Source organism: Schistocerca gregaria, chromosome X, assembly GCF_023897955.1.
Source record: "Schistocerca gregaria isolate iqSchGreg1 chromosome X, iqSchGreg1.2, whole genome shotgun sequence".
Lineage (NCBI taxonomy): Eukaryota > Metazoa > Arthropoda > Insecta > Orthoptera > Acrididae > Schistocerca > Schistocerca gregaria.
This window is the reverse complement of record NC_064931.1, coordinates 451,363,848-451,504,006: the sequence shown is the minus strand read 5'-3', so window position 1 is coordinate 451,504,006 and position 140,159 is coordinate 451,363,848. Positions and strand designations below refer to the sequence as shown.

At 40.7% G+C, this 140,159-nt stretch overlaps 1 protein-coding gene across 4 annotated transcripts; it reads right to left on the bottom strand.

Annotated features, from left to right (window-relative positions):
* Window positions 1-24,515: 24,515 nt before the first annotated feature.
* On the bottom strand, window positions 24,516-101,393 carry LOC126297671 (guanine nucleotide-binding protein G(I)/G(S)/G(T) subunit beta-1). 4 transcript variants are annotated; one of them, XM_049988773.1, is made up of 9 exons: window positions 101,212-101,393; window positions 99,422-99,506; window positions 94,671-94,816; window positions 93,851-94,030; window positions 93,248-93,370; window positions 93,004-93,133; window positions 63,659-63,730; window positions 33,669-33,885; window positions 24,516-29,267 (listed from the first exon to the last, which is right to left on the bottom strand). In XM_049988773.1, exons 2-9 carry the CDS (start codon window positions 99,476-99,478, stop codon window positions 29,161-29,163), a joined length of 1,032 nt encoding a protein of 343 aa, XP_049844730.1. In that variant the 5' UTR covers window positions 99,479-99,506; window positions 101,212-101,393; the 3' UTR covers window positions 24,516-29,160. The 4 variants fall into 4 exon arrangements, with proteins under 4 accessions (XP_049844730.1, XP_049844731.1, XP_049844733.1 ...); XM_049988774.1 differs by having other exon boundaries at window positions 101,208-101,374; XM_049988776.1 differs by having other exon boundaries at window positions 93,851-94,021; window positions 101,208-101,373.
* Between the last annotated feature and the right edge of the window lie 38,766 nt (window positions 101,394-140,159).

Below are 140,159 nucleotides of genomic sequence, written 5' to 3'. Positions count from 1 at the left end.
CGGTATACAATCTGGACCTGAAGACTTGCTCGTATCAAGCGATTTGAGATGCTTCGCAACCCCTAAGGTATCTACTTCTAAGAAACTCATGCTAGCAGATGTTCGTGTTTCAAATTCTGGAATATTCCATTCGTCTTCCCTGGTGAAAGAATTTCGGAAAACTGCGTTCAATAACTCCCCTTTAGCGGCACAGTCGTCGATAACAGTACCATCGGCACTGCGCAGCGAAAGTATTGACTGGGTCTTGCCGCTTGTGTACTTTACATACGACCAGAATTTCTTCGGATTTTCTACCAAATTTCGAGACAATGTTTCGTTGTGGAACCTATTAAAGGCATCTCGCATCGAAGTACGTGCCAAATTTCGCGCGTCTGTAAATTTTAGCCCATCTTCAGGATTTCGCGTTCTTCTGAACTTCGCATGCTTTTTCCGTTGCCTCTGCAACAGCGTTCGGACCTTTTTTGTGTACCACGGGGGATCCGTTCCATCTCTTACCAACTTATGAGGTATGAATATCTCAATTGCTGTTGCTATATCTTTGAATTTGAGCCACATCTCGTCTACATTCGCATAGTCAGTTCGGAAGGAATGGAAATTGTCTTTTAGGAAGGCTTCTAGTGGCATTTTATCCGCTTTTTTAAATAAAATTATTTTGCGTTTGTTTCTGATGGATTTGGAAGAAATGGTATTGAACCTAGCTACAATGACCTTGTGATCACTAATCCCTGTATCAGTCATGATGCTCTCTATCAGCTCTGGATTGTTTGTGGCCAAGAGGTCAAGTGTGTTTTCGCAACCATTTACAATTCGCGTGGGTTCGTGGACTAACTGCTCGAAATAATTTTCGGAGAATGCATTTAGGACAATCTCGGAAAACGTTTTCTGCCTACCACCGGTTTTGAACAAGTATTTTTGCCAACATACCGAGGGTAGGTTGAAGTCCCCACCAACTATAACCATATGAGTGGGGTATTTATTTGTTACGAGACTCAAACTTTCTCTGAACTGTTCCGCAACTGTATCATCGGAGTCTGGGGGTCGGTAGAAGGAGCCAATTATTAACTTAATTCGGCTGTTAAGTATAACCTCCACCCATACCAATTCGCACGGAGTATCTACTTCAACTTCAGAACAAGATAAACCACTACTGACAGACACAAACACTCCACCACCAATTCTGCCTAATCTATCTTTCCTGAACACCGTCTGAGACTTCGTAAAAATTTCTGCAGAACTTATTTCAGGCTTTAGCCAGCTTTCTGTACCTATAACGATATCAGCTTCTGTGCTTTCTATTAGCGCTTGAAGCTCAGGGACTTTTCCAGCGCAACTACAACAATTTACAACTATAATTCCAACTGTTCCTTGATCCAAGCACGTCCTGTAATTGCCAAGCACCCTTTGACATTTCAGCCTCTGATTCAGACCCTCCACCCGGCTCTGCACCAAAGTCGGTTCTGTCAACGATGCTGCAGATAGTGAGCTCTACCTTCATCTCGTAATCAAGACCGGCAGCCTTCACCAAATCAGATAGCCGCTGGAATCCAGAGAGAATTTCCTCAGATCCAAAGCGACACACGTCATTAGTGCCGACATGTGCCACCACCTGCAGCTGGCTGCACCCTGTGCTCTTCATGGCATCCGGAAGGACCCTTTCCACATCAGGAATGACTCCTCCCGGAATGCACACGGAGTGCACACTGGATTTCTTCACCTCCTTAGCCGCCGTATCCCTGAGGGGCCCCATTACGCGCCTAACATTGGAGCTCCCAACTACCAGTAAGCCCACCCTCTGCGATTGCCCGGACCTTGAAGGCTGAGAATGATCCTCTGAAACAGGGCAGGCAGCTGCATCTGGCTCAGCCAGAGACAGTGCCGGAAACCGGTTTGTCAGACGCACCGGGGAGGCTTTCTGATCAGCCTCCGGGGACGCCTTTCGCTGCCTGCCTCGCCTTGGAACGACCTCCCAATCAACCACAGGCGAGGGCTCAGCCCCACTGCGGGCAGCAACCGGGGCAACCACAGCGGCAGACCGATCTGGGGACAGACGGGACGAGGTTGACATCCCCGTGATACCCGAGTCCGGCTCCCCACAGTGGTGCCCATTGGCAACAGCCTCAAGCTGCGCGATCGAAGTCAACGCCGATTGCAGCTGTGAGCGAAGGGATGCCAAGTCAGCCCTCATCCGAATACAGCAATCGCAGTCCCTGTCCATTCTAATCGATGTTTAACAACAGTTACCGAAACACGAGTCCGTGCCTAGATAACGCAAGCGGAACACGCAAAGAACGTATCAACTAACCTGTACAAATGCCTAACGACTGCGCTACAATCTGCTGAATTTACGATTACAGTAACTAAAACTCAAAATTGCAATTTAAATAAGAATCTACGAAGTAAACACTAAAGCGCGATGCTACAACTGTCAAATACTATAATACGCCCGAAATATATGAATTAAACAATGCAAGTACCCAAAAACACGCAAAGAAATTAATTAAACTAACAAATAAGTAAGCTAGGGTTATACGACTTGCTGCTGCACCTGCTTATCCAACGGCGGCAGGGAGCACACTCTCGTCTATCGACCGAACAACTCGCTGGGTTGAGGCTGTCCCCCCCCCCCCTCCCCCCCTCAATATTACGTGTTGCTCGAGCTTTCGTTGAGTCATGGGTATCACATTCCGGACGCCCAGCTATCATCACGACTGACCAGGGCAGACAATTTGAGTCGGCCCTGTTCAAGGGGATTTGTAACATTTGCGGCATCCGGCGCATCCATACCACAGCATATCACCAGCAAAGTAACGGGCTAGTCAAGCACTGGCACCGCACTTTCAAGGTGGCTCTTCGATGCCACGACTCTCTTTGGACAAAGGCCCTTCCCCGTATGCTACTCGGCATTTGTGCGATCTATATAAAATTGATCGTCGGTAAAGCAGATGCCAGACTGAGATTCATTGGAAGAATCCTAAGGAAATGCAATCCGAAAACAAAGGAAGTAGGTTACAGTACGCTTGTTCGCCCATTGCTTGAATACTGCACAGCAGTGTGCGATCCATACCAGATAGGGTTGATAGAAGGGATAGAGTAGATCCAATAGAGAGCAGAGCGCTTCGTTACAGGATCATTTAGTAATCGTGAAAGCGTTACGGAGATGATAGATAACCTCCAGTGGAAGACTCTGCAGGAGAGACACTCAGTAGCTCGGTACGGGCTTTTGTTAAAGTTTCGAGAACATATCTTCACCGAAGAGTCAAGCAGTATATTGCTCGCTCCTACATATATCTCGTGAAGAGACCATGAGGATAAAATCAGAGAGATTAGAGTCCACACAGAACCATACCAACAACCTTTCTTTCCGCGAACAATACAAGACTGGAATAGAAGGGAGAACCGAAAGCAGTACTCAGGGTACCCTCCGCCACACACCGTCAGGTGGCTTGCGGAGTATGGATGTAGATGTAGATATAAGGAGGATCTCAAAGGCACAACTGCCGAGTTCATATAAGGCCAGAACATTGCTCTCCCTGCCGAACTCGTGAGCTCTTCTGCTTCTCTGCCTCAGTCTGACTTACCTTCCTTCGTGGACCGCATCAGACGCCACTTCATCAACCTCCACATCACTCTGCCTGCCAGCCATTCCCGCCCTAAAGTTCACGTCCCAAAATGTCTGGACAATTGCGAGAACGTCATGTTCCGAGATTACATTGTCCGTGCTCCCCTCCAACCTCCTTATACCGGCCTGTACCGAGTTCTCCGGCGCTCAGCCAACACCTATGACATCCAGATGAAAGATTCAGCTGTCACGGTCTCTATCAACAGACTTAAGCCTGCACATGTCGAGCCTTCTTCTACCCCCCCCCCCCCCCCTTTCAGGCCACGACCATGCCACTCACTGTCATGGCTCACAACGCTCCGACCACTCCCTCCAGGTCAGACTTACACACTCAGTCGAGTGCCTTCCAGCTCCAATCGATGAGCTCTCCTCCAACCTCGCCCCCTACCCCCGTCTCACACACTCCGTCGAGTGATCACATGCTCCCCATGTTGAGCTTACCTGCGATCACGCCCTCGCTGCCGGGGCCTTCGCTGGACCCTTCGACCTCTCCCCCGTTGCCTGTCTCGCCCTGAGGTTTCTCACGCCCCCCCCCCCCCCCCATCTTGAATGTGCCCTCGCTCAAGGTGTTTGTGCCTGTTCCCCTGGACATAATCCATGACATTTTTATAACACTCTGCGATTATACACTGTTCATCGTGTGTTTCCCTTCATCCGGTGCTGATGCCACAACCTCAGCCATTCCCTCCCATCTGGTGAAATGTGTTCCCCTCTCGCCCGACGTCGACCTGGACATGCTTTATGTGTTCGCCACGTCCACCGGAGACATCGTCGTCGTCGCTCCGTTCCTCCTGCTAACTGCCGGCCTACCTGTCGCCGCTTGACCAGCACACCCAGTACGACGCCTGGCATGCTTCAACGACTTCCAGGTTTGGTGGCCGGTACTTCCTTCATGACATCTACCCACTCAGCTCCCCAACGACGCTGTCGAGCTGACCATGGTCCAGCTCCCACAGACCACCCCTGCCGATGCCATACTCAACCCCCACTCCCCCAACCCCCCCCCCCCCCAGCCTCTCAAGAGTACTCCGTACTGCAGGGGGGGAGGGGGGGGGGTTGTGCTATGTGGCACCGATGAGGTCGACACCAGTATTGATCTGAGTATGGTCTTTAACATTACCTTTGTGCAGTCTTGTAAGCCTTGCTTGTGTAAAGAGGTGAATAAATGAACTACTGCAAAATGGGAGTGTTGTTTGGTGTAACTGACCCGAACATCCTCCTAAGCCCTCTGCAACCTGAAATATCATTGGACATAAATAGTAAGTTCTAAATGTTGTCATCACACATACACTAGTTAAACTGATTTCTCAGTCATTTCAACTTCATGAAATGACATGGTGTTACAGAATTTCTTTAGAAACAAAAGGCTTTGCCAACTCTGTGACAGTCTTGGAGAGGACATAAGGGTTCTTTAGGCAAAGCAGCGGTTTGAGGTACTTTGATGAAAACTCACCAGCTGACATGCAGGTAGTGAAATCAGACCATGTTCAGAGTAGAGACACTTCAACTGTCAATATTTTATCAGTAAATTAGCAAAGTATTTGTGACAAATTGCATTAAATTACTGCCCTCCAGGAAATATGTCATGCTCAAATTACCTCAGCGAGTCATGGAATGTGTATCAGAAAGAGAGAATAAACACCATAGGAGGGGGAGTTTTCATTGCAGTTGACAAAAATATTGCCCCTATTGGGTTCCAATTTAAATGTGACTGGACATGTAGTATAGGTGAAAACAAGCTAATATCTGGATGATTTTACCAGTCACTCGGTTCTTCCATGACAGTTCTTAAGTCATTCAAAGAAAGTCTGTTCACTAGTGCAGAAATAACCAGATCATGCATTAGTCGGAGATGACTTTAACCTATCTTTGAACATATTGTCCAAAGACTGTCTAGGGATTAGGAATCAAGATGTCATAATAGTGATGATGGTTACTAAAGTTAAATTGATCAAAAAGGCTGCAAGAGTGTTTTTTCTAGAAAGAGTAGTTATGGAGTTATTAGCATCCAACTTACACAATGAATGGACACCATTCAGTTCCAGTATGAGGACACAGAGGAAGTGTGGGCAAAGTTTAAACAGACTGTATATAGAACTCTGTAGAAGTATGTGCTGAGTAAGTCTATTAAGGATGGAAAAGACCCACCATGGCTTAATAACAAAATTTGGAAAATGATGGGGAAGCAAAAACTGATGAAATTAGGAACAAGCAGAGGAAGCAAAGACTGCTACATTCTCAACTCAAAAATATGCATCTGTTAAAAGATTGATGTGCAAACCATGCAACTACCACCAACATACCTTAGCAAAAGATCTTGTCAAGAACCTGAGAAAATTCTGGTCACATGTCAAATCATTGAATGGGTTGAGAGCTGCACTCCAGTCACTGATATGCCAGTTTAATGTTGCAACAGAAGACAGCAAAAGGAAAGCATTTAAGAAATTGTTCATGCAGAAGGATTGTGCAAACATACTGTCATTTGACAATCAGACAGCCTCCATATGTAGGACACAGAAATAGGCATCCTTGGTGTAGAGAAGCAACCGAAAGAGTTGAAAACAAATAACTCACCAGAGCCATATGGTGTCCCAGTTTACCAAAAGTACTCTGTGGCATTAGCCCATTACTTAGCTTGTATTTATCGGAAATTTTTCACCTAGTGCAAAGTCCCAAGTGACTGGAAATAAGTGCAGGTGATGCTCAAGGATTCTGCAGTAAACCAATGTCAAGGATATTGGTCTGTAATTTTGCGGGTCAGTTCTCTTATGTTTCTGGTATACAGTACCAGTTGGGATAGTATTAATTTCCGTGAGTCAGATAAGCTTTTATTCACAAATCAGCACAGATTTAGAAAACATTGCTTGTGCTAAACTCAGTTAGCATTTTTGTCACAGTACATATTATGAAACCATGGATGGAGGGCAAAAGGCAGATTACATATTCCTAGATTTCTGAAGAGCATTTGACATGGTGCACCACTGCAGTCTGTTAATGAAGGTATGAGCATTGGATTAGGTTTCCAGATATGTGAGTGACTTGAAGACTTCTTAAGTAAAAGAACCCAGTACGTTGTCCACCTAAGACAAGGGTATCATCAGGAGTGCCCCAGGAAAGTGTGATAGGACTGCTATTATTCTCTATATATAAAAATGATCTTATAGACAGGGTGAACAGCAATCCGCAACTGTTTTTCTGATAATACTGCAGTGTACAGAAGGGTGTCAGCAATGAGTGACTGTAGGAGGATGCAAGATGACTTAGACAAAATTTGTAGTTGGTGTGATGAATGGCAGCTAGGTCTAAATGTAGAAAAAATGAGTAGGAAAAACAATCCTGTAATGTCTGAACACAATTTTAGCAATGAGCTATTTGACAGTCACATCACTTAAATATCAAGCTGAAACACTGCAAGGAGATACAAAATGGAATGAGCATTTAAGGATTGTACTAGTGAAAGTGAAGAGTTAGCTAAGGTTTAGTGGGAGAATTTTAGGAGCATGTTGGTTGTTTGTAAAGGCAGTTGCATATAGAACACTAGTGCAGCCCATTCTTGAGTACTGGTCAAGTGTCTGGGATCGCCAGACATCAAAGCAATTCAGAGGCAGGCTGCTAGATTTGCTATGGCTATGTTCATTCAACACACCAGTATTACAGAGATGATATGTGAACTCAAATGGGAATCCCTGGAGGGAAGGCAATGTTCTTTTTGAGGAACACTACTGAGAAAATTTAGAGAACCAGCATTTGAAGCTGACTACAGAACAGTCCTACTGCCATTAATGTACAGTTCATATAAGGACTACAAAGATAAGATAAGACAATTAAGGCTCATATGGAGGCATATAGGCAAATGTTTTTGCCTCACTCTATTTGTGAATGGAACAGGAAAGGAAACAACTAGCTTCATTGCAAGGTACCCTCCGCTATGCACCATATGGTGGCTTCTGGAGGATGTATGTTGATTTAGAACACCATCACATGCAACACGTAAATGTTTTACTTTAGAAGCGATAATGCTATTACCAGGTAGCATGCTTTCCCAGCATCTGGTGCCCCAAGTTAGTGCATTGCACAATTAAAGATTTATTACACAATTCATTTTGGAAGAATTCTGCTAATAGTTTGTATTTGTCTGCAATAGTTTTAATTTCTATACTTGCTTTTGTATTTACCAGTGCTAGGCACTCTTTTTTTGACATACACTACTGGCAATTAAAATTGCTACACCAAGAAGAAATTAAGATGATAAACAGTTATTCATTGAACAAATATATTATACAAGAACTGATATGTGATTACATTTTCACACAATTTGGGTGCATAGATCCTGAGAAATAAGTACCCACAACCACCACCTCTGGCCGTAATAATGGCCTTGATACGCCTGGGCATTGAGTCAAACACAGCTTGGGTGGCATGTACAGGTACAGCGCCATTTAGCTTCAACACGATACCATGATTCATCAAGAGTAGTGACTGGCGTATTGTGACGAGCCAGTTGCTCGGCCACCATTGACCAGACGTTTTCAATTGGTGAGAGAACTGGAGAATGTGCTGGCCAGGGCAGCAGTTGAACACTTTCTGTATCCAGAAAGGCCCGTACAGGACCTGCAACATGCGGTCGTGCATTATCCTGCTGAAATGTAGGGTTTCGCAGGGATCGAATGAAGGGTGGAGCCACAGGTCGTAACACATCTGAAATGTAACGTCCACTGTTCAAAGTGCCGTCAATGTGAACAAGAGGTGACTGAGACGTGTAACCAATGGCACCCCATACACTCACGCCAGGTGATACGCCAGTATGGCGATGACAAATACACGCTTCCAATGTGCGTTCACCGCACTGTCGCCAAACACGGATGCAACCATCATGATCCTGTAAACAGAACCTGGATTCATCCAAAAAAATGACGTTTTGCCATTCGTGCACCCAGGTTCATCGTTGAGTACACCATCGCAGGCGCTCCTGTCTGTTATGCAGCGTCAAGGGTAACCGCAGCCACGGTCTCCGAGCTGCTAGTCTATGCTGCTCCAAACATCATTGAACTGTTCGTGCAGATTGTTGTTGTCTTGCAAACGTCCTCATATATTGACTCAGGGATCGAGATGTGGCTGCACGATCCATTACAGCCATGCAGATAAGATGCCTGTCATCTCGACTTCTAGTGATACGAGGCCATTGGGATCCAGCACGACATTCCGTCTTACCCTCCTGAACCCACTGATTGCATATTCTGCTAAGTCATTGGATCTCAACCAATGCAAGCAGCAATGTCATGATACAATAAACCGCAATCGCGATAGGCTAGAATCCGACCTTTATCAAAGTCAGAAACGTGATGGTACGCTTTACTCCTCTTTACACAAGGCATCACAACAACGTTTCAGCAGGCAACACCGGTCAACTGCTGTTTGTGTATGAGAAATTGGTTGGAAACTTTCCTCATGTCAGCACCTTGTAGGTGTGCCACCGGCGCCAAACTTGTGTGAATGCTCTGAAAAGCTAATCATTTGCATATCACAGCATCTTCTTCCTGTCGGTTAAATTTCGTGTCTGTAGCAATCTTAATGGCCAGTAGTGTAGCTGTAGCCCGATTCAGTTTGAACCAGTCGCCATTATCACATTGACTACAATCAGGCTGCCACTGGCCATAGCAGAGCCTTACACATAATGCCACATGCCTGCCAGCAGCCACAGCGAAGCCTTATTCCCCACACCCTGGCCTGGCCTGGTGGCGAAACATCCATCACTACACACACAGCTGTCAACACGTTAAATAACTTACAGTAGTGATTCAGATCCCTTGGCATCAGCACAAGGCATAGCAACTACTGCAGAACTTGGAGCCTTAAGGGGGGAAACCATATTTGGTGATTCAAAAAATTCAATTTTTTATTGCATAAATCGTTAGCTTAAGTATCCAAGAATACGCTGTCAAAATTTCGAAGCGAAATTCGCTTTTGTTTAGATTTTATGGGCATATAACCGAGTAACATCAGGCAAATCAATAATGGCGACATACTACCATATGATTTCCATGGATGAAAATTCTCGACACGAGTATTGCCCAGAGGGAGAACACAGCTGGTGTGAGTGGCAGAAATGAACAGCCTTTGGAATGGAACATAGACTGCACACTACTCCATTGCACCCCGACATACAGAAGGAAATCCTTCCAATATATGAAGATTTATCAAGGGATGAATTACTGGAGAGATGTTTAGATGGCCACACACAAAATGAGAATGAAAGTTTTAATTCCACTATTTAGCGATTAGGTCTTAAACACTTGCACTCTGGACTAAAAGTTGCTGAATTGGCATTGTATTTAGCTGTGGGCTTATTCAATGAAGGAAATTTACCCCTTCTGATGGTCATGAACGAGGCAGGAATTGTAGCAGGCACACAAAGCTTCAATTATGCCGAACAAATGGATAACCAGTGCGTGAGCCAACAGAATTGACACTCATTGAAATCAAAGGAAGGTGGGAGAGCTCGGAAAGCACTGCTGCAAGTGCACAACAAAGCCTATGAGAAAGAAGAAGGATTACTATATGGTGCTGGAATCACAGATTAATTGGTAAGCATTTTACATTATTGTTAACTTCCTTGAATTTCTAGTTTCCGAGAATTTATTTTTCAAACACTTTTATCTCGAAATGACCTTTTTCACTTTTGCATGCAGTCTAACTCAAAAAGTATAGAACTGGTCATTATGAAAATTGATAGTATGGTTCTTTATAATATTACAAATTATATGAACCAACTTGTGAGATGATATGATTTTAAGGGTATTTTTCTTTGCATAATTAGAGAAAGAAATTGTAAAAATCAAAGTAAATTGTTTCAGCACCAGCAAAATATTTAATTTTCGTTATTTTCATCTGCATTGAGGTTCATATTCTTAGAAAATAAGTTACTAATGTAAAATCAAAACCTTTTCGATTTCAGATGAAAGTCAGAACGGCTACACTGCACACAATTGGAGAACTATACTCACAACCTTCAGCATACAGCACAGCATAACTTTTTTATTTTTGGCTGAAATTATTTAAAAACATTCACAAAAACTGATCAAAATATGAATGAAGTGATGTTAAAATTTGATTAAATTCTAATTAATTCTTCCCACCCAAAAAAATCCCAAAAAATCTGTGTGAAACAGTCTCCTAATGTGGTTTCCCCCTTAAGTGTGGTCTAGTTTTTATGAATGCATGACCCAGGCTTGTACCTAATTCTTCTACTTTTTCTCTTTGAGAAGGACAAGGACATGTGAGGATATGGCTAGAGACTGCAGGCACTGTAATATTGTGATGGAGCAGGTTGCTGCTTGTGAAAAGCTGGAAGGCGTGTTGACCACTATCTACTGGATTCATACGGCCACTGCAAATCATGTTAGTGATGAGGTGACATGACTGTCTCCTTTTGCTGTGGGATCAGGAACCTTGTCACCTACTCTTGCTGCTGACATGGTCCACAGAGAGACCCAACATGGCTATTGGAACATGCTCATATCCGGAGCTTTTTCATAAGAAATATTGGATATGGTGAATGGATGAAATGCTAGCTCCATGCTAGTACTGAAGAGCTATGAATCATTGCTTCCCACCATTAATGAGACAGAGTCAGCAGGCCTTGCCTCTCCTGTTGGTGCAGCCGTCTCTCCCCTATCAGTGTCCGGGCACCTACAAAGTGAATAGAGGGATGCTGTTAATTAAGGAAATTCCAATAATAGCCACGAGATGGCTTCTCTTAGGGAAACAGCATTATGAGAGGGAAATAAACCAAATGCACACTTTGTGCATCTTGGGAGGAATTGCTGCCAAGTGGAAGAAGCTATCCTAGGAGCAAATGAGAGAAAATGCAGTGGTCAGCTGCTTAACATATCTCATAAGCAGAGATAACATCTCGTTACTGGATTCTGAGTCTAGTAAATGTGGCTATCCTCACTTATTATTCACACATATTGGTAATAAGAGTCAATCAAAGATAGCCTAAGTTTGATACAATGGAAACACTGCAAACATTCAGTAGTGGATGCTATTACACATTTATCAAATGCAGTATAACTGTGGTTACCTCTGAAAGACAATATATGAGGTCTGTTAGAAATTCCAAAAATTGTGGAACATTTGTAATTTTGCTTCAATGGTGGGTTGGTGCGAAATGTTTGTACATGCCTGTGTTTAATGTTTCATTGTTGTATATCTGTTAGTTATTGTTCAGTACTGTATTGGGTAGAATACTGCATTGCATAGTTTGCAAATTTGGAGATGGTAGAGTTAGAGGAGCAATGTGTCTGTATTAAATTTTGTATGAAACTCAAGAAAATCTTTACAGAGAGACACCAATTGATGCAGAGAGCCTATGGCGATGAGTGCTTAAGTCGTACTCTGTGTTACAAATGGTTCCTCATTTAGGACACCCTTTGACATCTACTGACAATGTTCATGTCAGAAATGTCAATGACATTATGTGTGCCAATCAAAGACTGACTGTCCAAGAGATCCAGGAGCATGTAACATTTTAGTTGGATCATGTCATGAAATCTTAACTCAGCATCTTGGAATGCATAAAGTTGCTGTCAAGTTCATCCCACAGTTAACAAGTTAAGACCAGAAAGACCTTTGCCTTGCAATCTGTGGATCACACAAATGAGTATGAGATGGCTCCTGGTGACCTTTTTTTTTTTTTATTTCTGAAGCTGAAAAACCACATTGAAAGGATGAAGACTTGCAGCAATAGATGAGATAAAAGAAAATTTGCACATACTGCTTCATGCAATCCAGCAAGAGGTGTTACCAAGACTGTTTCTGGAAGTGGAAATGGCACTGGGAGTGGTGTATCAATTGTGGAGGAGAGTGTTTCAAAGGAGATCATTCACAATCACTAAAAGGTGAGCACAGAAAAATTTTGTAAACAGAGGTTCAGAATTTTTTGAACAGTCCTCATAACCCACAGTCAAGATAGCAAGTAAATTAATAAAAGTGGACAAAGAGCCATCTTGATTTAACTTACAGTTCAAAGAATTTTTGGAAAAATAGGAAAACTACTACACTTTCAATGCAAAAGAGATTACAAGGAAATCGACAGGAAATAGATCTTCTGCATCAATAGTAACAGACCATTTGTTAAAGAGTTCATTCTAGTTAAAATCAACCAAGCTACCATGCTGGAGCTCGACATAACCATGGCCAGTGATGATGGCAGGTTGCAGCATGATCACATGGCTGATTTGAATGAGAATGAGCCCCTCAGAATGTGCTTGTGACCCTGAAAATAGCACCAAAGAAAGATGTAATACAAAAGAATTAAGTGTAGCTGTGGAACTGTTATTTTCAAATAAATCAGCTGCAGACATCAACATAATTTTTTTTCAAAATAATGAAGATCATGCCACATGGCTCTGTCTGGTGTTGAAACTGAAGACAACTAGACCTACAGGATAAATATTAATTATTTATAAATGCATGTATTTATGAGGACATTACCACATCAATGCTCAACTGCCCCACAGACTTGCAAATTAGACACACTTATATTAGCACCCTTGATATTAAAATACAATTAAAGCTATTTTGGGTGGACAAGATTCCAGGACCTGGCAGAATTTCAGTTACATTTGTATCTGTATTTTATTCAACTTATAATATACATATCACAGATAATCTGACCGTATTGTACAGGAGACAAGTCAATTTTCTTATTATGATACACTTAGTTATATAATTTTCCAACAATAATTACACAATCACAGGTTTATGTCAAACACAATAATATTATTAAATTGTTTTTGTCATGATGTGCCAGTACTTAGTGTCTATATTTTCCATACGTTATTTTGTACCTGCAATATTATACACAATTAAATCCGTCCTTTCTGAGGCCCGTTCTATTTTTGAAAGCAGAAATCATAATCCACTACTGATTGGCTGGGCCTATTGTAGCTTCACCACAGCCCCGTTAACTGTCACTTTTCCGGGTTCCTGTAGGACCTTCACAGCTACCATAGTGGTCCTGGGGCATACACAGTCCCCACTGTACCTCGCTCCTACAGGCAATCCCCAACTTCATGCCATTGCCCGTCTCCCACAACTTAAGCGAGGGGTTGGACTTGTAGGAGATAAGAGTGTCAGAAGCCTGATATGGAGAAAGTATGTACCCCAAATCAGTAAAAAGGTTACATACCAGTCATACTATGTCCCAATCCTGGCATATGCATCAGAAACATGGGTTATGAAAGGAAGAGAGAAAAGCAAAGTACAAGCTAATGAGGTGAAATTCTTGAGAAACAGTATTGGAGTGACAAAGATAGACAGGTTAAGAAATAAGAGGATCAGAGAGTTAATGAAGGTGGAACCATTACAGGAGGAGATAGAGAAATCAAGGCTGAGATGGTATGGACACATTAAGAGAATGGAGGAGAAGAGGATACCCAGGAGGATACACAAGATGAAACTTGGAAGGAAAGACACCAAAAGGAAGACCGAGAGACATATGGCTGAAAGGAGTAGAGGAATGTGTCCAGAAGAAAGGAGAAGACTGGACCAAGGTGAAGACAGAAAGGTGGTGGCAAGACAGAAGATGATGGAGAGGCCTATGTTCCATACAGACCCAGAGAGGGGCTGGAAATTGTCCAAGATGATGATGATGATGATGACGATGATGAATACTATACACAATACTTTATATTAAATAGTTACACTGTTCAAATGATCGTCTCATCATTTGTAAATTCCTCAACTGAGTAGTAGCATTTTTTTCACCACGAAACCATATAGTTTTCACATCATTCTCATGTACTTGGGTGTCTGTTGGTAGAGTATAGGCAATGTTTGTTTCTAGTATTGTACATATGTTTGAAATGGTTTTCTTCAGTTAGCTCAGGATTATCTTGTAAAAAGATGGTAATCTAAAATATGTACAGCACAGGATGAGTAACAGTTTTAGGTTCTTCAATAGCGGGCAACAGGATGTTCTTGGAGGGGCAGCACACATTCTTCTAACAATTCCTTTCTGAAGCAGCAGGATTTGTGACATGTGGCTTGAATTCCCCCCAAAAATTAAACCATATCTAATTATGGATTCAAAGTAACTATGGTACATGACTTTCCTTGTGTTTATGTCCACATCCTAAACATGTCACATCTAAGTATTTGGGAGTAATACTAAGAAGCTATACAAAATTGGACAGTCACATACAATCATTATTTGAGAAGGTGACTCAAAAGACATTTATTGGAAGGGTGTCTAAAGGAAATCACGTATAAGGTGTTAGTGGCACCCATTCTAGAGTTTTTTTTCCAGAGCTTGTAGCACTTATCAGTATATCGGAGCATAGTGTAAAAATCTGAAGAAAAATGATCAAGAATGTTTCTACATTTTCTCTCAACAACATTTCTCTTTTATATAGTACAAATATATCTATATATCCTAAATATTAAAGAAATACATAACCTATGTCTGTCTGAAAGTTTGTTACAGTATTGTTTAAAAATCTGAAGAAATATGCTCAAGAACTTGAAGTTTTTTGCCAACATTTTTCTCATGATGTAGCAATGCTTAATACCTAAATTTTTTAAACATTATTTCGTACATACAATGTAATACACAATACTATGATATAAAATAGGTACATTGTTCAATATCATGTTTATTACAGTGTTGTGTAAAAATCTTAAGTAAACTGGTCAAGGACGTTTTGAGATTTTCTGTAACAACATTAAACTACACCTTGGCCTCATATAGTAAGTATAGATAAATATGTATGTAATACACAGAGAGCAAAAAGTCACGAGAACTATCAAAAACTTCTTGACAGATACACTTTAGAGGTTTACATGTTTGTCTAATGAACATTCCCACGGACACAGAATATACATTTTTAATATATTTAATATGTAAATATATCATACATAATAGGGACACACTGTTAGGAAAAATATTGCCGAGTTACTGACTGATTTACTTCAAAATTTTACACATTACTCTAATAAACATCAGATGCACATAGGTGTTTTTTTATATATATATATACCTGACAACGCTTCTCAGTTGCTAAATACATACAGAAATTGGATGTATGTCCTAATATCTGTCTCCTCACCCCTCTCTTTGTCTGTCTGTCTCCTCCTCCTCCTCCCTCCCCCCCCCCCCCCTTAAATTCTCTGTCCATCACCTCCTCCTCCCTAACTTTGTCATTCTCCTCCTTCCACCTCTCTATTTTCATTTCCTCTCCCCACTCTCTGTAACTTGGAGGCCTGTGTATCTGTGTTGCAAAGGAAACCTTGACTGGATATTGAAATCGCTTAAAATGAATGGGTAAATCGGTTGGGATAATCTGTATACGGGGTTTGAAGAAGAATTCTCCAGCTGCTGGATTTAGAATAATAGTAGTTTCAATGAGTGCAAAATTAAAATTTAAAACAGTCTTGATCGCAATCTTGTTAAAATATTTTTTTATTCGAGTGAGTAACCTGTTTCGACAAAGAGTCGTCTGCAGACTCTGGAAGGATGGGCAGACACTGCTAGATGAGTTCCATTGACCCTTGATGCTCATGTGAGCAGTTACACGAGTGTCGACGGAACTAATCTAGCAGTGTCGATCCACCGCTCCAGAGTCTGAAGATGACTCTTTCATGGAGTTGAAACCGGTCACTCACTCCAATAAAAAAATATTGTAACAAGATTGTGATCAAGACTGTTTTAAATTTAAATTTTAACCACTTTTAAGATCACTGAATATGTTTTCAAAAATTCAATGGGAGCATTTCACATGGTTTTAACTGGCAAACAGGTAGGAGTAGAAAGTACTGGGTGAGTCAAGATTCCATAATAGCGTTTTAATCATAATCAGATAAGCTGTAAGTACATCATTCCTATTTTCTGTTAAAACTGAATGTGAGGAATGAAACAAAACACCACAATGCTGTGTATACAAATTTTGTTTACAATTTTATAATAGGGGAAAGAATATATATACAGCAGAAAACAAATTCTCTGATTGTTTAAATGTCCTGATATGGCAATTAAAATTGCCTGCAAGACAGAAAACTAAACCACACATTTTCACAGCACAGCTCTTTTTTCTCGCATTTAGTTTTAACAGACTCCCTTTACAGTGTTGTTTAAAAAATTTATAGCCTACGTCCATCTGAATATATGAGGGTTGGAACTGTAATAGTGGCAACTATTTATTTACACCTCGTACAAAATAGATACATGTTTCAAAGTTTCACTGTCCCTTCAAAGCAGTCACCTGCATTGTGTATTAGCGATTGCCAGCGATGTGGAAGTTGTAGGATACTCTTATCAGTGCCAGTTGTGTTGACAGTTCGAGCAGCGTGGTCTATTGCCTGATGAATTTTTAGCAGTTCCAAATCAAATACCGTGAAGTGTTCCCTTCGGTTTAGAAATCGAGTTGAACTTATGAGTCAGGGGAGTGCAGTAGGTGGTACAGCACTTACCAGTCCCATCATCAAACAAATCAGTAACAGCTTGCAATGTACGTGCTTGAGCATTGTCCTACAAAATGACGGTCAGGTCTTGCAGAAAGTGTCATCACTTCTGTCTCTAAGTTGGTCGTAGGTTGTGTTCCAAAAATGAACAACATAGAGACAGAAGTGATGACACTTTCTGCAGGACCTGACCATCATTTTGCAGGACAATGCTCAAGCATGTACAGTGCAAGCTGTTACTGATTTATTTGACTGATGGTGCTGCTAAGCACTATACCACCTACTGCACTCCCCTGACTGAAGCCTTCATGAGTTCATCTTGATTTCTAAACTGAAGGAAACACTTCACAGCATTTGCTTCAAAACTGCTACAAATTCGTCAGGCAATAGACCGCGCCGCTTGAACTGTCAACAAACTGTCACTGCTAAGAGTATCCTGCGACTCCCACATTTCTGGCAACAGGTTATACACAATGCTGGTGACTGCTTTGAAGGCCAGTAAAACTTTGAAACACGTATCTGTTTTGTATGAGCTGTAAATAAATAGTTGCCACTATTAAGGATCCAACCCTCGTATATTAGAACATTATGCAAATGTCTGATGTAAATCAGTAAAGCACTTTTTGTGCACATACCTCCTAATTTTCTGTCTGATGCCTTTTTGCCTGGCATAGCGTAGCTACTCGACATGGTCTCAACAAGTTGATGGATATCCCCTGCCGAAATATTGAGCCATCATGCCTCTACAGCCGTCCATAATTACCAATCTGTTGCTGGTGCAGGATTTTGTTCATAAAATGACCTCTCAATTAAGTAACATAAATGTTCGGATGTCGGGCAATCTGGATGGCCAAGTAACACTTGAAATGTCAGTAATGTTCTTCAAACAACTAACAACTGTGGACAGTGACATGGCGCATTGTCATCCATAAAAATTCATAGTATTGCTTGTCTGTTAGCACTGAGAACTCTACGTAAATGTCACTACTCTTGGTCATCAAGTGAATGCCATTGGCCACTGCATAGTCCGTTGTCAGAGGTAAAGCCTGAAATTTGTTATCCTCAACATACTTTCGGCACTCTGGATCTTGGAATACCAAATTCCCTAACAATTTCCACTATGGAATGTCCCACGTGCAAAGCTCAAACTACCATTCTGCATTCAAAATCTGTTAATTCCAGTTGTCTGGTCATAACGAAATTGGAAATCTTTTCACATGATTCATCTAAGTACAAATGACAGCAGCGCCAATGCACTGCCCTTTTACACCTTGTTTATACGATACTATCGCCATCTGTATATGTGCATACCACTATCCCATTTTATACATATAACATTAGCCTACGTCCATCCGAACGTTTGTCAGAACACTGAGTAAAAGTTTGAAGTAAATCAGTCAAGAACTTTGATATTTTCAGTAACAACATTAAACTACAACTTGCTTATGTAGTACTATAGATAATAAATACTGGGGAAATTTTAGCAAAGATCTCTACCTCAAATTTTTACATGATACTCTAATATACATTCAGATGAACAAGGACTCAATACTTTTTTAAACACCACTGTACAGGTTCCCTGTTTAGACAGAGAAAGACAATGCTGTGCTGTTAAAATGTGGAGTTTTGTTTTCTTTCTCACAGTTAACTTTAGATACAGTAGTGGGGCACTTACATCATTAAACACATTGTTTATAATATAATCTCATTATATTTGAAACTGTATACACAACAATGGCCATTTTGTTTTCTCCCTAACAATCTGTTTTCAAAGAAAACAGGAAAGTTTTATTTCTGGTTTACTGGCTTATGATTAGAATACTATTACAAAATCTGAATTTGCAATGATGACGAACAAAGCTCAAGGTCGGGAGGAGGGGCAAGACAGACAGGGATAGAGGAAATTGAAACGTAAGGGGGAGGAGACAGACAGACAGAGAAAGAGAGGGAGAGAGAGAGGGAGAGGGAGAGGGGGAGAGAGAGAGAGAGAGAGAGAGAGAGAGAGAGAGAGAGAGAGAGAGAGAGAGAGAGAGAGAGAGAGAGAGAGGATGAGGTTAGGAGGTATATCCAATTCCCATACACGTTTAGCAACTGCGAAGCATTGCCAGGTTCACGAGTTGCTTTATAAATGCTTCCCAAACACTTAGTTTAAATTTCACAAATTAATATAAACTATGGTTTGGCAAACCACCATACAGCACATCATTAGTTCTAACTACCAAACATGAAGTAGTAAAGGTGATTAAAAGCCTAAAATTTAAACCGGTGTAACTGATGTATCAGTGTCACTTCTAATCTGTAGTTTTACAAATTGCAAAGTACTTGGCTCAAGTTGTGAATTTATCATTCACTGAGGGAGTGTTCCCTTAAAGATTAGAAATACCAAAAGTGGTACCTTCATTCAAGAATGGGAATAGGCATAACATTGAAAATTATCAACCTATTTCAGTCCTCTTGGCATTCTCTGAAGTAACAGAGATTAATGGAACAATGAATTGATGAGTACTTAAGACAACCCAACCTGCTGAATAATAATCAGCATGGCTTTGGAATAGGCAGAAGTACAGAAATGGTAATAAATGATTACACTGGCAGATCATACATTGTGGAGCTCACATCAGCTCGTGTATCATAAAATCAGATTAGTATCAGCCAGGAAGGTCAAAATATGTGTACTGCACAATAGTGTGTTACGCCCCTATCTGTTCCTTATTTATGTGAATTACACATACACCTAACAAACGGCACCCAAGCTCATATTTGCAGATGACAGTGTAATAGTGAGATATTGTGAGGACACACTGACCCTTAATATCAAGAAAACAGACTATGTACAACTTTGAAAGATAAATAAAAATCAATATCTCTATCTGGCACTGGGCACAAATGAGTGATTTAGAAAGGGTACACTCCACAAAGTTGTTATGAATGTGTGTTGATCAACATTTTAACTGGAAACACCATGTAACCGAACAGAGATTCAGTTCTGCACATATTGCTCTGAGAATTATTTGTAGAGTGTTTCCTCAGATTTTGGTTCTTTCCAATCCCTTGTAGGTTATGGGATAGTTTTGTGGGGTAAAATGAAATTTTTATGAACACCCAAGGGCTATTCAAATCTCATCACAGCTCTACAACTGTCAACTGCCAGCTGCTACTTACAAAGTTGTCTTTGGTTACTGTACCCTACTTTTACATATACAAATGTGTATTTAAAATAAGAGCAAGACTGATCTGCAAATCAATTACGATTACCACAGTTGTAATACATGCAACTGTGGGTCCCTCATATAGATCAAGTTAGAACAACGTGTACTCGATAGACTAGTGAGCCACTTAGGTGTTATTCCTTGTAAGTACTGCCAACATACATAATGAGGATGGAAATGGAAACAGCTTTTAGGGCAGAGTTAAAAATCTTTTCTTGTTGAGAAGTGTTCCAACACAACTTAATACATTAGTTTACAGGGCTCCTACACTCATTTACTGTCGAGTTCTTTTGATTGTTACCTTATGTATCATTTTCACTGCATATGTGTTTGGAAGAGAATGTTTCTGCTGTTTGGTTCCCATTTCTTCAATTTCAGATGCAGTGCAACACACCACCTCTGAGAAGGGATATGGTGCTAGCGTAGCTGTGATGGATAGTATTGGCAGGTTTGTGTGTGTTGTACTTTTCAGCAGTATTATGTTGTGTTTGTTTTTTATTTTTTCACAAGGTGTTTTATATCTAAGTTTCATGATTCAGCAACACCCTTGATTTCTTATACCTGCTGCAATTTAGACTGTATTTGTGATCACTTCCAATACTGTACCAAACAAGGTTGCTGTGCCAATGTTAATGTACTGGACTCCCATCATTCGAGAAAACTGGCGTTTATTCCCTTTACGGCCAACCTGACTTGGGTTTTTCCATAGTAGTTCCTTCGATAAGGCCATGGCCAACTTACTGCCCTGTCCACAGCTACTGATATACTTTGTCAGCGTTTTCTTTTTATTAATATATTATTTCTGTGATGTATCTGACATGTCTGATACTATTGTACTAAATGGTCTCCCAATTATCAATACTATTAGATTGTGGTTGATACACACTTGCTTTCCTCTGACAACAGTGATGGAAATCTAGCCACTTATAAGGGTATGTGCAGTTTATAGGGATATCAGAACCAGTGGAACCTTGCTTCTTATGTGCGAAAAAACATACAATTTCATATACTAAACTTCTTACCATCAGCAAAAGTGGGCTTATTTTGAATTTAACACTTACCGCGCAGAAATGCTTGCCCTTAAAGTACAACAAAAAAAATATGAACTACGCATAAAGAAATTTTCAAGTCTGTTTTTAAAGACAAAAAGCTTTATTGGACAAGTGAAATATTCCTCACTTTACAAGATAAATGACAAAAATTATATAATTTTAATCTACAGCAGCATCATTTTCCTTGCTTCCTTTAAATAAATACCAATACTTACACACTAAACATGCAAAATGTAAACACGTCCTCACCAACATTACACTGCAATTCTTTAATGTGTTTTTAACAAACCCATTGGAGGAAATTACTGACTCTTGTATGAGATGCTGAGACAGATTTCTATGCATAGCTTTTAACCCCTTACAACATTCATCCATAATAATCTAGCATTCAGATTTGTGTCAAGAATTAAAAATACAAAACTTGTGCTTTAAGTCCATTTTACACATTTCTGTGAGTGTACTCATAACAGTATGAATTATATGAAGACTACTGTTTTGACAGTGTGGAACAGGTCACTGCTGTATATAATTTGCAATGCAAACATACAAAAGCTATGTTAAAAAGAGGCAAATAAACAGCACTTACAAACATTCTTGGGAATGAAGAAAAGCACCACAAATGGAAACTTAGCCTATTATTATTATTTTGAGTGTATGACCTCAGTACACTGAGGCAAATACTCTCACTTAAAAAATGACATTGACCAATGTACAAAAACTAATCCCTCCAACAACTCACTGCGAAAAAACCTCAAACATTTTGTAAATAAGTTCGATGTGGATAGAAAACACACACAAAAAATCCTCAAAAAAGAGTCAGAACCGTTAGATGCTAGAAATTTGAGAAAACATGTCTCGCATAGAACAGCCCTGAGCCCTTTAATGGAAACAGATGGAAAATTTTTCCATTTTCAGTACAGACTGTTCTAAACAAGGCAATGGGAAATATACTAGGCAGCACATCTACATTTTACCAGTCTAAGATACTTTTTTTTATGTGCAAATGCTCAGTAATTGTGAATGAGAATTGCTGACATGAAGTATACCTGTAAAATTTCAGTCTCATCATGAAACAAAAGTCCACTTTCACTGAAGTCCTACTACACGAGAGCATTTAATATGTCATGGAGGCATTTTTGTGTGGTATGACAAGTACCAGATGTCATCAATATATAGTTATGTTTATCAGCATAGTATGTACAAATTAAAGATCTGCAAAGGCATATTTGAAATGGAATACTGAAGGATAGCAACTACATATACATAAGACATTTTCAGAACAGTGTACTTCAACGAATGTCAGTATGAAATACTTTACATAAACCAGGCATGCTGTTTTAAGGAAACCAAGTTACCATCTTGTAAACAATTTTTTTCATTAACGTTATGTATTTCAGCATTGGGCCATAAAATGACACTGTTGATTTTGACTTTTAACAAGTCACTGTAAGTGAAGTGAACAAATTACTATGTAACTCTTCGAAGGACAACTGAAACGCCACTCCAGGTCCATTTAATTGTACTTTGATATTACACGACATGTTCTTATCATTTAAAGATTTGCTACAAAGCTGAAACCAATAATGGCAGTGTGTGTCACCTACAGTTAAAAGCTATAGTAAAATACTTCAACCCCTCTTCAAGTTCTCTATTTCAGTACTGACAACAGCCAATTAAACACCCAATTGTGTTTTATCAGAAAGCATAAAACTGTGTGTCTTATTGGTCAGTCCATTAAGTAATTCAAGTTACAAAATTTTGGAGCTGACCAAATAAACCACCTTGAATGTAATGAATGTTCTTTGGAACAACGTATACCACTAGTTTCCATAATACTGTAGCATTGCATACAACATGAGAACTAATCCAACAAAGTATGTTGATCTTCAAGGGGGGGGGGGGGGGGAGGGAGAGAGAGAGAGAGAGAGAGAGAGAGAGAGAGAGAGAGAGAGAGAGAGAGAGAGGTGTGTGTGTGTGTGTGTGTGTGTGTGTGTGTGTGTGTGTGTGTGTGTGTGTGTGTGTGTGTGTGTGTGTGTGTGTTGGGAGGGGCAGAGGCGGGCAGCACTGTTTAAATCTTGTGAACACAAGTAATGGAAGTTCACAAGGTAACTAACATTTGTTCAATTCAGTGTTAATGGCTGACATTTCTGCTGCACCGAATACCTAAGTATTGTTTTTCATTTTAAGACTTAATGAGAGCTGTTGAAATCTAAGAATTTTGTATCAATTGAATTACATGTGCAATGGAGAATAAGCAAGCAAAATATGTAAGTGCATGTTACGTAAAATAACTTTTACACAATTGAACACAATCTGACCTATTAGGGTACGTATTAGAGCAATTAGCACGTTTCTACAAACAATTTGTGAGAAAGATGAAAATTATAGATTTACATATTAATTTGCTTCATCTGTATGCTTCTCACATCATAACTGTTTATATTGATGTGTAGACTGCAAAACAACAAGTTGACATTCAACTCTGTCATGATTCAAGCAAATATGGAGAAACTGATAAATGATTCTGCATTGAACATGTTATCAAAGACAGATTTATGAGAATAATGTTCTAGGAATCAACCATCTTGCCAGCAATCTCAAACGAACAGTCTGTAACTGTTACATAAACGTCACCTCCCACCAACACTTAGTTGTACTAAGATGAGGAAAATGATTTGATTTAATTATTTCAATCCCATTAAGTAAAAATATTGCATTAGGGACTATCATTTATTATTAAATTGTTTCCAGTCATACTATCACAAGTATAATTATTTTTAATACATGTACTGTGTCCACCATCACTAAAAATTTGTTCCACATCCTCCCTACCTTCCTTCCGATTACAAACCTTTATGCCAACTACATACAGACACACATACTATTTCATCGACACTGGTAATAACATTTGGATTGGTACGGGTACAAAGTTTCTGTAAGTTATTGGAATCATTAAGAGTGTTATTTTTTGACTGTGTAAGGCTGAAAACAAATTTTACAAACTTTATACTGGTGATTATTTCCAACTATGATACACAATGCCCCTCTGTAAAGTGAAATAAGTACCCACAATCCATTATGCAATATACAGAAAGTAATTGTCTTCTGTTTTGACCCTATCCAGTTAATGCATTTTGTTAGAAACATAATACTGTGACTAAGTAAAAAATTAAAAACTTGTTCAAAACTTTATTTCAGTTGTCGAGTACATATTGTTCACAAGACTTAGATTATAATTCATTCATATCAGAACTTGTGCTTGGAACACAAATACATGACTGGAATCCATATGATATAGGTAAAGGAAATTTTACTATGTTCACCAACTGCAACATACTGCACCACACAAGAGTCCACACTTCAAGTCACAACTGTGCTATGATAGAGATACAGAGAGAGAGAGAGAGAGAGAGAGAGAGAGAGAGAGAGAGAGAGAGAGAGAGAGAGAGAGAGAGATATTGGGTAAGTTCAGATGGCAACCTGACCACCAGAATGTTCTCAGCAAAAGGCTGGAGAACTTTTAAATGCTTTCATGGCTCAAATTTAATGCAGGATATGGTCCACTTATTTCAATGTCATTTTTGTATTGAAGTGTCATACTACTAAACAACCTGACACCAAAGGATAATGAAACCTGAAATTAAAGTAAACACATAATCCTAAACTACGATTTTTGGGCAGTTACATTGTTGTGCAATAAATGTGCACATCCCTGAGCATGTGCTGCAGTGTTTACTTTGAATTCAAGTAGGATTAAATCTACTGTCACACCGACCCACATTGTATTGTTAAAAAGCGTAGTAAACCAAAAATTTTGTATATGGTTATGAAAATATCTATGTTCAAAGACAACAATTAAATGAGCTTTGCATTAACTATCACAGTTATGGAAGCAAAATACTTTCCACAAAACACATCACAGATGCAAAGAAATTTTTTGCAGTTCATTGAAAATTAATCACTTCAGATTATAAGCTTCTATTCCTGTAATGAGATACCATGTAATTATTGTAATACAGAAAAATTTTTAGTACAAGTTTGTGAGACAGAAGGAGGATGCAAAAAATTTAATATGCTGTAGTATCTTTGCTTCAAAAATTAGGGTTACAACAAGAAGATTTGTGTCAAACAATTTGGCAATTCACCCTGTCATTTATTTCCTGACAAGCTGGTTACCGACTAAAGATTTCACAAAATGTTTAACACTACTACTAATCAAAAGAATGAGAACTTAATTAGCAATGTACTGGATATGCTATCCAGAAATTTGAAGAGCCAGCCAACTCACTGCTCAAAATTTTAACACTAACTATATTGGGTTTTAAAGATTTATGAATTTCATAATGCAAAAGTCACATTATGCAATTAAACTACAGTGAATCCAGACACATCCTTCACAACATTACACAGTCATTAAGACGAAGTCCACTGGGACAGTTACAGTATGCTAAGCGTATGACATATGGGAACAGCAACTTTTAGAACTTTTTTGCATTTCATAACTCTTGACTGCACACAAGACAATCAGAATTCGTTTATTTCTGCAGTGTAACCTGAGTGCCTTCAACAACACTGGTGTTACAATAACCTGAATATTCATTGTGCAAATTTTAGAACAATATTCTATTAAGACAGACAATTTGAGGAACCACACTATCAAACTGACAGGCAATATCTGTTGCATGCCCACAGCTTGTTTAAATAGTGTTAAAATTTAAGGTAGAAATTGCACCTCGAAAATATAGTAAAACTTTAGAATCTATATCTTATGTAAATGAAACCCTTATTTGGTGTTTTGAATGTTTCATGTCATCACACAAAGGAAGGTATACAAGTTGCATTTAAGTTGTATATAACTTCATGGCCTCAACAGATGTTACCTTCATACAATACCAACTTCTGAAATGACAGCTGCATGCACTGTAAGGGATGCTCATACACACTCCCACCTAAATTTACTTAAATAACTTTGTGCAAACATCCAATTGAACACTGGTCATGTTTTTTGTGCTGATACAACTATAAACTGAGTTACCATTACAAGTTCTCTGATGTAATCATGGGCAAATTAATGAAAAATATCAGAAAATATAAATTAAACTGCATGAAATTTATAAAATCTTACAGACATCTGGAACTCACATGTGATCATTTCTGTCATTTTAAGTGTCACATAATGCTAATAATATTAGCAGTGCAGACAATCTATTAACTAATTCAGTAAATATCTCCTGCATACACATGCAAAACCAAGGTGAAGCAGAAGAAGAAGAAATATGAAATATGAGAGAGAGAGAGAGAGAGAGAGAGAGAGAGAGAGAGAGAGATGCTTAGCAAGGTAATGGCTGCAGTTTTATTACTTAGGTTTGTACGTGCTTTCAATAATAAAATTCCAGTGAATTACACAGTAGATGTTACAAGCAGAAAGCAAATTAAACCATAACATTCCTTCAAGCAGTACAGTTCGTACACAAGTTGCCTAACAGTAATTATTACGCTTTAACATTATTTCCAAAGCACAACTTAGTGCTTTGACCTGACTCTGGTACTACAGTGTGCAGCATGCTTTTGTCATTTTGCACTTGCTGGCACGAAAACTTCATTATAAAGCAATCAAATTAGCTGTGACATGATTAAATTTATGTTCAGAAATATATTTAGCGCTCTTCTACATGTTGCCATGTTAGTAGGCTAAGCGTATTATCTTGCTATCACCATGAGGTTAACATTTGTAAATGCAGCTCATCATAGCTTCCATGACTGATTCAAACATACATATTTCACTAATGTGACTCTGTACTGACTATGACCTACCATCCATTAAAGGTATTTCCATATTCAATATTATATTTACAAATTATCATGAAGCACCAAACTGGCAGTACTTTTGTCGTCTTGTTATAATGAAAATTTAGAATATTTAATATTGCTAAGTACAGGAAGATAAAGAGCAAAACCTCTGACATGTAACGAACATGACAAGCAGAGGACATAAACTATGAGAACCAGTGACACATTTATTCACTGACAGTGGTATTAAATAGCTATCTATACAAAGGATTTCCTCTAAATATTGGAACAGATGATTTACAGTTCAAAACCGTCCCTAGCTTGAAGATACAACATCCAATACATTTACAATCAATACTGAAATGAGGTACCACTAATTACACAGATAAATATTTTTTGAAGAAATTTTTGTGGGACATACTATGTTGAAAGAAAGTTCACATCTATCAAATGTGAAAGGAACCACATTAAATTAAATTTGCAACAGCAAGCAATATTGTAAGTGTTGCTAATTGTGCAGCTCACATAATTAATGCCCTTCTGATAAAGAGTTTAAAATTTTTAGAAATCTGGTTTGCAAAATAAACCATACTTTTAATTTATACACATCTTACTGACAGACACATTCTACAATAGAAGCCAAACATTTACACACATGCTCTCCATAACACCAAAAATGGACTGGAGCTACCTGCGGACTACATTAACCACAGTACAAACAAATGAACTAAACACGACAAGAGTTCACTACATGCACCTTTGGATATACAACAGATGTACCAAAAAATATACTACTGCAGTAATGCATACGATCATAGTGACCTTGACTTTATGATGTAGTGTCAAAAATTGTCAGACATTTATAAACTGGCAGCACATACCAAAAGCTTCATGATGTATGTTGGGGCTGAGAGGGTGGGAGGGGGGTGGGAGGGGATGGGGCAGTTGCAAAGATTTTTTTACTAACTGTTTACAAGCTTACAAGCACTTCCATATACAGGAAGAGCATGATTTTCAGAAAATACAAGTCATTTCCAGTGACACAAATTATACTTTTACATTTATGCCACCCATATAGTATCCTAATTTAGCCTAAAGAATTATTCATATCAAATCCTGATTTTAAATATCTTTACATTGCCACAAAGCTTTGAAATATTCACAAGCTGCTTCTGCCTAACAGTAAATAAAATGCAACCTATTATTCTAAGCATAAGGGATACAAAAATTATGACAACACTGATAGCATCACCTGCCTAATGTGGAAAAGCAGTCTATATAATGTTAGTACATACAACTACATGAAACACTGAATGCCACTTCGGCACACACTGTGAACACACACTGACAGGGGAGGAAAGCTTCAGTGAGAAAACTATTAACATTTACATTTGGAAATACATTCTTTCTTCAAAATTCTCTTTGGTATTCATTCAATGCAGTTGTCGATCCAAGCTCTCATACAAAGCTGCAACCAGAACGTATTAACAGATTTACCTTTATTCTATACTCTATTTCAATTAAATAATAATAATAATGATAATAATAATAATAATAATAATAATAATAATAACAGCGGTAGTAGTAAATTCAAATACAAGTGTACACAGTTGTCATGCATACATTTAACACGCCTAACCAAAGAAATCTCCCAACACTGGAGTCCCTCAGAATATTAATACACTTAAATGAGATTATTTGAAAGTAACATTCACAAAACACAGAGAAGTTATTTAAATATGTGCAACTTGCAAGATGCAGTACAATGGTCACTTTACATCGGTATAACTTAAGTTTAACATCCTATAAACAGTGTGCGCTCCTTTCTACACACACACACACACACACACACACACACACACACACACACAAACAAACAAGCTTCTAGCACTACAAATCAAAAGCTGGTTTCCTTCCTACATGATTCTGTTCTTTTTATAACTGTCCTCTTTCTCCATGCAATTAATTTAAAAATGAATTACATGCCAATAACACATTAGAATGATTTCTCAATTTCTGCAGTGCAGCTTTAATTCCAAATTCGTAGAAAACTGTCCCATGACCCTGTTGCCACTGCCATTCCATCTTCTGTTACTCCTAGACAGCTAACTCTGTTGTCATGGCCAGCAAGGATACCTATAAGATAATTTTACCATAAATTACATCAGTTAATTTTAGAAGTAGACAATAATCATTTTTACACTCTGCATAATTAATAACTTCTGACCAGTTTATTTTAATGGTCTTTATATGTACACAACATGCAGACTGTTTCAAACACTGACTAACAATTCTACACTGCATGCACATAATATCTGAATATCTTTATTTTAGTTACCACAAAGCACAAGTATTAACAGAAAATATATCCAAGTGTCACGTAATGGAACTTTGATAAATTATTATGGATTTTTAGTGCCCTACAACATAATAATTAGAGGTCTGCAATTTCATTACTTTTCACTGATGGCTACCGATAGCTGACACACTACGCATTATTCACTTGGCCAATGTAAGTAACTTCCACGATTTGCCTTTCAGTTTTTATTAGTGCAACAGTTTCCAGAATTGCATTTAGTATTTTTTTATAGAGGCAAAATTTCCATTGCAAAAGATTTAGATTAGACTTAAGTGGTTTCTCTTGACAATTGGAACATACAAAGAAGGCTGAGTATCTCCATTTCAGTTCACTGTGAGCATAGCAAATTCATTTGACATACATTAATTTTAAAAGTAGTTATGAATGAGTGTACAAAACTGGGGAAAGTCTATCAGTTATGGTACATTAATGATACTTCTAAAGGTAATGACTGTCAATCAGAAAGGAGGAAAATTTAAATCAAGAAAAGCCTTTTCAGTACATCATGTATGATGTTAGGAAAAAACTAGTGTTCAACAACTGACACGATTCATGCTGACAATTGAATTAATAATTTGAAATTACAGTTATGGTTAATTTTCTCTGTGCAGATGAAAAACACGCAACAAATGCATGCAAATGAATGTGTTATGTCAACAGTGTGAAGAAAGAACTTTGAATACCAGTATGGCCTAATAATAAGCTGGAAGTGAAAAATGAAGTGAAAAATGTTCTAATTGAGGATGTGAACTACACTAATGCCAACTGTGTTGTTGCAATCATCAATATGTAAGTGTAGCAGAATAATTAATTTCTATGAAGTGCAAATACATAAATGTTGAAATTCTGGGCATTGACAAACCTAAGTACAAATGTGTTTATAGATAACTGATACTACGCCCTGTTGTAAGAAATGTGGAATATACACAAAGCTGCCCACCAGCTGTACTTTTGACAGTTTTCAGAATTTATCTGGGGATTTAATCTTTTCATAGATACCAATATGTGAACACTTCTTATTTGGTGATCAGTAATTCATACAAACAAATTCATTACTATCATAAAACTGTTTTTACCATCCTGGAGCTATGGGAAAAAAATTGCAGCTCTTCAGAAGTCCGAAGTTCTTGGGACACAAGGCTTAACGGAAATGCTTTTACAGTACCTACTACAGCCTAATAACAGCGAGCCATTTTTGTTACCTACCGATTGTTTTCTTTCGATGTGCTTGCAAAAGCTAAGGCACAGTTCATAATTTTATAGAACAATTTAAGGGCACTGCACCTATTTATAGAAAATTCCGTTTTCTACATCAAACAATTTGTGCAATTGAACACTTTATGTAGTAGTTGTAATGTCTTCTCTTATGGCTATACAAAACTTAACGAAAGTTACTGGAATTTTTAACAAATAAATCCACAAGAACAAAGCATAAGGTAGCATTACAGTCTGATTACAGTTATTCAATAGTTGACATCTGTCACTTGGAGCTACGGAGTTGCCCCATCCACTGCCAGATACTGCTCAGTTATAAACAACCCAGAAACAAGGTAGGTCACCTGACAAATGCTGTTAATGTTTAACATGGAGCAAAGTTGAAACCGGCCATGCCAGGTATGATGGAAATGGGAGAGACATGGTTGAAAGCTGATGTTAAGTAATCAATGCCTGAACTGTGGCAGACATTGGGTTTTGTAGCCCTGAACTGAAGCCCTTGCCCTAACCTAACCCCAACCTTGTGATGTGCCATGTACCCCAGGGATCGGTGAACAATAATCTGCAGCCAAACTAAAATCACGATCGCTTCCTCGACAGCATGTAAGGCTAACCTCTACGAGCCAACTCTAAACCAAAATGTCAGTTTCACTGTTAAAAGCAAACTAATTTCTCTATGTCATTCGTTACCTGAAACTATCCTCACATTGGCTACACGAACTGCCATGTTACCGGATGATGACGAGTCATGCATGCAGATTACAGGCGACATGCAGATTCGAAACGAAATATGCATGATAGGAAGGAAAAAGCCAACAGAGAGAAAAGTCAATATGATGATGAAAACAACACTGCAAAGCATTAGAAATAAAAAATATGTTTAAACAACTTAATTGATGAGCATAATGAACTCTTGATTAGATTAAAAACTAATAAATTTCACTGCAGTTGACCGGATTTGAACGTGAGACTTTCTACCCATCAGCTTTCTATGCTAACCACTAAATTAGGCTTTTACTCTGCAGATATTTCATGTATTTCCGACTCTCATGACAAGAGTCCCCAAGAAAGAATGCTGAACAAGGAAACCAACTAATTGTTGTGGCAGCTTGACAACAGTGAATGGTTTGGACATCATGATGTGTGCTCTGACTGGAGGGAATCAGCTCTAGTGCGTGAAGGTCAACTATCATTTAACTTTAATCAGACTATAGCAAATAAACTGAAAAGAATAGTTGCTACTCACCATGCAATAAAGATGCTGACTCACAGATAGATGCAACAAAAAAACTGAGAAATTTTCTAATGCATTACTATACTCAGTGTCCATCGTCCTCTCTTCTTTCCTGTGTTTCTCCTGTTGCCTTAGAAAGTGCATTTTCTGATAGTATTTTTATTGCGCCTATCTGCAACTCAGCATCTCCGTCATATCATCATTTGAAACTAATGAGTGGAGCCGTGGAAACTGGGAATGGAGTGCTGAGTGGAGAAATCTGAATTTTTGTGACCTTTTCTGTTTGAGTTCAATAGGCATGTGACAGCAGCAGAGGCAGCCAGAAACATTTGCACCATGTAGGGGAATTTGTACCATTGCACAGAGCATTGCAAGAAAATGGTTCTCTCACTTTAAAGACAACTGTTTTCACATTAGATACTCTCTACATCCAGGAAAGAACTTTAGGGTTTGATAGTCACTTAAACGCATTAATCCATAATGATCCACATCAGTGTACTTGAGAGCTGGCAAATGGTATGAACTGATAATTCCAGCATCATGCGACACTTGCATACATGGGGAAGTTGTATGGGCACCACATGCTCTAAACTATAATCACAAAAATCAGTGAGTGGTAACGTGTGCACCTCTGCTTGCTCATCATCAATTGGCTCGTAAATGACACCATTTCCACCCTGTATACTTACTGGTGACTAGAAATGGTGTCTCTATGCTATCATAAGGAAAAGGAAGGAATGGTTGTCCCAAATAAAGCAACACATCCCAGTACAAAGACCTGCACCCATCCACAGAAGATAACACGATGCATCTGATGATTGCAAATTGCTCCACACAAGATGTAACTACCACTGCTGACATTTACTGTATAGAACAGTCATTTTGGACATGCACTCCAAGAAGGATGACCAGGATGACTGCATGAAGTGACACTACTCTACGGGAACTCCCACCTGTATTCTGCTAAACTGACAAAAACACTATACAGGAGTTTAGCTGGGAAGTCATTCTGCACCCACCTTATTTGTCTGATTTTGTGCTCTCAGATTTTCACATTTACCACTAACAATTTTCAAGCAACTTCCTTCCCAGATAAAAATGCATTCCGAACACAGCTTGACGAGTTCTTCACCTCAAACAACATGATTTCTACAGTTGCAGACTAAAAGCTATCCCAGCATTGGCTGACTGTTGTAAATAGTCAAGGAGAATATATTATTGGCGACTATAGCCTATGTTATGTGTATCTGTTGCATTTATTAAACTTACGGGGAGTCACTGTGAACCTATGCACCAACCCAATATATTTTACCAGTCAAAATTGTGCTGTTGGTTTTTTTTATGTTTTGCTGAAACACTATTATACGAAATAATTTATTAGGATCACACTTTGCACCATCTTATTTGCCTCTACAACCACACTGTTCTTTCTATACTGCTGCTAACAATTTCTCCCCCATACTGCCAATTAATTGCATCTGCAAGAACTACAAAAGCATTTTAGATATTGTAGTAACAGAATTATCCCACTGAATTTTGTTAAATTATTTTCTATTGCAGGTAGAGAGTATGTACATTTGGTGAATGCCATTATACAAGCTATGAAAACACTGGCTTGTGTTTATGGAAGTAAATTCTTTTCAAATTTTACAGCAACCAATACCACAACAGAATATACTCCACAAGGCAAAACTTGTCTCTCAATACCAAATCTTCAATGATTTCTTACCTGCACGTTCCGTTTTCATTGAGTCCCAAACATTACAATTGAAGTCATCGTAACCAGCCAACAGTAAGCGACCAGACTTGGAAAATGCAACAGATGTAATCCCACAAATAATATTATCGTGAGAATACATTGCTAATTCTTGATCTGCTCGAATGTCGAATAGACGGCATGTCGCATCATCACTGCCTGTTGCAAAGGCATAGCCATTTGGAAAGAACTGCAAAAAAATAAAATATAAAAATTAAATCAAGACTTGAGAAAAACTTAATATTACGCTTTTTGAAGAGCATGTATACCTTGAGCCCTGTTTTGCTAAATGCGAGAGGCATACAACTAAACATTAAATTGCGTTCGCTGGAGTACTGCTATGTCTGTACAATTTCTGTAATTATTCATAATGAAATATTTAAGTAGTAACAGACTTCATAAATAGGGTGGATAGCTCCAAATTTCAAGTATAAAAAAATTGATGAAAATTTTGACTGCCAAGAAAAATGTTTCTGACCTTCTCAAAGTTTTGTTCAAAATCTCTGTTTGAATGGTTATTAGTTTGGGGAACAAATTAACAATGTCTTCTAGTGTAATTTTCCAGAGTAATTATTCTAGAAGAAAGTTTTGATCACATAAAAGTGAGAAGTGAGAGTTGTATGTGATGTACACCCACAGTCTTCTTGTAGGGACTACTACACAGATAGATGTATTTTAATTGCACCCTAACAATGCACACATTCACTAATGACATTAATAATAAATAATTATTGTGATTTTGATAAAAAGTGTTCACAGCTAAAACACTGGAAGAAAACATATATTAGTTACTTATTACTAAATCTGTTAGAGGAACATAAAGTAATTCAGAATGCAACTACAAAAGCCTTTCAGCAATTTCCCAATACTATGAAATGTCTGACAAATACAATGTGCATTTTCAAATTGATTTTCAGTTAATTCTTCTGGCCACCTTCTATTCCACAGACAAGTGTTTAATGAAAAATTAGTAGCAGGTATACTATACTACAAAAACATTTTAACTTTATTATCAAATGTTTTCCACTTTTAACGTGAGCAGTGACATTGCTATTAAGTTTACACCACTGAGATACACTCCTGGAAATTGAAATAAGAACACCATGAATTCATTGTCCCAGGAAGGGGAAACTTTATTGACACATTCCTGGGGTCAGATACATCACATGATCACACTGACAGAACCACAGGCACATAGACACAGGCAACAGAGCATGCACAATGTCGGCACTAGTACAGTGTATATCCACCTTTCGCAGCAATGCAGGCTGCTATTCTCCCATGGAGACGATCGTAGACATGCTGGATGTAGTCCTGTGGAACGGCTTGCCATGCCATTTCCACCTGGCGCCTCAGTTGGACCAGCGTTCGTGCTGGACATGCAGACCGCGTGAGACGACGCTTCATCCAGTCCCAAACATGCTCAATGGGGGACAGATCCGGAGATCTTGCTGGCCAGGGTAGATGACTTACACCTTCTAGAGCACGTTGGGTGGCACGGAATACATGCGGACGTGCATTGTCCTGTTGGAACAGCAAGTTCCCTTGCCGGTCTAGGAATGGTAGAACGATGGGTTCGATGACGGTTTGGATGTACCGTGCACTATTCAGTGTCCCCTCGACGATCACCAGAGGTGTACGGCCAGTGTAGGAGATCGCTCCCCACACCATGATGCCGGGTGTTGGCCCTGTGTGCCTCGGTCGTATGCAGTCCTGATAGTGGCGCTCACCTGCACGGAGCCAAACACACATACGACCATCATTGGCACCAAGGCAGAAGCAACTCTCATCGCTGAAGACGACACGTCTCCATTCGTCCCTCCATTCACGCCTGTCGCGACACCACTGGAGGCGGGCTGCACGATGTTGGGGCGTGAGCGGAAGACAGCCTAACGGTGTGCGGGACTAAAGCCCAGCTTCATGGAGACTGTTGCGAAAGGTCGTCGCCGATACCCCAGGAGCAACAGTGTCCCTAATTTGCTGGGAAGTGGCGGTGCGGTCCCCTACGGCACTGCGTAGGATCCTACGGTCTTGACGTGCATCTGTGCGTCGCTGCGGTCCGGTCCCAGGTCGACGGGCACGTGCACCTTCCGCCAACCACTGGCGACAACATCGATGTACTGTGGAGACCTCACGCCCCACGGGTTGAGCAATTCGGCGGTACGTCCACCCAGCCTCCCGCATGCCCACTATACGCCCTCGGTCAAAGTCCGTCAACTGCACATACGGTTCACGTCCACGCCTTCGCGGCATGCTACCAGTGTTAAAGGCTGCGATGGAGCTCCGTATGCCACGGCAAACTGGCTGACACTGACGGCGGCGGTGCACAAATGCCGCGCAGCTAGCGCCATTCGACGGCCAACACCGCGGTTCCTGGTGTGTCCGTGTGCCGTGGGTGTGATCATTGCTTGTACAGTCCTCTCGCAGTGTCCGGAGCAAGTATTGTGGGTCTGACACACCGGTGTCAATGTGTTCTTTTTTCCATTTCCAGGAGTGTATTTAGAGCCAGTTGTACAAACATCGCTTCCTGGAGATCAATTTTCACCTCGGTTCAGAAAGTCTGTTCAACAAACCACTAGATTGCTTTGACACTTAACTCTGAACCACTGAATGAGGTTTAGTATTGGTCTTCATTAGGAAGAAACACATTTGGCACCACCACTAAAATCAGCTACTTACACAATTATGTTTCGACCACAGATGTTGATCATACGACACTATCTTTACCACTGAATGTATCTTGTCTAGTACAAGAAAAGTAAGCAGAAAACTGCACAGTCTTTTAACTTCTCCACAGCCAAAAAATGTTTATTGCTGGATCTCTTATTGGGTCAGTATAGAGACACAACAGAGGGCAAAAACCTGTTTAAGTTACAATAATCAATGAAGGGTAGGTGTGGAAAGAAGCTGCTGTTACGTAATTCACAGAACATAAGGACAAATCTTGACTGGACAAGTTTTAAAATATTTTGCAACAATATCAAGAAATGCACAAAGAAAGCATTCACACATGCCAACATATAATTTCAGCACACCATTATTAAATTTCATCTTCGTCTAATTACAAGTGCTAAGTAACGTATAGCAAAATTGTGTAAATTTTTTGAAGCTGAAATGCTGAAGGTGGTAATTTTGTGAGGCCTATTGTTATGGTAAGGGGGCGGAAGGTAATTTCAGCTCTGAAGCTGGAGTATTTCCATTTCCAACCCCTTACAATGATGCAGATTTTCATCTTTAAGTTACGCATGTTTGTTTGTATGTCTTAATATCATCTGATGAGTGTTGTGAAATAAATTTGCCATGTAAAAGGCAGTCTACAATATTATTCATTATGTTCCTATTCATTTCTTGTTCTGATATACATTTACCCAACACTGAAGGCTGCAGATGATTCACAGCAACAGTGAATAAGGAGAAGACTAAATTCAAATGAAAATATTGTTCTACTCTAAGACACTAACAGGAGAGGATGTTTAAATTGAGCTGATAAGAATAATAGTTTAAGTTAAACTCTGCAGCAGAACACTGCATGTTTTGAACTGAAAAATCTAATTCTACAGAACCTACAGTCAGAATAAAATCCAGAAAACAAAAATACAGTAAACTTCCTCTATGTGAAATGCCAATTTTTACACAAGAAGTAGAGTTCCTTGAAGTTAAGCATAATATGAGAGTACAGTGCTTGTTCGTGGAACGTGAAATAATGGTAATACTAAGAGTAGATAAAAGAAACCAAAATAAATGAAAAGAGAATCATGTTTTAAAAGAGTTTATTCCAATTTTGTAACCATTTTTACGTAAACACATTGACTGTAAATTCTGCCCTCATTGCACCACAACTCCAGTTACTGTCATTTATTGTTGGTAATGGAATGTCTTTGTAGACCCTTCTCCAAACAAAAGCAGTGTCATCTGTTTTAGGCTCCTTATATAATGCACTGACGGCTATACCATTCTGTGCCTTACAATTTAGTTTTACTGAGTCATGAACTTTAAGAACTAGACACTCTGGACATAAGTAAAGATTCACAGGGGTGAAAAGTGGTATGTGGAAGAAAAGAACTTCCAAGAACAAACCTGGCATCAAATCTGAGATCCTATCTACTATTCCAAGACTACCACTGAGTTGATAGTTACCAACTAACACATGTGCTTTGATGTAATCAATAAATTACATCACACATTAATAGGGAGGGAGGGGTCAACAAAAGTGCATCGTCATGTGACAAGGATGGGTGGGGGTGGGGGGAGTTGTAAGCTTTGTGATATTGCAAGTATGAAGTTTTGTTTTGCATTATACCTTAAAAATATTACCAATTTTATCGTCATCATTTATTAAGGTTTAAATCTGTCTGTGAACTTGCAAAAGGATGGGTGATATGGGAAAATTCCAGTTGGATTACATCATGATCAGACAGAGATTCCAAAATCGGATTCTGGCTTGTAAGACATACCCAGGAGCACCATAGACTCAGATCCCAATATAGTAGCAATGAAGAGTAGGCTGAAGTTTGATAACTTAGAAATAGTCAATATGCAAAGAAGTAGGATACAGAAGTGCTAAGGAATGACAACATACTGTTGAAGTTCTGTAAGGCTATAGATACAGCAATAAGGAATGGTTCAGTAGGCAATACAGTTGAAGAGGAATGGACACCTCTAAAAAGGACCATCACACAAGCTGGGAAGGAAAACATAGGTACATAGAAATTAACTATGAAGCAACCATGGGAACAGAAGAAATATTTTAATTGATAGATGAAAAGAGGAAGTACAAAAATGTTCAGGGAAACTAAGGTATAGAGAAATACAAGTTGCTGAGGAATGAAATAAATAGGAAGTGCAGGGAAGCTAAGACAAAATGGCTGCAGCAAAAATGTGAAGATATCAAAAAAGAAATGATTGCTGGAAGGACAGACTCAGCAAACAGGAAAGTCAAAACCACCTTTGGTTACATTAAAAGCAAGAGTGATAACATTACGAGTGCAACAGGAATTTCCCAGTAAATGCAGAAGAGAGAGCATATAGGTGGAAAGAATACATTGAAAGCCTCTATGAGGGTGAAGATTTGTCTGTGATAGAAGAACAGACAGGAGCCAATTTAGAAGAGATGGGGGATCCAGTATTAGAATCAGAATTTAGGAGAGCTTTGGAGGACTTAAGGTCAAATAAGGCAGAAGGGATAGATAACATTCCATTAGAATTTCTAAAATCATTGGGGGAAGTAGCAACAAAGGCTATTCACGTTGATGTGTAGGATGTACGAGTCTGGCAACATTCTATCTGACTTTACGAAAAGCGTCATCCACTCAATTCCGAAGATGGCAAGAGCTCACAAGTGCGAGAATTACTGCACAGTCAGCGTAACAGCTCATGCACTCAAGTTGCTTACAAGAATAATATCCAGAAGAATGGAAAAGAAAATTGAGGATGCACTAGATGACTATCAGTTTGGCTTTAGGCAAGGTAAAGGCACCAGAGAGGCAATTCTGACATTGCGGTTAATAAAGGAATCAGACTAAAGAAAAATCAAGAGACATTCATGGGATTTGTTAACCTGGAGAAACTGTTCGACAATGTAAAATGGTGCAAGAGGTTTGAAATTCTGCAAAAAGTAAGTGTAAGATATATTGAGAGACAGGTCATATACAATGTGTATGACAGCCAAGAGGGAATAATCAGAGTGGACGACCAAGAATGAAGTGCTCATATTAAAAAGGGTGTAAGAAAAGGATGTAGCCTTTTGCCCCTACTGTTCAATCTGTACACCAAGGAAGCAATGATGGAAATAAAAGAAAGGTTCAGGAGTGGAATTAAAATTCAAGGTGAAACGTCAATGAGACAATTCACCGATGACATTGCTATCCCGAGTGAAAGTGAAGAAGAATTACATGATCTGCTGAACAGAATGAACGGTCTAATGAGTACAGAGAATGGATTAAGGGTAAATCGAAGAAAGACCAAGGTAATGAGAAGTATTAGAGATGAGGACAGTGAGAAACTTATCAGGATTGATGACCATGAAGTAGATGAAGTTAAGGCATTCTGCTACCTAGGCAGTAAAATAATCAATGGTGGATGGAGTAGGAAGACATCAAAGTAAGACTAGCAATGGCAAAAAGGGTATTCCTGACCAAATGAAGTCCACTAATATCAAATAATGGCCTTAATCCGAGGAAGAAATTTCTGAGAATGTATGTCTGGAGTACAGCATTGTATGATAGTGAAACAGGGACTGTGAGAAAAGCCAGAATAAATGAACTAAGCATTTGGAATGTGGTGCTAAAGACATATTGAAAATTAGGTGGACTGATAAAGTAAGGAATGAGGAGACACGGCGCAGAATCTATAGGGAACGGAATGTGTGAAAACACTGATAAGGAGAAGGGACAGGATGGTAGGAAATCTGTTACGACATGGAGCAAAAACTTCCACAGTACTAGAGGGAGCTGTAGAGGGTAAAAACCGTACAGGAAGACAGTGACTGGAATACATCCAGCAAATAATGGAAGACTTAGGTTGCAAGTATTACTCTGAGATGAAGAGGTTAGCACAGGACAGGAATTCGTGGCGGGCCGCATCAAACCAGTCTGAAGACTGACAACATAAAAAAAATCACTTTTTGACAAGGCACCCATGAAATGAGATTCTTGTTCATGCTGACTGCACCTATGAGGTCACATGTCAGACTCATATGAACTGCCACTGCTCTGATTTCATGTCTGTTGAACTGTTTATAGCACTTCATCAAAATTCTACTTTCGCTGAGTAATGGACATACTTCCTTGGTTCTACTATTTAGTGTGACTGATTTATCTAATAAATTTAAAATGAGCAGAAAATGATTTCAGTTTTCTTTAGTGTAAACTATATTAAGTGTACAGTGAAGTTTATGCTGATAAAAAATCAGCAAGACAAAGTCAATACCTTATAGAGATGTTTGAAAAAGTGGCAATGTTGAATGTGAAGTGGTTCCCAAAATCAAAGAATTGCAAATAAAACTGAAGAAAACATGACACTTTTTTTTTTAAATTTCTGAGTCGTCAAAACTGCCAAACAACTATTGCCCGTGGGTGTAAAAGCAAGTGAGTTTTATATTTAACATTTCGTTCTGCACCATAAAAAATATGTTTTGTGTTCTGTGGCAAATTGAAAAACAGGATAAGCCCATCAATTATGTTCAGTAATTGTTCACTACTTATAAAGCAAAATCAGCCACCGCATCTTTCTGCATGTTGGATGCAATCTCTGAAGGTACAAGGTCGAGTACAAGATGCCCATACATGCTTACGTTTGACTGCTGGAAGAAACCTGCCAGGACATACCAGGAGAGACTGAAGATATAGGTATGCAACAACAGGAAGCCTCTTACCTTGAAAAGTACCAAAATCCAACTCCCTTGTCAGAATGGAATGAAATTGTAGGACTATAATCTGAGCTCAATAGCTTGCTTTTAGAACGCAATTCTGGCATGGCGGCAACAGATGAAGCAACAAAAAGAGTAACAGCATTCAATGAAGCCTTTCAACAGGAAAGAAACATACCTAAGAGAAAGATCAGCACAGCGAAATGACAGACGAAACTTTTAGTTCTAAAAACAAATCCTACAAATTTTTACAAGTAATTCCAACTTAACAGCAACTCTTAAAATTTGAAATACTGTTTGTCAGCCTAGAGTAGAAGAGACTAAATCTGGTTTACTTTAAGTCCCAAAAGATATTGCAGTTTTTGGTGGTGCAGTTGATGACCGATTCTGAACTGAGGTTAAAAGGTGCTGGAAAACACTACGATTTACAAGCCAAAGCATTTAAAGAAGGCTTCACAATAAGTCAGACTACTACTCTGATGAATCTGTTCCAGTTAAACTGTACAAATGACACTTTGCTTCATTTAATGCATAAAGATGACAAATTCTTTACAGGTACTACAAGACATCTTGAATCTTTAGCTTCAGTTTTGGGCCAAGGTCAAGTATTATTTTTATCTTTGGATGACAAAGCAAATGTGCCATTAGTTATTACAACAGTAAAAGCTCAAGAGTCAATATTAAGGCACCTTGACTACCGTATCAAATTACCCGACTATAACTTTGTGGTCATCGAAAAATAAACTTTCCCCCCAAGTTATGCAGTTATCTTAATAAAGGAAAGATGGACACACATTGGGCTTACATTTGTACAGATTTGTAGTGGAAAACTTTCTTCCTCTAATACAGAGACTCTTGCCACAGACTGACTTTCTGAATTAATAGCTTTTGAAAAGTTAATGAGACCTCAATGTTTACTTCCACATGTGGTAATGGTCCCAACAAAAATATATGAGTTACAGTTTCAGCTGTGCAACATAAAATATTTTAACTTTGACGCAATATACATTGCTACAAATGCTCTGGGAAGAAGCGCATTGAACACAGCAGAGCGACAAATGGGGCCTCTTAGTTGAGAACTTATCGGTGTTCTGTGCCAACAGATACCAGACTGTACATTGTACAGGCTAGGACATCGACAAATGATTGTACGTAGTATGCAAATCACATATGTGAATCACAATATTTTTCACAATTTATAAAATGTGAGGTTATGTGTTGCAGTCTGACAAACTAGCTTGTGGCATTTATTGAGATATGGGGTTTTTTCTGCCACCTGTTTGGATTAAACATACTTCAGACATGCATGTGTCCTGTAGGAAATGATGACTCCAATGGTAAAATTACTCGATTTTTACTATGTTTCACATCTGAGGCAAGTTCTGTACCAACACATACAAGAGCCAACAAGAGGTATTGCTCAGATTCATCCTCAAAAAATTGCAGGTAGACATAGCAGGGGAGTTCTTTATTTGATGAACGATCACAATGCTGTATTGTTGGATGAAAATGATGTGAATACATATAATATTCCCAACATTAAACAAATCAAGACCACAGTTAACTGCTATGCTAACAGTAAGTAATATAAAGAAATGGGATCAAAGTTCTTGGACAGAAAATGATTAAATTTTGTATGTTTTACGAATTTTCTAAAACTTTTGATATATTCTTGATTTTATACAGAAATGCACAATTCCGGAAGTGTTTAAATTTAATAATTTCTAAATTTAAAACTGTAAAATGTTTCTTCATACAAGGGGGTGGGTGAGGCAGTCACGTGGCCACCTGAAACAAGGATACGGCCCCTCCAAAAAAAATCATGAAATTTGTGCGAGGTAATTTATGGATGGCACCATACTACTAGTTTTGTACCTAACAGCTTAATAGAAATTGAATATTTACTGATAGTCTAGCCATAAAAACATTTTTGTAAGATGCGTTCGATCATTACTGGCTGTGGTAGAACGCGTTGTACTTCATCTTTTATTGCAAATTTTTCTAGTTTCCCATTCTCACCCACTGAGTGTCTAGATCTTAAATTAATGATAATTGTGAGCAACCTCCGAGAATTGTTATGAATTCAGTTGTTATCCGCACTCATTAGTTACACAGCTGATAAAGTCCAAGCTTCAGTAATGTGAATGTGGTGTATTCATGCATTTACTTAATGTATTTTGTGTTAGTAACTTTCTAATATGTCCTTTTTACCTCTTACTTGTACAAAAAATAGTGTTTTGTAATATCACTAGGTTGAGAACTGACTACTGCAGCTGAACTTTGCTTGACCCACGAAATTTCGCATCAAAAGAACTGGTACTCTTGTTTAAAATGGTCTACAGCACACACAAGTGCCGCAACAAGACGTGGGATGGACTACACTTACGTCTGAAGTAGTGCTGGAGGGAACTGACACCATGACTCCTATAGGGCTGTCCATAAATCCGTAAGAATGTTCAAATGTATGTGAAACCTTATGGGACTTAACTGCTAAGGTAACACATAAGAGCACGGTGGGGTGGATCTCTTCTGAGCAGCATGTTGCAAGGCATCCCAGATATGCTGAATGATGTTCATTTCTAAGGAGTTTGGTGAGCAGCAGAAATGTTTAAGGTAAGATGAGTGTTTCTGGAGCCACTCTGTAGCAACATGTGGGGTGTCCCATGGACATGAAATGAGGCAGGTGATCAGACAGAATGCTTATGTATTGTCCCCAGTCAAAGCCATATCTAGATATATCAAGGGTCCCAGATAACTAACTGCACACACCCCACACCATTACAGAGCCTCCACCAATTTGCACAGTCCCCTACTGACATGCAGGGTCGATGGATTCATGAGGTTGTCTCCATACCTGTACACATCCAGCTGATCGATATAATTTGAAACAAGACTCTTCTCACCAGGCAACATGTCCCCAGTCATCAATAGACCAATGTTCGTGTTGACACACCCAGGCGAGGTGTAAAGCTTTATGTCTTGCAATCAAGGGTATAAGAGTGGGCCTTCGGCTCCAAAAGCCCATATCAATGATTTTTCGTTGAATGGTTCGCACACTGACACTTGCTGATGACCCAGCACTGAAATCGGCAGCAATTTGCAGAAGTGTTGCACTTTGTCACATTGAACGATTCTCGTTAGGTATCGTTGGTCCCATTCTTGCAGGATCTTTTTCCAGCCTCAGCGATGTCAGAGATTTGATGTTTTAGATGTTTTACCACATTCCTGACATTCTGTTTCATTTTCTACCAGCCTGTTCACTTACAACAGCTTATGCAATGATCCTTTTCATATTAATTCAAATTGTTGCACCCCTGTTATTTATGTGAGCTGACTGATTCCAACTGCAATAGGTAGTATGTTCGCCATTCTGTTATATACAATTTAACATTCTTGAGCTTTTAACATAAGCTGCCAATCAACACCACTTTTAAAGCTTATGAAATCAAACTAAATATATGTGCAGCATTTTTGTTCTTTTTCAAGCACTTCATTACAGATAAGTGCATCATCTAATGCACCCCAATCTACTGATTTCAATACAGATTCTCACTACCAGCCCAGTAGACACAGTTCTGAAAAAGTGGTTGGGTTGATAACAGTGGAGTAATTTTAGTTTTCAGGTACATTTATGTATTATCCTTAGCGTGAAAACCAAAATTCTAGACCCTTCCCCTTGTGAATTATTTGCCGCCTCGAAAAAAGTGCTAAGAAATGCAACTTTTTTCCAATTTTTGATCAGTACAGAGCATTTTTGGTAAAAATATGTACTTATCAATTTTGAAGTGCATTAAGTTTCCTGCGAGTTTCATATATAGCGTGTTGGAAAACTCTGAACCGCTACTGAGACTTTTTTTTAGTTCAATGTTGTGCAAAATGCATAACAGCTAATCTTGTAAAGGATTTAATTTCCATCAAGATGCATACAAAATGTTTGTAATTACACCCTATACACACTAATGTTGCATAACAATTTTAGTGAAGTGGACTTTAAAATGAATATACCATCCTCAGTAAAAATAGTATTCCTGAATGTAAAATCTTTAAGTAATTATTCATGCAATATATAGACTTAGTTCATGAGATTCGTGTAATTTCTATGGAATACATTCTCAAAGGAACAAAATCCACATTTTACTCTACCTTCATGCCATTACCAAGTGAAACAAAAATGGGAAAGAGCAAAGCTGATGATGTAGATGGTGGCTACGTCCTACACAGAGTTGAATGGTATCCGAGCGAACATTTTTCTGCTATTTTTGAAAGTATTTTGACTATGGACAGTGACATGATCAAAATACTGTGGTAGTCTTTGATGGGTATGACACAGAACAAAATAAAAGAGACACTGAAACAGCTCATTGTTCAAGGCTACAATCTTCTGCAAAATTTCTCTTTAACAGTACCATGTTTCCACAGATGTCAAACGATAAATTGTTTAAAAAAATTCCCCACTTCATCTCATCTCATCTCATCTCACTGCTTTAGAAGGAATTTCTGCAAGCACAAATGGTCACCAAGCAGGCAGAAGATACAGATCTATGGTTAGGAGCCTGTGTACAGTGCTGCTTATTTGTGGACGATGTTGCCGTTTTCTGTTCCTCCAGCAGCATTGCAAACCACTGCCTTGAGGTACCCCATTCTCCTGCTAAAAATGATACAACAGCATATTACCACTTTGGGACCTGAAATGGGATGTCGACAGCAAGGACTGTATGAAGATAGAAATAAGCAGTGGAAGTAATTTGATAGAGGAGCAGGAACGTAAGATCTGTGCCCTTCAGGTGAAGTTACAATGTGCAAAGAAAGGAACTAGATAGGTTGAGGAGGGTGAAGGGTGGTGGGGAATGGGAACTGGCAGTTGGCAAGAAGGCAGCAAGGAAGAGGAGGTATCCAGACAGTTACGCTTTTCGTATATTCAATAGATTTGACCAATGTCAGAGTTGAGTGGAGAGGATCCTCGTGTAGCTGTAGATGTAAGGACATGCAGTAGTCCTCAGCAGTTAGGAGGCATGTGTCAGCTGTAAGGTCTAACAGAAAGAAGAGAGCTCTGATGCTAGGTTGTCCACATGGTAGGCGTGTGGGCCAGCAGTTGCTGAAAGTGTTGGGAGTGAGTACCAAGTCACCAGCACTGTGAAGCCTAGTGCAGGGTTGGCTCAAGTGACTGACAGCATAGGGGAGTTATGTAGGAATTTTACAGAGGACCATCAGGTAGTGATAGTGGGTGGAGCAGGGAACAGTCTTGATTGGGACAGGAAATATGATGTAAGTGGTGACCTAGTAAACTGGTGGCACTAATGTGCATTTCGTGCAACTGTTTCAGCATCATGATCGGCCTCATCTCAATGTGGATGTTAGGCACGTTAAGATAGGGCTCGAGAGGGCGCTGATGGCAGAGGGCACATCTCAGTGGTGCCAGTTGAGTCTATCAGTAGATTGGAATTCACTAGGCATGTCCTGCACCTAAATAAGTATTGGAAGGGGAGGCTGGCAAGGCTTATAGGTGACCGTGTAGTGGGTAGTGGTATCACTCATGGAAAAATTCCTGTAGTAGGCGTTAGAGCTGCACCTGTTTTAGATTGTAGTCAGCTGATAGGTATACCAGCTTAAAGGAAGTCCCTCAACTAAAGGCTCCCCCTTCAGAGGATGTTCTGTTTCCAAGTAGGGAAGGAATTAGTATATTTCACCAAAATATCAAAATATACGAGGTATTAGAGGTTAAGTTAGTGAATTGCTTATAGATGTTGACTCCAAAATTACTGATATATCAGAGCACCACTTAATTATTTAACAATTCAGCGGTTTCCTTTACCAGGTTACAGATTAGCTGGTTGTTCTTCAAGTTGGGGTGGGGGAGTGGCTATGTACGTAAGAAACAGTATTCCATTTGAGTCCATAGACTTATCACAGCACTGCACTGAACTGAACAGATATTTGAATGTTGTGCAGGGGCAGTTGAATTTAGTGTAACTAAACTTCTAATTGTTGTTGTTTATAGGTCCCCTAACTCTGCCTACAGAGCATCTCTGGTCAAGCTAGAGAGGGTTCTTGATTGACTTTGTAGGAAATACCAGAAATTAGTTGTATGTGGTGACTACAATATTAATTTTGTATATGATGGTGCAAGATGAAAGACTTGGTATATCTCAAATTCAAATGATCTGAGGCAGACTGTTTTTCCAACTAGGGTGGAGGGGAACAGTAGCACAGCCATAGACAATATTTTTATTCATTCTTCATTACTAGATGGGCATTCTATTAGTAAAAGTGTTAATGACCTTCCAGGCCATGATGCACAAATTTTAACACTGAAAAGGCTTTAGTACTCAAACAAATGTCATATTTAATTACTAACTATGTAGGAAACTTAATCCAACAGCAATAGAGTGTTTTAAACATTGTCAAGGAACAAGAGTGTCAGGATGTTTATAGTGCCGATGACAATTTGACAAATATAATGCTTTCCGTAACACATTTCTAATGCTGTTTGAGAGTTGATTTCCATTAGAGCATTTTAAGCAGGGTACTAGTAGTAATAGGCAGCCTGGGTAGCTGACTAGTGGGGTATGGATATCACTTAGAATGAAGTGAGAGTTATATCAAAACGTTAGAAGTAGTCACAATCAAGCTACAGTAGCCCATTACGAACAATATTGTAAGATGCTTAAAAATGTTGGTGGTGGTGGTGGTGGTTGTTGTTCGTGTTTAACGTCCCGTCGACAACGAGGTCATTAGAGACGGAGCGCAAGCTCTGGTTAGGGCAGGAAATCGGCCATGCCCTTTCAAAGGAACCATCCCGGCATTTGCCTGAAACCATGTAGGGAAATCACAGAAACCTAAATCAGGATGGCTGGAGACGGGATTGAACCGTCGTCCTCCGGAATGCGAGTCCAGTGTGCTAACCACTGTGCCACCTCACTCGGTTTAAAAATGTTATTAGGAAGGCAAAGAGTATGTGGTATGCAAATAGAATCGCTAATTCACAGCAGAAAATTAAAACCATACTGTCAGTTGTGAAGGAAGTGTCTAGTCAGCAGCACAAGATTGACGATATAACGTCAGTTCGTAGTAAAAATGTTTCTGTTACTGATAAATCAGATGAATGTACAGTATTTAAAAGTCATTTTCTGAGCATTGCTGGCAAATTAAACAAAAATTTACTTTCTACCAGGAATCCTATTACTTACTCGGCAAATGCCTTTCTGAGGTGGATGCCTGAAATACTACTCTGTGATACAGATAAGGGGGGTATTGTGTCAATAATTAAATCACCAAAGATTAAGGACTCTCATGGTTATGATGGAGTGTCCAGCAGAATATTGAAGTACTGTGATGCACATGTTAGCCCTGTATTTAGCCATATTTGTAATTTGGCCTTTAGAAATGGTCAGTTTCCTGAACAATTTAAGTACCCAGTAGTAAAGCCGCTTTTTAAAAAGGGAGAAAGGGATAATGTGGATAATTTCAGACGTATTTCTATGCCATCAGTGTTTGCTTAAGTTATTGAAAAAGGCTGTGTATGCAAGGATAATTGATCATTCTATATCCACAGTTTGCTATCAAATATACAGTTCGGCTTTAGAAGTCGTTTCACAACTGATAATGCAATATTCTCTTTTCTCTGTGAGGTACTGGATGAGGTAAAAAAAATATTTTGGAAGATAGGTATATTTTTTGATTTAACTAAGGCATCTGATTGTGTTTATCACAAAATATTGCTATAGAAGTCTGACCATTACAGAATATAGGGAGTAGCTCACAACTGGTTCACCTCTTACTTTTCCAACAGACAGCCAAAGGTCATTATTCACAATGTTGAGAAGGGCTGTCATGTGGGGTATGAGTGGGGTACAGACAAATGGATGGTGTCCTAGGGATCAGTGTTGGGGCCACTCCTGTTCCTTATTTATATAAATATGCCCTGTAGTATTACAGGTAACTCTAAGATATTTCTGTTTGCCGATGACACTAGCTTGGTAGTAAAGGATGTTATGTGCAACACTGGCTCAGTTTCAAATGGTGTAGTTCATGACCCAAGTTCGTGGCTTGTAAAAAATAAACTAATGCTAAATCACAGTTAAGTCTCAGTTTTTACAGTTCCTAACACACAATTCAACAAAATCTGACTTTTTAATTTCACAGAATGGGCATATGATTACTGAAACTGAACAATTCGAATTTCTAGGTGTTCAGATAGATAGTAAGCTGTCGTGGAAAGCCCACGTTCAGGATCTCGTTCAAAGACTTAATCCTGCCATTTTTACTATTTGAACAGTACCTGGAGTGAGTGATAGTTTGACACGAAAATTAGTCTACTTTGCTTATTTTCATTCATTTATGTCATATGGTATTTTACTTTGGGGTAACTCTTCCCATTCTAAAAGGATATTTTTGGCTCAATTTTCAAGCAATACGTGGTGCAAGTTCACGAACCTCTTGTCGACCCCTGTTCACGAGTTTGGGTATTTTGACATAGACCTCTCAATACATCTATATCTACATCCATACTCCGCAAACCACCTGACTGTGTGTGGCAGAGGGTACCTGGAGTACCTCTATCGGTTCTCCCTTCTATTCCAGTCTCATATTGTTCGTGGAAAGGAGGATTGTTGGTATGCCTCTGTGTGGGCTCTAATATCTCTGATTTTATCCTCATTGTCTCTTCGCGAGATATATGTAGGAGGGAGCAATATACTGCTTGACTCCTCGGTGAAGGCATGTTCTCGAAACTTCAACAAAAGCCCGTACCGAGCATCTCTCCTGGAAAGTCTTCCACTGGAGTTTATCTATCATCTCTGTAACTCTTTCGCGATTACTAAATGATCCTGTAACAAAGCGCACTGCTCTCCGTTGGATCTTCTCTATCTCTTCTATCAACCCTATCTGGTACAGATCCCACACTGGTGAGCAATATTCAGGCAGTGGGCAAACAAGTGTACTGTAACCTACTTCCTTTGTTTTCAGATTGCATTTCCTTAGGATTCTTCCAATTAATCTCAGTCTGGCATCTCCTTTACTGACGATCAACTTTATATGATCATTCGATTTTAAATCACTCCTAATGCCTACTCCCAGATAATTTATGGAATTAACTGCTTCCAGTTGCTGACCTGCTATACTGCAGCTAAATGATAAAGGATCTTTCCTTCTATGTATATATTCCTTAATGTCATTTCTTCGTAACAATATTAGCTTATTCCCAAGAATAAGCAGCTTCCACTCAGTTAATACTTGGCAGAAATCAAACCTGCATTTGGATTGGACTTCCTTAACTCTTGTGCAAAAAGGTGTGCCGTATACTGCTTTACCCATTTTCGATAAGCTACCACCTGAATTCAAAAATCTTAGCGGTAATCCTCACACTTTCAAACCGAAACTGAAGAGTTTCCTCATGGGTCTGAGGAGTTTCTTGAAAAATTAACCTGATTCTTCTTGTATTGTTAATTGTGTTTAAGTAGACTTATGGAATGACTTTTTCGGGTTCATAAACATTTACTTTTACCTGTTATTACTTTAATGTTGTAATTTCATATAGTGACACATTCCATGATCTAAAGTTAGCTCCTCAATTTGGTCCTACACAACTTGAAGTGTATGTAAAAAAAATAAAAGATGAGGAGCTCCAAGTTGTATTGTACACCTTGCTGATATCAAAGAATATAGTAGAACAGTGTGTTTACATACAATAGCCTGCTTAACAGCCACCTGTAGTAGGATCAAGCTGGTGACAGTGGATTAAAATCTCTGGAATCCACACTGTGAGTGGCTAAGAAGTTGCCTGGTCTCTAACAACCCGACACACAATGGTTAATCATTCACTCCAGCACCTGGCCTACACAGCTAGTCAAGGCGACACTCCAGTAACTACTGGGACATAGTAAGTCCTTGGCTGGTTTGGGCAGAGGTATCAGAATTGCCACCCTCCACAAGTTGGGCAAGTTACCTGTTTGCCATGTAGGAGTGAAACTTTCAAGCACTATTTCCTTTGACACTGTTGGCTAATGTCAAAGCATGCAGTACAAGATTTGGTTGAGACTGGATGCTGTTAATGAGTCTCAGACAGTGCCAACTGCAGCTCCCACTTGGAGAAAGGGCAGCTGTAAGACTCTGAATTGTGGGATCTGAAGTTCAATTTGTTCCACCTTTGCAGCTGCACGGAAGTGGTGAGACACCAGATCCTGGCTGGCATTGGCAGTAGTTTTTGAAAAACGCTCTGGCAGTGTGTGTGATGTCTCTCTTAATTGTTTGGAGACACCTCTGTTTCAACACTGCTACTACTGGTAAGTGACTGTTGACCAGAAATCCTCCTGATAGTTTCCCATTCTTATTGTGGACCAAGTGGAAAGGTTGATAGAGTCTGGGAACACTTGCCATGACCTTTTTCTTGTACTTCTTAATTACACATCAAGCGTTGGATGCTTTTAACCCAAGATGCTGTCAGGTTCACCACTGTTGGGCAGAACTTTAACCACTGAAGAGCCACATGCCTGACCCTTATGCGGAGTGGCAGTCACTGGTTGTAAAAACAGCAGGTTGCCTCTTAAGACGACTTGAGGACTTTCGGACTGGTAAGTCAGCGGCAAGATGGATTACTCGCTTGATGTGGTCCACCCATTTCTGAACACTTGTGTTCAAACACAGCCAACGAGCTGAACAGCATCCAGTTAACCCTGCTTACCATCCACTGTGGTGGTTTCTCTTAAGGTATGTTAGGAGGTTAAGTTACAAGTTCACCTCATTACAGAATCAAGCTGATACATAGATGGAAGGAGATGATATAAAGTTACTTCTATAGCAAAACATGCCGTAGGGATGAAGGTATCTGAAGTAAGTAAACTCTCAATTTAAACTATTGGGATGTGGTTTGAGAATGCAGGCATGACAATTACAGAACTTTGTTCTTAAATCACTGCAAGGGGAACTCAGAAACACTAACAACTTACTTGAAAATGTGTGCTTAACACCACCTATAGTCACCAAAGGTCATGGTGATGAAAATTCATTCACAATAGAAACAAAGCACCTATTGAAGAGAAGACATTTAAGCAGTGCACGCTGGCACTCAAGAATAGCGCATTGGAAACATGAAGAGGTGATATATCCCACTTGCCAACATCACACAAACCGTTCAGCCAAGTAGCTGATTCACTTGGAAGTGTCAGTGATGTTTAAATAACATACAAGGGATATTCCAATACGTTTGCTATCTAGTATAAAGTCACCAATACAAGAAACTATCAATTATGCTCACTGTTCACTTACATTACATCACAGTGTCACAAATATGCCCAGTCAGACAATATATACTACCCCATTGCTACCTACCAGTCAGAATGATTTGAAGGAAGTAAGTAAGCAAGCAAGCAAGCAAGCAAGCAAGCAAGCAGAGTTTAATGTCCTGTCAACTGCAAAGTCATTAGAGATGGAGCACAAGTTCAGATTATGAAAGGATGGGGAAGAAAATAGGACGTGTCCTTTTCAAATGGACCATTCCTCCATTTGCCTGGAGCGATTTAGAGAATACGTGGAAAGCCTAAATCTTCATGGCCAGATTGGAGTTTGAACTGCAGTCCTCCCAAATGCAAGACCAGTGTGCTAACCATTGCGGCAAGTCCCTCGGTGGAGAATGGTTTGAGGGATATTACACAGATGAGAGATCTTGTGCGACTCTCCATATCATCTGACTGTGCCCATCAGCGACGACAATCCAAGCAATATGTGCTTGTCATTTAGCTGTTGTGGCGGCTGACTGTTCACAGATCAGAGAAAATCCCAACCCTTATGGACAGGTTTCAGGGTTTAAGAGTATGATGGCGTATCAAACATGAAGCAGAATTTAAATCTTACAGTTGTGGTTGTGAACAGAAATGTGTGCAACCTTGACGGGATGTTGCTGCGGATGTCTAGAATCCCACTGTGATGCCACAGTTAGCAGGGTATGATCACTCAAGTGAGGCCACCAAGTGCAAAATTACGAAGTTTCTTGTGAAAGAAGGCCCCAAAACATCTGGAAATTTTGATGAGGCTCTGCGCAGTTTGGGGAAGAACCGCTTTGAAAACCGAAGTGTATGAATGGTATTAAACATCTGTGGCAGGATGGGTAGCTGTGGGTGACATAACCACTGATAATGACCCTGTGCAAGCATCACAGTTGATGACGTTCATGCCACACAGGACTTTATTGCAGAAGGGGCCAGACAAATCTTTCTGAAATTCCTTCAGTGGTAGGAATAAGCAATGGAAGTACTCAAGCCATTGTCACTGGTGATTGTTTTGCATGACACTGCTAGGCTGTGGTGTACTACTACAATGAAGGGAAAAAATTGAGCTAAGTCACTGGCAACTAACGTCCCCCTTACAGTTGGTCTGCTGAAAGAAGATTTTCTTGACACCAGTTTCCATGACAATGCAGCTGTAGAGGAATCCACACAGAAGTGGCTGTGCACACACACACACACACACACACACACACACACACACACACACACACGTGGGGATAATCAAGAGTTGTGTGTCAAGTTAGATTTGGTGGCCAGAGAGCTTTCAAACCTTGACTTGGACATGGCCTCCCTGGCAGATCAAGATTGGAACTGGGTACAAAATGCCTCTTGGTCCCCAGCAGAGTGCACCAGGAAAAATGCCTCAGTGTGCCAGTCTGCGGTGCTTCAATTTACGTTTAAGGAAGCACAGCATATGGCGGGAGGATGCTCACTTATTAATGCATGTGGCAAGCAGTATGATGACACTACCCTACAGGTAAGAATGTGCCTATTTTAAGTTTCATCAGTGCAATGGTACAAGTAGCCAAAACTTCCACTGGATGTGACAGAAGACATCTATAGGCAGACCTGCAAGGCACTCAAGACAAAAGCTCCAAAATCCAACATTTCCAGTGCTGAGATGCTGACACTTAAAAGCTCTAGAAGGCTGCAGCATTGTGGTTTTGCCAGCAGACAAAGGAAACTATGTTCATTTTGCAGCAGAGCGATTATGATGAGAAAGTTTATTAGCTTCTGGAGGATGCAGCATACATATTTTCAGAATATGACCCTACGGAAAGGCTGGAAAAGAAAACCACAGCTGTGAGGCAACAGCCATGCCTGCACGATTATTTTCTAACAACTATGGTCTACAGCACCAGTTCAACATTAAATGTATGGACTGCCAAAAGTACACGAACAAGGTATGCCAACACACCCAATTGTCACCAGTTTCTTCAAATACTTACCTGGTTACATTGATGTGCCAATGTCACTGAGCCCATATGTGGGCAAGTGGATTCACCACATCCACAATTGAGGACTTCTTTAGTGTTTTGAGCAACTAAATATCACAGAATCTCATAATTGTCAGTTTTGATGTGGTCTTCCTGTTTACCATGGTACCACAGAAAAAACTCACTGGAATAGATAAATTTGATAGTGCTCTAGTGGACCTGCTCAGACATACAGGGTGTTTCAGAAGTGATGGTCAATAATTCACACGTTGAATGTACATGCTAAAAGTAGCTAGAAAGCTCCAATAAACATGGGTGCACAAATCAACCATTGTTGTGATACAACACTTTCTGTTTCAGTTCATTAGCTTCTAGGAACACATGGCATCTCTAAACGTTAAAGTAGGTGTTTGAAATGTTGTCCATGCATCTGAATGCAACACTGAATTCTTGTGTGAAGTGAGTTGCAAATCCTCTCAGGCAGTTCTGGAGAGTTCTCTAAACGCTGGAAGGCTGCTTTGATCCACAAGTATAATTTCTTAAGAGTTGATTGGTTGGTTGGGTGTGGGATTGAAGGGACCAGACTGCTAAGGTCATCGGTCCCTTGTTCCACGATAAAATCACACGAAATAAAAACTGTCAGTCGGTAAAAACGGAGAACTGAGAGAAAGGACGACACAATACAAGAAAGGCAGACAAAGACCAGACAAACGGAACTAAAATCTCACCGAGTGTGAAGGTGGTTGGCCGACCATGAAAATAAGGAAAAGCCAACCACCAAATGACATTAAAACCCACAGTTTAAAACCACAGGCCAAAGGCCCAAGTCAATACAGGAAATAAAAGGACAAACACTCAAATCAGACGATAAAAACCCCCTGCCCGAATAAAACTCAACACTAGGTCCGCCATAGCAACGTCATCACATAAAAGGGCAGGGAGGGTATCAGGCAGCGCAAACGTCTGCCTGAGTCCTGTTAAAAGCGGGCAGTCCACCAAAATGTGGACCACCGTCAGAGCTGCCCCGCAGCGACATAGCGGTGGGTCCTCCCGGCGCAACAAATGGCCGTGCGTCAGCCACGTGTGGCCAACCCGCAGCCGGCAGAGGACGACAGAGTCCTTTCGAGAGGCCCGCATGGAGGAGCGCCACACACGGGTCGTCTCCTTCACCGCCCGAAGTTTGTTGGGCGTGGGCAGGGTGCGCTACTCGTCACCCCAGGCACCAAGCACTTTCTGGCGCAAAAGCGACTGGAGATCACACTCCATAAGGCCGAGTTCCAGAGCCGGTGAACTCACTGCCTGTTTAGCCAGCGTGTCAACCCGCTCATTGCCCGGGATGCCGACATGACCTGGGGTCCAAACAAAGACCACGGAGCGGCCGCAACGGGCAAGAGCATGGAGCGACTCGTGGATGGCCATCACCAGACGGGAACGAGGAAAGCACTGGTCAAGAGCTCGTAAACCCCTCAGGGAGTCACTACAGATGACAAAGGACTCACCTGAGCGGGAGCGGATATACTCTAGGGCGCGATAGATGGCAACCAACTCGGCAGTGTATACACTGTTCCCGGGTGCCAGCGACCGTTGTTCACAATGATCCTCTAGAGTAAGAGCGTAACCAGTGCGACCAGAGACCATCGAACCGTCGGTATAGGTCACGGCAGATCCGGGAAACTCGGCAAGGAGAGCAACAAAGCGGCGGCGGAGGGCCGGAGGAGGGACCGAGTCTTTCGGACCCTGTGCCAAATCCAGCCGAATGCATGGTCGGCGCACACACCAAGGGGGCAGACGGAGATTGGCCCGGAAAACAGGCGGGAGAGGAAAAAACTCAATCCCACACAGTAGAGCCCGGATGCGAACCGCGATCGTACACCCTGACCGGGGCTGCCTGTCTGGAAGATGGACGATCGAGTGCGGGAACAGGAGACGGTAGTTGGGATGCCCTGGCAAGCTACAAACGTGGGCAGCATAAGCGGCCAGAAGTCGGTCGCGCCGGATCCGCAATGGAGGAACACCAGCCTCCACAAGTAAGCTGTCAACAGGGCTTGTCCGAAATGCTCCTGTGGCGAGTCGGATCCCGCAGTGATGGATGGGATCCAGCAATTGCAACGCTGATGGCGACGCCGAACCATAAGCCACACACCCATAATCAAGGCGGGACTGGATCAGCGCTTGATACAGCCGGAGAAGGGTGGACCGATCGGCACCCCATCCGGTGTGGCTAAGGCAACGGAGAGCGATTAAATGCCGCCAGCATGTTTGTTTAAGCTGCCTAATATGAGGCAGCCAAGTCAACCGGGCATCAAATACCAGTCCCAAGAACCGATGCGTCTCTACCACAGCAAGAAGTTCACCGTCAAGGTAAAGGCGTGGCTCAGGGTGAACCGTACGACGCCGGCAGAAATGCATAACGCAGGTCTTAGCGGCCGAAAACTGGAAGCCGTGCGCTACAGCCCACGACTGCGCCTTGCGGATAGCGCCCTGCAGCTGGCGCTCAGCAACTGCAATGCTAGCGGAGCTGTAGTAGAGGCAGAAATCGTCTACATACAACGAAGCTGCGACGGACGATCCCACCGCCTCAGCGAGCCCATTGATCGCAATTAAAAACAGGGAGACACTGAGGACAGACCCCTGTGGGACCCCGTTCTCCTGGACCCGGGAGGAACTATGGGACGCAGCAACTTGCACGCGGAAGGAACGAGACGACAGAAAATTCTGAATAAAAATCTGGAGCGGGCCCCTAAGACCCCACCCATGAAGTGTGGCCAGGTTGTGATATCGCCAAGTCGTATCGTACGCCTTCCGCATGTCGAAGAAGACGGCAACCAGATGTTGGCGGCGTGCAAAGGCTGTACGGACGGCAGACTCTAGGGAGACCAGATTATCGACGGCAGAGCGGCCTTTGCGGAATCCACCCTGAGACGGAGCCAGAAGGCCTCGAGACTCGAGGAGCCAACTCAACCTCCGGCTCACCATACGTTCTAGCAACTTGCAAAGAACGTTGGTGAGGCTTATGGGGCGGTAGCTGTCCACCTCCAGCGGGTTCTTGCCAGGTTTCAACACGGGGAGGACGATGCTTTCTCGCCATTGAGACGGGAACACACCCTCAACCCAGATGCGGTTGAAAACATCTAGGAGGCGTCGCTTGCAATTCACAGAGAGGTGTTTCAGCATCTGGCTGTGGATGCGGTCTGGCCCAGGAGCCGTATCAGGGCAAGCAGATAGGGCACTCTGGAATTCCCAGTCGCTGAAAGGAGCATTGTACGACTCCGCGTGGCGCGTGTGAAAGGAAAGCCTCCAACTTTCCAACCGCTCTTTCCAGGAGCGGAAGGCCAGTGGGTAATTCGTAGATGCGGAACACTGAGCAAAATGCGCTGCTAACCGGTCCGCCATCGTGTCGGAGTCAGTACACACCACTCCATTCAGCGAAAGCCCAGGGACAGAGACAGGCGGCCGATAGCCATGGAGTCGCCTAATCTTAGCCCAAACCTGCGATGCAGAGGTACGGACGCCAATGGTGGAAACATACCGTTCCCAGCACTCCTGCTTCCGTTGGCGAATAAGGCGTCGGGCACGGGCACGGAGCTGTTTAAAAACAATGAGACTCTCTAAGGACGGGTGCCGCTTATGGCGTTGAAGAGCCCGCCGGCGATCTCTAATCGCCTATGCGATCTCGGGCGCCCATCAAGGCACAGTCCTCCTCCGAGGGGACCCGGATGAACAGGGAATCGCAGATGCCGCCGCAGAAACGATGCCGGTGGTGACCGACTGAACCACCGCATCAATGGTGTCAGGGGAAGGAGGTGCGATAGTGGCGAGAGAGGAGAAAAAGCCCCAATCAGCCTTATTCAGAGCCCATCTGGAGGGGCGTTCAGAAGAGTGACGCTGTGGTAGTGACAGAAAGATGGGGAAATGGTCACTACCACATAAGTCGTCATGGACACTCCAGTGGATGGATGGTGAAAGTCCGGGGCTGCAGATAGAAAGGTCGATGGCCGAAAATGTGCCATGGACTACGCTGAAATGTGTCGGCTCTCCCGTGTTTAAGAGGCAGAGGTCAAGCTGCGAGAGAAGAGTCTCGACATCTCTACCCCGGCCAGTAATCGCGGCGCTACCCCACAGGGGGTTATGGGCGTTAAAGTCGCCCAGTAACACAAAAGGAGGAGGCAGTTGTGCTATCAATGCAGCCAACACATGACGCGAGACATCACCATCTGGCGGAAGATACAAACTGCAGACAGTAATAGGCTGAGGCGTCCACATCCTTACAGCGACAGCCTCTAAAGGTGTGTGAAGAGGTACACATTCGCTGTAGACAGAGTTAAGGATGTAGACGCAGACTCCACCAGATACCCTCTCATAAGCTGCCCGGTTCTTGTAATAACCCAGATACCCACGTAGGGCAGGGGTCCGCATTGCCGGAAACCAAGTTTCCTGTAGGGCAATGCAGAGGAAAGGGTGACTGCTGATGAGTTGGCGAAGCTCAGCAAGGTGGTGGAAAAAAGCGCTGCAGTTCCACTGGAGTATTGCTTTGTCCATGTCCGAAAAAGGCGTGAAGGGGCCGAGGAGGCAGATCACGCCACTGGGTGACCTGCTGCCACCGATGGAGGACCAATACAATCTGCTTCCATGGCGTTTGAGGGTCCGGCGAGATCCAGGTCCTCAGCGGACACCCGGATCTCCACCTTATCCCCGGACGCAGAGCCTGTAGGGAGCAGTGGGGTGGATGCCACCGCGTGGTCCTTGGCCTTAGAGGTCTTCTTCTTCGTCTTGTCTCTCTGGTCCTTGGGTTTCATTGGCTGGGAGGGCTCCAGCGAGTCAGTCTCCGGGACGGAGGAGGAGCGGGAAGCCCTGCGATCAGCCGCTGGTCTGCTTTTCTTCCATTGGCTGACGTCACCCTTCCCAGAGGCGGAAACCTGGGAAGGAAGGGACCCAAGGGACCCTTTCCGTGCTATTCGAGCAGGGGAAGTTTGAGGCTTCCCCAGCTTAGAAGTGGGGACTGATGTCCCCGATGGTTGGGGGGGTTACTGCTCCTGAGGCAGGTAGTGCAGGAGCAGCAGGGAGTGAAATGCCCCCCACCATCAAGGGGGCAGGCGTAGCATTCCGGCTCTGAGAAGTGGCAGTCTGAGGGAGAGCTAGTGGGGCCATAACAGTAGTAGCCGCGGCGTAAGAGGCAGGCATTCGAACAGGATGGAGGCGTTCGAACTTCTGCCTGGCCTCAGTGTGTGTCAGGCGGTCCAGGGTCTTATACTCCATGATTTTGCGCTCTTTCTGGTAGATCCTGCAGTCCGGCGAGCAAGGTGAATGGTGCTCTCCGCAGTTGACACAGATGGGAGGCGGAGCACATGGAGTATCGGGATGTGATGGGCGTCCACAATCTCGACATGTGAGGCCGGAAGTACAGCGGGAAGACATATGCCCGAACTTCCAGCACTTAAAGCACCGCATCGGGGGAGGGATATATGGCTTGACGTCACAACGATAGACCATCACCTTGACCTTCTCAGGTAAAGTATCACCCTCGAAGGCCAAGATGAAGGCACCGGTGGCAACCTGCTTATCCCTTGGACCACGATGTACACGACGGACGAAGTGAACACCTCGCCGCTCTAAATTGGCGCGAAGCTCGTCATCGGACTGCAATAGAAGGTCCCGATGGAATATTATGCCCTGGACCATATTAAGACTCTTATGGGGCGTGATTGTAACCGGAACATCCCCCAGCTTGTTACAATCGAGTAACCGGCGGGACTGGGCGGAGGACGCCGATTTGATCAAAACCGAGCCCGAGCGCATTTTGGACAAGCCCTCCACCTCCCCGAACTTGTCCTCTAAGTGCTCGACGAAGAACTGAGGCTTCATGGATGTAAAGGATTCACCATCAGCTCTCTTACACACCAGGTAGCGGGGCGAGTATGTTTCGCTGGCATCCTTAGTCTTTCGTTCCTCCCATGGTGTAGCCAGGGAGGGGAACGATTTGGGGTCATATGTAGTTGCGTTGTATTGAGCCCTGGAACGCTTAGAGACTGCTGGCGGCTGGCCACCAGCAAGAGATGATGTACCACGCTTCATTGCGGGTCATCCGCCCTGATGCCACCTACTCCGACCAAGGGCCCTCCCCACGGGCGCCACCCAGCCTCAGCAACGACCACCTGGCAGGATGGCCATTGCTGCGAGTCCCAATGCCCCAAGGAGATAGGCATCTACTCCTTGGCATACGTGGGGAGTTAACGGCTCTGGCATCAGCAGAGCGATCCCTGTGTAGTCAGGGGGCTACAACCAACAGGGTACATGGCGGCCCCACCACAACGGACTGGCTACCGTGCTGGATTTCAGGTGATTTAGTCCAATATCGTCATTGGCGCATAAAGCGGCACAGCATAGCAGACTGCAAGAAACCGCACCCAAGAACAAATCCACGCCCAAGAGATGGTAGGTGAGCGGGACTGCTAAGCGATGACGACAAACCTGGCTAGAGATGGTAATGCTTGATGGACACATCGCTCCTTGTAAGGCGCCCTTCCCCAATCGGCTCGCTCTTCGGAAAATTTAGAAGGATGGAGGTCAAACCCGTTAGGGGACCATCTCACAAGGCCAAAACGTTTGAGACTCCTTTTAGTCGCCTCTTACGACAGGCGAGAATACCGTGGGCCTATTCTTACCCCCGAACCCACAGGGGGGCTTAAGAGTTGACCTCAGTAGCATAGATCAGTCTTTTGACATGCTCCCCACAACAAAGTCCATGGAATTTTAATCCAGCCCTTTGAGGCCATTGCATAAGCCCTGCTCTACCTAACCAATGTTGACCGTAAGTCCAAGTTAGAAGCCAGCACACTCATAAATAAAAATGTGAGGGAGCACAGTCATGCATGAACCACATGTTCAGTGAGACATCACGTGCATCTGGAAGTACAGTCCACAGGAACTACATGTTCTTCTGTCCCGTTACTTTCTGTGGTAGAAAGTGTGATCCGATTATGCAGTCTTTGAGCAGTCCTGCCCTGACATTCAACAAATAACGCTGCTGTTGTCATGAAATGTGCTGCATTAGGATTGACACTGGATGAAATGTGAGTTATGTTAGTTTGAAATACAGTCACAAGTAAATCCAGCCTCATTCGTGAACAGAAGACTTCTTACAAACAGATGATTCAGGGTACAGTTTCTGCACCCATTGGGAGAAATCCTCTCTAGGAGGGAGGTCTGCATCATTGAAGGCTTGCACTCGCTGGAGATATGGACAGAGTATTTGCCAATGTTAATTCCACCACACGCTGTTATGACTCAGTAGGACACACACTTGGGTAGCCATCCTCCTTGTTAAAGCACTCCGACGTTCATGTAGGCCTACACCATTTCCTCAACATCTGGTTTTATGGATCTGGGTCAAATGGTTCTGAGCACTATGGGACTTAACATCTGAGGTCATCAGTCCCCTAGACTTAGAACTACTTAAACCTAACTAACCTAAGGACATCACACACATCCATGCCCGATGCAGGATTTGAACCTGCGACTGTAGAGGTCTCGCGGTTGCAGACTGTAGCACCTAGAACCGCTCGGTCACCCCGGCCGGCTTATATGGGTCACCATTCTCATACATGGTGTGCAGAACTCCCAGTTTATCTACGGCACTAGTGCCTGTCATTGCCTGCAGAGAGGAAAAGCTTCTTCATACTAAATCGTGGAGCCTCAAGAGCACTGCCACTTGCTTTGTCATACATAAAGGGCAACCTCTGTCCATGGTGCGTTCCCATTCAGAACAGTGAGGCTGGTACCACACAGTGCATGGAGGGGAAAGGGAACTAGTTGTGCATGCATAAACAAAAGTCTATCTCAAACCTTGTGATATCAATGCGAATACCATGGTATCCAGGAGCATTTACAGTTAGTTCCTAACTTGAATTAATGCAATACATCAGCAACGGCTGATTTGTGGAACCGTGTTTACTGGAGCTTTTTAGCTACTTTTGGCCTGTACTTTCCATGTACGAGTTATTGACCATCACTTCTGAAACACACTGTATATGGACTAACATTTATCTGTGTGGGGCCAATATTACAAGCAGACAGTATTGGCCATGGGCAGCCCTCTGTCTCTAGTGGTTGCCAATCTGTTCTTGGAGACATTTGAGGAGGAAGCACAGAGACAGCTAGAAACAATCTCACAGGCTTATTCAGGTAAAGCGAATGACCTCATGATAGCAAAAGGCTCAATTAGATTTTACAACATCTTAACTCATGCTACCTGAACATAAAGTTCACCACAGAACTGGAAAGTTACGGTCGTCTGTCATTTTTGCATGTACTGGTCAAAAGGAGAGCAGATGGGTCATTTGGCCTAGTGTGTTATCAGAAACCAAAGCACACTGATTTATACCTCCAAGCTACGAACTGTCTTCACATAGCACATACTAATGGAGTCCTAAGACACTGGTACAGAGGGCAAACACTGTCACACCAGACATCAGAAACAGATTTCTAGGCTCAGTCTTCTGCAAAAATGGATGCTCAATCAAACAGATTCAGAGGCCTTTCAATTAGCCACTTCACACAGAGAAGATCAAGACGAAGCAATGGCCATAATTTACCTGCCCCATGGGCCTCAATTTCTGACAATATTTGAAAGATTCTCAGAAGCATTAATATCATTATAATAAGACTTCTGGGTATGTGAAAGCTGACCTTGGTTTATGAAGATCAGAAATTTGTGATACATCTTGCCAATGTGACATGTTGTACGTCAGCAAAATCACTAGGGCAGTGGACATCAGATGCCAATAACATCAGAAGCACACACGGCTGTGCCAAGTAACCAAATCAGCCATTGTTCAGCAATGTCTGGAATTTAATTGTATCACAATGTACAAAAACATGAGGGCTTTGGCACAGATTTCCATATACTGGGACAGTGTTCTAAGAGTAACCTCATTAATCATGACACAGTATCAACCCCACAAAGCTTGGTATCCTGGACTGGAGCTGCTAAAAATGCAATTTTTACAGCAGCAGAACTCAATAAAAGGAACTGTGAATGCAGACATAGGGAACAAACCCCTACACAGACCATAACTTGCAAGAGGAATGTAACCTCGTGACATATTTGACAATCATCAGTATTTCCACACATGCATAAAAAAAAGAGACGTGCATATCCAGGGGACGAATAGAAACCTCAACCTGCAGAAACTAATTGGAACTAATACGAGCTTCACACTCTCTGAGAACATGAATTTTGGCAACTACTCTTTCTCTTTGCCTAATCTGAAGATCACTGAATTAACTTCCCATCGCTTTTGTCCAGTAATACTGATACAATATAACCATATGAAGTTTTTGCACTGAAAGATTTCAATGGAGTCTATGGTACCATATACTCACCGTTACAGCATTGATGTCAGACTCGTGGCCAGGAAAGGTTTGCTTGCATGAACCCTCTCTGATGTCCCACAACTGCAACAGAAATAAAAGTTTACTGATAAATATTAATAAAAGGTACAATTAGTTTAGATACTCTGTCACATTTACACAGAGTCATTCAAACAATATTTCTAACAAATACATCAACCATCCATAAATTTCAGACGTATTATTCAAGGAGAATAAGCAGCACCACTGCAGTGACTATGGTGGCAGTTTGAACTGTGAAGTGTATACAACATGTGGGCAGTCAACCAGTCAGTTGTGAGCAAAGATAAACCTAACTACTGGGTGTGTGGCCCCAGTGTGTCAATGTTTTAATGCCACAAATTATAATGGAGCAATGTCTCAAACAAGAGTTCAAGACATTATCCAGACTGTTTTGAGAAAGAGAAAAGCGTGCGAAGTTCATTCCGTAGACCTCAACTCATTAATAGAAACACATGGACACCAGCTGCAACTTGATTGTAATGAAAAATGCAGTTAATTCTTTTCTGTAAATAATTATCACAAGTGACAAGACTTTGCAAATAATCTTTAATGACAAGACTTACATCGATCTATCACAAAATGACAAACTGCATAATGGGGTCTTATATTCTGCTGAGACATAGAAGGCACAAATGACATGTGAGAGTTAAGCAATATCCCAAAGGAGGATTTTTTCTGACAGTTTAACAAGGTCACATGAACATTGTGTACACTGTATTGAATTGGGTGGAGGGGGATGTGGAACACCAAGCTTTAAAACCACTGACATCTCTAGTTTTATTAATCCAGCACACAAACTTTAGACTGACATAGTCTATTTAGGCACCTGTAGTTTGTGATATAGGGTGCCCAGCGAAGAAGCACCGTTTTAATAATTAAGTATCTCTAAAACAAAGATCAACAAACCAGTGCAACAGACCATATGTTCATTGTGAAAACTATAAAGATTTTTTACAGAACTTTTGCAGTAGTTCAAAAAACTTCTCACAGTTGGCACTGTACACTGTGGAGCTCTTAAAGTATTAGTGAGCATAATTAAACTTGCTCTCCACAAGAAGTCTTTGCAATCACATCACAATCTTTTCAAAATATTCATTATCTGCAGTACAGAGGTGGTGCAAACGAACAATGAAATTTGCTATGAATGAACAGAAATGGCTTCAGATACCACACAGATCGTCAATTCAAGCTTGTATAGCATGGTGGAATGGTTCATGTGGATGATGTCCCTCACTGTGCTCCCACGAAGTACTCTAAGGAAGTCAGATTGGGTGAATATCCCTGTGCCAGCAAATGTGCAATAATCCAATGAAATGGCTATTCCAAAAGTAGTCACCAAGAAAGTGAAACACCTGTTCAGTGTGATTTAGTCTGGCTCCATTTTCCATGAACCACTTGGTGCCTGGACAATCCTCCAATACTAGCTGTGTAGCAACTAACACCACCAAAATTGTAATTTAACGTTCACTAGTTATCTTTTCTTGCATGAAATAGGGTCTATGATGCTTCTGCAGCAAACTGCAATCCTAAGAGTAACTTTGTGAGAATACAGTGGTTTTGCTTTACACAAACAGATTTTTTGGACTCCAAAATTGCCTGTTTTGTTTATTCATGACATAATTCAGGTGGAACATACTTCATCTGTGAATGAGATGCAGTCAACATCAAATTCTAAATTATAAATAATTGTGAGAATCTGGTTTGCAAAGCCATCCCCAAGTCTAATACAGCTCATACATGCAAGGCATGGTAGCTTTGCATTTTGAATAGAAACATATGGGCTGTGTCTCAGTATTTTCTGTGTGCTAGAATGTTTCAAACCAGCATCTGCTACAATTCTTCGGACAGATTTTCTTAGACTTTGCTGAATAATTCCATAAACAGTGACGACAGTTTCAGGAGTGTCTACAATTTGCCTGGGGGCCCCATGTTCCCCAATGTATCATCTATACAGCTTTTCTATTGAAATTTGGCAAAGAGCTTGGGCATGGCTTTCATATTGGGTCATTTTGGAACATTAAACCAAATACAAACAGTGAACCTTTTTGCCATATAACTGTGCATTTTTCTGTGTATTTCTGTACCATAAAAACTTTTGGATCATTGAAATACATGATTTCAAGCCTTTCCTTTGGCACTAACCTTGCACATCTCAATAGTGGAACTGATAGCTCTAAAATGTGTGTCACTATTTTTGGCAGTATGTATTGTGACTAGAGTACCGTCTGTTAGCAGCTTTTCTAACTATACTGAAACTTCTGTGAAAGTCTTACAGCTTTTACAGTAAACATACCCTTTGTCAAACTCCTCTATCAATCTTAGTTTTCAAGATATTTAATTTCGATATCAGTATCTCCACTGGGCACCCTGTATCACGAACTGTAGGTGCCTAAGCAAATCTATCCTGCAGTTGTTTTCATGACCACACATGTTACCATGTGCTGCTTATCAAATTGGGTCTGCAATATGTTAACATACTAATGCAATAGCAGTCTAGTCCATAGAATTTTGAGTCTACTTTATTTCACTACAAAATGTTTACAAATTTTCATCCCTGGGGACTCTTTTCAGCACAAGTAACACTTTTTACTTCAGATTATATTAATGCTTTAAGCATGATGATGATGCCCTCATGATCACACACAATCAAGTGCCATATTATCATACCACATTAATGAAGACACTAGCAGTCCCATTAACCAACAATATGATGATATTACTTTCAGACTTACAAATATTTGCTATAGCTGGTAACAAGAGACTGCAAGAAAGGAGGTACTACAGAATTAGTTATTACCCTTTTTATATGTACAGTGCACACTTTACATGATGATGAAACAGGTTTTTCTTCAGTTAATTTGTAAGTGTTACTATTAAAGTCAATTTTTTCAACTTTTGTAATCAGGTAACAAATCAAATGAAACTTCGTCTTCGTAAAGTGCTGTCAGCATTCTTTTGCTTATAAAAAGAGGTCTTTTTAATGCACTCACATAACAGTCATTTAGAGTTTGAATATCCAGATACTTAACCCTTTTACCTGTAGTGCACAAGGTGGCTGAACAGTTAAATGGATGGATTTATGTTAATTAGCACAGAGCCCTATCATCAAGTAATTATTGAGAAATGTTTGTGTGCTAAAAAAAAGGTAGAATGATGACAGATTCCTCCTAATGTGACAGTTTATTAAGTAACCACCATTCACCACACTAGGTAACTGCCATTCAAACAATCTCCTTCACCATATTCTTTTTCTGAATAAAATGTGTCAGAATTGTGACATTCAGCATTACCTTGCCACAGACTGGTGCACAGTTGCCACCAGCAATCTCTCAAACTCCCTAACATAAATAAGTTTTTTTTCTTTCTGTTCAAAACTGTCTTCTCTCCAAACGAAGGTCAAATAACGTTATGTTTTATTCAACAGAGTTAATGTTTCCATCACAAAGGGAAATTTTATTTCTCTATTGCAATGTGTGGCAACCTTTGTGGTGAAATAGCACCTGTGTTAACAGTAACAGTGCTTTATATCTCCAACCATGTTCTTTGCTCAGTTACGATTCATTGATTTGTTCAACTTTCTTACAGTTTCAGAAAGCAAAGTAATGGTAAATTGGGGGTATGTGGATGAAGACATGTTTGGATACTTTGACTTCTCATTTTGTAAATAAAATGAGGTGTTAGTGAAATTAAACCAGTTGACTGAGGACCTGAACCATTAAGCCAATGAAAATTAACTGCTTACCTACTACACAAATGATGCATCCAAGCCTTCTGAGGATTTTTTTTGCAATCATCTCTTATTAAATTTCCACCTGAGACTACTCATTTTACAAACTGCTCACAACAAACTTAAGAAGATAAGAACTTCATTACGAATCATAGAACTCTTTGTAATATTTAATTTCATTTGAAGGTTAATCTAGTTTTAACTCTATAGCCATCAAAGCAACAATAAGAAAATAAAGGGATTTCCAATATCTTGATTTTGTTTTTCCTCTTGTATATTTAATATTGTCTATAGCTGAAACTAGTAATCATTTCACGTGAAGTGATGAAGACTGCAGAATGAGATTTTAACTCTGCAGCGAAGTGTGCACTGATATGGAACTTCCTGGCAGATTAAAACTGTGTGCCCGACCGAGACTCGAACTCGGGACCTTTGCCTTTTGCAGGCAAGAAGTAGAGGACTTGCCCGTGAAAGGCAAAAGTCCCGAGTTCGAGTCTCTGTCAGGCACACACTTTTAATCTGCCAGGAAGTTTGATGAAGACTCAATTATTTTCTCAGATATCAAGGTCTCACCTCTTCTAAAAAACCAAGACACATTTCAAGAATTCCACGACTTTTAAACATGAAATAACTAAATTCCTGAATGCAGGGACAAGAATTAAATGGAACTGAACATATAACAAAATTTATTTATAAGCATCCATTACTTTCACACAACTTCCCACATGTACCTTTGCAACAGCAAGGTGGAAATAAAGTAAATGTATACAATAAATATTGCAATGAAACCACAAAAATTTTGCAAGCTTTATGAACAACAGGTTATTGAGAAACTACATTCACATGAATGCCATGGTAGGAAGGATGGATGGATGATTGGGTTTAATGTCCCATCGGTATGAGGTCATTAAAGACAAAACAACCTCTGTTAGTGCCAGAGATAGTGAAGGAAGATGGCCACGCCCTTTTGAAGCAACCATCCCGGCATGTGACTGAAGCCATTTACGGACGTGGGTTTGAACCATCATCCTTCTGAATCAGTCCAGTGTGCTAACCATTGCGTGAATGTTGTGGGAAATATCAATTTTGTGACAACTAGGAATACTGCATTCATTTTACAAGGTCATTCTTTATAAAGTTTTGATTTATTATCAATTTTCCTGATCTGTCAGCACTGCATCAGATCAGACTAGAGTTTATATGAAGTAATCAAGTCAATAACAGTTCAAACAAAGTAGAGCTAAGTGCTGTATTCAGACAATTTTCCCCCCAGATATTCCTACAAATGTTTTCAAAAATTTTATACCCAGAAAATGTTACAAAAACACACTGTTGTAGAATATTGAAGAACACTTGTTGTACTGAGTGCTGAATAAACAATACAAGTTTCAACTTTGGTATACCACCTAATTACCGTTCAACTACTTTTCAATTTTTTTCTAAATTTTGTTCGCAAGTACATCATATAGTAACAACAAAAACCCAGAGCCACAGAACACATGAGTGACTTGGTTTAACCCCAAGTCCCAATAACATGAGAAAGTTAAACTTCCAAAATTTTTTCATAAAATTACACATTTATAATCATAGTAAACAATGAAGACAAGAAGAAATAGTCAAAGTACACAATTTTTTTTAAAAGTTGTGTTGTCTGTTTGTAACTACTGGGACACAGTTTTTAACCACCCAACATTTCACGAGATAGTGTCGAAAGTATACTCACATTTTACCTTAACACAATACATCTCTAAACTTACATGAACTAAGCACTTAAAACAATTTACTTTTAAGCAACAGGCAAAAATGGGCCTAAAATTCAATAAATTCTGTATCAAAGCTGCATACTGCCCCAGTGGCATCATTTTGACACCACCCATAAAAGCAATCGTATGCACTAAAATTACATTACAGTAACTTTCGATATGCATACATTCAGTGTCAATGGCAACCTCAATATGATGAAGTGTCACCGTCTCCCAGAATCAGATAGCACAACCTCTGCATCAAATGGCTTTGAACGCTGCTACAATGCATTACTTTCATAAAATTCATGGTACCACCATATGTCTGTCTGCCAACAGCACTGGTGGTTTTGTGCTGAAGACACTGGTACTTCAAAACAAAATTTGTTAATCTGTGGTTTCAGGCACTAACACTGACCCTGATTAGTTACTTTTAATGTTTTTCACTATACTTCCAAATTTGCTTCATTACATCAAGATGGGTTAATTATTTTCAGTGTTTTTAAGGTATGATACCAACTAAAGGCATGAACTTACCAGGATTTTCAAAGATCCCAGTTATGTCACAATCTTTGTTTGACTTCTCTGTATAAATAGAAACCCCATTTGTTAACACTGCTGATGTGCAGTGAGTTTCTCGAAAATGTGAGATTTTGCTTAATATCTTTCTTTATAGCCTGTAGCATTTTTCATGATGTATGCCACTTTCTCACACACAATCTTACCTATTTCAAAATAGGTTAACAAAGTACTTTTAGAAATGAGTTCATAAATCAACCACCACCTCATGTTTTTTCAGCACATTCCACCTTTAAGCTCAATTTCTGTTTAGTAGCACAGTAGGTGAGCATCAAACAACAACTTTAAATGTCCTAGAAGCCAAATTACAACTGGTTTTAAGGAATTTTCTACCAGTAAAGTTTCAACATAATTCAGATTCTACATTAATCTGGACATCTATTTTTAACAAACAAATGTTTGGAAGGTAAGAACTGATCGTGTTCACAATAAAGCACTTAGAACTCAACCTTTGCACAAACTGTTCTAAATATTCTTAATGATAGCTTAAAAGTATTGTTTTGCATACTTCCATTTCTATTTTACTTGTTTCCAACCAACATTGTGCACAAAAAACTTTAATTTAACAAGGGCAATGAACTATAACAAAGTTTGATTCCTGGGAAAGGAAACAAACCCTGGATTCAGCACTTGACAAACCACATTTAATGTTTGGAAAGTTCAATTACACTGGCACAACTTTACAAATATGCTGCATTGAGTTGTTAGGAATACCTGCACATGCAGGAGAAAATAGCAGTAACATCGTCTAATTAACAAAAACATTCCTTGTGTGTAGAGACCTAAGTGAATGTACATTTGTTGTGCTCCATGTTTCATGTCTTTTTGTGAGATATACTGCAGCTAGTGTTCATCTTTGGCATATTAGTGTAAAAGGGGATGCAACATCAACTGAGTTGTGAAATCCAGGTAACTGATGTTTATTTACTTAGTATATAAGCCGACTTCCAATATTTCCTTTGTCTTAAAGTAAAACCATGTCTACCACAAATTCATTTTGTAAACTTATGGCACAATTGATACCAAATTTAAACCGTTTTTCATGTTAATTTTACCCAAACTTGTGCACATGTCGTGATAAAATATGTAGCATTAAATTGTCAAATGTAAACATAAGCTGTGCTGCTGAGAAATTTTGGACACACTATCCTTGTTCACAACAATTCCCATGCATCATTATCTAATTACTTGAAAAAAGGACAAATATTTTCGTAAATTAGAAGTGTTTTGCATAACTTATTGCTTAATAAATTGGTGTTTGTGATTTACAGTTACTGTAAGTGGAATAGTGTATCACATTACCCCCCCCAGTTAAAAGGGATGTGCATGATCTACATTTATTGTAAATTTGCACAAATGTCAAATATTTTTAATGATCATAAGGTGAAATACTTTTCAGAGAAACGACAGAACTGTTATCAAGTTTTAGGCTAGTTGTAATATTTGTAGTCTTCTTACATTTAGAGAGAATCAGCAAAGCTTAGTATCAAGACATTTGCTTACTATTCCGTGAAACACTACATCAGGCACAAGATATTTGCTCACTGTTCTGTAAAATACTGCAACAAGCATAATGAAACCCCACTGTCTTTCCTGTTCTCTGACAGGGACAAACTGGTTGCTACTCGTAAGCAGGTGGAAATCATCCTGACTACTGTCAAGTCATTAGAAGCTGCTGTGGATGAGTGTTTAGGGAGGACTACCAGGAGTTGTGTACCAGACAAACCAAATGTTCAACTATTATTCCCTCTTGCCGGACAGACATGAATCATCATTACTCTTCCATTAGATAGTGAGTGGCATGTCAATAGTGCATCTACGTGTCCTAGACAGGGGAGACAGACCACGGAGAATGTTGGATATTGACCCCACCCAGCTAACCAATCAGTTCAAGATGTTGTCTCCCACTGAAACCAAAACTTAGCCTGAGCCACTGACACACACACACACACACACACACACACACACACACACACACACACACACACACGTCACTTTTTGGGAAAGGTGCTGTGTCCTGTAACAAGGTGCAGCAAACAAAAGGGTAGACGTCTATTCAAGAAGGATAATGGTCTATTAATCATTGGCAGTTTAAATATACAGTACCCTTTAAGAAAACAGCAACATAGTATGGGAAGAAACATCAGGTGCACTCAATGTTTACTCCTGTGGGCCTCATCCAGCACACTGAAGGGGCTATTCCAGCAGCCATTGAGAAAACAGGGCACAGCCAACTGAAGACTGTGGCACACAATGAAACAAATGATGCCTGTCATTTTGATCATTTCAGTGACGAGCAGAGAAGATTGAGAATGCCAGCCTTGCTCATGATGTTTCAACAACGCTCATGATCTGTAGCACTGTACCCAGGACAGATAGTGGCCCCATGATCCTAAGTCAAGTGGAAGGCTTGAAGCAGATACTATGAAGGTCATGTGCCTCCCTAAGCTTGCGTCACACGGTTGAAAGTTGTAGGGTCCCTTACATAGGTCAGGTGTGCACTACATATCAGAGGCAGCTACCAAAGTAGTTGACTGTATTTGGGGCCACACATAAGGGTTCTTTAGATTAGGCAATTCAGTCCAGGTAACAGTAGCTGTAGGAAACCCAAAATTATCAGTGTAAGATGCAAAGTTAATATGACTGTCAAGAGAGTGTCACACAGGTGTTGAAAGAAATGAACTGCCAACTCCAAGACAAGACAAACTATCCTGAGGAAGTCTAACAATGTTCCAAGACCCAGCTTTATAAGACAACTATGAATATATTAGAAGCCTTACGTATCACTCACATATGGATCACAAGAACAAAATTACACCACACACAGAGGAATTTATACTATCACTCCTCCCATGCACTAGACGTTAATGGAATGGGAGAAACCATAATAAATGGTATAATGGGTAAATTTTTTGCCAAGCACTTCACCATGGTTCGTGGAGTACATATATGAATGTATTCAAGTTAAACGCCTAATTACGGGCTCTATTGGTCCGACAAATTTCAACACCCACAATTTTACTTACATAATTTCACAGTAAAAAGTAATTGTAACTGCAGGGTTTACAATGCCCTCCCCACCTTCTCAATTACTTTGTCATTTTTAATGCATTTTATTTAATAAATTAAATTCACCACTAGCAACATCCTATTTTGTCATATTAGTTTGGAAATATTTTCATCAAAATCATTAAGATATTGTGTAATTATGGAAGCAGATCTTAAAATGCTTTGTTTTTAAATAATTATAATTTTATTCCATTAATACCACCAGCCTTATTTGCCTCTATAGCAACTATGAGAAGAAATTCATTTTAAGAAGAATGAGATGAATTATGCTAACTGCTTTCAGTTTCATTTTAATAAATGAATGCGTAATTCACTCCTTCCAGAACACTACATTTCTCCATTTTCATCTATAATAATGTTAGAGTTTTGAACTATACACATTTCTTCCCCAGAATTGGAAATTCTATCAGTTCAAAATAAGCAGAAAGCTCATTGATCATTTTTTCTCCCTCAACACAGTATCTTCATGCTAAACCTATGTGTCTTCCATTGATCACATCAGCCCTCTAACTGCTAATTGTTCCTTTTATCTGTAACTGAATAGTGTTTCTGAAAAGGAAAAAAACTGGATTCTCCAAACCTTCTTGCCTGCCAAATGCATGTTCTTAAATTTTAGATAAAAACTGGACTGTGTTAGCAGACTTAACATAAATTGTAAGCAGAGCTAGTATTACTTTACTGGTATATTATTTCAACGAGTTACACCACCACTAAGTTTTTAATTTTAACTATCTTCATTCATACCTTTTATCTCTTCATGAGATTAGTAACAGAAAGCAACTCATGTGTGGAAGCTAATTAGAAGTTCAGTTTTAATATATATGCCCCTGTGAAAGTGTAAGCAGATGTGCATTTGCAGTAATGTTAAATAGGGAACATTATGTTAATAATTATTTGTTTCACTTTTAGATAAAGTGAGATACAAAATCCTGAAAGGGCAAACTTGTACCATACACAAAGGTCTATTTCACCTAAAAATACCTATTCCACAATATTTTATGTGATTAAGTGCTTTAAATAGTTTTATTAAAAACACATTGCACATTATTCTTTGTTACAGTTTTTAAATCTGTCAAAAATGTGGGGAATCAGTAAATTTAGACCAGTGATCTGATGTCTTGAAGCATTTAGCAGGCAATAAACACAGACTCCTAAACCATTTATTCTAGGTAGAAGATCTTCCTCTTCACACATCACAGTTTCGAAACGTTCCAAGTATTGTGCAGATTTATGACACTCTTAAGTGATATTCCTTCACATAAACTGGAAGTCCAGGGTACAGAAATTTTTTTTACAAAATACAGGAACTTTGAAATCCGAGAAGAATCAACATTAAGAAAATTTTCTGTGCCCGACTTATGAAGAAATGCTAAGAAAGATCAGAGCAGAACTTGAAAATAAGGATTGTGTAAGCACTCGCAGAGCATCAGACTCTGGCCATAGGAAAGTGGTCATGTGATAGGTGTGCTAGAAAATGATAAAATAATTTCCAAGTATTGTTTTCTATTAGCCTGTAAAGAAATGTCATGCATCAAATCATTTAATAATGGCTCCCTTATTCAAGGGATCTCTGCAATTATGGCTCAATGAGGTGACATTTGGTAGTGCTTTACTCTTTCTTAAGGATGCTGCTCCATATACAAAGAAGGCAGCTGAACGCCTTCCTGTAAGCTAACCACCACTTGTTTAGGTATGGTTTGCATGGACTACGTGAGCAGTTATGTACATTGTACCCTAAAGTGGACACATTAACCTCAAACATTAAAAATGTGTTAGTGAAAGTGCTGATTTGATTTGATCAGAGCCAAAAATCTTTATCTTGCAATTCCACCTAGACACACTTGTTGGGGACGATGGCTGGATGCAGCTGTGTACTACGCAAACGATTTTGAAGTTTTTAAATCTGTGATTGAGGAACTACATAAAGAAGACACTTCAATTTAAATTTTTCAGAATTTAACAGGACACTAAAAAATGAGTTACCTCACGTATATAAAAAAAAACATCAACCAGTGTCGTAGTGGCCCCTTATCAGTTAGAGAGCCTGCACAACAGAAACTAGGTGGACTGCTGACCTCCCTTCAAGAGCTCATATCAAAACATTGCCAGTGGATGTGAACACCAACAAACTTTCTTCATAAACATGGCACTACTTTGTGAAAAGCCATTTGACAGAGATCTAAGAGTAGCACTCCACAGAATCGGTGTTATAAGCACGCCAGTAGAGTCAGACCGGCAGTGTGTACCTACAGCTAGGACAGCTCCGGCCAATACCTACGTCAGCTCTAGCCCATAAGACAGTCGCCATAGTCTTCAGTAGAAAGTTTTATCTTGTTGGGCGTAATGCCACTTTGTAATTGTGTAGCATAGTGTTTGGTTATTTGTTTCCATTGCCTTGTACTCTTATCTGGCTTTAGCCACCACAAAAATTATTGCATTTCTTGTTCTTGTGTTTGGAAACTAGTGCATGCCAAGAAGGCATTTTAGTTAAAGTGTGTTCAAACTTTATCATTAACTCTTTCCTGCCGACCGGAGAACACTACAACCAGCTTGTAAACTAAGACAGTTAATTAAATGCATGACACTGAGGAAAAAATAATTCACTGTAAGGTCCAGGAGTGGAAGCTATTGAACAGAAATTTAAAACTGTGTTCGGCAAAATCGTGGATTTCATACTGTGTGTAAAATTGCCAAGGTTTTTGTAGGGGAAGAAGATGGCAGTGAAATTTCAAGACTATCATGTAATGTTCAAAGATCCTTCTCCCAGTATTTTGAGTTGTTTTGAGACAACAGACATCACTTTGTGACAAAACTTTGATAAGTTTTCAGGGTGAGAAAGTTGTTTTGATTCATCACTGCTTCAGCATGATTGGCGAGCAATTTTTTAACATAAGCATTTACAGTTTTTTAATATTTGAACTAAATATTTTTTGTATTTTTCCTACATATAAAATATGTAAGTTTAACACAAAAAATGTTGCATAGTGATGACAGATGATTAACAACATGACCAAGTATTGTACTATTGTAGTCAACAATATTAAACATTTTACATGAACCACTTACAAATTTTCAGTTTTGGGGTACAGAACTAATTGCCGTAGTATATTTCACTGCAAAGATTCAATTTTTTATACTTTTGTAGCAAACAGCTGTACCTTATCTCTGCTATAGTGCCAGTTGTACTAGTTTCGTAACCTCAGTAATTTTCATCAGACTGATACTAACTCTTCCATAAAGTAAATATCTTGTGTATCATTTTAGCTTAACTAAAACAATGAAGAGTAGTATAACACTAATCATCATTTAAGAACCAACACTAAATAATCTGCTTATACTAAAATAGTGTCACAATTGGCATGCTTGGAAACATTTGCAGACTAGTGATAAATGATTGTCAGTGTGAAACCTGCCTACAGTCTTCTTCTTCTTGTTGTAGGATGTTGCGAGACAACCTGCTTGAAATGAGATGTGGTTGGGTTTTGGCACTGTAGTAATAGGGCTTATTCCTCCACAGTAATGAGAAGGATCAGCTGACATGAAAAATCCTAAGACCATGTGGTGGTTAACACTAGTCAATCATGACAGCTAAGAGCTGCAGATGACAGCGGTTGGGTGTGTGGGATTGAAGGGACCAGACTGCTAAGGTCATCGGTCCCTTGTTCCACGATAAAATCACACGAAATAAAAACTGTCAGTCGTTAAAAACGAAGAACTGAGACAAGGGACGACACAATACAAGAAAGACAGACAAAGAACAGACAAACGGAACTAAAATCACACCGAGTGTGAAGGTGGTTGGCCGACCATGAAAATAAGGAAAAGCCAACCACCAAATGACATTAAAACCCACAGTTTAAAACCACAGGCCAAAGGCCCAAGTCAATACAGGAAATAAAAGGACAAACACTCAAATCAGACGATAAAAACCCCCTGCCCGAATAAAACTCAACACTAGGTCCGCCATAGCAACGTCATCACATAAAAGGGCAGGGAGGGTATCAGGCAGCGCAAACGTCTGCCTGAGTCCTGTTAAAAGCGGGCAGTCCACCAAAATGTGGACCACCGTCAGAGCTGCCCCGCAGCGACATAGTGGTGGGTCCTCCCGGCGCAACAAATGGCCGTGCGTCAGCCACGTGTGGCCAACCCGCAGCCGGCAGAGGACGACAGAGTCCTTTCGAGAGGCCCGCATGGAGGAGCGCCACACACCGGTCGTCTCCTTCACCGCCCGAAGTTTGTTGGGCGTGGGCAGGGTGCGCCACTCGTCACCCCAGGCACCAAGCACTTTCTGGCGCAAAAGCGACCGGAGATCACACTCCATAAGGCCGAATTCCAGAGCCGGTGAACTCACTGCCTGTTTAGCCAGCGTGTCAACCTGCTCATTGCCCGGGATGCCGACATGACCTGGGGTCCAAACAAAGACCACGGAGCGGCCGCAATGGGCAAGAGCATGGAGCAACTCGTGGATGGCCATCACCAGACGGGAACAAGGAAAGCACTGGTCAAGAGCTCGTAAACCACTCAGGGAGTCACGACAGATGACAAAGGACTCACCTGAGCGGGAGCGGATATACTCTCCAGCGACCGTTGCTCACAATGATCCTCTAGAGTAAGAGCGTAACCAGTGCGACCAGAGACCATCGAACCGTCGGTATAGGCCACGGCAGATCCGGGAAACTCGGCAAGGAGAGAAACAAAGCGGCGGCGGAGGGCCGGAGGAGGGACCGAGTCTTTCGGACCCTGTGCCAAATCCAGCCGAATGCATGGTCGGCGCACACACCAAGGGGGCGGACGGAGATTGGCCCGGAAAACATGCGGGAGAGCCCGGATGCGAACCACGATCGTACACCCTGACCGGGGCCGCCTGTCTGGAAGATGGATGATCGAGTGCGGGAACAGGAGACGGTAGTTGGGATGCCCTGGCAAACTACAAACGTGGGCAGCATAAGCGGCCAGGAGTCGGTCGCGCCGGATCCGCAATGGAGGAACACCAGCCTCCACAAGTAAGCTGTCAACAGGGCTTGTCCGAAATGCTCCTGTGGAGAGTCGGATCCCGCAGTGATGGATGGGATCCAGCAATTGCAACGCTGATGGCGATGCCGAACCATAAGCCACACACCCATAATCAAGGCGGGACTGCATCAGCGCTTGATACAGCCGGAGAAGGGTGGACCGATCGGCACCCCATCCGGTGTGGCTAAGGCAACGGAGAGCGATTAAATGCCGCCAGCATGTTTAAGCTGCCTAATATGAGGCAGCCAAGTCAACCGGGCATCAAATACCAGTCCCAAGAACCGATGCGTCTCTACCACAGCAAGAGGTTCACCGTCAAGGTAAAGGCGTGGCTCAGGGTGAACCGTGCGACGCCGGCAGAAATGCATAACGCAGGTCTTAGCGGCCGAAAACTGGAAGCCGTGCGCTACAGCCCACGACTGCGCCTTGCGGATAGCGCCCTGCAGCTGGCGCTCAGCAACTGCAATGCTAGCGGAGCTGTAGTAGAGGCAGAAATCGTCTACATACAACGAAGCTGCGACGGACGATCCCACCGCCTCAGCGAGCCCATTGATCGCAATTAAAAACAGAGAGACACTGAGGACAGACCCCTGTGAGACCCCGTTCTCCTGGACCCGGGAGGAACTACGGGACGCAGCAACTTGCACGCGGAAGGAACGAGATGACAGAAAATTCTGAATAAAAAATCGGGAGCGGGCCCCTAAGACCCCACCCATGAACTGTGGCCAGGATGTGATATCGCCAAGTCGTATCGTACGCCTTCCGCATGTCGAAGAAGACGGCAACCAGTTGTTGGCGGCGTGCAAAGGCTGTACGGACGGCAGACTCTAGGGAGACCAGATTATCGACGGCAGAGCGGCCTTTACGGAACCCACCCTGAGTCGGAGCCAGAAGGCCTCGAAACTCGAGGAGCCAACTCAACCTCCGGCTCACCATACGTTCTAGCAACTTGCAAAGAACGTTGGTGAGGCTTATGGGGCGGTAGCTGTCCACCTCCAGCGGGTTCTTGCCAGGTGTCAACACGGGGAGGACGATGCTTTCTCGCCATTGAGACGGGAACACACCCTCAACCCAGATGCGGTTGAAAACATCTAGGAGGCGTCGCTTGCAATTCACAGAGAGGTGTTTCAGCATCTGGCTGTGGATGCGGTCTGGCCCAGGAGCCGTATCAGGGCAAGCAGATAGAGCACTCTGGAATTCCCAGTCGCTGAAAGGAGCATTGTACAACTCCGCATGGCGCGTGTGAAAGGAAAGTCTCCAACTTTCCAACCGCTCTTTCCGGGAGCGGAAGGCCAGTGGGTAATTCGTAGATGCGGAACACTGAGCAAAATGCGCTGCTAACCGGTCAGCAATCGTGTCTGAGTCAGGACACACCACTCCATTCAGCGAAAGCCCAGGGACAGAGACAGGTGGCCGATAGCCATGGAGTCGCCGAATCTTAGCCCAAACCTGCGATGCAGAGGTACGGACGCCAATGGTGGAAACATACCGTTCCCAGCACTCCTGCTTCCGTTGGCGAATAAGGCGTCGGGCACGGGCACGGAGCTGTTTAAAAACGATGAGGTTCTCCAAGGACGGGTGCCGCTTATGGCGTTGAAGAGCCCGCCGGCGATCTCTAATCGCCTATGCGATCTCGGGTACCCACCAAGGCACAGTCCTCCGCCGAGGGGACCCGGATGAACAGGGAATCGCAGATGCCGCCGCAGATACGATGCCGGTGGTGACCGACTGAACCACCGCATCAATGGTGTCATGGGAAGGATGTGCGATAGTGGCGAGAGAGGAGAACAAGCCCCAATCAGCCTTATTCAGAGCCCATCTGGAGGGGCATTCAGAAGTGTGACGCTGTGGTAGTGACAGAAAGATGGGGAAATGGTCACTACCACATAAGTCGTCATGGACACTCCAGTGGATGGATGGTGAAAGTCCGGGGCTGCAGATAGAAAGGTCGATGGCCGAAAATGTGCCATGGACTACGCTGAAATGTGTCAGCTCTCCCGTGCTTAAGAGGCAGAGGTCAAGCTGCGAGAGAAGAGTCTCGACATCTCTACCCCGGCCAGTAATCGCGGCGCTACCCCACAGGGGGTTATGGGCGTTAAGGTCGCCCAGTAACACAAGAGGAGGAGGCAGCCAACACATGATGCGAGACTTCACCATCTGGCGGAAGATACAAACTGCAGACAGTGATAGGCTGAGGCGTCCACATCCTTACAGCGACAGCCTCTAAAGGTGTGTGAAGAGGTACACATTCGCTGTAGACAGAGTTAAGGATGTAGACGCAGACTCCACCAAATACCCTCTCATAAGCTGCCCGGTTCTTGTAATAACCCCAATACCCACGTAAGGCAGGGGTCCGCATTGCCGGAAACCAAGTTTCCTGTAGGGCAATGCAAAGGAAAGGGTGACTGCTGATGAGTTGGCGAAGCTCAGCAAGGTGGTGGAAAAAAGCGCTGCAGTTCCACTGGAGTATCGCTTTGTCCATGTCCGAAAAAGGCGTGAAGGGGCCGAGGAGGCAGATCACGCCACTGGGTGACCTGCTGCCACCGATGGAGGACCAGTACAATCTGCTTCCATGGTGTCTGAGGGTCCGGCGAGATCCAGGTCCTCAGCGGACGCCCGGATCTCCACCTTATCCTCGGAAGCAGGGCCTGTAGGGAGCAGTGGGGTGGATGCCACCGGTTGTTCCTTGGCCTTAGAGGTCTTCTTCGTCTTGTCTCTCTGGTCCTTGGATTTCATTGGCTGGGAGGGCTCCAGCGAGTCAGTCTCCGGGACGGAGGAGGAGCGGGAAGCCCTGCGACCAGCCGCTGGTCTGCTTTTCTTCCATTGGCTGACGTCACCCTTCCCAGAGGCGGAAACCTGGGAAGGAAGGGACCCAAGGGACCCTTTCTGTGCTATTCGAGCCGGGGAAGTTTGAGGCTTCCCCAGCTTAGAAGTGGGGACTGATGTCCCCGATGGTTGGGGGGTTGCTGCTCCTGAGGCAGGTAGTGCAGGAGCAGCAGGGAGTGAAGTGCCCCCCCCCCCCCCCCCCCACCATCAAGGGGGCAGGTGTAGCATTCCGGCTCTGAGAGGTGGCAGTCAGAGAGAGCTAATGGGGCCATAACAGTAGTAGCCGCGGCGTAAGAGGCAGTCATTCGAACAGGATGGAGGCGTTCGAACTTCTGCCTGGCCTCAGTGTATGTCAGGCGGTCCAGGGTCTTATACTCCATGATTTTGCGCTCTTTCTGGAATATCCTGCAGTCCGGCGAGCAAGGCGAGTGGTGCTCTCCGCAGTTTACACAGATGGGAGGCGGAGCACATGGAGTATCGGGATGTGATGGGCGTCCACAATCTCGACATGTGAGGCCGGAAGTACAGCGTGAAGACATATGCCCGAACTTCCAGCACTTAAAGCACCGCATCGGGGGAGGGATATATGGCTTGACGTCACAACGATAGACCATCACCTTGACCTTCTCAGGTAAAGTATCACCCTCGAAGGCCAAGATGAAGGCACCGGTGGCAACCTGCTTATCCCTTGGACCACGATGTACGCGCCGGACGAAGTGAACACATCGCCGCTCTAAATTGGCGCGAAGCTCGACATCGGACTGCAATAGAAGGTCCCGATGGAATATTATGCCCTGGACCATATTAAGACTCTTATGGGGCGTGATTGTAACCGGAACATCCCCCAGCTTGTTACAATCGAGTAACCGGCGGGACTGGGCGGAGGACGCCGATTTGATCAAAACCGAGCCCGAGCGCATTTTGGACAAGCCCTCCACCTCCCCGAACTTGTCCTCTAAGTGCTCGACGAAGAACTGAGGCTTCATGGATGTAAAGGATTCACCATCAGCTCTTACACACCAGGTAGCGGGGCGAGTATGTTTCGCTGGCATCCTTAGTCTTTCGTTCCTCCCATGGTGTAGCCAGGGAGGGGAACGATTTGGGGTCATATGTAGTTGCGTTGTATTGAGCCCTGGAACGCTTAGAGACTGCTGGCGGCTGGCCGCCAGCAAGAGATGATGTACCACGCTTCATTTCGGGTCATCCACCCTGATGCCACCTACTCCAACCAAGGGCCCTCCCCACGGGCGCCACCCAGCCTCAGCAATGACCACCTGGCAGGATGGCCATTGCCAGGAGTCCCACCCTTTTGTGTCAATTAATTGCCACAGATAAACGTATTCTGTAACATTGTTTATGATGTTGCCATTCAGTGTTACTTGTCCTGCAGCTACTCACTTATTACACCTAAACTTAGTTTTAGAGTGATTTATTTTAAGTCCAACTTCCTGACAACGATCTGTTAAGTCTTTTATAGAGGAATGCATTTCCATCTTACTGCTAGCTAGGACCACTATATCATCAGCAAATCTCAGGATGGTGAGCCTTTTACCATTTATCCTTATTCCTCTGTTCCAAATAATTTTGGACATAGCCATCTGGAGAACTGCTATAAAAAACTTCTGGGATATAGGATTGCTCTGCTTTACTCATTTTCCAATGGGAAATTCGCACTGGTTTCTTCCAATGTTGATGAATGCTACAGACGTGTCATGAATGTTTTATATGTTTTGTTTCCACTCCTTGCTCGGCCAGTGCTTGTAAGACTGCAGTATGGCTGACAGAATCAAAGGCTTTATCGAAATCAATGAAGGCTATACATAGTGGAATTTCATATCCATTGGCTTGACTGATTACCTCATGCAGTGTGTTTATATGGTCAATTGTACTGAAACCACTGCGGAATCCAGTTTGTTCTTTGGGCTGTGCAGTCTCCACTACTATTTTAACGTGACTTGTCAGGATTTTAGTGAACACTTTATATACAAACAGAAAGTAAGCTAATGGGGCAGTAGTTGTTCAAATCATTAACACTTCCCTCCTTATGTAGTATGATTATGTTTGGATTGGGATGCTGCCATTATGTATACATGAAATAAAGACTTTAGCCAGATGTTTTCCTGTTTTTCCCCCATAAGCTTCAGTATGGCAATTGTCAGACAGTTATGACCCCCTGCTTTGACATTCTGCATCTCATTTATAGCTTTTTGTATTTCTTTGGGTCAGATTTAGTGGACTTCATCATCTATGTAAGGTTTTCCTAATGGTTTGTATGTTCTTTCATATAATTTACTATTGAAATTCTTTACATGCTTTAGAATTTCTTCCTTTTTGTTATGCACATTATCAATTGCTATGATTTCATTTTTACCAATCATAAGCTTCTGTTTAGCTTTCTTGCAGCTCCTTTTATTCTCTAACATTAATGTGATAGTGTTTTCATTGTATTTTGGTATGTCAGCTTTCATATTCTTCCTTATACAATTACACAGTTCTGAATATTCTATCTTGTGACAAGTTTTAACTTTCATCTCTCGTCTTTTTATGAGTAAAGCTTCGGTTTCCGCCATAAACTTTCCTGGTTGTTTAGCAATTGTTGACACAGTCCACCTATTTGTTTTGCAGTTTCTATCATCACTTCAGCTAGATTTTCTACTGTTGACTCTTCTAATCTCACTCTAAGGGCATACTGAAAATCCTTTTTCCTTTCGTTCAATTTATCCATATCTATAATTTCTCTTTTCTGTGATATTGGTTTTCTTCGTTCTTGTTGAGTATTAGTGTATTTTTCACGCTTACCAGTTTATGGTCACTAGCAGTATTAAACTGATTCAAAATCTAAAGAGCTTTGATTATTTTGGTGTGATTTGAGATGATAAAATCTTTCATTGTGGGTCTCATGATTTAGGCTTCTGAATGGTCATTTTCTATTATGGTGTTTTTAAAAAGGTGTTCATGATGAATAATTTATTTTCTTCCGCAAAATGAACTAGCCTTTCACCCCTTTCGTTCCTCTCATCTATTCCATGGCAGCCTACTGAGAAATCATCCTGGTTTTTGATACCAACCTTGTCATTTGAGTCCCCAATTAAGAGTTTAAAGTGGCAGTCTTGTCCTTTGTTATGTGCATTTTTTACTTCATAAAATGCTTCTACTTCACCATCCTAAAAGCTTGCTGTAGGAGCTTATACTTCGACCATTTGTAGTTTTGTATCTTTTTGATATTTTAATAACAAGCCTTGCTACTCGATGTTCCTTATATTATTGATACTTTGTCTTTTACATCTTTATTTATTAGTAAACCCACACCCTTTGTTCTACCATCTTCATCTCCGAAGTGATACAGAACATTAATTATGTAATTAAAGCTTAAAAATCATTAAATATCACTATTTGGTTATGTGCTCAAAAACACATATTGGCTGCAGCTCTGTTGATGTCACAGACTAGGTGTAAGACAAAGCTTTACGCACGTTTGCTTAAGTTACTAGGTTTCTGCGTACTACTTCTGTAAACAGCTTAGCTATTTAGTGACAGTAAGCACAATTACAGGTTTTAAGAAACAGCAGAACAGAAGTTTTCTAATGCTAATAGACGAAACCTTCCGAAAATTGAAGCATTTATGCTCCACCCATTTATTGTGGCGATGTGCAACAACAGACATTCTTTCCCCTGCCCCCTGTAACATCATTAAACTCACTCATAACTAAAGAATTTTTTAAATTTTGCAAATGGATCCACATTTTAGAACTAGATTGTCAACTAGCAGTTATGAAATACAACCCAAAGCATAATGCAATTATTCTTGGCAAATCTTGCTAACCGATTTCCTCTATACAAGACACTCAGCAGATGCACCACTCTGAGCAGTTGTTCTGCAGTGCAGTGGGTGGAACATCTGACTGCAGGTAAAGATGACACTGGTTCAAACACTGACCCATGGTCATGTGTGTTTAGAAGTTTTACACAAAATACGAAAATAGCATTAGCAAGAACTCACTGTAGCAGTTGTTTAAATAGTGGATTGTAATATACATAGTTTCACATTAACCTAGTATAGCAATGGACAACTGAGGATAAATGCATTTACATTCCTTCGCACAAACAATTCACTTTTTTGGAAAGCATTGCTAGTAGTGAAGATGTCACCACATACCCACAGTACAAGAAGGTGTAGGTTAACGAGGTTTTGTATACGGAGAGAGAAAGCATGTACAACATGCAGATAACACAAACTTAAGGGCCGTGATGTTTGTCAGTGTAAGCTAACACCAGTGTGTTAAGAAGACTGACTTCATCTTTATGTAAGATGATGAAACTTCAGAAGTTTAAACAATAAGGTTCCTAGCTGGACTTAACAAAGAAACATTGTTTAAAAAAAGTGGTTGCATTAACCATAAGATATCTTTTTGAACACGATTTGCGAGAACAGCAATTGCAAATGTAAGCACATGTAGATGGCAAACGAAAAACAATAATGCTCTGTTTCTGATGTGTGTGGCCAAGTTTTGTAATTGTCATTTAGTTGACATACAAGAGGACTGTCGAGTCTTAATACTAGTTAAAATATTCTTTCTTGTTGGATTCAAAGCAGTGGTCTATGTAAACCATCTATAATTCAACTGTCTACTGCTCTAACAACTATCCTTCCTCAACAGTCGGAAAGCGTATCTCAGAGGCAAATTAATGTTAACTTCAGAATGCATGATATTTTCAATTAAGCTAGAGAACTTTTTCATCAATTTGGTTGCAATTACGACGTGCCGACAATTTGCCAGTAATGTCCAGCCACATTTTATGCATCTTCTCTTTCTTTGGAACACTCAAAAACATTTCAGGGTTTTTTTTATAGATGTATTTGAACAGTGTTGTACTAGACACCATCTGTAACCCATTTTCCAAAACTTAAATTCCGTAACAAGCTATCACTGTAAATGAGCTTTACAATATTAGGAGCATCGATGTAGCCAGTGATGTCATAGCCATCATATGCCTAACAGTGTTTTAGTGGGGGTTTCAAATTATTTGAAATTCATTACTGGTTTTTATAAAAGAATACTGAAATTCAGAAGGAAGAAACATGTTATGACATAATTGACCATTTAAGAGGATTTCCAGAACAGTCAAATACCCTATCGATGAGGGTTAAATCAGCCATCTTGATAGGAATGGCTTCACACTAATATAAAGATTATAGCTAGGGAGCAAAAAGATTAGCATTTCACGATAAATACAAATACAGATGCAAATCTGCATTTTGCAGACTGATGTCTCAAGCAATCCTTGGAAGAGCATTTCATCTACATCCGTGTCAGTTGTTCGGGCAATCTTGTGTCACGTACCTGTTAGTTTCATGTAACAGCTCCGCTATAGGGCCCAGAAATGCGAGTTTGCAATACATTCAGGCATTGTATAGATCTTCTCACTTCTACTGATGACAGATCTGGCCTATATCACCAAATGTGCTTTTCTGACTGACTTATTTCATACCAGTCTGATGTCTGTTGACATACAGTATAATTTTGTACTCAACAGCCCAAGGCCGAAATCTGGATCGTATAACAACATAAAAATTGTTACTGTCAAATGGTGCCAGTATCATTCAAAAAAATTGATGACTGTGCCTCCAGCCAAAATAAAAATTATCAGTAGACACATACTCAGTTCACAGTAGGAAAATACCACTGCTTCAACAGAATGATAATTTGAAGAAAGCTTAAATGCAGCAAAAAGAACAAAAGATGTCTTTCAGGAGGGGGAGAACCTCTGATTTTTGCAACAAACAAACATTCCAGTCAGAAGTTCCCTACCCCCCCCCCTCCTCCTTTTAAATAGCAAATTTTGAATTACAAAGGCTATGTCTTCACACATGTAGTGTGGCAACCTTTTAGACTTGTGCATCTAATCATTTACAATCTAAGAAAAGTAGATGTGAACTTTGCTGCTAACAGGTACATTTTCCAGTCCCTAATTATAGCACAATGGCCAAAATCTTAAGCACTGGATAAAGCATTCTGCCCAATGTTTAAATGTTGAGCTTAGGAGTCACAAAGTAGAGTAATCCACACATGGGTAACTGATTAGCTACATCTTACAGTCACACCACACACTAAAGCACCAACATTTGGCAGTCTCAAGCAAGATTACCTGTACAGTTAATTTACAGAAGTGTTCTGCATAATCAGAGCACTATACGTTCAATACATCTGGACCTTTTAGCAAAAGGTAGAACATTCAAAATGCTTAATAAAAATGACTGTCTCATACACTACAGGTAGCTGAAAAATTAATTTTATCCTTGTTTTTGGAGCTGTTGATACCATCTTCAATGAATGTGACTGTTCAATGCATAGGTAGTATGAATAAAAACACTTCCAGTCACAATCTCGTCCTGTTCTATTTAATTGCACAATGCATTTCAGACCCCAGAGGCATTTTTAATCATACTACATGTGAAAATGTAAAGTTACTTTTACACATGTGATATGCACAACAATTGTTTTGAGGTCATAGTAATTTAAGAGACGCACATTGACAGCTAAAACTCAATACCACATTATTGAAGGCACAATATACAGAAATGGTGGTTGGTTACATTAGAATGGAATGAAATCTCAAGCAATTAGCAAAAATGAGTATTTCCTTTAAGAACTCTGCTAGTGTTATACTTGAGCTGTGAACTCTCAAAATAATAGTTGTGAATGGTGTACACCCCCCCCCCTTTCACCACAGCAAATGTTTTACTACTTCATTAAGCAATTAGAGAATATACTAATAAAACATTCTAGAAGAAAGTGTAAAATCCTTTCAAGTTTATTTCAATACCACAAAAATAATGTTACAATTCTCTCAAGTCCCTTTTTATTTACTCCTGGTGCTCAGTTTTGTCTTCAACTGGCCATCAAACATGTAAAAAAAACATGCACAATGCACAAAAAATCAAATTGTTAATTTTGCAAATCTGACCTGTGTCTAAGGTGAGTTACTGCAACATAAACTGATCACCAGGAATAAAGAAAAAATCATCTTTAGACTATTTCAAGCTTAGTGTTTCATGATCAGTCACTGCAATTCCTTAGAAGCCTTGCCTAAAATTTCTGATCACATTCGTTCTTAATTATGCTTGGTTAAAAGCATGTTTTAACTTCATTTGATGGCTTCTCAGTTGTCTCTTCCCAAAATGTCGATCTGCTTAGTTGCTTCTTGCATTCCGCTGACCACTGTTTTCCAGTGGTGTTTTAGCTTCCTTTGCAGATGTGTGATTTGCAACCCCTGATGGTACCTTCTGTTGCATTCATTTCTCTCAAGTCCTGCTTTACTATTTGCAACCAAGTAATTTTTACCTTTGATTTTATCAATTTTTTTTTTGTTAATCTAGCACTGTCCATTTTGTAGATGTGACCACATAACTTCAAGTATCTTCTATTTACTGCATCAGTAAACTCTTCTAGTGCTGCGTACAGGTCCGTAGTTTTTCTTTTAATCCTTATGTCATTAGTGGTATCATTTTTCTTAGAATCTCTCTCTCTTCCTTTGCAATTTCACCAATTTTTGAATGGCATCCTAAAGATTTGTTTGGAGCATATAAGTGCTGTCTTGTAATGCTTAAGATTTGTATTATGAGGTATCACTTTTTTATTTTAGTGATTCCATGCTATTCTGTCCACTTTCAGGAGTTTAGTGGCTCTTTCTAAATTGGCTTTGCTGTTTAGTCCAGACAATTTCTCTGAACTATTAACAAGAAGACATGTGAAATTTTCCCATATTCCATTTGTAGTGGGGCTCTGATATTTTTTACACAGATTTCCCAATCAAACTATTTCTCATACGATATTTTAAGGTATGTCTTTCGATACTATCTTGTGTAGCTTCTCTATGGCATACTTCATTTCAATGGTTTTAGTGAAGATAGATAGCGCGTCGAGAAACAGTAGGCAGTTTAATTCTGTCCCAATTATGTACTACAAAAGGTTCAGAAATTTCACCCAGAAACTTGAGATTATGATGTCTGCAAGGATCTGGCAGATTATCATCTGGTCTTCCTGTCTAAGCTGAGTTGTTCTGAAGTGTGTAAAACTGTGTCAACAATCATATAAACAAGGCAAAATAAATATACTTATGTACAAAGTGCACGAATAGATGTTAGTTGCTTGTTTGTTATGTATGTGCTTCTATTCCTACATTTAGCTGATCCACGACACTACAGGCAAAACAGGGCTGCACACTGCTTATGAACTGCCAGGTGATGGTTTGGGATTTACAGCAGTATCTTATGTTTTGTTGGTACATGAAAATGAAAAAAATTCCTCACAGTGGCGACCTATACACAAAAAAGAAATACACTGATTACAAAATTTGTACATGAGCCCCACGTGACAGATCAGTAATGTAATGAGTAATTTGGAGTTCTATTTAATGCACAAAATAGTCAGGACTAAACCATGGCAATTTTTTTATTAATCAGCTAACGAATACTACGTAGGGCAAATTAGATTCAAACTGTCTGGTGCCAGTAACCAAAAATAAATTCAAACCAGCTACAAAATTCAGTTCATTCTTTAAATTAACTAAAAACAGAGGTACAAACGTTGACTACTGAAAGAAGACCTATTAAAATCACATACTCTACCAGGAGACACATTCAGTTTTTTCCATCCGAACTGTTAGATCACAAGAAACCATTAAATCACTGAAAGGCATTAACTCTTCTAATCATGTTAGTATTTGAACCAAACTATTAAATACCTGTTTCTCAGGTGGAGCGTGTTTTGATAAAGGTGAGGGTTTTAAGTACAGCCATCAGTTCTCTTGTGTAAATACTACACTAAATCTGTAGGAACACTATTTGAAGAAATTATGATTGGCACAATCATACCCAATTATTTCTCAATCTACAGAGCAACCTACATAGATCTGGGAGAAGAACAAGTAGAATCAACAGCATTAAATTCCTGGGGTTTCACCAACCTTAATGTTTCGCCTGTAACCCGGTAACACAGTAGGGCAGGAGATACATCATAGTGGGTTTTTTATGACAGGATAGAAGTGCAAGTATCCAGAGTACACAAGAGTTCTTTGAAAACTTTGGTGAAATGTACTGAGGCTGCCCACCCTTTTATTTAACAATCACTAAGCAAATGCCAGACATGCAGGAGAAAATTGAATATGAAGGTTGTTCCAGTATTTTATTAAGTTTAACACTGTAAATTATGAGACAACTCCGTATCTTTATGGAAGTACTAACACAAAAAGCCACTGTTAGAAGCCAGATTTCAGCATGATCTACTTTGTTCAGCATCAACAGGACAGTTTCTGCAGGCAATCCACTGATGAGCCTACCATAATTGAAAACAGTTGCACCATGATGTTTATAGAATTTTACAGGGCGGTCTGATCTGCTCACCGAGAGGTATTACCGCAGTAACATACCAGGTCAAATTTGAAGTGTTGATACCCAGGTCAATATCTGCTGAAGTAGTTGGTGAACAGATATGAACTGGGAAAAGTGCAAAATCTGTCAAAATGTATACTTGCAATTTTTGGTGCAGATCTTCAATCTATGTAAAAGTGGAGATAGTGTGCAGCAAACCAGAGTTACATGTAGCTGTAACAGGGCAAATATCAATGTAAAGCACTAATGACATGTCATGCACGAGTCACAGTTGCATCTATTGCAGTGATGATAAGCATGGTTCTTGAAACAGATTATGTACTGTTTTCTTGTCTGCAAAGGCTGTTAAGGGGGTGTTCCAACTATCATAAAAAAAAAATAGAGAAAGAAAAGGAGTATGAAGACTGACAAGTTTCCACAATCCCTATCCATGTAGTGTGTTGCTAGGATGCAGTTCCTATCCATGTCAGAAGTCCAAGTATTCTGTAATAAGTTGGTTGTTGATGCATGAAGGCATATGACTCCCAGATTCTAATCACAGAAGGTGACTAACAGTAGATCTGACTGATTTAAATCTGCAATGAAGCAGTGACAGCAAAGGTCTAGATGACAATCACCAAGAAAATAATCTTAATGATCTGCTCCAGTAGTTTACACCAAGCTGCTGATAAACTGATCTGACCAGAACTGCTGTTTTAGTGTGGATCTTTGTCAATTATGTACAAGTACCTCTGCCTCGATGTCCAGTCAAAGAGGCATTTTACATCAATGTTTCTTTGTTCAGAAGAGGTATTACACTCTAGCCAAGTTCATGAATGCTGATGAATATGCTGATGCTTGCATTTCTGCATGATAGTATTCATTAACTTCATGGAGGATCAGTTCAGATGACAGCATTGATAATTCCAAAATTTTTACTGGGGAGAATAATCCATTTAAGCACCTCAACCTGGCCCACACTTGAGATGCTAGACATAAGCTACTGCATTGAGTAACTTCTATCCGTAGAGACACCTTAATCAGCTGTACCATTTTGTCGGATAAGTTCGGATGACTTCCATGCGAAAAATATCCACCTTTACAGTGTGTACTCTAGCAAGTAGTCTCCTAAGGGCAAAACACAGCCATGTCCACCCATCACTAAGTGTCTACTCTGGTTCTTATCAGGAGGTAACAGCTTAGGCATCAACTATGTAAGTCCTGCATTGCCTCAGAATACAATCTGTACATAATACGATAACCTCAGCACAATTAAGGCTACCACAAAGGCTTTTCAGCCAGAGTAATTGTCCATTTATGAAGAAGCTTATCATCATTGCTAAGGAGCCATCTGATATGTCCTACTCCAAATGATTTGCAGTACTATTAAAGTCTGGAAAATGGGGAGTAAAACTCTAAAGCAGGGACACACTGCCAAAACATGATATCTATGAAAATGTATGTCAGAACTTACGGAATAACCCGAGCAGCACACACATTTAATCAAAGTATCAACAGGTCAGAAGTTAGATAGATAATCTGAGTACGGGGCAGATAGTGAGAGAGAGGGAAGGAGAAGCGAAGGAGGAGTGCATCGGAAAGATAGAGAAATGATGCAATGGTTTAGTGATCCACACATGTCGTGCACATACCCATGGGAGTCAAACCCCCTGGGCGCACTGCAGGCTTACCATTAAACCAACACTACATGTAAATATTTTCAAACAAAGAATATAAAATTGTTATTTCCTTGAACAAACAGTTCAAGTCAGACACACCATGTAGTGCACTCAGCTGCAGAACTGCATGTCTTATTTACTTTTCCTCTCTTCACACCACAGGATCTGTCAGGTATCTTTGTGAATGCTACACATAGTGCCAAAAAGCTGTTGTACTTGTGATTAGGACAGTGCAGTGGCTCACAACTGTCAACAAATGTAACATTTGGAACTTTCAAATGCTGTCAGATGACAAGTGCACTACAAATGAGCAAAATGTCAACTCCCACTATGTCAAATGGACTAAGCATCGGTAGTATCTAATAACAAAAATATGTGGATCACAAGTCAAAGTGTAATTTCTGAAGGACACCGCTGTTGCACAGCTTGCTGACATTAAATTAGACAGCTTACTAACAGGCAGACGTGCAATACACTCCCTCCCCCCCCCCCCCACCACCACCACAGTGGCTGTGTGTGTGTGTGTGTGGGGGGGGGGGGGGGGCCCTCTGCACCTAGTTTCAGGTCTTATGGTCAAAAGCTTAAGTGTTTAGTAGTCTTTTTCGTCCCTGACTGCGACTCAACATTTCCATTATATGCTGGGTAGAAATCTATCCTTTACAAAATAATAATATTCCAGGCCATATTTTCCACTGTGACTGGAAATTCATTCCTTCTACATTAAACTGCAGTTTTGGCTACAAGTCATTTTCAAACATCAAAAATACAGATCTGCATCACAAATACAGATGACAGAGGTATATTTTTGATGCATACTTTAGGGTGCTTTGAACTGGCTTCCCAGCCGAAAGTGCAATTTAGTAAGGAATAAACAGATGTTACTTTATCAGCCAGTCATGGAACAATATTATCCTTCAAAAACACAAATGATAATTATCAGGAAGTTTATTTTGAAGACATGGGTAATTTTCCATGACACTAAACTTGTCATAATAATAAATTTGTGTTACAATTTAAAAAGAAAGTGGAGCAAGCATATCTGACCATTCAGAAGCAGCAGTATTGCAGCAACCCACTGCAGCTGCTTTTTAAAATAAAATTTCTAAGCAAGAAATATCTGTCCTTTACGCCATTGCCACGAACAACACAGCGAAATGGCCCTTAAATGGAAAGCACCATGACAGCACTTACATCTAGCCCAACAGATAAACACGAGCGTAAAAGCTACCTCGTTTGAAGCTAACAGATTAGCATTAATAAGTAATCAAAATGCAAGACAGCTACAGTTGACAAAGATCTTAATAACATACCTTTGCTGATGCATCACAAGCTCCAGATACAAATGTACGCATATCTGGAGAAAGAGAGAGAGACATCACATCACCAGTGTGTCCAATAAATGACGTGCACTGCTGTCCTGTTTCGATGTCCCATAATGCACTGCAAAAACATTTACATAGACAAATGATTGAACAAGTTATTTTTATTAATTTTTGTGTTAATAGATTGATCAAAATTTGAAGCAAATGTCTAATTTGATGTGGAAAGTCTCACCATGACATGTCTCCTGAACTTGTGACAATCTGATTATCGTCAAGAAATCTGCAACAGGACAAGTAGCCGGTGTGTCCTGGCAGTTCCCGACTTACACGTACATTTCCTTCTCTCGTTTTGAGACTGAAATTAGACCAGGAATTAGTCATTTGTAGTTGTCAAGTTTCTACTTTCATACCAAGTAACTACGATTAAAGACTAATAATGTTACATCATATTTAAATAACCCACATGAGGAATGGCAAAGAACAGATTTGTTTATCTGTAGCAAAACATTTTGCAAGTTACATTGTGAATCCTTTTAGTAGTTATCTGAAAGAAAGAACACTACGTACAGAATGTACACCATCGACATAGTGGTTGCCTAGTCGAAAAATATATATCTGGCAACCACAAACTCCTCTAGGACACCTGGACTTAAAATATATCAAAGTATCCTAGAATTGTTTGTCTCTTCTAACATTTTCACATTCTATCACATCAGCTAATAAAAAACACAGGTTTCAGTTACTACGAACTACACAAAACTCTGCTCTAAACTGAAATCAATACAAATGTTCAATTTTAACTTTCTTAAGTTTATTTCTAAACAGTCTCACATACCTGTAGATCGAACAAATGTTATCCAGGCCACCACAGGCCACGTAACTCCCTGAAGGAGCATAGGCACATGTCATAACCCAACTTGAACGCAAAGGAATGGCATGCACCTTGTTTGTTGTGTAACTATCCCAAACTATTAACTTGCCATCCTGAGACGCCGACACTAGGTTCCTGCAAATACTAAACATTGATTATATCTGTTACTTTAGGATATGGCTATGAAGGGCTAACTTTTCAATGAATATGCCAAAAGCAGTAATGGGTCAAAACTCATGCAACCATTTTAAAATAAAATAAAACTTACAACTACTCCTGGGACCTAAAACTACAAGTTCCATTTATGGACTGGGTGTTTTGTATATTTCTACTGCCTACCTACAGACTTTACTGCCAACATATATTACCTGTCCTAAACAAAACAAACTGAATGACAATTACACATTACAGCTATATAGCTATATAACATGCAGTTCTAGCTCAAGCAATAATGTGTCCAAGGGAAACTTATTGAGCGTGCAAGGATGGGTACAAAAGTACATCCAAAATACACTTATTTTGGTATTTCTGCTTTAAGTACTTGACATATTCACCAATTAACCCTCCATTTTCTGCTCAAACAGCAAAACAAATACATCATAAACAAGCTTAAGAAAAAAAAACACACACACACACACACACACACACACACACACACACACACACACACACACACACACACAGAGAGAGAGAGAGAGAGAGAGAGAGAGAGAGAGAGAGAGAGAGAGAGAGAGAGAGAGAGAGAGAGAGAGAGAGAGAGAGAGAGAGAGAGAACAGTTCTTACCTAGAATCTGATCCCCAATGCATTGCATAAATCTTTGCAAGATGCCCCCTAAGTGTTCGTCGTGTGCGCATTTGAATTCGTCCGATGGGTTCCATATTGCTCGTTGCCTGAACGAGGCTTGTATCGCATGCAGCTTTCCTTGCATCCTGAAAAAATGAAGGGAAGAAAAATCTACCTGCTACCAAAGCACCAATTATAATAATAAAGTATTCTTTATTATCTGATATCAAAGGTAAAAGTTATGGTGGCGAAAGTTTGGGTCAACAGATGTGTCCAATTCTGGACACACACTAGTGAGGGACTATGTACCTGAATTGATTGCGAGTGATGTTGGAGTGGGACTGAACTTAGTGTTACTAGACATTTCGGGAGTTTGTGTTTGTCTTGACAGTGAATGATCTTCATGTACGTAGTTATTGGCTACTACTTATTTCTGGTTTAAAATTGTTAGTTCTTCATGTTGTTAACAGTTTGGAAGATTCTTTTGTACTATGTATGGGTCTTACAATGACATTTACTAGTTGTTCATGTGACAGTCTGCAGCTGTGGCAAATGTTTTGAATAATTTTGTAATGCCTTGAGCTGCCATTCTCTTTAATTGATGAATGATTGTACAATTTCAGCCTTACGCCATTTTCAAGTATCGAACTGAAGCATTATACACTGGATATATGAGTGGCATTTGTTATTTTGACATAGGAGTAAGTTATATCTGTAGATATACTAGACACATTTTAACTAACTTATGATTATTTAGTAGTATATTATACCGTGTCCATCCATCCGCAACTGCACATAATATTCATAAAATAAAGGTTTTTCGCTATTTTAGGAGCACGTTACTTTCAAGTAATTGTTGCAAAGCTCTTTTATAAGGTCCTTTTTTTAATATGCTTAGCACTAGGCAGACTATAATTATTTTACAGAAGTTTGTTAATTAACCTACATAAGTAAATGTTATCAATTATATTTAATTATCCTTAATCATTAGTGCAAATACGACTATGTAATTCCTTTAAAGTAACTTAATTATTTGTTCTCTTATTATGGGAGAACGTCATTTTTAAATAGTTGTTACGAAGATCTTTTATGTAAATCTCTCACAGTACTCTTAATGAAACAGTACTGAAAACCACGAGATTCGAGTAATAACTCGATGTACGCATGATGTTTTGCATCAGTCATTTATTACTGAGTGCAGCAATAATTTTACATTCCATGATTCTGTAATTCTTTAATCTAGAACTGGTAGGAAGTTGCCTAAGAATTTCCCATTTTGCAGGGTTTTATGGAAGAAATTTAAATTTACATCCATCTAATAGACCAGTCAGTTTTAAACGAGCAAAAAGACTGCAAAAATGGCAAATTCCTAGGCAACTTTTTAGCAGTTTTATGACAAAGCATTACAGAACCACAGAATATAAAGTTATCACTACACTCATTACTAAATACGACTAATGTAAAACATCACACAACCATAAACCAGTTATTACTCTACTCTTAGTTTATATGAGACATACTCCCACAATAAGAGAACAAATAATTACACGTTACTTCACAGAAATTACATAATCATATTTACACCAATAATCAACAGAAATGAAATATAATTTTTTAAAAAATGGCATATGTAGGTTAATTTACAGATTTCTATAAGTAGTTATAATACTCCTAGTGTTAGGTGCATTAAAATGTTGATGTTTATAACAGCTTTGCAACAAATGGTCAAAAGTAACATGCTCTTAAAACAGCGAAAAACCTCTATTTCATGAGCATTACATGCAGTCATCAGAGCACGGACATAAATAGCATAATATACCACTACAGATTCATCCATAAAGTAAGCAATGTGTCTAGTGTATCTATAGATATGACTTGTTTCTATGTGAAAACTACAAGAGTCACTAACACCATTTATGAACACCACGAAACAGTACTCAGCATCACCCACTCTTAATCTTGCTTCAACAAAAATGGTTGTGTCCTGCAGTTTCCTTAGCAGCAATATCAGCGGAATCAGCACTAGCTCATAAATGTTGTGTGAATATTCACATAGTGTGATGCCAATAGGAAAACCTACAGTCCCCCCCATAACAAGTGAACTTTGTCAAATGCACCCTTCTCTCACTGGAGATTTGCAAACAAACCCATAAATGTACAAATAAAAAAGGTTTTCAGTTTAAACTGTGAGTATGAAGCAGATGCTATTCGCATATTGACAGCATACTGAGAATGGCCACAAAAACAGACAAAACAGTACTGGCATTTACTTTGACAATGTATCTGAAGAAGAAAATCGAGATGCTGGTTCAAGAAATGGTTTAAAATGAGAACTGTACACATGAAAACCTGTTAATGAAAATGTTACACAAACTGATTATTACATGTACTTTCTGCAAATAGACAGTGAAACTCTTTAGTAACTTTTTCACCCTCACATTGAAAACAAAGACACAAGAATGCAAATATTTATTCTCTTCTACTTGGTCCTCTAATGACAGTTTATTAAAATACTGTAACATGAGGACATACAGACAACATTACCTGTAGAAGAACCGGAGAACTTGAAGTTTATTTCATCGCTGTCTAACTTTTATGTTATGCATAAAATACCTATGTAGTTTGCTACATCTTCCTGTATTATATACGGCTCAGGAAGATGTAGCACCTCTACCAATTTGGTAAATGCCAGTGCTGTTTTCTTTTTATCCTTGATCGTAGTTTCTATAGCTGTGGGAACCCGTGATAGTGTGAGATAAGGTATAAGAAAACCTATTTTTCACCAAACTTATGTCTTTAAAAAACCACAAACGATGGCCACCAACTTGTCAGACTTTCCGTTAATCAAAATTTCTCACTAACACAACCTATGCTTGACAGACTTGCCCGCAAAAGGCAAAGGTCCCGAGTTCGAGTCTTGGTCGGTCACACAGTTTTAATCTGCCAGTAAGTTTCAACACTGTACCTGGTCAAATGTTTGGCAAACATACTGGCAAGCTGATTGTGAATGGGGGCCTTAAATAATGGTGGCCAATTGGGATCTATGACCTAATTCTTTCAACACACTACCAATGGCACAATTATAAGAAGGCCAATCTGTCAGTACTCTCACAAGATTTGCTTAGCTTTATAAAATCTGCCACAAGATGGTGCTAATGGTGTTATTCATGCTCAACAAATTGATACACTTGTTAATATTTTTTCTGTGCTATTTTACTCTGAGTTAGTGTTTGCAATTGTCATTTTTTTTAGTTCAAAAGCTGACAAATAGAGGACTTACTGACAATGAAATTCATGAATTATTGGAATATACGAGTGATACACAGTACTTTATGAAAGTAGCAGTAGTTCAGAAAGAGACAAAGTTCTTGCTGATATACTGAATGAAAGTAGAGAGAATGGAAGATGTACAAACAGTGAAGTATTTTAAACTCGACAGCTGCTACCACATGCATTTCACTTGCTGCCTAGACCAAATCGTATGCTGCCAGTGGGATCTTCTGGAACTGATTATTTCAATCTATTTTTCATTGCAGTGTTACTTCAGCTGATTGCCACAGAAACACACTGCTTAGCAGAGCAGTTTATATTGAAACATGCTACTTTGTCCAGCCCATATAAAAAAGAAAAATGTCAAAATAGCTGAGATAGGAGTTTTTATAGAATTCTTGCTATGTATTGGACTGAACAAAAGATTTATACTGTTCTTGTGCTGGAGCACAAATCATCCTAATGCATGTCCAGATTTTGACAAAGTGTGTTCTGCTTCTAAACACACGTGTCAGGTGATACAGAATTGCACAAATTGGGCAGACTAATGCTGTTTATTACAATTAGGCTATTATCTCTCTAAACAATTTAAAAAATTCATTTTTCTTATGTCACAACTCAGAAATTTGTATTAATTTCATGGAGAAGTTGGGCTTTCTTTAAATTAAGTGTACAGTTAATCATGTAGAAAAGTCACCAAATTTATACTATTATTTCAAAATATTTTTTTTTTTTTGTTACTCAAATAATTTAAAGCAACATCTGACACTCCAGATATAACATTATAAACTACACACTTTTGTGGGTACAAAGTACCACTCAAAATTGAATGCAAAAGGGTTAAATGAATTTTGCTACCACCTATTACTCTGAAGAAATAATGGTGGATTGGGGGTCAACATTACACTGATTACTAGGCCATTATTGTCAGGACAAAACTATATATTATGAGGAGTAAATCTGATACTTACTTCTTAAAATGGACTCCACCTGCAGTCATAACACATCAGAAGGAAATGACTGAAAATCTAAATTTGATGATGAAATGCAATTCAGACACTATCACTCATGAATATGAGCTCAATGTTTTAACCATTTCACACCTCCACCCTCTCTGTATACCTCTTGCAAATTATTCTGGTAAATAATGTAGTGCCTAAACAATGATCCATTGTATTCCTGCCAACTTTGTCAAACTTTATGTGACTAATTCCTACTGAGCACTTAGAACACATACTTTAAGGGAAAAATGTAAAACTGAGGACCAAGATTGGTAGCCAATTAGCCAGAACAGTAGTCCAACAGTTCCAAAGTGTGTACTTGCTTTCTCATAACATTTGGTAGCTGCAATTCATTTAACAGCTTAGCATATCAGCATCAACAAATTTTAAAAGCCCACATAACTAGTTATTTTACAAGAAAGGTTTAACACTGTAAAGCCATTTTATCTCTCAACACATCTTTGGAAATTGCATACTTACTCTAATAGCATTTTTCAATGTTTCAGCTTCTTGTCGCAAACTGTCTAGCTCATTCATACTTGCTCAGAACACACTGGACACAAATCTGTAAACAAATAATGCTTAATACACCATAAGATATTGAGCAAATTAAGCACACTAAACCAGTATCACTATATATACTACCTCATACATTAAATAAAAACATCCACATGACTTCAGTAATATCTTACAAAACAAACACACACACACACACACACACACACACACACACACACACACACACACACACACCGATTTTTCCCCATTTCCTTTAAGCATACAATTCCTTTCACAAATTTTCACCCAAAACCTATATTTTTAAGACCAGCTTCGATGAACATTTCTGCAAACATAGAAGGAATACCTGGACAACTGAAGTAGATGATGTACGGGCAAATGAATTACTATAGGTTATTAACAAATCCAACAGCATGACAAGTCATACAGTGTATTGTAGTCCATGCTGTCACAGTACGTATTTGAAAACAGAACATACAATTGAGAGTTTCTGTTCTTTGAACAGAAGAGTGTTAATCATAGTATTATAAAATTTTAAAACTTGTGTCAATTTTTATAAACCCACCAAATTCTTGGCTACTCCAAGTTTGTCATCAAAACAGTTTCCTTCTACAATGTTTTTAAAACTGCATCATAAATAAATCAGTAACTTAGAAAACAAGAACCACTTTTACCATTGCCATTTATATATAACAATATTCAAATAGCATGCTAGTACATAAATGGTGACACAGCACTCAATACTCCACATACTCTGTGCGGCATTGCACTGAACACACTTAGTATTTACATTTATTTGTCTCAAAATTTATTCCAGTACCCAAAAACTGGGACAAATGGAAATATTTTAGTAAACACGAGAGCAGATACTGATTTAGTAATTTGTAAATTTTAGTTTAAACTGGAATGTTCATAGGCAAATATGCAATCAGTGCAATGTGCTATGACAACTATGATCGTGACAAAATTTAAAGATACACTAGCCTAAGATATCAAAACTTTAAAATATTTTCCTTTCTGTTGTCATTAGCAAACCATCGTAGAAGCGTCAAATACGCTTATCTCCACAGTTTTCAAGACTAGAATGATAGTGCTAGATTTTAGGAATCCTGAATAGAGGTACATGGGAGGGCAGGAAATAAAAAAATTTCAGTTCCGCCTGTAGTCAGTAGAGGACCAATACCTGAAGTGGGAGTGGTCGAACATTTCATTTCACAAATTTAGGAACGGGCGCTATAATCGCGCAAAGACCCGTTTACACAATTACAACAAAACATGTTTAACTCAATATGCTATTCCAATCACTTCTGCTGCGCTTAAACATACGGGTAACAATTATTTTGAAGTACATTTGTACAAACTTTTTTCACAAACGCCCGTATCACGTAAACACCGCACAATTCCCCTAACACACAATAATCCTATGACGTTATCTTACAAACTTCACTTCTACACGCACTACCAATTACGAAAGGGAAGGTGCGGTTTTTGACATGAACGGCCATGATGGTAGAGTTGTACTTATTCCTCGCGATCATGAATCAATATTCCCCTCCGTGACGCAAGGAGATCATAATTCGCACTTCGAAACAACTTCTTATGAATTACAACAACATATAACAACTGCTCTTACACGTACTTCCACGAAATATTGTGCTGCCCGCACCTCGAGTTACTTATACTACGTAACGGATTACAAACACAAAACACCGTAACCAATTTTTTTCTGACGAATTACGATACATACTTACAACTTAAAATGCCCCTGACGATTTCTCGTGGGTCAGGGAAACATACAATTCGCGTTATATCCGTTTTCAGCCACAAAACTGTCCTATTCACAACACTTACTACACCAGGAACACGGTAGGGTGCGGCTTCCCTCTGCTAAACTTTGAAAGCCCCGTAGCTACATGACGTCACTCAGTCGATTTCTGAAATGAAACATGAAAAGCGAACATGCAGGAAAGCCATACTCTGAAAACAGACAAACGGGAGATTCGATAATGTGTAATGGTGTTTATATTGCTGTAAGGAGACTACTTCTGTAATTCATTAAAGCACTGTATTCGTAAGCAGAATTTTACAATTTTCAGTTCCAGTTGTATAGCCCAGTTGCGTTTACAATAAAATCTGTTATAAAATGCGTTTTACGTTAAGTTGTAATGCGAAAACGCTCCTTGTAGCCACTGTAGTTCATCACTAATACATAATAAATGATTATTGCCATCTGCAGAGATAAGTACATTTAGAAAGTATGAAGACATCACACAGTATCACGGCTCCAAACAGCACATCACAGGCGTCTACTTATCAAATATGCAATATGAAATATTTCAAAATTTCTCCAAATGAGCGACATGCGTTTAAGATTATTCTTTCGAAGCTTTAGATTCTTATTCATTTACGACTGAAATCCTCAATGACCAGAGAGGAGAACTTACTCAACCCTATAGCACAACAGCCATATAGTGACGTACTAAAATACATTAGTGATAACTTAGTGCTCATGAATATATACAGGGCAATATTACACATTAATTATTTGTTTCCGAGTAATGTCATACAAAACTAAGACGTTTCCAACATTTCAAATCCATGCTCATTCTTTTGCTGCCGATGAAAAAATTATTAATAGATTCAAATAGTTTAGAAAGTTTCAATGCATGTGAGAATCTTACATTTTTTCAAGTACTAGTATTTATCTTTTGTTTACATATTGTCAATAATGAACAGTAGTTAACCATTCGTTAGGCCTAAACTGAAGCAGTGGATGTTGTTTTGTATAAGACATTGCTAGTGTTAAATCACTTACCCTATTTCTGCCAAATATACGAGATTTGCAGATAACTTACTCATAACGAAATAGCAAACAAACTTCATGGTTAAATGCTTTATGGTGATTGATTGTGCTCTTGGATTGACAATAACGTTTTATGAAATGCGTAACAACATGAAATGTACCGTGATGGGTGTTCATAGTTTCAGGCTTCAAAATAACGTTACAGCCACCTTTGCTAACCATACGGATTCTATAGTCCATTAGCGATTTTGTAACACCCCTGTGTAATATGAAGGGCAAACCGAGGAAAGATTCCAACTAGTTCTCATTGTTCTCGAGAAATGACGTCGGTTCTCGGTTTTCAGTTCTTTGTTTGTAGTGTCAATTGTTGACACAAACGTCTGTACTCCTGCCAGTGTCGGAATTCCAAGTAATGTGACTCTTATTTACTTTTAGTATAAATATGGTAAAGTTGATGCTGTTGTCCAAAGTAGTTGTGTAGCGTGGTGATTTAGATACATTGTTGATATGTAAAAAGTCTTGAGTTTAAGTCTTGTGAAACGCTTTTTCCCGTTATGGCCTGGCTTTTTGTTCTTCGGCGTTGCCAATTCCCAATTTTTTAATTTAATTGTGGCATGGTAGAAATTGCTTTAGTAGAAAGTAAACTGGAGAAATTTTTTTTGTTTTTTTTTTTTTAATGGGCTGCCATAATGGCCATCGACCTGAGAACTGCTTTTGATATAAACAATTAAGGCGCTTGGGGCTTTATAATGGTAAACCAAATTAAGTACATTTTACAGGAGACACATTTGAAAATTGATAAAATTCCATAAAGTGGGTGAGGAATATGTTTATTGTATTATAAGATGCTACATTCGTTACAGTATCTTCTCGTACGGAACAGAGCATTTTTAACTATTGCACTTTGCGAAAAACAATATTAAGTATAGGGAAAACACAATTTTGTGGCTTGTCATTGTATATCACCAAAGTTTCAGTGCCAACATTTGGCTTCACTGATATCACAATTGCCGTCACTCCCAGCGTTGTCTAAAGCCCCCCCCCCCCCCCACACACACACACATTCTATTGCATGCCTGACAATCACGCTTGCGTAAGCAAGCTTGTGCAAGTTTGCTTGACCATGTGTTGGGCAAATTAGCGCAAGCATCAGACTTGCACAAGCAGCTTGACACTTGACCGAATTTCGATTATACGTGCTTGTGCAATCCTCCAAGCGTGTCCATTCTTGCTAGTGTGTGCCTAGAGCGTAGGGGGGCTTGAACAAGCACACATCTGTCATTCGGACACAGACTGCGGAGAGCGCGCGTTTATTTACATTTTGTGTCGTTTCGTTCTGATATCGGAGCGGGAAGTTTTGGAGGAATTTATTAGGTGCTACGAAAGACACCTACGTTTATGGAATATTAAAAGTAAAGAATATCACGATAAAATGAAAAGAGACACAGTATCTGAGGTGCTTCTCACAAAGTACAAAGAAATTGAGCCATCAGCAACTAAAGATACTGTTACGATCGAATTTCAGACGAGAAAAAAAGGAAACGTGACAGCAGGGCCTGCAGCAGACGAAGTTTATAGACCTGTTCTGTGGTACTTTGATCTTTTCAGCTTTTTAAATGCAGAGGAGACACCAAGATGCTCTTCGAGTAATTTACAAGGAATAGAGCTAAGTGAGATAGGTGGGTAGTGGTATTTAGTTACAGTAGCACTGTTACAGTTTAGATATATACCTATACTTTTATTTGTTTGTACTATACTGCAATATACATTGTTTTCTTTTACATTTTTCTTCACTGCTAATGCACAAAATTATGTTGCCAAAGAACTTGTCCTTCATACACAAAGTAGTTCATAAAATCCTCTCTCATTTTTGACATCAAATGGAATGTTTCCTGCAGTAGACCTTTTCAATGGTAGCATATTAGAATCCTCTATTGTTAAGTCATTATGGAACAAGCCATGTTCTATGTCCTTCAAATCAAGAGAATCATGTGAGCCATAAGTTTGATTCACAGTACTCATTAAATAATATTTTACCACCTTATTGCTACAGCTGACTTCCAAATTAATAGCTGTGTGGAAAATCCTAAAGCGTGCTGCCAAGATCCCAAATACATTTTCATCAATGTGCTGAGCTCTGCATAATCTGTAGTTGTAAATTTTCTTTTCCATGCAGTTCAAGTCACTCTGCCGGAATGGTTTCGGCATATCAGTCCTCAAAGGAAATGCATCATCCCCTATAAATACATATGGTAGTTTTCATGAACTGTCTGCTACTTTTTTCTCTTTTGGAATGTTGAGGGTGTTACTTTGTAGTCTCCTAAAAACATTCAGTGTTCCGAAGAACAGCGCCATCAGATATTCTGCCATTTGTGCCAAAATCGAACAAAATAAATCTGTAATTTGCATCAGCTATTGCAAGTAGGACCATACTGTGTGTATATTTGTAATTGAAATAAAATCATCCACTTCCAGCTGGCGGTACTATCTCTACATGCTTTCCATCTATACTTCCAAGGCAGTGTGGAAAACTCCATCTCCTTTCAAAATCCTTTGCAATGCTGGCCCATTCATCAACTGTTTCAGGAACCTGAAAAATGAAAAAAACCCCAATTTTAGACATGTTACCTTAAAATTACATTATTATGAAAAGTACTGTATAGTATTCTCACATCTATTAAATTATTTTGGGACCATAAACACATCTATGTGATCTCTCCTCCCAGCCCCACACTCCCCCACATGAAACATGCTTATTTACATGAAGGTAATATTTGCCCCTATTACTATATTTAGATTGTAATTGTAATTTCGTGTGATTTTCAACACTGCACACAGCGTTCCTTACTGTTTTATAAAAAAAAAGATTATTTTGTGTGATACAGCTACTTCTTTGAATTTTCAAAGTTCAGTATTCATGAGCATTCAGTATTATTTGCAGAATGAAATTACCACAGTACCACTCCCCATATCACAGAATATGGAGGAAGATTTGGAGGTTGAAGTAGAGCCTCTAACTCATTCACAGCTATATGAAATTTCTACTGTCCTATCTACTAGTGATGAAGGGTCACCAGAAGTTTTCCTTTAAAAAGTAAACAGAGAAGACCAAATAGTAAAAGAAGGGATACTGGAAGGGACCCTGCCCTGAGAGTTATTAGAGAACATTTCCAAAGACAAAAACAAAGGAAAGATGAGGACCACCATGAAGTTTTTGGGAAATCGGATGCTGCTAAAATGAGAGACATATTGGACCACAAACAAAGACTGGTGGCAGAAAAAATTATAAATTATACCCTATTCATCCCCCCCCCCCCCCTCATGAACCACGGACCTTGCCATTGGTGGGGAGGCTTGCATGCCTTTAGGTGTAACCACAGCGGAGGGGTATCTGTTGAGAGGCCAGACAAACATGTGGTTCCTGAAGAGGGGCAGCAGCCTTTTCAGTAGTTGCAGGGGCAACAGTCTGGATGATTGACTGATCTGGCCTTGTAACAATAACCAAAACGGCCTTGCTGTGCTGGTACTGCGAACAGTTGAAAGCAAGGGGAAACTACAGCCGTAATTTTTCCCGAGGGCATGCAGCCTTACTGTATGGTTAAATGATGATAACATCCTCTTGGGTGAAATATTCCGGAGGTAAAATAGTCCCCCATTCGGATCTCTGGGCGGGGACTACTCAGGAGGACGCCGTTATCAGGAGAAAGAAAACTGGCGTTCTACAGGTCAGAGCGTGGAATGTCAGAGCCCTTAATCGGGCTGGTATGTTAGAAAATTTAAAAAGGGAAATGGATAGATTAAAGTTAGATATAGTGGGAATTAGTGAAGTTTGGTGGCAGGAAGAACAAGACTTTTGGTCAGGTGAATACAGGGTTATAAATACAAAATCAATGCAGGAGTAGGTTTAATTATGAATAAAAAATACGAGTGTGGGTAAGCTACTACAAACAGCATAGTGAACGTATTATTGTGGCCAAGATAGACACGAAGCCCACGCCTACTACAGTAGTACGAGTTTATACGCCAACTAGCTCTGCAGATGATGAAGAAATTGATGAATGTATCATAAGATAAAAGAAATTATTCAGGTAGTGAAGGGAGACGAAAATTTAATAGTCATAGGTGACTGGAATTCATCAGTAGGAAAAGGGAGAGAAGGAAACATAGTAGATGAATATGGATTGGGGGTAAGAAATGAAAGAGGAAGCTGACTGGTAGAATTTTGCACAGAGCATAAATTAATCATAGCTAACACTTGGTTCAAGAATCATGAAAGAAGGTTGTATATGTGGAAAAACCCTGGAGATACTAAAAGGTATCAGATAGATTATATAATGGTAAGACAGAGATTTAGGAGCCAGGTTTTAAATTGTAAGATATTTCCTGGGGCAGATGTGGACTCTGACCACAATCTATTGGTTATGAACTGTAGATTAAAACTGAAGAAACTGCAAAAAGGTTGGAATTTAAGGAGATGGGGCCTTGATAAACTGACTAAACCAGAGGTTGTAGAGAGTTTCAGAGAGAGCATAAGGGAACAATTGACAGGAATGGGGGAAATAAATACAGCAGAAGAAGAATGGGTAGCTCTGAGGGACGAAGTAGTGAAGGCAGCAGAGGACCAAGTAGGTAAAAAGACGAGGGCTAGTAGAAATCCTTGGGTAACAGTAGGAATATTGAATTTAATTGATGAAAGGAGAAAATATAAAAACGCAGTAAATGAAGCAGCAAAAGGGAATACAAACGTCTCAGAAATGAGATCGACAGGAAGCGCAAAATAGTTAAGCAGGGATGGCTAGAGGACAAATGTAAGGACGTAGAGGCTTATCTCACTAGGGGTAAGATAGATACTGCCTACAGGAAAATTAAAGAGACCTTTGGGGAAAAGAGAACCACTTGTATGAATATCAAGAGCTCAGATCGAAACCGAGTTCTAAGCAAAGAAGGGAAAGCAGAATGGTGGAAGGAGTATATGGAGGGTCTATACAAGGGCGATGTACTTGAGAACAATATTATGGAAATGGAAGAGGATGCAGATGAAGATGAAATGGGAGATAGGATACTGCGTGAAGAGTTTGGCAGAGCGCTGAAAGACCTGAGTCGAAACAACGCCCCGGGAGTAGACAACATTCCATTAGAACTACTGACAACCTTGGGAGAGCCAGTCATGACAAAACTCTACCATCTGGTGAGCAAGATGTATGAGACAGGCGAAATACTCTCAGACTTCAAGAAGAATATAATAATTCCGTAGAAGAAAGATTAAGGAAAGGTAAACCTACGTTTCTAGCATTTGTAGACTTAGAGAAAGCTTTTGACAATGTTGACTGGAATACTCTCTTTCAAATTCGAAAAGTGGCAGGGGTAAAATACAGGGAGCGAAAGGCTATTTACAATTTGTACAGAAACCAGGTGGCAGTTATAAGAGTCGAGGAGCATGAAAGGGAAGCAGTGATTGGTAAGAGAGTGAGACAGGGTTGTAACCTCTCCCCAATTTTATTCACTCTGTATATTGAGCAAGCAGTAAAGGAAACAAAGGAAAAATCGGAGTAGGTATTAAAATCCATGGAGAAGAAATAAAAACTTTGAGGTTCGCCGATGACATTGTAATTCTGTCAGAGACAGCAATGGACTTGGAAGAGCAGTTGAACGGAATGGACAGTGTCTTGAAAGGAGGATATAAGACGAACATCAACAAAAGCAAAACTAGGATCATGGAATGTAGTCGAATTAAGTCGGGTGATGCTGAGGGAATTAGATTACGAAATGAGACGCTTAAAGTAGTAAATGAGTTTTGCTACTTAGGGAGCAAAATAACTGATGATGGTCGAAGTAGAGAGGATATAAAATGTAGACTGGCAATGGCAAGGAAAGCGTTCCTGAAGAAGAGGAATTTGTTAACATTGAGTATTGATTTAAGTGTCAGGAAGTCGTTTCTCAAAGTATTTGTATGGAGTGTAGCCATGTATGGAGGTGAAACATGGACGATAAATAGTTTGTACAGGAATAGAATATAAGCTTTCGAAATGTCATGCTACAGAAGAATGCTGAAGATTAGATGGGTAGAACACGTAACTAATGAGGAGGTATTGAATAGAATAGGGGAGAAGAGGAGTTTGTGGCACAACTTGACAAGAAGAAGGGACTGGTTGGTAGGACATGTTCTGAGGCATCGAGGGATCACAAATTTAGCATTGGACGGCAGCGTGGAGGGTAAAAATCGTATAGGGAGACCAAGAGATGAATGCATTAAGCAGATTCAGAAGGATGTAGGTTGCAGTAAGTACTGATAGATGAAGAAGTTTGCACAGGATAGAGTAGCGTGGTGAGCTGCATCAAACCAGTCTCAGGACTGAAGACCACAACAACAACAAACAACACTATTCGTGGCTGAAATGAGGCAGTTGAAGCTCACCCACACCGTTTGCCATGTGAGTGCAGACTCCATTCTGCTGTACGGTAATTACTGTGCAACAGTGGGCAGAAGCAGTTCAGAGTCACTTGTCAGTAATGCCAGCGACAATTAATATGTAAAGTTATCCATTTTGTAACAATAAATAAATTAAAATAGAATACCATTTTTCATTGAATACAAGTTCATTTCTGCTTTTAGAGTAAAATTTTAATTTTAACAATTTTAGAAATTTTCATTGTCCTTCAGATTAGGTTTAACCCAGACGTGAAATATTATTTTTCCTATATGTAATGATTTGGGTAACTGCAGGCAGTACCAAAAGAAAAACGAGTGTTAATAATAAGTAAAGATATTGAGTATTATTTCAGTGTTCAAGATTCGCTTTGAAATGTCAAGATATTTACAATGAATGACCTACAACTTTGCAGCTGAATTCACTGTCATCAAATAAAGTCACCAAATAAAGTAATGCAGTTGGGTACTACAACAACCGTTTCAAACTAAAGCAAAAGGTACAGAGGCAGCTGTCATCAAATGCTCATAAAATAAAATTATGCTGTTTGGTATGGCAACAGCCATTTGAAACAAAAACAAGAGGTTCAGAGATAGCTGACTGATCAAATGTTGCCATGAGTGTACTCATGAAAAATAGTTTGCTATCATATGAAATGTTTTCAAGTCCAAAAAAGTGCAATAATTTGGCATGTATAAGTACTACAATATTTATAGAGTTGGGACTGTAAATGCTATGGGCTCAATAAGTAGTTAAGTTAAAGTGCACAAACCAAAAGTACATTCAGTGGCCAGAGAACAACTTCATAATGAGAAAACAGTGTTTCACTCTCCTTTAAGAAATTACTTTTGAGCGTCTCAGATATAGTATGGCAGGTTTCAGGCACTATGGCACTTGGTGCCTGTGGTGAAATTACAGACGTGTATTTGAGGTCTTCATAACTCCTTCCAGTCGCGAGAAATCGTAATGTTGCTGTTAGGCTTACGTGTGGTGTTATAGCCTCCCCCACGACTGTATCCAGCTTCTTAATCAAAGGCGTCGCCAGGGACAAAAGATTCACATACGTTTCATCATTCCTCCTGAGGTACTTACGCCAATCCGGAGGATATGTCTTCAATTCACTCAGTAAATTTGTATGAGAATACGATTTTCGTTCTTTAAGCCACTCTTTACTCCACATATCGCATTTCCTCTTTTGTTTTTTTCCGCAAAACAAGCGAAAAGGCTGCAACAGCAAGCGCATCGTCGTCTGTGCTCGACATTTCCCAATGTAAACAAACAGATGCTTTTACGTGCGTGCATGAGTCGTGTGGAGGCGCAAGAAATGTGTGCACGCTTGAGCAAGCACGCTTGTACATCCATAGTTTTCGGTTGTAAAAAGCTGGACCAGCAGTATGTTTTGGAACAAGAAGGACAAGCTGCAAGTCAACTGAGATGACCACGATATTGGAGCTGGTCTTGCCTCCAGCAATATCTATCAGTAGCCTGCATTGCCTCTGTTTTCTGTTGATATAATTTCTTTTCTTCCGCAGTCACCGACTTTTTGTTGGGCATTGAGTAGGTTGCAAGATTTAATCTCAGTATCAAGCTCGTTTCATACTTTACAAGGGACAGAAAAAGGGATCTTGAAGCCTATGTTTTATTCTGTGCAGAAAATAAGTCTGTACTTATATTCTGTAACAATGGAAATTTTCTTTTCCTCAGAGTAGGGCAGATAATGATCCCTGTATAAAGAACTGATTGTCATCTCGAATTCAAAATAAATCTTTCTGGGATCCCTGTGCCTGCTGTAGTGACTTTGGTAACTGGGTATGCTTCGTATATGCTTGTGAACACCTTCTGACACTTAAGGTGGATATTTCCGGTGATTTTTGTGGTACCCCCCTCTGATCTTGCTTTAAAAACTCTTTCCCACTACCAACTTTCTGTACGATGTTTTCCACTCTTCCTCACTTGGGTAGTCCATGAAGAGAAAGGCCTTCTTACATATGTCGATGACTTCGCCTTGAATCTTAACAGAGTATGCAGCAGTGATCTTTCGAGAAGACTGTTCCTTTTTTCTTTTGTTCGAGTAGGAGTGTTTTGGAGGTGCCGTTGAGATGGATGAAAAGATTTAGTTGCTGAGTGCATCAAAATTCCCAAAGTCCCAGAAGCCACAGAATATTGTGGAAATGGCTTCTCCTGTCTTCGTCATGTATTTCTGACAGTGGTCACATGGAGGTCTCATTTCCTCTGGAAGTTACTTTTTTCTTGGTTGCATCACTCGTACACTCTTGACCCTTAAAAATAACAATGATTCGATGTTATTACAACTTGTTTATCCCAAGAAAATAGGTTTTGACAGGTGTTAAAATTACAGTACTATCAGTTTAATAAGTCACGGTTGTAAAATACTAACACGAATTATTTATAGGAGAATGGAAAAACTGGTAGAAGCCGATCTGGGGGAAGATCAGCTTGTATTCCATAGAAATGTTGGAACACACAAGGCAATCCTGAACCTACGGCTTATCTTGGAAGATAGAATAAGGAAGGCAAATCTACGTTCCTAGTATTTGTAGACTTAAAGAAAGCTTTTGACAATGTTGACTGGAATACCCTCTTTCAAATTCTGAAGGTGGCAGGGGTAAAATACAGAGAGTGAGAAACTATTTACAATTTGTACAGATACCAAATGCCAGTTAAAAGATGCGGGGGGCATGAAAGGGAAGCATTGATTGAGATGGGAGTGAGACAGGCTTGTAGCCTTTCCCTGATGCTAGTCAATCTGTATATTAAGCATGCAGTAAAGGAAACAAAAGAAATATATGGTGCAGGAATTAAAATCCATGGAGAACAATTAAAAACTTTGAGATTTGCCAAACAAAATTGTAATTCTGTCAGAGACAGCAAAGGACCTCTAAAGCAATTGAACGGAATGGACAGTGTCTTAAAAGTAAAAAAATGAAAAAATGCAATCGAATTAAATTAGGTGTTGCTGAGGGGATTAGATTAGGAAATGAGACACTTAACTGATGATGGTCGAAGTAGAGAGGATATAAAATTCACAATGGCTATGGCAACAAAAGCGTTTCTGTAGAAGAGAAATTTGTTAAGATCAAGTATATATTTAAGTGTCAGGAAGTCCTTTCTGAAAGTATTTGTATCGAGTGTAGCTATGTATGGATGTGAAACATAGACGATAAATAGTTTAGGCAAGGAGAGAGCCGCACAGGATAGCCTTGCGGTCTATGGTGCCTTGCCATGGTTTGCGCGGCTCCCCCCCCATTGGAGTTTCGAGTGCTCTGTCAAGCATAGGTGTGTGTGTGTGTGTGTGTGTGTGTGTGTGTGTGTGTGTGTGTGTGTGTGTGTGTGTGTGTGTGTGTGTCGTAAGTCAGATTGAGAAGTGTGTAAGCCTAGGGATCGATAACCCCAGCAATTTGGTTCTCAAGAATCTACCACAAATTTCCAATTTCCAAGAAGAGAATAGAAGCTTTCGAAATGTGGTGTTACAGAAGAATGCTGAAGATTAGATGGGTGGATCACGTAACTAATGAGGAGGTACTGAACAGAACTGCAGAGAAGAGGAATTTGTGGCACAACCTGACAAGAAGAAGGGATCGACTGGTAGGACACATTCTGAGGCATCAAGGGATCACAAGTTTAGTACTGAAGGGAAGCGTTGAGGGTAAAAATTGAAGAGGGAGACGAAGAGATAAACACATTAAGCAGATTCGGAAGGATGTAGGTTGCAGTAGTTACTCGGAGATGAAGAGGCCTCCTTGGGATAGAGTAGCTTGGAGAGCTGCATTAAACCATTCTCTGGACTACAGACCACAACAACAACATGAAAAAATTGTGTTACTTACAGTAATATTAGTATAATATTATTCTCTGCTGACTCTCCGAAATAACCATGCAAATAGTTGGTATTATTTAAGTAAAATTATATCATTTTTTTCTAATGTTCTTTGATTCTGTTTAATAGCTGTGTACATATCAGATTATACCAACGTTTATGTTTTGCTGTTTCACTCAACTCCGATATCCGCTGCCACCATCGTTGCCTTCCATCCTTACGAGGGAGATGCGCACCTCTAACTACAGGTGTGAAGTCTCCCTCCTTATGGAAGACAAAAAAATGTAAAAATTTAAAAAAAAGCAATATGAACCTACGTATGTACACTGAACTATACTGCAATTTAACACCTGTATAGTGGCAAGCCACAATAACCCCTAGAACAATACAGAAACCTAACAACTATATAATCAAAAACCACAATAACCCTTATAGAGAGCTCCTAAACAGCATAGTGCATGCATTATTGTGGCCAAGATAGATACGAAGCCCACACCTACTATAGTAGTACAAGTTTATACGCCAACTAGCTCTGCAGATGACGAAGAAATTGTTGAAATGTATGATGAAATAAAAGAAATTATTCAGGTAGTGAAGGGAGACGAAAATTTAATAGTCATCGGTGACTGGAATTCATCAGTAGGAAAAGGGAGCGAAGGAAACATAGTAGATGAATATGGATTGGGGGAAGAAATGAAAGAGGAAGCCGTCTGGTAGAATTCAGCGCAGAGCATAACTTACTCATGGTTAATACTTGGTTTAAGATTCATAAAAGAAGGCTGTATACATGGAAGAAACCTGAAGATACTAAAAGGTATCAGATAGATTATGTAATGGTAAGACAGAGGTTTAGGAACCAGGTTTTAAATTGTAAGACATTTCCAGGGGCAGATGTGGACTCTGACCACAATCTATTGGTTATGAACTGTAGATTAAAACTGACGAAACAGCAAAAAGGTTGGAATTTAAGGAGATGGGCCTTGATAAACTGACTAAACCAGAGGTTGTAGAGAGTTTCAGGGAGAGCATAAGGGAACAATTGACAGGAATGGGGGAGAGAAATACAGTAGAAGAAGAATGGGTAGCTTTGAGGGATGAAGTAGTGAAGGCAGCAGAGGATCAAATAGGTAAAAAGACGAGGGCTAGTAGAAATCCTTGGGTAACAGAAGGAATATTGAATTTAATTGATGAAAGGAGAGAATATAAAAATGCAGTAAATGAAGCAGGCAAAAAGGAATACAAACGTCTCAAAAATGATATTGACAGGAAGTGCAAAATGGCTAAGCAGGGATGGCTAGAGGACAACTGTATGGATGTAGAGGCTTATCTCACTAGGGGTAAGATAGATACTGCCTACAGGAAAATTAAAGTGACCTTTGGAGAAAGGAGAACCACTTGTATGAATATCAAGAGCTCTGATGGATACCCAGTTCTAAGCAAAGAAGGGAAAGCAGAATGGTGGAAGGAGTATATAGAGGGCCTATACAAGGGCGATGTACCTGAGGACAATATTATGGAAATGGAAGAGAATGTAGATGAACATGAAATGGGAGATATGATATTGCGTGAAGAGTTTGACAGAGCACTGAAAGACCTGAGTCGAGACAAGGCCCCCGGAGTAGACAACATTCCATTAGAACTACTGACAACCTTGGGAGAGCCATTGATGACAAAACTCTACCATCTGGTGAGCAAGATGTATGAAACAGGCGAAATACCATCAGACTTCAAGAAGAATATAAAAATCCCAATCCCAAAGAAAGCAGGTGTTGACATATGTGAAAATTACCGAACTATCAGTTTAATAAGTGACTGCTGCAAAATACTAACGCGAATTCTTTATAGACGAATGGAAAAACTGATAGAAGCCGACCTCGGGGAAGATAAGTTTGAATTCCATAGAAATGTTGGAACACGTGAGGCAATACTGACCCTACGACTTATCTTAGAAGAAAGATTAAGGAAAGGCAAACCTACGTTCCTAGCATTTGTAGACTTAGAAAAAGCTCTTGACAATATTGATTGGAATACTCTCTTTCAAATTCTGAAGATGTCATGGATAAAATACTGAGAGCGAAAGGCTATTTGCAATTTGTGCAGAAACCAGATGGCAGTTATAATAGTCGAGGGACTTGAAAGGGAAGCAACGGTTGGGAAGGGAGTGAGACAGGGCTGTAGCCTATCCCCGATGTTATTCAATCTGTATATTGAGGAAGCAATAAAGAAAACAAAAGAAAAGTTCGGAGTAGATATTAAAATCCATGGAGAAGAAATAAAAACCTTGAAGTTAGCCGATGATATTGTAAGTCTGTCAGATACAGCAAAGGACTTGGAAGAGCAGTTGAACGGAATAGTCAGTGTCGTGAAAGGAGGGTATAAGATGAACACCAAAAAAGCAAAACGAGGATAATGGAATGTAGTCGAATTAAGTCGGGTGATGTTGAAGGTATTAGGAAATGGGACACTTAAAGTAGTAAAGGAGTTTTGCTATTTGGGGAGCAAAATAACTGATGATGGTCGAAGTAGAGAGGATATAAAATGTAGACTGGCAATGGCAAGGAAAGCGTTTCTGAAAAAGAGAAATTTGTTAACATCGAGTATAGATTTAAGTGTCAGGAAGTCGTTTCTGAAAGTATTTGTATGGAGTGTAGCCATGTATGGAAGTGAAACGTGGACGATAAATAGTTTAGACAAGAAGAGAATAGAAGCTTTCGAAATCTGGTGCTACAGAAGAATGCTGAAGATTAGATGGGTAGATCACATAACTAATGAGGGAGTATTGAATAGAATTGGGGAGCAGAGGAGTTTCTGGTACAACTTGACTAGAAGAAGGGATCGGTTGGTAGGACATGTTCTGAGACATCGAGGGATCACCAATTTAGTATTGCAGGGCAGCGTGGAGGGTAAAAATCGTAGAGGGAGACCAAGAGATGAATACACTAAACAGATTCAGAAGGATGTAGGTTGCAGTAGGTACTGGGAGATGAAGAAGCTTGTACAGGATAGACACAAGCAAAACAGTACACATTTCGTCAGTATTCGGTCCCAGCATTTTTCTCTCTCTAAGCTTGCGACAGCTTTACAGGGCGTGCTTTCCCTTCTGCGAAAGACTCTATTACCTCCTCAAACCAGTCTCAGGACTGAAGACCTCAACAACAGCAACAACAACAACAACAACATTCTACTTTCATTTTGAATCTTTGTCCATGTGACTTTAATTACTTTCTATGTATTAAATTCGATTTAATTTCTTCCTTTTCATCATTTTATAAATGGTGGCTAGAAGCAGTGTGAAAAGTTTTTAAGGGTTTTGCGGGGTAGATTGTGTTGATAAGTAACTGTTAAGAAAAAAATCGATATGTTGCGCCGTTGCCTGGTTAATTAACACTAAAGTTAACAAGCCGGGCCGTTGCGCACGCAAATTCAAGCGGCCCGCTAGACACAATTAGCCCCGGATCTACGATATTTCCAAACCGTGGCAAAATCGTGATAGTGCTGCCAGACCCCCCTTCCCCCTTGGCCTTAAGTGTGTCAAAGTGCAGTGCCACGTCTCTTTACACAGCATTCTTCTATCGTACGTCACTGTATTTCGCTCTGCGGAAGTCAAATTTGTATATTTTGTAACTTATATTCAGGGCAGTGGTGCCTCTCTTGCTCCCAGTCGGCTGGTTTGATGTCGTACCTACCCCCCCCCCCCCCCTTAAAAGAACTAGCAGTTATTACTGGGTGGGATTATTTGTGACTGGAAGAATAAGAACTCTTCATAAAATTTGCACTTTTTTGCATATTAGCTAATAACTTTCTCTTTTTTGTGACATCACATTAAATATAGGAAACATAAAAGCAATGAAGACAAGAGACAAGCAATACAGTAGACATTTCGTCAGTATTCGGTCCCAGCATTTTTTTCTCTATAAGTTTGCGACAGCTTTACAGGGCATGCTTTCCTTTCTGCGAAAGACTCTATTACCTCATCAAAGTTCGTCTGCTACTTGAAAAATCGAAATGTCGTTGAATAACACAGAAAAAGCTGTTAATACGAGTAATACCCAAGACTGGTTTCTCGATCTAATTACGTCTGTTTTGTCGCTCTCTGCTGGATAAAGCGAAATAGGCCTTTCCAATATTGCAGCAACTGTAACACACGCCAAATAAGCCAGACTTTTTTGGCACAAATGGTCATTTTTATCTATCTCATTTACACAAATAATACGAGAGAATATAATTCACGAATTACCAATATCAAATGCCTATTAGGCCTACTGCAAGCAAAAAGTTTTATGGTAGGGAATAGTTTCACATTTCATTCACATGGTCCAGTTTCTCAAGCAAGTATATTTCTGCTATCTCTGGAAGGCTTAGAAAATATTTATCAAGACTATGTACCATCTAAACAATAGTACTATAATATTGTCCTAGAGGAGTTACTGAGAGCGATGGACTGGGCTGGCAGTAGGAAAACGCTGATTTGTGTCTAAAACGAGCGATATTAATGTCAAATCCACAATTTTTGGGGTCTCTAGGCGTTTAAAATGTACCACAACGAATTCTTGTCCTCATGGTCGTACACATAGCGAATTGAGATTGTAGTAATGTCACTTACCTTATACCATTGACCTGAGATCGACAACAAAGACTTATTTTTGGCACGATAATGTCCCACTGGAGCTTGTTGCACACACAAGTTTGGAAGTGACCAGTTCCAGAACAAGATAGTGCTGTTTCGTGTGATACCGTTTGCTGTCACTTTACGTTTTCTGTGACATTTTGTTTGTTCATTTAACATAAAAATCCGAGACAGCAGTGACTCTGATACTGAAACACAAAGATACAGAAAATGGCGACACAAGCGGTCATGGAAAATATAACAAACTACAAGGATTGTTTGTGTTCATAGCCGCCCAGCTCAGGGAGGGTGAAAAGTAAAAGTTTGTCATGTAACATTTATTTCAGAACTAAGAAATTAGAAAATTCACAATGAAAGCAGAAAGAGCATAAAATATTGCTGCGAGCTACGCTTTGGCAGTGTGGCATAATGATTATTTGTCACTGGCTTGTGTGCTGTTTGTCGCCAGTCCAAACCTAACCACCAGTAATCATTTTTTTATTTAGTATTTATCATTTATGGAAGGCTCCTGAAATATCATATGTTTGTAATGTTTGTATATTCTGAAATATTCGATGTCCGTATAAATGTCAGCATTCTGGAATATTTTATGTTGGAATAAGTAATTGCACTTTCTGTCCAGGAGTTCAGTTATGTTCTGTCTGTACGGTGGTGTTCGTAATAAACGTCCTTTCAGTGCTAAGTGTTAAATTTCATTGACGATCCTGCTTTCAAATATGGACTTGAGTATATATACAATGTGATGTTGTTTGTTGGAGACGCCAGGTATTTCAAAACCTCTACATCGTTGTGGCTCCAATTAGGCTATGTAAAACCTCCAACTACACGGACAAGAGCAAGGATAGAAGCAGTACATCTTTCCTAAGACCCATATATTCAGGAGACAAACGGATTCCAAGCCAGCAGTAAATCAGCTGCCAATGAGGCATCCACCAGTGTTCTCCAGAGATTCTATTCAGGACCTGAAAAAATGGCTGAAAGGATTCGATTAAATCACCAAATAGAAAATGTAGGATGACATGGTTTGTTTGGCAAATGTGCAATTTTACTTGGACAGCACAGTCCAGCAGCAGTTCGAGAACTACGAGACTAGCTCAATAGCTAGGACAAATTCCTGACCAAACTGAAGGAAACGTTCAGAGACAATCAGCAGTAAGTCTGCTTAGTGGACGAACAGGGTCCAGAGTCATTGAGAATTGATATAGCGCTACATACAGAATGTTTTGGCACTAGATCACATTGTAAATCCATGACAGAAGCTGACAAAATCTCACAACTGGTGAAAGGTGTTGTAGAAGATACGTACCAAGCGCTTCTGGTGAAGTGTTAAACTCGGTCCACACGCAACGATCTGTCTGCGCAGACATCGGCGCAGATGTCTGTACATGCAAAAGATCGCTGCAAATGTGGTGTGTTCACACGACACAAACCGCAATCTACTACTCACCCGCCATCTGTCGGTGTAGAAAAGAAATCAGTAGCAAGCAACTACGCTCCCCGTAAACGTCAATTATTTAATTCAGTTATTCTGAAATATAGAAATAGAGGAAGTTCTGTTGTGGTCTGTGTTCGCAACTTGTGTTGCAAAAAACATTCAGACCAACCGCAGGAAACAGAGAAAGCGGTCAAAATGATGTAGACAGTGGCTGCTAAAGCGAAAGCAGTTTTCTCGCGTAAATTTACTGCGAGAGTTGCAGGGCGAACCGAACGACTGGCGAAATTATTTGCGGATGGATGTCGAAACTTATAATTATCTCTTAAAGCTTGTAACCCCTCATATTATGAGAAAAAATACTTGTATAGAGAAGGGCAATTTCTCCTCATGAACGACTGGCGGCAACATTAAGATTCCTAGCAACAGGAAGGTGCTACAAGGATTTGGAATTTTCAACTGCAATATCCAAACAAGAGTTGAATGAAATAATACCCGCAACTTTTCAATTAGAGCATTGTATGCTGCTGTCTTTTTGTCTCAGTCACTATATTCTTTACTTTAATCTTCCAAAACATGGGTGGTTTCTATATATTTCAATGAATTCACTTACAAACTCTCGAGAACACTGACGAGTATCAGCCATTTTAATGCCCTGTGCGCACAAATACAAACACTAGACTGAACAAACAGCTGTTTCGCGCCAGATTTGCGGCGATCTCCTGTCCACACGCTCCAACTTGTCTGCGCAGATGTGGTTTGAACCCACAGATTTGAGAGGTTTCGCTCAAACTTCCAACTCCAACTTCCAGGTTTGCGCACACCTCAGGTTGGTGCAAATCTTAGGTCCACACGCAACGATCTGTCTGCGCACATGTGATGTGCGCAGACATTTGCGCAGACAGATCGTTGCGTGTGGACGGGCCTTAAACCGTGTAAAGTCAGCGCCAGCACGCCAGTCGGTAACGACAGAGAAGAGATGGCTGTGAAAAGACATCAACCAATCGCATGCTGACTGACCCCCCTCCAGGACGACAGCACGACAGCAGCGGCCTCTAGGTGAAGACGACATAACCACCGCTTCCGAGTGGTGTCAATCGACTCCGGTAGGACTTTCATCGTTAGCGATTTCGTTAGGCGGTACATCGTAACCTCTTTCTTTATCAGTCTCTAAGTAGCACAGACTTGTATTTCTCTGTTTATTTTGTATGTCGCCCTTTGCTTGCGACACATCTATCCAAGTTAAGTATTTGTACTTATCTTGTTATAATAAAACTCATTAATACAAGTTGTTTGTTTGTCTAGCGAACCGAGTATGCAGTATTCCTAGACACAACAACATGGCAACGAGATCTCCAAATAACGGTGCCAATGATATAGGAGCCATACTATAGCGACAACCTGTTAATGGTTCAAACCCAGAGCCACCAGCTGCAATAGATTAACTCTGTTTAGTTTTGTTGTGGGCTTTTGTGTTTTGCTGGCGCCTTAATTCTACCTTGTCTTTTCTTTGCAGGGGTCTGTTCACATGTTTTAACAGTGTCTCTTACTCTGTTTTTTCTATTCAGAGTTTTCAGTTCGGCGTTGCAGAAATTTTCTTTGCTTGTTTGCTTATTTTTATTGGTTGCACTGTTTGGTTACTGCGTTGGCCTATTCCAAAATGAGCAAACCACCTCTCCCACCCCCTGCTCAGGCGCCTCAGCTGCAAGCGATAGACGCAACGCAGCTAACACAGATGTTTCAGTTTCAGACGTAGCAGATTGTAGCCCTTATAAACACGGTGTAGCAGTTACTGGCCAACCCAGCATCAAATGCAGCGCAACCAACCGACCAACATGCAACAACTGTAACTCAAAGTGCCATACCGCCTTTTCACCAGTTTAAAGAAAAAGAACAGGAATGGCTCGAGTGGTTGCAACAGTAGGAAGTGCAGTCTTTCGCCTCATTCAGAAATCGTTCCCTAACGCCACTGCAATTGAACTTTCCTAGGACCAGGTTGTAGGTTCTCTGTTATGACCAACAAGTGGAAGTTCAAAAATGGCTCTGAGCACTATGGGACTCAACTGCTGTGGTCATCAGTCCCCTAGAACTTAGAACTACTTAAACCTAACTAACCTAAGGACATCACACACACCCATGCCCGAGGCAGGATTCGAACCTGCGACCGTAGCAGTCCCGCGGTTCCGGACTGCAGCGCCAGAACCGCACGGCTACCGCGGCCGGCACGCGCAAGTCGCCGAAGTGGCGTCAAATCGAAAGACTTGCACCAGGCGAGCGGTCTACCTGACTGGAGGCCCTCGTCACACGACATTTCATTTAATTAGTGAATAGAATTAAATCATGCCTTTATTGCTATTCACGGCACAAACGCCAAGATTTCGCATCCTGACAAGCAAAGTGTTACGCTTGTGGCAAGATAGGTTACGTAAATCTATATGTGTGCAAGAGAATGAACATAAGAATTTCACCCTCTCACAAAAATATCTAGTTTCAAGGTCCATGTAATCAATGCAGTGTTTTCAAAGCCTGCTGCCAGCAATATCAAAACCGTTTCCCCAGTGCTACGCCAGTCCAACCAACTTTTTGTTCATTTGCATCTTAGTGGGAAACGTGTGAAATTTCAGTTGGACACGGGCACCTCTGTTACATTGCTGAATCGTAACACTCATGAACTGTTAGGGTCCTCGCGGCTGTCTAAAACTAGCACGCACCTGATGGCTTCTAATACACAATACATTCCCATTCTTGGAAAATGTACTTTGCCTGCCATGCATCGCTCACATACATGAACTGTGACTTGCGCTGTGCTTTAATCACACGATTATAGAGAACATTTTTGGCCTCAATACGTTTGATTTGTTTGGCTTTCAAATTCAGGACAATGTACTATCAGCGACTGCATTCAATGCCAACGACAGTGTAGCTACTGTAACTTGCTGAAAGGAACCTCTGAACTCTTTTCTGAAGGTTTAGGCCAAGCTAAAAACTTTGTTGCACGTATTACTAAGAAAGACAGTACTCAGTCAGAACTTTTCTCATTGCACTCCGGAACAAAGTGGGTGCTGAACTTACAATGTTCCAAGATAGCGGAGCTGTTGCACCCTAACAAACTAGTTAGTGGGCAAGTTGTAACGTCGCGAGTCAACACGCAATACCATTTATTGCACTACTTTGCAGTACGGCTCGTAGCTTTGGAGCCGTTGGCGGCGATAGAAAGAGCCGCTTGTATCTTAGGGTCTCATTAGCACCTGTCGCTAGCCTAGCCATGGGAAGCGGTACCTGTGTCAATTCGAGCGGCAGGATATTCAAGCCCCTAGAATCTAAATAAACTATATTAAATGTTACCCAGTTTAGTTAAAAGTCAATATATTTGTTATTAAAAAAATCTCAGCTTTCTAGCTGGCATACTTTCAGAGTTAGAAAAAAATATCTAAAGTACCCCAGACAGACACTTATAAGATGAAATTCAGTTAGGATTAATAACAGTTTGTCTTTTAGTATTATTTGGAATCATTACTGGAGTTCACAAAATGGCAGAACAATTTATTTGAATTTTCATAATTAAAAACGTTAACTATTTTTTATTTTCGTAATATAAAATTCAGAAAAGATCAGTATTTATCGTGTTGTGTGAGTAAACGAGAATGAGTCAGTGTGTATGTGGGACATACGAAAAAATTCAATATTATCTTATATTGAACATTACATAACTGTCATGGGAAAGTGTTAAGCAAGCAAGTTGCAATGAAAAATGTAATTTACCCACCGTGCTGATGATGTATGTCCAAGGGTAGTTTCTTTTGTAAGAAGGCAGCCAGAATAGCCATTTGCAGAGTAATAATTTTCTAGTTATTTCAAGATTAGCCTTCTTCTCGTTTGGTTTTCTTAAACATTTTATTAACATTTGCATGATGAAGTGACGTAAATGCATCTGTGAATGTTGATTGGCGTAAGACAGTTTTAGCGTGAGAAAGAACTCGAATTGTTTGATTGGTCATTTTGAACAGCCAATCAGAGTTAAGCATTTCCCGCGCTGTGCAAGTAGTTATAGGCCCTGGAAGGAACCACAGTTAAAGGAGTCGCTGGTTAGCTATCGGATATGCAGGTCATGTTGGACGTGTCCGTCTACATTATGAGTAAAATAAAGTTATTGGTTTCTTGCGTGCGGATTGTATTGCCGTGAAAACAGTTGCATTTACGGACAGATTGTGAAAATTTGAGCTTGATGAAGTTATTTGTTAGAGAGATTAACACGTGTGAACTTTCGGCCTTTGTAAAATTCCGTGTGACATGTTTCATATTCGTCTATGGAATATTTGGCGAGCAGTTTCTTTATTAGAAATCTACTGAAAAAGAACCGAATGTGAAACTCGTATATTGTAGCAGAATAATGAGTGTAAATCGCGTAATAATTCGTGTACGAGTTAAGTACATTTCTGACTGTCTTGTGTCTGTGCACTGGGTTGTATGAACTGTGAGCTGAGGACAGTGGTATTATTCGTTAATTAAATACGGGATGATGGCAAGTATTTAATTTTGAACCTAAAGAAGTAAAAGAACTCGTTGCAGAATTTTGCTATTTTTCTAAAGAGATGAAGCTATCGCCCTCCACCCGAAATTTGTTAAGATATTACTTACAGGATAGCTTGCTACCAGAGTTTACGCGGGCTTTGCAAACGTAAGTATTGTCGGTGTTTTATTTAACGCTGCTTTTAACATCGTGTGGACAGTATCTACGTATGCAGAGAAACGGGCTGGTGATCAGACGCCGTACTGAGGTAGGTGGAACTTCTGTAGCGCACAAGCCGCGCGGGATTAGCCGAGCGGTTTAAGGGGCGGCACTGTGCGGCTGGTCTCGGCGGAGGTTCGAGTCCTCTCTCGGGCGTGTGTGTGTGTGTGTGTGTGTGTGTGTGTGTGTGTGTGTGTGTGTGTGTGTGTGTGTTTTTCTCCTTAGGATAATTTAGGTTAAGTAGTGTGTAAGCTTAGGGACTGATGACCTTAGCAGTTAAGTCCCATAAGATTTCACATACATTTGAAAACTTTTTGAACATTTTTGTAGTGCACAGTAAGACCAGAAACAATGAACAAACATTCACGCTCGCAAAAACGACAAGCCGGCCCAGCCGCAAAGTCCACTGGTTTTGCTCCCCAAACCTTCAGGTCCCATTTGCCTCTGTGTTGACTAAGTCTACAGTCAATCCACAGACTGTCATTGATACTTATCCAATGCCACGCCCAGAGGATCTCATGGACAGGTTAGGCACTGGTCGCTACTTTTCAAAAATTGATTTGCGCAACGCATATCTTCAAATACCACTAAATGAAGAATCTCACACCGTGTGTGTTGTGAACACTCATTTGGGCTTGTTTAAATATTGCCATTTGCCTTTTGGCAGTGCTTCCGAACCCGCCATTTTCCGGTGGTATTTGGAACAGTTGACTGCTCAAGTACGAAACTGTTCAAACTATTTTTACGATGTTGTCATAGCATGTCGTACACCTGAAAAACACATTGCAAATTTATGTGCTTTGTTTCATGTGTTATCTGATGCAGGACTAAAGTGCAGATTGGACAAGTGTGATTTTTTAAACTTGAGTTTCAGCGTCTTGGTCATGTCATAAACAGTCAAGGTGTACATCCTATTCAGTCAAATTTGTTAGTCTTACGTGACCTGCCAGTTCCTTGCAATGTCACATTTTGCAGTCAGTCTTAGGGAAAATGAACTATTATATTTGGTTCATACCAAATGCTGCACAAATCGCAGCTCCATTGCGTCGCAAGAACGTCCCCTTTGTTTGGACACATGAATGAGAAGAAGCTTCTCAAAAACTTAGTGGGACTGCTCAGTGATCGATGCTTGGTTCTCCTTGATCCTGACAAACCAATTGTGTTTGCAAGTTGATATCTCTTCTTACGGAATCGGTGCAGTGTTTTCGCATAGATTTAGTGATGAAAAGACATATTGCTTCCGCATCAAAAGTGTTGTCCAAAGCTCAGTGTAACTATTCACAAATAGAGAAATAGGCATTGGCTATAGTGTATGTGTTGAAATTCCACCACTATTCGTATGGAAGAAAATTCTACTTACTAGGGGATCACAAGCCATTGCAGCACTTGTTTCATCCGATGAAGGCGGTTCCTGTACGAACTGACCGAAAAATTGCAAAGATGGACTTTGTTGTTCTCTCAATATCAGAGCCAGGTTGTGTATCGTCCGACAGCTCAACATGGTAATGCAGACGCACTTTTACGTCTTCCGATTGGCCCTGATATAAACTTTGATGCTTCTGCTGCATCTTGTTATCATATCGATGCTCAGGATTCTATTGCTTCGATCCTTTCCTCTGAACTACAGGAAAATTGTACAAGCCACGGAAGCTGATTCAGATTTGCAGCAAAAAATACACTCGAACATATTGACCTCGCTCATTGCATAGCATAAAGAACACTGTAGTGCGCCGATACTTTCCACGTCGGCATAGCCTCGCTATATAGCGATATGTGATTCTTGGGCATAATGTCATTGGGAATCATGCGTGTTGGCCCTCACAGCTTTGCAAAAGGAAGTCTTGCAGTTACTTCACCAAGGACACTGGGGAATTGTTCATACGAAATAGTTAGCTCGGCCACACTGTACTTGGCAGTGTATACACAGAACAGATGACGTCACAGTAGCAAGCATATGGGGAAAATCAGTCTGCTCCGCCACAAAAGTTCTCTGCTTGGCCTAAGTCGCAATCACCATAGCAATGTGTGCACATAGACTATGCCAGTCGTTTTCGGAACATTCGCTGGTTGATGGTAGTAGACCTTTACAGCAAGTCTCGTTTTGCTGTGCCAATGAACTAGACAACGTCACGTAGCACAATTCAGGCGTTGTCCTCTATTTTTTGCCTCGAAGGTTTGCCTGAAGTCAGTGTCCGACAACGGCCCTCAGTTCACGTCAAATGATCGTGAAACGTTCTGTGAACGCAATGGCATACAGCATCTAACTAGTGCACTGTTCCATCCACAGTCAAACAGCGAAGCGGAACTTTTTCTCAGAACCTTCAAGCAGTAGATGGCCAAACTTCGCACTGCACACACCAGGGATCTCGCCTCCTATGGTCCGCACCCACGAGTTGGACCATAGCTGGCGGAATTGTTTCACAGCCGCCGCCATCGGACACTGCTCCACCTGCTTCACTCTCCTCAACATACGGCGCCAAAGGAAGATCGCAAGTATCGCATCGCGCTACATGATATTGTTTTTCAGGGTTTTTAGCGACAGCCTCGGTGGGCGCGAGGCGAGTTACTTTGACGACTTGGCGTATGCATGTATCTCATTCCAGGCCCAGACGGCTTGCAGCGCCGACTTCACAATCAGATTCGCCACAGTCATGTGCACGGTGATCCTTCTGTATCTCTACCCCCAGATTCACGTATCCTGAGGACAGTGCTGCGACAGCAGCCACCAGACGGTGTCATCACGACCCTGTGGGACGCCCCCATGAAGACAGAGCCTTAGCCTCCTCTGCAGCCTCTCGTCCTACCGAGGGAGCTGTACCCCCCCACGCCGCAGCGACCGGCACCTTCTACATCTTGGTATGGTCCTTAGGAGGAGGACGCATACCATTCTGGGCATTCTCCGGGGGAGGTTTCCACGAGAGCAAAGGCCGGATCGCGGGGCAGGACCGGAAGTCTGACGTCCCCTGTAGCCACAGCTCCTGGTGCATCAGAGCATCCACGCACTCCCCCCCCCCCCTCCCGCCGTTGTCGTTCTGCATATATGACGACGGTCCATCGCTTTGGGGCGGAGGAATGTTATGGCGTAGAGTCATCGCCGCACGTCAGTTGGGAACGACAGAGAAAAGGTCAGCCAATCGCATGCTGACCTCCCTCCCTCCAGGACGACAATGTAACAGCAGCGTCCCCTAGGGGAAGACGACTTAAGTGCCGTGTGTGACTGGTGGCAGCCCACTTCGATAGTAGATTCAATGTTGGCCACTTCGTTAGCTGACGCATCATAGCCTCTATCTTTAGCAATCTCTACCTAGCAAGGTCTTGTATTTGTCTATTCTGAAGAAGACTGATTATTTTGTATGTCACCCTTTGCTCGTGACAGACCTATCCAAGTTAAGTATTTGTACTTGTCTCGTTATATAAAAAAACTCATTAATACGAGTTGTTTGGTTGTTTTTCTATCAAACCGAGTATGCAGGATTCCTAGACACAACATAAAAAAAGTCCCAACAACTGAGGAATTCATAAAGAAGAGGTGCCAGTGCATTGAGGGAATGCAACATAAAAAAGTGTATGAAAGAAGTAGGACCTACTCCCGAATGTGGGCCCTATGGTAGATGCAGAACGCCACTGTGACCTCGCCTCTCTCATCCACCACATTATAGGAGAAGAGATACAGCATTTTATGGCAACTAGAACTGTCAGACCATGCAAGCAAGATACAGCTGCCATGAATGTTGACCTGGTACTCCAGAAGTTTACTGGGATTGTTTAAGAAGAGGTGTATCAATATTTATCACTGCTTTCAATCACCATCTGAATGCCCCAAGAAGAATGAACTTGGCCAGCTCAGACCACGCAGCCATCAAATGACTACCCAATACTCGTCCAATGCAGGTCCAATCAACTCCAACAGCAAGTGCAAGAAGACGCATCTGGAGGACAAAGGAAAACATGCCAGAGTGTTCCCACTGTAAGATGCCCTGGACACATTGTATGTTGGTGCAGCTAAAGAAGGCATGTTTTAGAAAACTATTACACTTAAAGACGTCACCCATCAGAACAGTTTTGACACCAGTCAACAGCAGACGACTGCAGTCGACCTGTCCGACAAAGCCCATCCCCGTACCCCAGACAAGGTCGCTTCCCAACGTGCCCTAACCATTCCCTGACGCTGTACAGAGATACCAGCCGCTAGCCTAGCTGTCAACATCAGGAAAACTGTACAAGGCGATCATTAGTGGTGGTGAGGCTACCACAGATGAAAATCCTGCATGGACGACAGTAACAAAGATGTCAGGAAATCTCTGAGGTCATCATCGATGGTCTGTCTGGGTGTTAGTCGACTCGGGGGGACTTCCTTCTTTGCACATTTGTATGCTTATCGTTGTCAGCTGAAGTAACAATGTCCTGTGATACCGCAGCGATTGTGCTAAATGTCGCAAATGGGAAATACATCCAGCCTACAGGAAAATGTTTTGAAAGAATAACTATCAATGAAATAACACAGCCATTCAGTGTTGTCTGCTTAACTGGTGTTGTCATAATATTATTCTCGGATGGGGCGTCTTGCATGCATCACAAGGAGTCAAAGATTGTGGAAGATCAGTGCTTCAAACTGACAATGTTATTCCAGCAAGCACAAATAACGAAGGTCGATCTGGGTAGCTGTTTTCGATTGAAGGTACTGTTATCTCGCCATCAACGGGAGAGTTCCAGTTGCCAATCGAGATGCTCAGTTAAACTGTAAAGTTATCGTTGGCTGCAAAACGCTACTCAGGCTCACAAAAGAAATCTACATGCCACCGATGAACATGAGCATTATAGTTGGTCAAGGAGAACTTTGGATCACTAACTGACATGAGCGGCCAGAGCTCATCCCTAAAGGTATGTGCGTAGGACAGGAAGGCAGCTTAGTGTCGCTGATGAAGAATCATACTCTATCACTAAGGACAACATAAGGAGGGAAGCTCATATGGAACTGCCTTTAGGATCTGGTCTGATCGAGGAGCAACATTGTGGAGTGACAGCCGTTCTGCGGCTATTTTCTTTGATTTCAGATCCGGAGTGGAGAAAAACAGACCAAGCAGCCCACAGTAAAACACTGTATCAACCAACATAAGGGATCATCCATACATTATGCAGCACTTATATAGTACGCCCCAGTCTGAACAACGGGTAATCTGGGGGAAATTCGAGGAGATACTGAAAGATTACGTCACTTACATTCAGGGAATCCTTGGCCTTCTCTTGTGGTCCTTGCAGTGAAGAAACAGGGCACATGAAAACAATCTGCACATTAGTGATGTGAGAAGTTTTCTTGAAATGTGCTTGCACTACTGGAGATTCTTAAAGGACTTCTGTACCAAGGCGAATCCCTTGCAAGAACTACTGCAGAGAGACGCGCAATTTTCCACGAAGGAAGTGCAAGAAATAGTTTTTCTTCTCATTAAGAAGGCACCGACATCTTCTCCAGTCCTATTGTTGTATGACAAGAATGATGAGAGAGAACAGCATGTCTGCACAGCGGTTATAGGACAGGTGTAAATTAAGGAAAGTTCCGAAACGGTGATAGTTTATGCTTCCAAACGACTGTTCAAGTCCGAGATCAGCTACTCTGCAACCAAAAATATACTTATTATTTGGTAAAACATTCACTGTTGTGACTGACCACCATTCTGTGTGGTGACTGATTAGCCTGAAGAATTGGTGAGATGGGCACTGAAGTTTCAGGAGCATGAAGTGACAGTAGTATACAAATGCGAACGTAAGGACAAGGACGCTGACTACCTTTCAAGGAATCCTTTGGTGGAACACAGCACTGTGGATGAAATGTTAGCCACAGACGCAATAAATGACATTGCTGCTAAGCAGAGGGAAGATCCAGCAATTGTGAAAACCATAGAAGCCTTGAAGGAGGAATCAACCAAAGGAGATCTCTAATTAAACAAAGCAACATTGATTAAGAAAAACTATGATCCAGGAGGGCAGCGATGATTGCTAACCATCCCAACTCATCTACTGCTAGTTCTCCTGAAGTGTTTCCATGATGCACCACCATCTGTTCCGCTTGGATTCGTGAAAACTAGAAATACGTTAGGCTGGAAACAAAAGATGATTTGCGCTTGTAGTGAAGTGTCGAAAATATTTCATTTCCATGTATTCATGAAAACGCCTTTGAAACTAAGAAAAACATTCGTACAAAGAAATATGCATGATTTATAAATGTATAATAACAGTATCTACATTAAGAAACATGATCCCGGACAGTTTGTGTACGCTGGGCGGAGCTGCTTCGCGTCTCTACAAAGCGATTTTGTGGTTATGTAAACGTCTCTATAGCAACACCTCCTCTTAGCTCTACAGACAGCTATCGTTTCCACCTACAACCGTTTATGCTTCGCAGTTGAAAACTGCCAAAAGTGCTGCAAGGTGTCAGGGATTTCCTTCAGATGACTAGACTATTGGAGTGTTTTCGTAGTAAAGAATAAATGTATTAAAACTTCATGAAAGATGTGGCATCTTTTCGCGTGTCTCAGTATCTTTGACGTCATATCCCTTGAACTATGAGTCATACAATAATATATTTTTGTAGATAAATTCGGTGACCTGTGTGGATAGTGCCTGAAAATGTGTCGCCAATACATGTACAGATCGTGGTATTATCGCGTACGTAAGGTATTAAACTGCAATACCTTGGAGGAGCTGTCATTTGTATTCAAGTGAGTCATGTGGAAAGGTTTGCGACGTGATTATGGTCGCATGAAGGGAATTAACAGGCTTTGAACTCGAAATGGTAGTTGGAGCTAGACATAGGGGACATTGCATTTCGGAAATTGTTAGGGAATTCAATGTTCCGCGATGCACCACGTCAACAGAGTGCGAGAGTATCACATTTCAGGCCTTATCTCTCACCAAGGACGACGCAGTGGTTGATCATCTTCACTCAACGACCGAGAGCGTTTGCGTACAGTTGTCAGCGCTAATACACAACACTGCGTGAAATAACTACAGAAATTTGTGTGGAATGTACGACGAACGCATCCGTTAGGGCAGTGTGGCCAAATGTGACGTTAATGGGCTATGGTGGCAGACGACCGACGCGAGTGCCTTTGCTAGCAGCATGACATCGCTTGCAGATCCTCTCTTAGCGTGTGACGATATCGGTTGGACCCTAAATGACTGCAAAACTGTAACCTGGTCAGATGAGTCTCGATTTCAGATGGTAACAGCTGGTGGTAGGGTTAGTGTGACGCAGATACCACGAAGCCATGGACCGAAGTTGTCAATAAGACATTGTGCAAGCTGGTGGTGGCTCCATAATTGTGCACACAATGTTTACATGGAATGGACTAGGTCCTCTGGATGTTTGGCTACTTGGAGACCAATTGCAGCCATTCATGAACGTTATGTTCCCAAACAATGATGTAATTTTTGTGAATGACAGTGCGTCATTTCACCGGGTCACACTTGTTCGCGATTGATTTGAAGAACATTCTGGAGAATTGGAGCCCAACATGAATTCCATCGAATATTTTTGGGACATAATCGAGAGGTCAGCTCGTGCACAAAACCCCACACCAGCAGCGCTTTCGCAATTACGGACGCATATAGAGACAGCATGGTTCAATATTTATTCAGGGGACTTCCAGTGTCCAGTTGAGTCCATGCCTCGTCGAGTTGCTGTACGACGCTGTGGAAAAGGAGATCCTGCACGATATTAGGAAATTAGATGACTTAGTAGAAAAGAAGTAATGAATTGAAATGACATAGACTGTGGCAGTTTTTCACACATCTGTTATTATCACATATCTCCTGAACTATGTGCGGTACCATCATATGCTTTTGCAGATACATTTAGCGGCATATGTGGATACTGTCCGCCAAATTTATCGCGATTACAGTCAGTAATACATTTAAATGTCAGCGCGATGGGACAGTTTTTCACGCATCTCATTGTTTATTACGTCATATATGATGAACTGTGACAGGTAGGTGGTTCTTACCCCACAGCGACTGTTGCGTGACAGTAAGAGATACGTGCACCAAGTTCGGTTGAAATATAGAGGGTAGTTCAGGAGGAGATGAGGAACACACACTTATATACATACATTACATACATACAGACAATGAGGTGACAAGTGATTGGACACCACCTAATATCCTGTCGGACAGGCTTTTGCCCAGCGTAGTGCAGCAACTCGACGTGGCATGGACTCAATAAGTTGTTGGAAGTCCTCTGCAGAAATGTTGAGCCGTGTTGCCTCTACAGGGTGTTACAGAAAGGTATGGCCAAACTTTCAGGAAACATTCCTCACACACAAATAAAGAAAAGATGTTATGTGGACATGTGTCCATGTTAGAGCTCATTTCAGTTTCGTCAGTATGTACTGTACTTCCTCGATTCACCGCCAGTCGGCCCAATTGAAGGAAGGTAATGTTGACTTCGGTGCTGGTGTTGACATGCGACTCATTGCTCTACAGTACTAGCATCAAGCACATCAGTACGTAGCATCAACAGGTTAGTGTTCATCACGAACGTGGTTTTGCAGTCAGTGCAATGTTTACAAATGCGGAGTTGGCAGATGCCCATTTGATGTATGGATTAGCACGGGGCAATAGCCGTGGCGCGGTACGTTTGTATCGAGACAGATTTCCAGAACAAAGGTGTCCCGACAGGAAGACGTTCAAAGCAATTGATCGGCGTCTAAGGGAGCACGGAACATTCCAGCCTATGACTCGTGACTGGGGTAGACCTAGAAAAGGTACGGCCAAACTTTCAGGAAACATTCCTCACACACAAAGAAAGAAAATATGTTATGTGGACATGTGTCTGGAAACGCTTACTTTCCATGTTACAGCTCATTTTCTTACTTCTCTTCAAATCACATTATTCATGGAATGGAAACACACAGCAACAGAACGTACCAGCGTGACTTCAAACACTTTGTTACAGAAAATGTTCAAAATGTCCTCCGTTAGCGAGGATACATGCATCCACCCTCTGTCTCATGGAATCCCTGATGCGCTGATGCAGGTTTAAACTATGTGCAGCACGTGGTACAAACTGAGCACTATCATTTTTTTAAGGATCTGAGTTTGCACACCGATATATTTTCCAGCCATATTGCTGCCATTATCATAACCCTGACCTCTGAAATTATCAAGACTTAGCCCATTTTCTTTAGGTTTTTTAAGAATGTCCACTGAAATGCCTTCACCTGTTTTCTCATTAGTGTTGATAAAGTCAATGAAACTTTCTTTAGCTAGACACTTCACATCTGACAAGTCAAAAAATCTAATAATATGGCTCATTTGCTCAATATGAGCACTGTCTGGTGTGCATTCAAAGATGATCGAAAAGTATTTTCCATTTTTTATTTGATTCAAGATTTTCTGCCTCACGTTTCTTCCAATTAAAGTTATGAGCTCATTTTGGACTTTAGGGGAAAACTAACAGAGTGCCATTTTATTTGATTTAACGTATGCCATATGTTCTGCCAGTTTAGGATGACAGTGTCTTATTAGTTCTAATGTGCTAAAAAAAACTCCACTACTTGACTCGCCAATGATTTCTTTCTTTGCTGTTCCTCGAAGTGGTAGATTATTCTTAGCACAAAATATAATTATATCTATGACTACTTTCGGTATGTTCCTCCACTTCTCTACCTCCTTCTGAATACTTTCTTAAATTCCATTATCTACAGTTTTCTTTTGTTTTAGTCGGTTCTGCAAATTTTCCACTACATGCAACACAACCTGTGGCTGGACGAGTTTTCGTGATTGGAAATGAGAACATTCAAGTGTTTTAGTCATTGAAGCCTTTATTAAAATCTGAAAATGAAGATGACTTTCCACGATGATCCTCCCCAAAGAGGAGACAGGGAAAACAAAATAGAAGACCTTCCGACTGTCTATAAAGTAACCATTGTCGTCGCACACGTTCGCCATTTGTGATCTTTTTGTAAAACCACTTGCATCTAAACGTCTATCTCCATCCGACACGAGAAACTTGAAGGTTGATACGTCAAATATTTGAGGGCCACGTTCAACCAGCACAATTTGAATACTATCAGTAATCAATGGATAGCAAGGCCATTTTTTGGATCATTAAAAACTATTTCACCTATTTCTGATGAACAGTCTTCTTCTAGTGGAGATAAATCATGACAACCAACTGCTGATCTTTCCTCATCTAAAGAACTATGTGTGGAAGATTCGTACTCTTCATAGTTGTTTTCTGGAACTGGTGGGACTATATGATGGCAAGTTGATGGTTGTGGTTGGTTGTCATCATTTGTATGTGGATGTGTTTCCGCATCATCAGATTCAAAATCGGCATTACTCTCATCTTGATCTGTTGCAATGTTACGTGTGTCCACCTCCTTGTTGGGTTTCATCCAATTTTTCAAGTCTCCTGTAAGGAAAACTGCAGTTCTTTCCTTTCCTTTTCTTTTCTCAGTTTTTTCAAAAGCACTTCCAGATAGTTTTTTAGGTCCCATCTCTTTTTTGTATGCAAGGAAGTGTTTTAACCTGGAATGAAATATAAATGAAAATAAAATGAACCTATACACATAATAATAACAATAACATATAAATAAATTATAAAGGGGCAAACACAAAAGAACCCTCTGGGCTCAAGTACCACCAATTCGATCAAGTACCGGGTGATCAAAAAGTCAGTATAAATTTGAAATCTTAATAAACCACGGAATAATGTAGATAGAGAGGTAAAAATTGACACACATGCTTGGAATGACATGAGGTTTTATTAGACTAAAAAAAAAAACCGTTCACAAAATGTCGGACAGATGGTGCTGGATAGCAAAACGTCAGTGACTGCGCATGACAATCGTGTATAAAAGGAGCTCTAATGAGAGAGGGAATCTGATGGGCCAGCAGCCGCAGCATGTTGACGTTACCTGAAAAGGAGCTTTTAATGAAGCTGTATTATCAGAATGGGGAATGTGCTAGTTCAGCGTTACGATCCTATCGCCATAGGAAGGGGATTCGAACGGGTAAAGGTCCGTTGACAAATGCAGATATTAGATTGTGGCGAGAATGATTTCGAAGTTTGAAGCCACGGGTTGTTTAGACGATAGACCCCGTAGTGGCCGACCGAGCACAAGGCGTAATGTTGCTGAGACAGTTCAGGAAGAATGGAGCATGTGGCGGTTCGTCTATGCACGGGGAAGTCAGCGCTCGTGCAGTCGCACGTCGCACCGGCATTCCATACACTACTGTTTGGTTGGCACTTAGGGGTACCCTCCGACGCTATCCGTACAAAATCCACCGGCATCATTAACAGTTAGGCGGCGAATTAGTGAAGCGGAGGGCATTTGCGGTGTGGGCGTTTCAAAATATGGCGGAAGATGACGATTGGTTCAGTAACGTGTTGTGGAACGACGAAGGTCATTTCACGCTCCGAGGGTCTGTCAATGCCAAAACTGCAGAATTTGGGCTACCGTAAATCCTAGAACTGTTGTGGAAACTCCATTGCACGACGAGAAAGTCACGGTATGGATTGGATTTATCACATCTACCGCGATCGGGCCTTTTCTCTTCGAGGAAATGCGTGATTCCGGTTTTGTAACTGCTACAGTGACGGGTGAGAGGTACTCCGATATGTTCCAGAATCGCATCATCTCTAGCCTGGCTGGTAAACACCTGCTGGAACGTACGATGTTTATGCAGGATGGCGCTCCACCCCATACTGCTAGACGCGTGAAAGATCTCTTGCGCGCGTCGTTTGGTGATGATCGTGTGCTCAGCCGCCACTTTCGTCATTCTTGGCCTCCCAGGTCCCCAGACCTCGGTCCGTGCGATTATTGGCTTTGGGGTTACCTGAAGTCGCAAGTGTACCGTGATTGACCGACATCTCTAGGGATGCTGAAAGACAACATCCGACGCCAATGCCTCACCATAACTCCGGACATGCTTTACAGTGATGTTCACAACATTATTCCTCTACTACAGCTATTGTTGAGGAATGATGGTGGACATATTGAGCATTTCCTGTAAAAAATATCATCTTTGCTTTGTCTTAATATGTTATGCTAATTATTGCTATTCTGATCAGATGAAGCGCCATCTGTCGGACATTTTTTAAACTTTTGTGTTTTTTGGGTTCGTATAAAACCCCATGTCATTCTAAGCATGTGTGTTACTCTGTACCTCTCTATCTACATTATTCCGTGATTCATTCAGTTTTCAAATTTATACTGACCTTCTGATCACCCGGTACTCTCCCCAGATCGGACCGAATCTAGACGAGATAATCAGACTTGTCATGTCGAAATTTGCCTTGATTTCTGCCACTTGTAGTTGACGTCACTTAAACCCACATGCCAAAGTTCAGCTGTTGAGACACAGTGGAAGTTACCTTAGAGAAATCACGAAAGCATTTATTTAGTGTGTTGGCGCTTACAAGGAAAGGCCGGTCCACACGTTACGATTTGTCTGGACAGATATCTGCGCAAATGTGTACGCATGCAAAAGATCGCCGCAAATCAGATATTAGATTGTAGAGCGTACCCAGGAGCCGATATAGACTCGGATCACAATTTAGTAATGATGAAGAACAGGCTTAAGTTTAAGAGAGCCGTCCGAAAGAACCAGTCGGAGATAAAATGGGATACCAAAGCCTTGAGGACTGATGAGACGCGTTTGAAGATCGCGAAGGCTGTGGATACTGCGGTCGTGAATACCAGAGTAGGAAGTTCAAGTGATGAATTGTGGACATCTCTAAAAACAGTAGTCACAGATGTTGGAATGATAAACATAGAAACAAGGAAGGTAAAAACAAAGAAGCCTTGGGTAACAGAGGAAATACTTCATCTGTTCGATGAAAGAAGGAAGTATAAATACGTTCAGGGAAATTCAGGAATACAGAAATACAAGTCACTTACGAATGAAATAAATAGGAAATGCAGGAAAGCTAAGGCAAAATGGCTGCAGGAAAAATGCGAAGAAATTGAAAATGAAATGATCGTCGGTAAGACTGATTCGGCATATAGAAAAGTGAAAACAACATTCGGGGAAATTAAAAGCAACGGTGGTATCATTAAGAGTACAGTGGGAATTCCACTGCTGAACGCAAAGGAGAGATAGGATAGATGGGAAGAATACATTGAAGGACTCTATTAGGGGAAAGACGTGTCAGATGGGATGCTAGAAGAAGAGACGAGAGTTGACATGGAAGACATAGGGGATCCAGTATTAGAAGCAGAATTTAAGAGGGCCTTGGAGGACTCGAAATCAAATAAGGCTGAGGGGATAGATAATATTCCATCGGAATTTCTGAAGTCATTGGGAGAAGTAGCAACCAAACGACTGTTGAACTAGGTGAGTAGAATATATGAGACTGGCGACCGACGTACCATCAGACTTTTGCAAAAATATCATGTATACAATTCCGAAGATAGCAAGGGCAGATAGATGTGAGGACTACCGGACAATCAGATTAACATCTCATGCATCGAAGATACTGACGAGAATAATATACACTCCTGGAAATGGAAAAAAGAACACATTGACACCGGTGTGTCAGACCCACCATACTTGCTCCGGACACTGCGAGAGGGCTGTACAAGCAATGATCACACGCACGGCACAGCGGACACACCAGGAACCGCGGTGTTGGCCGTCGAATGGCGCTAGCTGCGCAGCATTTGTGCACCGCCGCCGCCAGTGTCAGCCAGTTTGCCGTGGCATACGGAGCTCCATCGCAGTCTTTAACACTGGTAGCATGCCGCGACAGTGTGGACGTGAACCGTATGTGCAGTTGACGGACTTTGAGCGAGGGCGTATAGTGGGCATGCGGGAGGCCGGGTGGACGTACTGCCGAATTGCTCAACACGTGGGGCGTGAGTTCTCCACAGTACATCGATGTTGTCGCCAGTGGTCGGCGGAAGGTGCACGTGCCCGTCGACCTGGGACCGGACCGCAGCGACGTACGGATTCACGCCAAGACCGTAGGATCCTACACAGTGCTGTAGGGGACCGCACCGCCACTTCCCAGCAAATTAGGGACACTGTTGCTCCTGGGGTATCGGCGAGGACCATTCGCAACCGTCTCCATGAAACTGGGCTACGGTCCCGCAGACCGTTAGGCCGCCTTCCGCTCACACCCCAACATCGTGCAGCCCGCCTCCAGTGGTGTCGCGACAGGCGTGAATGGAGGGACGAATGGAGACGTGTCGTCTTCAGCGATGAGAGTCGCTTCTGCCTTGGTGCCAATGATGGTCGTATGCGTGTTTGGCGCCGTGCAGGTGAGCGCCACAATCAGGACTGCATACGACCGAGGCACACAGGGCCAGCACCCGGCATCATGGTGTGGGGAGCGATCTCCTACACTGGCCGTACACCTCTGGTGATCATCGAGGGGACACTCAATAGTGCACGGTACATCCAAATCGTCATCGAACCCATCGTTCTACCATTCCTAGACCGGCAAGGGAACTTGCTGTTCCAACAGGACAATGCACGTCCGCATGTATCCTGTGCCACCCAACGTGTTCTAGAAGGTGTAAGTCAACTACCCTGGCCAGCAAGATCTCCGGATCTGTCCCCCATTGAGCATGTTTGGGACTGGATGAAGCGTCGTCTCACACGGTCTGCATGTCCAGCACGAACGCTGGTCCAACTGAGGCGCCAGGTGGAAATGGCATGGCAAGCCGTTCCACAGGACTACATCCAGCATCTCTACGATCGTCTCCATGGGAGAATAGCAGCCTGCATTGCTGCGAAAGGTGGATATACACTATACTAGTGCCGACATTGTGCATGCTCTGTTGCCTGTGTCTATGTGCCTGTGGTTCTGTCAGTGTGATCATGTGATGTATCTGACCCCAGGAATGTGTCAATAAAGTTTCCCCTTCCTGGGACAATGAATTCACGGTGTTCTTATTTCAATTTCCAGGAGTGTATGTAAGTATGGAAAAGAAAATTGAGGCTGCGTTAGGTGACGATCAGTTTGGCTTTAAGGAAGGAAAGGCACCAGAAAGGCTGTCACGACACTGCGACTGATAATGGATGGAAGACTGAAGAAAAATCGAGACACTTTCATAGTATTTGTCGACCTAGAAAAAGCGTTCGACAATGTAAAATGGTGCAAGATATTCGAAATTCTGAAGGGAATAGGAGTAAGCAATAGAGAAAGCTTATTCATCGACTCTTTGATTTGGTCTGAATGTCAAATATCAAGGTAAAAACCAAAGCAACAAAACAATATAGAAGTATATCAGAAATAACGGTAACAATAAATGCGTGACTTTTTAATATTTCTTTGAATTCAAACAAATTTTATTGCCAGGGAAACCACATTGCGAGCACGATTTTGCAATAGAGTAGACAATACTAACGAGGTAAGAGCTAGAGAATTTGTTTAAAAAAAATCTCATAGAGATATACTATGTGTATCGAGAAACATATCGCAACCAGATATGACTGAAACTGAAATACTCAGAGCTTGTTTTACGAATGCATCGCCAGTTTTAGTGAACATTGAATGCACAATGCACGTAGATCTGATATTAAATAGGGAATCAGCGTTAGGACTCTTTCAAAGGTGAAAAATACAAAGGTGACTTTGCATTCAACGTCTGCTATTGACACTTTTTACACAATAATGCCCGTTATTAATCTGGATGGTTCATTGTTACCTGTTACTTTGGTTCACGCCTGATAATACCAGTTTTACGTACAGAAAAAATTGTGAAGGGATCATTGATGCCTGGAGGGAAAAAAAAACTGTAAGAGAGAGAGAAATAAACATCTAGCATTTTTCACACGTCAGACTTTATTTCCGCTTTGAAGAAAGTTATTGTTGTCGTTCTGTGTTCTGTATTCCATACAAACGCTTTGAGAAGTGCAAGAAAATTCTGCTGGATTTCATTAACCCGGAGAGTCTCAGTGGAATGCACGAGGGGACACTTCGTGCCTCATGTGGCAAAACAGCAGATCGTAGTACAGTGGAAAAAATTCAGAGATACTATCAACATCTCGCTTCTACTTAGCACGTACATCAAAGTTGCTTCTTTAACACTGCTTGCTTTTATCAAAAACATTCATCTGAGATTACAATGAAAATAGCGTCACTTTGATATTTATTGCATGTGATGACATTTAGGATAAAACAACCGATTTCATCTTCAATATTTTTAAATCTTACGTGAAGTTTTACCTGGTACGTCTGTTATAAACAATATGGCAAACAGCCAAATCCTCTTAGACAGCATATCAAATGTTACTGAAATAAACAATAAAGGTGCTACACTTATCAAACACGAGCATGTTCATATTTATTAATTTTAGTAAACGAAATGTAGTTGTGAGAAAGAAAAATTGTATGACTAGCATTGTAGATGAATGAGTTCATATTATTTTAAATAGTCAAAACTTAAACTCTGGTTTTTTATGAACTCGTTAACAACAAGACTGATAACTTTAGTATCTTCCCTAGGGAAGCTTTTATCAACACCTATGTCGATTGAAACGTATAGTGACATATGCATGACTTTCCACAGATTTTGATATGTATATATTGTTATAATGTAGTTTTACCCACTGCTACGAATTTAAAATAAAAAAAATTGACTGTGAAAAAAAAATCAGTCCAAAAATTAAGCAGATATAAGTAAGAAGCGTCAAATCATAAACAGTGCTATTCTACTGCGAGAAAAACGGGGAAAATATTTAACTGCCTGATAAAACAAAATAAGAGTTTCATCCAAACATGAATGAGTCGTAGCTGCTTATGAACGACGAGCATGAGCACAGGAAACATATTGCTATTACAGAAGACACGACTCACCTTCCTTGATGTACGACCGCGCACTTACTCTTGAT

Bases quoted from the DNA above. Each gene is read 5' to 3' on its own strand.
- LOC126297671 (XM_049988773.1), bottom strand. From the start codon at position 99,478: ATGAATGAGCTAGACAGTTTGCGACAAGAAGCTGAAACATTGAAAAAT. The intron at 93,371-93,850 runs GTATGTGAGACT...GTCTAATTTCAG, and splicing joins AACATTTGTTCGATCTACAG to TCTCAAAACGAGAGAAGGAA. The intron at 93,134-93,247 runs GTGAGACTTTCC...ATGTTTTTGCAG, and splicing joins AGTTCAGGAGACATGTCATG to TGCATTATGGGACATCGAAA.